General features: G+C 36.0%; 10 protein-coding genes across 11 annotated transcripts; 4 read left to right on the plus strand and 6 right to left on the minus strand.

The window, feature by feature from the left end:
* Positions 1-7,781: 7,781 nt before the first annotated feature.
* Positions 7,782-13,641, plus strand: LOC120329382 (CD82 antigen-like). Its single transcript, XM_039395990.2, has 8 exons — positions 7,782-7,916; positions 8,334-8,543; positions 8,614-8,688; positions 9,681-9,773; positions 9,867-10,143; positions 10,417-10,550; positions 12,060-12,143; positions 12,620-13,641. The coding sequence occupies exons 1-8, from the start codon at positions 7,863-7,865 to the stop codon at positions 12,665-12,667; spliced, it is 975 nt and encodes a 324-aa protein (XP_039251924.2). The 5' UTR covers positions 7,782-7,862; the 3' UTR covers positions 12,668-13,641.
* Positions 13,642-14,386: 745 nt separating this feature from the next.
* LOC120329380 (uncharacterized) lies at positions 14,387-16,279 on the minus strand. The gene is made up of 4 exons (XM_039395988.2): positions 15,999-16,279; positions 15,335-15,397; positions 15,012-15,220; positions 14,387-14,800 (listed from the first exon to the last, which is right to left on the minus strand). Exons 1-4 carry the CDS (start codon positions 16,261-16,263, stop codon positions 14,603-14,605), a joined length of 735 nt encoding a protein of 244 aa, XP_039251922.2. The 5' UTR covers positions 16,264-16,279; the 3' UTR covers positions 14,387-14,602.
* A 2,286-nt stretch (positions 16,280-18,565) lies between these two features.
* LOC120330444 (uncharacterized) lies at positions 18,566-20,991 on the minus strand. 2 transcript variants are annotated; one of them, XM_039397405.2, is made up of 4 exons: positions 20,715-20,991; positions 20,296-20,358; positions 19,780-19,988; positions 18,566-19,551 (listed from the first exon to the last, which is right to left on the minus strand). In XM_039397405.2, the coding sequence occupies exons 1-4, from the start codon at positions 20,974-20,976 to the stop codon at positions 19,354-19,356; spliced, it is 732 nt and encodes a 243-aa protein (XP_039253339.2). In that variant the 5' UTR covers positions 20,977-20,991; the 3' UTR covers positions 18,566-19,353. The 2 variants fall into 2 exon arrangements, with proteins under 2 accessions (XP_039253339.2, XP_077975055.1); XM_078118929.1 differs by having other exon boundaries at positions 18,566-19,554.
* Positions 20,992-21,721: 730 nt separating this feature from the next.
* Positions 21,722-26,520, minus strand: LOC120329377 (uncharacterized). Its single transcript, XM_039395984.2, has 6 exons — positions 26,268-26,520; positions 25,605-25,725; positions 24,737-24,893; positions 24,220-24,427; positions 22,541-22,661; positions 21,722-22,357 (listed from the first exon to the last, which is right to left on the minus strand). Exons 1-6 carry the CDS (start codon positions 26,380-26,382, stop codon positions 22,159-22,161), a joined length of 921 nt encoding a protein of 306 aa, XP_039251918.2. The 5' UTR covers positions 26,383-26,520; the 3' UTR covers positions 21,722-22,158.
* A 13,469-nt stretch (positions 26,521-39,989) lies between these two features.
* On the plus strand, positions 39,990-51,992 carry LOC120329349 (NADPH--cytochrome P450 reductase-like). Its single transcript, XM_039395951.2, has 14 exons — positions 39,990-40,228; positions 40,601-40,664; positions 41,068-41,185; positions 41,764-41,924; positions 42,749-42,873; positions 43,481-43,675; positions 44,790-44,906; positions 45,444-45,562; positions 46,875-47,056; positions 47,132-47,281; positions 47,407-47,555; positions 48,390-48,590; positions 49,273-49,416; positions 50,331-51,992. Exons 1-14 carry the CDS (start codon positions 40,050-40,052, stop codon positions 50,473-50,475), a joined length of 2,049 nt encoding a protein of 682 aa, XP_039251885.2. The 5' UTR covers positions 39,990-40,049; the 3' UTR covers positions 50,476-51,992.
* Positions 51,993-56,659: 4,667 nt separating this feature from the next.
* On the plus strand, positions 56,660-61,259 carry LOC120329339 (trafficking protein particle complex subunit 8-like). Its single transcript, XM_039395939.2, has one exon. It carries the CDS (start codon positions 56,768-56,770, stop codon positions 60,506-60,508), a length of 3,741 nt encoding a protein of 1,246 aa, XP_039251873.2. The 5' UTR covers positions 56,660-56,767; the 3' UTR covers positions 60,509-61,259.
* Positions 61,260-62,248: 989 nt separating this feature from the next.
* LOC120329355 (uncharacterized) lies at positions 62,249-73,541 on the minus strand. Its single transcript, XM_039395959.2, has 6 exons — positions 72,900-73,541; positions 70,355-70,943; positions 68,508-68,676; positions 67,790-67,862; positions 67,351-67,477; positions 62,249-65,594 (listed from the first exon to the last, which is right to left on the minus strand). The coding sequence occupies exons 1-6, from the start codon at positions 73,401-73,403 to the stop codon at positions 65,413-65,415; spliced, it is 1,644 nt and encodes a 547-aa protein (XP_039251893.2). The 5' UTR covers positions 73,404-73,541; the 3' UTR covers positions 62,249-65,412.
* Positions 73,542-77,422: 3,881 nt separating this feature from the next.
* Positions 77,423-87,985, minus strand: LOC120329340 (sterol regulatory element-binding protein 1-like). Its single transcript, XM_039395940.2, has 18 exons — positions 87,700-87,985; positions 84,617-84,852; positions 83,960-84,124; positions 83,643-83,813; positions 83,235-83,452; positions 82,911-83,092; positions 82,549-82,757; positions 82,320-82,473; positions 81,923-82,128; positions 81,219-81,462; positions 80,907-81,076; positions 80,362-80,533; positions 80,079-80,270; positions 79,468-79,600; positions 79,019-79,208; positions 78,497-78,673; positions 78,276-78,378; positions 77,423-77,744 (listed from the first exon to the last, which is right to left on the minus strand). Exons 1-18 carry the CDS (start codon positions 87,839-87,841, stop codon positions 77,515-77,517), a joined length of 3,294 nt encoding a protein of 1,097 aa, XP_039251874.2. The 5' UTR covers positions 87,842-87,985; the 3' UTR covers positions 77,423-77,514.
* A 1,062-nt stretch (positions 87,986-89,047) lies between these two features.
* LOC120329387 (translin-like) lies at positions 89,048-94,004 on the plus strand. The gene is made up of 7 exons (XM_039395995.2): positions 89,048-90,179; positions 90,666-90,759; positions 91,173-91,288; positions 91,959-92,055; positions 92,424-92,503; positions 93,106-93,273; positions 93,681-94,004. Exons 1-7 carry the CDS (start codon positions 90,102-90,104, stop codon positions 93,753-93,755), a joined length of 708 nt encoding a protein of 235 aa, XP_039251929.2. The 5' UTR covers positions 89,048-90,101; the 3' UTR covers positions 93,756-94,004.
* A 14,229-nt stretch (positions 94,005-108,233) lies between these two features.
* LOC120329348 (uncharacterized) lies at positions 108,234-121,642 on the minus strand. The gene is made up of 5 exons (XM_039395950.2): positions 121,540-121,642; positions 111,811-111,950; positions 111,645-111,717; positions 109,724-111,430; positions 108,234-109,337 (listed from the first exon to the last, which is right to left on the minus strand). The coding sequence occupies exons 1-5, from the start codon at positions 121,604-121,606 to the stop codon at positions 109,012-109,014; spliced, it is 2,313 nt and encodes a 770-aa protein (XP_039251884.2). The 5' UTR covers positions 121,607-121,642; the 3' UTR covers positions 108,234-109,011.
* Between the last annotated feature and the right edge of the window lie 254 nt (positions 121,643-121,896).

Genomic DNA, 121,896 nt, shown 5'->3' on the forward strand with positions numbered 1-121,896 from the left:
TGCCAAAGTATCCTGTGGTCGAACCAAATACCAGGCAATCGTCACAAATGTGCTAGGTGAGAAGGCATTAGCAGTGATTATGGACGATTTGAAACAACATGATTCTCCGTTATTTTTTGGCATTCAAACTGATGATTCAAATCACAAAAACATGAAAATGTTTCCAGTCTGTGTTCAGTATTTTAGCTTGGAACATGGCACACTTACTTTGGCACATGGCACACTATTATTGATTTCTTCGAGAATGCAGATGAAAGTGCGGATGGAATGTTTACTTGTTTGAAAAACACTATGGACAATTTACAACTTGACTGGAAAAGAGTTTCTTGTTTAAGTGCAGATAATGCAAATTGCAACTTTGAAGAAAAATATTTTCTTTATACGAATGTTCGCACACTAAATGATGGTATCATTAAGGCTAAAATTGTTTTATATTGTTCTTTCCTGCAAGTTACAAAATAAATGATGACGGTAATATATGTCCTTTAATGAGACTTTTCATAGTTGGCAACCCTATATGAAAGTAAACCTTCTGTGTGCAGTTATCATGCAAATAAATGAACATAAGAGCAAGGAACGAAACATTGGATCAAGGCACAAATGTATGGACAGAAAAATCACTCGTACGCTCGAGTAGGCTGTTCTTATGTCGCAAATCCGTATTGTATCACCATTTTCAAAATAAATACTAAAATTATGGGTAAGACAATGGGTAACTTCAATAAATTGAGATGCAATTGTTTCAGCAGTTGAAAAAAAATGTTCTAACGACAACAGAATCAATATGGCCACAACAACAATTTAGCAAAACGCTCTTTAGATCTTTTTGTCCCAAAACAACAATAAAATAAGATGGTTTTGTTCAAACAATACAAGAATAAATAGTATGTTTTCACAGATAAATCCCTGGTACTTATTCTGTTCTTATTACAGTGCTATCATTGTCGTCTCGTCGAATGGAAATTGATATGCATTGATCTTTATGCTGCAGAACACCACAACAACAACAATATTGAAAAACGTTGTTACCTCTACGCAGAGCTTGTTGATTATTCAACGAATGATCAACCCGAAATTGTTTTACCTCTCTGTCGCAAATAAAGCTTCGGTTCGCTGTGAAATCGAGCAATCGCCAAATATCAATCTTTGAATAAAACCAGAAGACAGATGAGACCGATGAAAGATACTACATAATTAGGACAATGGCGTTTTCGTGCTTCTGAAGAGATGATATCACTTGAAAACAGGCATCATAAATATGTTTTCCCGAAGTACCTGCTTCTTAGTTCTTATACATTTAGGAAGCGATGAAATTTTTGTAAGTTGCATAGACTTTCTGATATATGTAATAAGATACCGGTACCGCAGTTTTCACGACTCTGCCTGGTCACCAGATAGCAACGAACGCGAAAACCGAACCGTCACAAGATGCAAAAATTTTAATGACTGACAGGAACAGGAACAACAATAATATATTACCAACACGATCCATATATACATTTCGTGCCCGACAACAACATAACAACAAAACAATCAATATCCACTTGGTGTCGAATAATGACAACGGGTAATAAGAGAATCGATAAAATAAGACTTATATTCATTTGGAACCTAATTTTGAACTTTCCCAATTTTAGGCATTATCATTCTTTAACAACTATTGGCTAATTTGATTGACTAATCGAAGTTACTAACTTTTTCCGTCAAACGAAATACAGGAATTGTGTCCATTGTCGTTTTTATCATGTATTGGCGTATATAACCGAGGATAGATTGCTTCAATTTAACTTAATCAGCTGACATGCGTGAAATTGGTCTTTCAGATTTCAATTAAATTTTTAACACCTTTTCATGCAATATTGATGATCGATATTGCACAATTATCGAGTAAATATTGATTTATTGATATATCTTACCTAGTAATTAGGTTTTCACTAACTGCTTAAAATTCACGAGTATAATTTACATCGAATCGCAATTATGCTAAAGTATAACTTTATACAGAATCCACTGAATATAAGCTGAGATGGGTTAAACCTGACATGGGCAAACTACGGCCCGCGGGACAAATCCGGCCCGTTGGGTAATTCAATCTGGCCCGCAAATTTGAAAGTTTTAACCAGAAAATAGTTCAAGTAATTTGTTGAATTGTGATTAAATTTAGTTTTGACACGAGGCTTATTGTTTTTCATTTTGCTTTTGTAACACTGTAAATATTGTTCATAAAATCTAACTTTTGTGTTACACTTACACGGCCCGCCATTCTAGATTGGCAAAATTTTTGGCCACTGATTTAAAAACATTGCCCACCCCTGGAACCTAACCGGATTAACTCAAATCGAATGTTTTCTGCAAGAGCGGCCACAGATAAACAGAAGCAAAATTTCATAATTCAGCAATGATCCAAACTTGAAGCCAACTGAATGAGCCTGTCCAACAGCAAAATTGCACCGCTTGCTCGTGTTACTGACTTATCATCAAAGTTTTGAATGAACTCAAATGGCGTTTCATTGAAATTAATAATGACTTAATTAATGACTGAAAGAATTTGATTATTTTTATTTTTTTCATAATTTATTACCGTTTTCAACAATCAATTTTTATCAAAAATGTATGATACATTCCGAAACATACCAAATATTTCTTTCTGTTTGTGGTCAAGAAGAAAGTTAGGAATATTCAATTGCTGTGTCCACCTCCGATGGCAAGCTGAATTCACAACCAAAATAGCAGCGTGTCTGTAGTCAGCCTTTTATATACATCCCTTTTCCTGCCAATGATGTCATTCACATTATACATGAAAGCATGAAAGACGGCGCATGTAAAATGCAGATCACGTGGTTGGTATTGATACATTTGGCACCATCTGAACGACAAAGTTATTTTACACTTCACACTAAGCGAAGGTTAAATAATGAGAGAGACGTCAGGCTTGTGAGTTCATTATTAAGTTCATTGTTAATTGCAAGGTGATGTCCAATAGCTCACTAATATTCAAAAACTGTATCTGGTTTATGTAACTGTACGCCACGTTTTAGATAGACAGGCGTAAGAGAGAGCGTAAGTAGAAAGTAAGTGATAAGAATATATTTATCACCATAAAGTTGTAATAAAAAGGAATTTACGTACAGGCTTTCATATTTAGTATTAGATTCGGTATTTTGCCAAACGTTGAATAAAAATTTACGTCTTACATATATATAATATGAAAACATACCCATTTTACACAAACCACAGAAATTTGATTAAAATTTACATTTTTAGTTTCGCATAGATTGTCACAATAGCAAAGCACAATTGGTATTTTCAAAACTTTCAATCTTTGGACTCTTCGATAATAAAATGCTGTATTGCAATATCAAAATTCCCAAACAATTGAGCGAAATTTCCGGACCAAATTGCATGCAAAACAGTCATAATCTTAAGAGTATTCGAGAAATGCAGCTGTCATCGGAAATTCGAAGCATTTCAGACGCTCGGGTAATGAATGAGTGTACTATCAAAATAGGCGAATACAATTGGTTTTGAGATCATATAGACAGGGTGCATCTTTGTATCTTCTGGCTTTCATCTTCTTGCCAAGAAAGGAGAGATATATGCAACAGTAAAGCAGAATTTTTCAGTTTTTTCCTATTAATACTAGATATGTCAATTGCCAACGCAAAATATTTGTGGCCCATACAAGATCAAAATGTGGGATAATTTCTTCTCAAATTTTGGGTGTTATTTAAACCACATTTTTCATTGTGTGATCAAGTGTGGTCGAGATCGAAATGTTTTAATTAAAATGTATATAATCAAAATTTCTGACTGCTTTTCGATATTCTTGCATATTTACTCGTATGTTCTGAATAGACCGTTCTTTCCTTCATTTGAAGATATATGGAAGATACCTATGAATTCTTTTCTTACTTTTCAAAATATCAAGAAGTTAAGATTGGAAATTTTATGTGTAACGATATGATAGTAATTGCGTACGCGATACTTTTGTATCAATCATTAAAACAATGTTCTAAAAGAAGTTGAGATTAACCAGATGTGTTTCAGTTATACGTTCTGGTAAGATGACGGTAAGATGGCTTCTGGAGAAATATTTGAATTATATTAATTAGCTCCACGACTAATGTTTTAAGGTTATTTCAAAAACATATCCTAAAGTATTCGAATGTATCTCAGAAAAGGTTCTTATAACTAAGTTACTTGAAGGAGTCATAGGAAATTGCCAATAGCAACCCTGTGTGACTTAAACAACATAAGTCTGTATACGTGATAACAGGATATCATACGTCATTTCCTGACGTAGGCGAAACCGCTGTTATACCAGCCAATTACGCGTTATAGCACTAGCGTTGGGAGCTTATTGATGAAGGTATAGGAAATGGTAGGAAGCATACGACTTATAGAATAATATATATATTAATAAGTAGCGTAGCATATATGGTAATTTTTATCTAGATGGGCCTCAATAATACCATTTCCACCCAAAAAAGTAACTCTAGACAAAACAAGGTACGTTTATTTTTTATTTTATAAATATATATCATCGTCGGATCTCGAGTATTAACCAGAAAACCTTTAGTCATTTGATTTCAACCTCAGTTGTCAATGAAAAAGACTTCTAAAAAGTGGTCTCCCATCGCCTGCAATTGAGTTCGATATTGTATTCGAATGTTATTGTCATCTAGTTCGGTATAAATATCCGGTAAATATATTTACTAAACAATACTTTGAATCAGCTATTAATAGATAGAGACTTATATTGATATCACATAATTGTTGTGTATGGAAAATACGTTCGTAAGAATGACGAATAGGATATTGAAAAAAAAATCAAATAAAATGGATATGTCTCTCCAGAACGAGCATCACTCAGACAAAATATTTGCATTTCCAAGGAGGAATAACAATAGAACTACACAGGCAGTCAGGAAGTATTTTAAAATGTATGGTAACGAAAATGTCGAAATGAAACTGCTCTCGACCGAAGGACTGACCATGCCTGATACCAATACTGTATTTGAAGGTGAAATAACAATTGAACTGCACGGGCACTGATGAAGTATTTCAATATGTATGGAAACAAAAATATCGAAAGGTAACTGCTTTCGACCGGAATTCTTTGATCATGCTTGATACCGATCTTGAAAAATTGTAGATTCAAATTAAATTAATGAGGTATTTTGGGCGTTTTGTTTGGAATTATATGTGAGTTTAAATTATTTGTGGAGTTTTGCCAACTATATTGTACTAAAAAAAATATAAGTACCAAACCAAATAGAATATTTCAATTTTTTTGTGTGCCTGAACTCGTCTGTTATATACACTTTTTGTATCTGCAGTTCTGTGTATGTAGACACATTCTTTGCCATAACCGCGAGCTCACTTCACTCATTAAGACAGTTGTCGATATTGAAGTGCAGTGTCTCCAAAGCGAGTTGTTATCGTCTCCACACTTGGTTTATAGTATACTAATTATTATAAAAGTGAATAAATGGTTTGTATTCGAATGAAACTCGACCAATTCCATAGTGCAATCAATAACAATTGATATCTAGTGGGCGATGCCCTGTATGTAAATACACAATAGCCTTCCGTATATGTTATTTATGCGTGGGTATAATATTAGCAATAGATGATAGATAATATGATAATTTACTGATCATCTATTAGGCAATTGTGTCGGGTTATATTATTGCCTGTTACGTTAAAGACCTCGCGATCCCATGATTTCAGTATGCAGTATATTTATACCGAGAATGAAATGTACTCATACCTGTATTTGTAATATAATAAACACTGAACGTAATGTCGCCAACGTGAAGATATTATTAAATCAGGTTGATGGTTTACTCCAAGAAAGCGGTCACTGTGTAACGTACCGGTATGATAATTCAGTATGGTAAAAGTCACCAAATTCTAGTATATATGACGTAAGCTGTACTATTGGCATGACTGGTAACCATCGAGTCAGAATCTAAGAGTTATGTCATTTGTGGAGAAACACTCTCATTGGATGAAAGTTCAAGATCTTTTTTCTTTGACTGTTTCAATCTGACATTTTTATTTAGAGATCGACAGGATAAAATGACATCAAAAATTTAAAAATCTCAACATGAGTGTCATTTCTCATTTATGGTTCACACAAAAGTAGTGGATTGCCAGCGGTATTCCCTTTCTTGAAAGTATACAATATCCAAGATATAGGTCACGAATGTCAAAATCAGTATTATGTTACTTTAAAATGTGCCGTCTATTTTTGTAAATTTTAGTTTTTATAAAAATAACAAAAAACTTTTTAAATATTAAAGTTTTCACATAAGCAGAACCACCATAGCACCATATCATCACAATCGAAGAAAATGCTTAACATTCATTTTGGTTACACAATTTTGCTGTGCCAGTTGAATTTGAATTTTCACTGCTTCAGCTGTGACCTAATGCCATCAATGTATATATTATGCATGGCTTGTAATTTTTATAGCTATTAGCCCATCCGTATTCAAACCATCCATTTTAGTGATTGATTGATTTCTGCCGGCATGTGTATTGATTGACTGAGTATAGGTCGTTGAATGCTTAGTAATTTCTAAAACCAGTTCTTAAGTTCGTTAATATTCTAAAATTCATCTAACTGGTTTGATTACATTGCGAAAAAACGCTTTTGTCACATTCAGTCATTTCCTCGTTGCTACTTACAATGTAGAATGCGTCATTAGACTTTACTGCGCGCGTGTCTATCATGTGCCAGGCAGCTTGAAATCATTTCGAGCTTGTTTTTATTTGTGATTTGGGTTTAACTTGTGAACTATTGTTTTAAATGTCAGAATAAGTCAGGTTAGCAAGATTAAAATATATTTTTTTGTGTTCATAGCAATGATGGGCGCCATGGTATTACATAGAATTTGATGAGCATTAAGTGATAAGCAAACAGGCGCAATAACTGCAATTACATAAGGTGTCCATGAAGGCTCAGACATTTTTAAAATTGCAAAAGGAATTTATCAATACCATATATTGTTTTGGCCCTCACAGATGTATTAAATGGAATAAAATACTATTAATGATTAGAAAACAACAAACCTGGTTAAGATATATTGTGAAATGACTTCATAACAAAACTGAAATTGTAAAGGGACTTTATGGACACTCTGTTTATTGTAGTATAAATGAAGGGCTTTTCCCTAATGACTTCATTGCATCACCATTCATACAATAAAAATATTCAATTGTTTCTGCTGAACCGGGAAGTGACAGCTCGCATACAAACAATAACTGGAACCCATCGCCAGCTTAATTGCAGAATATAGAATACTTGTATAGGATTTCTCATTTTCAGCACATTATTAACATTATAACACATCAATAACATAATGTAACCAACAGTGTTATTCTGGCTTTGTAACTATTATGTAATTCTTATTGTCCCGTATTCTTTCTGTAATCGACTAAAACTAAGTAATGTAACATTTACGTACAAGCTCGTCAATGTGGATACGATTGCCTGGCTTTCAGAGTCTGATTTTGTACAAATGGTCAGTCCAGTTTGTAAAGAATTAATTTCGCTCCACCGAACAGAAACTATACTGGTCTTTCTCGGCTACATATAAATATAATTATCTTTACTGAAGTTCGTTCTAAGCGCACGTGTGGAAACATTTTACTAAAGGTTTTTTGTTTATAAAACTATCCATTGTAACCTGGTATTCCAACTCGTATCTGTAAAGTGTACGTATTAATGTCAAATCATCCTAAAATATAAATATAACCTTTTTGCTTCTATCTTCAGAATACATCTTGTTACTGTAATTTAATAGTTTATTTAATATATTATAAAAAAAAATTGATGCGATAAAACAACAACGATGAATGACAAATGCCTAAAGATATGTCTCATTTCTTTCAATGTAATATGCCTGGTGAGTAAAATGTCATCTTCTTTTTTCATCTTGAATATACATAAATATAAATGTTATTAGATTCATAACAATCAAAGTCGAGACATCATCAAATTTTAGTATACACATGCCCCACATTTTCAGTACTAAACATTTAAAATTAATTGGTCCATTAGATGCAGAGAAAAGCAATTACAACAACAATAGCCCCCCCCCCCTAACAACAACAACAATCCATCACTCCGTCTCTACGGAATAAAATAGTAAACTGTTACTGCCGGAAAATTGTATACCAACTTTAATCAATCCGTGTTAACTAATTATTAGCTTGTTTAATTCAAATTTAACCTGTGAATTGGTTCATTTCTATTCCTAGTTGTTGTCTATTTCTGGTCAAGACTAAAAATCGTGTTTGATAAATGTATTCTTGTGTTTCAGTTTGCTGGACTCATCATGTTCGTTGGTGGATTGCTTTTGCAATTCAACGATACGGTACAAAATGTTTTGAAAGCCATGGCTATTAATACATCGGCTACCACACTTGGTGTGTTGGGGGTTGTGATGCTCATCGTAGGTGGACTGATTATGCTCGTCTCTTTTGTTGGATGCTGTGGAGCAATATCAGAAAGCAAATGCATGATGGGATTGGTAAGCATATAATCATCGAAATACTGCATATATTATAAAATGTAATAATTTTATTGTTTATTGTTTTCAGTATTGCGTATTCCTCATTCTTCTTCTGCTCGGCCAAATTGCGATTGGTGCTCTTGGAATTTATTATGGAAAACAGGTAGGAGAATATTATAGGCCGCGAAAAAAGTTACATCACGATATGCTTGATTAGGCAGATTGCGGGCATGACCACGAGAAATGCTTTATTAAAGTCATTTTAGTCATGTCTTGCACTGTAATTAATATACAGTATAAGTTAACCCAGCAGATGAAATCTGATTCATCAAACGTGCAATTGACGCTATACCAAAGAATTGAGTTTCGGTGCAGGGTGAATCAATTGGTTAACCGTAATTGGAATTTTGAAAGGCACAATAGACGTATAAAAATTACAGACACGCATAATCGAAACTGGTTGTAGTTTAATGAAGCATCCAGAAAACATCCAAACAGTGCATTATATGAGTATATAAAACAGCCTGATGTAACTATTGTTATTAATGGGCAACATACGAAATTTTGACTAACAAGGCAAGATCCATCGTTTTGTTATAGGATACCAAATATAGTGTATTTGGTTTGGTATTCAAATGTGCACTCAATTAAATTTAATGCAACCTATACATTATGTGACAGTGTCTTTTTCTCTTTTAGGTCCATGGAGTGATGCATGTTAAGTTATTTTTTACACGCAACCTTTGACACGCAAAAAAGTCAGAAATATCACTCGAGGTTACCACGCATAAACGCCGGTTTACCACTCGAACAATAGCGCCCTAACCGTCGATAGACCAAATTGCTACACGCGCAATGACCGTTTAAATTTAGTCGGATGTATAGCAGTGAAATTCTGATTCCCGAAACGTCATTGAAACTTGTTAACCGGTAAACGTGGTATGATGATTCAAATTGTAATCAGCTTTATGAATCAATTTGGGAAACAGTGTGTAATGATACCATATCCATACCTCATAATGACGATCCACTACATTAGCAGTTGGGCGTCACTCCGTGGTGATTTACGTTAAGTTACATGAGTGTTTCGGCCAACTAATAGTGGCAACTCAGTGGAATTACGAAAATAAAAAAATATCACTATTGACATTTCAGGAGGTCGAGGCTTCTTTTGAAGAACATTTCATGAAAATTATTAAAAGAGAGGCTGGAACTGATATGGATGTTGTCAATTCAGTACAAGAATTTGTGAGTAAATTCATGAGTATATCTCGCTTGAGATTCCGAGCTGTAATTCAAAACTCTAAACTTATCAAACAGAACATTAATTTTTTTTCATAGTTCGAGTGCTGTGGATATAATGGTCCTGGCGACTACAGTCAAAGAAGTCAGCCAGTTACAACCACAAGCGCAAGCACAACAATAATTTCTTCCAGCATAGCTTCAGTGAACAACACATTTGTCACCGTGGGTGTTGTCGAAACAACCCAAGTTCCAATAGCAATGGCTACCACTATTGTTCTACCAGCGGTGACATCCAGCAACGTCAATGATTCTACTGCGTCGTTTGTCTCATCCACAACTGCCACTACAACAGAAGTCATGGCAACTACAAATGGTTTGTAATTTTACTTTTTGGTATTCCATTTTTAGGATGAACCGCGAGAGTGACTTTCCAGTAAGTTGCTTGATTAAGGCTCACAATTTGAATTGTCGCGTCGGCTTTTCAGTTTGAATCCAAATAGTATTGGGCTTAACTGGTATAGAAATTATGCTTTGAGGAGTTTGTTTACATTTGAATAGAGAGCACTCGTTTCTTTCTATCTAACGCACGAATATTCTTTCTTACAATTTTTATTTTTAAAATTTCATTTGGTTGATATCTGTTTAGCATCAACAACTCACTACAGAGGTGGGTGGACTAAAACTTGCTGCGTGAAATCGGGATCAGGATATAAGAATGAAACTGTATGCAAGGATGCAAGCATGACAATAGAACAACTTGAACAGTATTTGTATGAAACGGTACGTAAATTTTAAGCGCACTAAAATCTATCCATGTATGTGATTTAGATGGCTGCTGGTAAATCTTTTCCCGGTACTCGTGAGATAAGACAGAAATTTCTTATCTCGATATAGGTGTTGCGCTCGATTCTATGTAGCCTGGTTACTTCTCACGCACATTAAGAGATTGGAGACTTCAAAAACGCGTCCCAATACCCCAGTCCTGACCTCAAACCTATATCGGTTAATTGTTACAACTAGTCCGTGCTTTCAAGCAATTAAAGTCTGTAAACAGCGGTTAAAGTGCCGCCAGATTCTTCTGTGCCTTTCAAATGCTGCCCCAATATAATTCAACTTGAAATCGGTGAATATCTTTAATAACAATCAACAGACACTTCAAATCAAATCTCGAAACATGAATCAGGAAAATAGAACTTGCCGGGTACCGGAAACGGAACGTTGTTAAAGGAACGGTTTTCTGCCAAAATAATAGATAAAACTAAATAGCTTATATGGCACAATTAATCAAATATAACAGCATTACCATTTTTTACAAGCAATAACAATTCACATCAATTAGCAGATAACCATATGTCACAATTATGTACGGATTAAATCACATAGGATAAAATAGTATTCACAATACTAAATTACAGAATGAATCATACAAGATAAAACAATATTTACATACCGAATGTTTAGGATCTCCAGGCAACTCAATTCAACGATTATAATCCAAAGTAAATACAACTTAACTTATGTGACTAAATACAAGAAACAGCATTTATCATTCTATTTGGACTATATTACAACCCTAGCCTGTATCCCTACATTATATTACAACTCCAGTGTGAACCGTTGATTTTAAACCCAATTAATAACTTCAATTCGAATCGTTTATCCTAACCGCGAATAGTAAACCCAATATTAAACACGATAAACAACTGCTAGCGCAATAGATTACACTGGATACAAGACAGAAGGTGCCAACTCATCGAAGCAGCGTGGTGATAATTTAGAATTCCCGGGATTAATCCAGAAACAGGACTATGTCGCAATAATGCTGCGTCGATACGTTTGCAACGTCTGCGTAACAACGTAAAACGTCATCAAATTAGAAACACGTTATGATTCTCGCTAACAATAGGATGGCGCCCTACCTGTAAAACTAACGCATCTCACTTATCCACATAGTAACTTAAGATGTCGTAAGCCATCTGAGGTGCTTGGCGATGGAAAGATATACCAGTCTTTTCACGTATAATCATCAAAGAAGGACTATGTCATATCAGCACTCAGCAGTACAAAGGCTTATTGTCGATCACGTCGTTCTATATATCGGTCGGTAGTACTCGGTACCTTCTTCCTAAATTAACGTTGTTATTTATATGGAATAACAACTCGTTACTGTATATTCATTTTCACAAGCTTCACATTTCCTCTATTCCACTATTTGTAGCGAAATTGAACAATCTAGACTCACATTGAAAAGTATTTGATATAACTTACTTGATTTACAAATGATTACAGGGTTGCAAAGATAGAATCGACCAATTCATTGATAGATGGGCAGTGATCATAGGAGCAACTGCAATCGGATTTGCAATTCTTCAAGTAAAATGAAATTACTTATTTTTATAATGTATTATATACCATACCGTTTTATTATCGTCATTGTAGAATGATTTTCACACTTGCAACTTCAAGAAACCCCTGACATGGGCAAACTACGGCCCGCGGACTAAATCCGCCCGTTGGGTAATTCAATCTGCGCCGTCTGATGCTGCCACAACCTAACTAAAGCCAAATTTTGATGTTTTGAAAAATACTCCAAGGAATTTGTTAAGATCGCGATTAAATTTAGTTTTCACGTCACACTTACATGGTCCCCCATAGTCTAGTTGTGCGAAATTTTTGGCAACCCTTCCAAATCAGGCATAATTATAATATTATAATGATTACTCAGTTGTTAGCAAATTTTTCTATCTACCATTTGAAATTCACTGCCAACAGATCCGACTGTACCCAATCTGGTTTTAATCGTCAAACACCCGTCAAAATAAACTAAAATCTTATATTAATTCATCTAGATTGTTGCCATAATTGCTGGATGCATGCTCTACAAATCATTGGACTGAAACCAGAATGACTGAAATAGAATATTCAAAGCAATTTTTATGAAGAATCAAACTGGTGTCTAACACCAGAAATGGATGCCTGCACAAGACAATATTGCTACTAAATAAACTGTGACTGATATGTATTTTTTATCATTAGTAAACAATTGTAATCACTCGTAGACTTATTCGCATTTTTTGTTTTCTGGTAGCAACAAATTACAACATGTTTAAACGCATTTTTTTGTTTGTTTAAAAGTGTCAATTTCACGATTACACACTAAATTTCAACGCAGTCGGGATTATGTCAGTTTTGTTAAAATCATTTTATACCGTGTTTCACGAAAATATGACCGGGTCTCATTTCAATTTCCTTTCGAAAAATAACACTAGGGCTTGTTTTGTGCGGATGTCTTTTATTTTTATTTACCAAAAACAAAATTGCACAGTAGAGAATTACGAGAATTTCAAATATACGAAATTTGAAAACCGAACTTTGCGCTATCGACTAGATCTTTTCTTATTTTAGGGCGAGCGCTTATATTAAAATCATTATTAAAACTCAGGCTAGGTCTTATTTCCAGGCTAGCTCTTTTTTGCGGGGAAATACGGTAGTTTCGATTTGAACATACGCTGTTTGAACATTTGTTGTCGCAGGAAACCGAAAAAAAATCATTGAAAATTTTGAATTGCAACTTCTATTATGCTTTCTTGAATTGGCGGAATCCCCAACTTTGGAGTTTTATTTTAGCTGCTTCAGTAACCTATCAGAATTTTATTGGAAATGCCATAATACTTTTTGTACCACATAATTAATTATTTATGTGTGACTTTCTCACTTCCTTCGAGTGCTTGATATTTAGCTTTAAGTAAACTTGTATAAAATGTAAACAATATCATTACAATGTATGTATTTGAGTTTCGTACCTTTACAATTTATTATTGATTTATAACAATAATCACATGGAAATGCTTTACATTAAACATTGTGTAAAGATGCTGTCGTAATACTTAAATAATCAAAATGCAAAAAATTAGCAGCTGAAAGAAAACAATTGAATTTTGGCCTGTAAGGGTAATTACAAATAACCATAGTTACTTTCATAGTTGCATTTTGTCGTTTTCTTCTCCGGGTGTGATTAATTGTTTTGTTTAGTTGATATTCAATATCAAATATTACAAATATGCATATTAGAATTATCCTACATTAGCTCATAATGAAGTATCTCTGAATAGACTTTGTTGCCAAACAATGTTTATCAACTCAAAATCCAAGCTGATTTCAAGGATCCGTATTTTACAATATCAAATTCTCTATGATACAAAGCATTTATGTAACTTTGTTGATGAAATGTTGATATAATGGAATGCAATTGTTTGTAAATAAAGAATAAAGTTCAAAAACTGCACACAATCACAAAAAGTTAGTGATGTACCCTTCATTACAAAGTAATATTTGATTACTGCTTTTCGCCTCAAAATTAACACAGAGAAAAGGGTACAGAAAGAACAGACGTTTGGATAATATAACTTGAATATATATGATGGCAGTGTTGTGTGCCAGAATCATTTAGTATATTTTAGTCGTCAAATACGTTGCTTTAAAAGTAAGTTATGTATGTTGCAATTAAAGGTATTATTACAATAATTGATAGATTTTTAACCATAGTAGAACCCGACTAATTCCATATGAAAACCATCACAAAAACCAGAAAAATACGCCATGTTGAAAATTTTCGGATTTTGTTTATTACCTCGGAGCGGTGTTACATAAAAAGATGACGTCTTCAAGCAGTTAAGTATTTTGGCAGAATATACAACATCAATTTTTTAAAAAGCACATGAAATCAACAGTATGACGTAATATAAAAAAAAATGGATGGGTAATATTCATAATTTAACGATCTGTTGAAAGAATGGTTTAGCTTGAAAGGTTTTCTTCTATATTGCTAAAGTTCAGATTTCACAGATTACCCCTTGTTTTTTATGGTCATTTTTATCCGGATAAAAATCCCACATACCAACATTGTTGTTGGACGCGTCAGATTGTGAGTTAAATGCTAGAACCGTTCTACCGGAAGCCCCGTTCGGATAACCTGGATGCCATCGTACATAGTTCGCTACGGATCCATCAGAAAGCGTTGCTGTGCGTGTCTGATTGAAGAAAAATGATCATACCGAAAAACATGAATTTTGAATTGGGTCCAACGACTAATATTAATTGAAAACACAATCATTTGATATGACATTTTTACTAAATATGATACTACTTAAATACTCATCATGGGTGCTCACAGACAAAAGAATTAATAAATCGAGCAAAACAATAACGTTATGAAGCAAATAACAATATTTTACTTTATACCCGAGTATTGAAATTCATTCCGGTCCAAAAATCATGCCCATTGCTAGCAATTGTCGAGATGTATTTTCTAAGTATTTCAAAATGGTCAGCGTCTACTATATCAGCTGCTTGTCCACCGACAGATTGACAAATAGCTCTGCCAACAACTGCAGTCATAGATGATTTTATTACCCAATAGCATTTGTTTTGATATTCTACAGGACATATTCCTAAAAAAAATTTGAATGGATATAGTATGTTTTCATATTTTATAGACTTATAGGCTTAGAATCAATACGGACCGAATATATGCAACATATCAATCAACAATATCATAAACTTACCTATTTTTATCCTTTCGTATAGTGAAAGTTCTCTTTTGAAAGATGCTAGCTCTTGCTCAACAACTGAAAAAAATAATTACAATAACGAGAGCCCAATGCTCAAATATATGAACATGAAAGTCAAATCGACGTAGTATCAAATCTTTTACAGTGCCGGTAGTCTGACTACCAAATCACTGAGATGGGATCGAAAGTTTGCGCAGGTTCTAATTTTGATGGCGTCAATAAACAAAACTTTGGAGTGAAAATGAATCTTACAGAGCCCACAGAAGTTGAAATAAATAAGTAATAATGACTGAATATTTTAAAGCAATTGGTCCAGTAGATATATATGAGAAAAGCGATTCTTTCACAACAACATAATAATAACCAAACGACCAACAGGTCCACTTCGTGTCAAATAAACGAGTTGTGTGATTTATCCAAAAGTAATGACTAGAATGTCAACAACATAGGGCAGCTAACTCAATTATCACAACTGGAGCGTCTTGTACTCAAACATGATGACTGAGTTGGGTTTTAACGTCCGTTTAATTTCTTTTCTACCAAAAACACCGTATGACTTATTAGTGAAAGTTTCACTAGAAACTTGTTGAAATCAAAGTTTCTGAACTCCTTACAAAAAACTATGTGCCTGCATCTAGAAAACAAAATACAAACTCACCACTCAATTTTCGTTCCACCAAGTCATTAACCCGGTCATAGTCTACCACCCCTGGTGCACCACGAAATCCGCGTGGACCAGGAGGTCCAGCTTTCCCAACTTTTGGAATAAGTGTTGTCGTGGGTTTCACTACACCAGTTCCTTCTTTCAACTCGCAATATGAGTTTATTTGTTCTGCCAGATATGAAAACTCAAAATTTTGAGATTTCGATCCGGTTATCAATAAAATTATATAAAGACCAAGTCTTACTAATAGTAAATTCATTCCAATTACAAGTAGTACCGATATGGAATAGCTGATAAATCAAAATGTAAAGATGACTCAGATGATCACTCATATACCGTAACACACATATTAATATCTTAAATCGATAAAATATCGAAACTTGAATATATAATACGCTTCCACACGCTCTCTTTGCGCGAAATCTTTCCTGTTCTCAATTATCAGTATATTAAAACTTCTACACAGATTTGCAATGTGGTGACATTTCCATTGTTGAACTAAAATATATACCTGAATCATTTTATTTTTTCATAAGAAGTTCTCTTTAGATCAGTGAAAATTAAAATAACTCAGTACTGTACAATAATATAGTAGTTACATATGGCTCATTGTCTCAATTTCGTAAGAAAATTGGTTAATTTGATGACGAACGATGTAAAAATAACTCGACATCTCAACAGATTGATTGAGCCAACATTCGACTAATTGCTGTTTTGGTATTGAAACAAAAAACTAGTTCAGCAAAACATTTATATTTCGTTCAATTTGTCAAAATTAAACTCAAAATATTTTTCAAAAACAATATGTAGAAAAGGCTAATCGAACTCTCGATCATGTTATTTAGTCTATGTGCATATGCATTTATGCGCGGACTGCACTTAATGGATGTATTTTGTACGTGCAAAATAATTCAAACGAAAATGATATCAATAAAACCGAAAAGTGTTGGCATACAATAGATTTTATAAAATAGAAAATTATATAATATTCAGCATTACCCAATCAGAAAGGTATTTTATTGTTTCTATAGCAAATTTTATTTCGTATTTTCCCGTAGAAATACTCATGTCCCTCATTATTTAGTATCATTTTATTACAAATTTTCCAAACATTATGGATTCATCAAAACAAAAAATTTTGATTTATGACGAAATGTGATATCAAAATATATTTTGAAACAAAACTAGATTTCATTGCATTATCAAATTGACCAGAGTTAACTATTAGATCAAGATGATCCTCCGGATAATTTTATATGCAATTCACTCACATACGCAGATGGCACTTATCCTTATTCCAGTCTCGATGGGAAGTCCTATAGAACACCCTTTATAACATGCTACAATTTGGAAAGAGCATACTTTGGTTTTCAAGTCGAGTGATCCATGGTTAAGTTTGTCTATACGTCAAATAACACACAATTTTAATGTCGGGTGTAATTCGACACGAATTATCGAATTTCTTCTGGTTGTTCAGACCACCTCTGAATGAAATGATTGGAATAAAATGTATAATTGTCTGTGACTCAAATTTGTCAACGGAAATTGAATATCTTTATCCTGTCAGGACGATATCCGTCGCGTTTAGTGGGTACCTCACTTGTACCCATAAATCGAAAGGCATGGCATGGAGTAATTTTTAGTATTTTCTTCTCATTGTCTGTTTTTATTCCAGCTACTCGACCAATTGCAATTTTCAGTGGTTAAAGATTGTTGTTGATGCTAGGAGGCTATTATTTTATTCATTTCAAAGCAAAATTTCGGGCTCCATGGAATTCGTTTCTCACTTTTTTTTTGCGTGATTACGTCGTCAAGGTTGCGCACCGTTCGTGGTTCCGTTATCGCATATCATCGATCTGGTGGTCAGACTACCTGTGGTGTAAACGATTTGATTCTAATTCGGTTGAGCCCCAATGTACATATATTTGAGCATTGCTCTCAATTTACATAGAGTTTTTTGTCTATCATTCGCCGTGCAAAGGAGGTGTAGAGAAAATGTTATCAGCATGCACGATCATATTATTTTTATATGCACATGATTTACTGTCACGAAAGTGCGCGATAGTTTTATATGAAAGAGAATTTAAATAAATGTAGTGTATGCAAAAACAGTTTTTTTTTTCAAAATATATTTTCTGCGAATCTATTATTACTGGCATGCTAAAAGCGCGCCGATCTTATCGGTACTGTGGCAAGCCCTCCAACAACGTCGTCATTCAACTCAAGGACGAAGATTGGACATTCAGTTCCCACGGCAAAGTATAAAAAACCTCCAACATCCATTTTACGTAACACAAACTGAATTTTGTCTCTGTATGTTCATTTCCAAAAATCTTAGTATTGGAAATCTGGAAAAATTAAACATAAGTTCTTATAAGTGTCTGTGTGTTTTACTAGCTGATAGCCTTGTTTTGACAAAACGTACATAAAAAGTCATGAACATGTTTTATTAAACTCAGAAATCACTTGTTTCAGATTCAATATTCATATAGACATATAAGCTTATATTTTGCTTAGTTCAAATTTGCATTAAATTTACGTCATGATCCATCCCAACTAGGCTAATTCAGCAAAGAGAAACAATTTACATTCAATCTATTTATTTATCATATCTCATGTCGTGCTTACTTAGAAGTTAAAAAATCAACTCGAAGAGAAGTAACTCGTCTGACGAACAGAACCTCTGATCACTAGGGTTAAATAAGACTTACTCAGATCTCCTAACCATACCATAGGAATTCAAAACTGAGCCCAATTAAACGAAAATAGTCAGACGGACAAAATGAAGTTCGTTTGAGTAGAGACAAAACGTTTGATAAATACTTTTCCTTCGAGCTGCAGGAGTTGATATTATTCACATATTAGATACAATAACTGATTTAGGTTACACCACGTTGCTTTCATCTTGTCAACGTTTTTCGACTTTCCTAATCCCCCAAATCCCAATATGTTCAAACAATTCATGCTCAACAAATTGAAAACTGCTCTAAGTGATTAACTAACGCCATACCCGACCTGTAATAGTAACATGGACAGATGCCTCGACACTCCATATGATGAATTACCCTTATCGAATAGAAAAATTGCAATTACTAATAACTGGTAAGCACTACTTTAATCAGACAATAAAAATGATGTGCTTGGCTGAAAATATGATCATTTGCAGTCATTTCGTTGCTCCTACGTCCAGTGCAGGTATTTTCTAAGGTTGTCTTCTGCTCCGGTATATGGAGTATGACTATGTTCGACTTAATGTCAAAACAGTCAGTTCCCAATTCATGATTTTTCAACATTCATGCCATGCGCAAAAGTTGATAATTTTTTTTTGTTTTATTTACAATGTTAAACTTCAGATTTCACAAATTACACCCGCTTGCTTATTGTCACTTTTATCCGGATAATAATCCCACATACCAACATTATTGTTGGAAACGTCAGCTTCTGAGTTGAACGCTATAACCGTTCTTCCGGAGGCCCCGTTCGGATAACCCGGATGCCATCGCACATAGGGCGCTGCGGATCCATCAAAAAGTGTTGCTGTGCGTGTCTGCTTGATGAATTAAAAAATGGGAGAAGATTAACCAGGAAAATTTAGTCAAACTGCATATTGTGGTGAGTACTCAACCAATATACATAACAAATTTCAGTCACTTCTAAGTGACTTATAAGCCTTACTTTTTGTAACTACTAACGCCATCACTCACGTGCAATTTCAAATGTTTGTTAAAAGTACTCATTATAAAGAAAAGAAAATATAAGTGTTTTCTCTTGGTACCTGAGTATTAAAATTCATTCCGGTCCAAAAATCATCCGCATTTGTAGCAATTGTCGAGATGTATTTTCTAAGTATTTCGAAATGGTCAGCGTCTACTATATCAGCTGCTTGTCCACCGACAGATTGGCAAATAGATCTGCCAACAACTGCAGTCATAGGTGATTTGATAACCCAATAGCATTTATCCCGATATTCCATAGGACACATTCCTAAAAAAAAACAATTTGAACAAACAATTATTGCCTATCTATACGCTTTTCTAAGAAGCAGAGTTGTCTAAAAATAAGTGTAAAAACCAACATTTATCCGTGAAACGTTGTGTGTTTTTTTGCTTAGTTTATTTCCGAATCTACCATTTGAAGTTGTTTTTGGAGGGTCCTTTTCTATGAACAAAAAAGCTCACCGAAAGCAATAATGTTGGGGATTTGGCAAAAAATTAAATGGGGCCTAAGACACAATTCGAGTCAAAGATAATTCGGAGAAGCATAGAAATCAACCTTAATATTGTAAACTTACCTATTTTAATTCTCTTGTAAAGTAAAAGACTATTCTTGAGAGATGATAGTTCCTGCTCAACAACTAAAAAATTGGGTATTGTATAATTATAAAATTTATAGAAACATTTGATTTTTCTTTTTGATATGATTACAGTCTCTTTATACGACTGCTATAAAGCTTAGAATAATTATTGGTTTGTGTCTTGTATACCCAGCTATGTTGCAGGTTACAAACATCACCCACCACGGTGTAATACATTGGGTAGGGTAGCTTTAGATTAGTACGACATCACGGTATAGTTCAGAATATAATAGTAAATATATTTCACCTAAAACTCCAATCAACCTGACTTTCAAATCGGATTTTTTGAACGTCTACACCGTAAAAATACCTATTCATTTGCATGCACATATATATAAAAATTATTACAAACTCACCGCTTAATTTTTGTTCTACCAAGTCATCAACCCGGTTATAGTCTACCACCCCTGGTGCACCTCGAGGTCCGCGTTGACCAGGTGGTCCAGCTTTTCCAACTTTTGGAACAAGCGTCACCTTGGGTTTGACAACACCAGATCCTTCCTTTAACTCGCAGTATGAGTTTATTTGTTCTGCTAAATACGACAGCTCAAAGTTTTGTGCGGAACCGATTGTTAAGAAAACAATACCAAAGCAAAGTCCCACTAATGTTAAATTCATCTCGGCTTTTAATTAATAGTATACCTTCTGAAATTAATACGAACTGCCGCGTAAAAATATTCACAACATTAATTTGATATACGATTACAGATATTTTAAGGCGCATTCCTCTCACACTACACCTATAAATAACACTTACAACTTGGAAAAAAAAATGAACAAATTATAGCCCCGTTTTGGTGAAAAATTTTCAAATTATATGTGTTCTTTTCAAATTTCGTTTATCTCAATTAAAGTAGCAAGTGGCGTTATGGCGATAATAAAGCCGCGAATTGTAGAATAACCATTTTCTCTTCGTCTGTCAAGTGCCTTATATGTTTGATTCAATACATTAATTAACAAAGCATATCAGCGCGCCTAATTTTTGCTTTTATCATTTTAAACCGTACAGTGCCTGGACTAAGTCATCTGTAAAACTATGATAGGTAATTCCACGTAATGTAATTCTTTATATATTGTACATTGAGACAAACTAGTACATTGACACTGCAGTATATTGTCTTTATTTACTTCGGGAGATAAACGTTAATTAAGTAAAAATACTCCAATCTCCAACAGGTTTCAGTGTGCATATATTTTAGGGGCCGTATACACAGAACGTAAAGATGCTTTTTGTATTAAATTCACAAGACTTCATTATCTCTTTTCCATACCTGAAGTCGACATATATATAATGCCAAGTTCTAAAACCTATTACTGCCCATTAATCTCAAAATTACACCGCCCTATACTCAAATAGTAAAAGTTTTACGGAAGAAAAATGTCGAAATTTATTAATTAAACAAAATTTTGGTAACACAACACATACAACTCAAAAGACGGCTATCTTAAACAATCTAGCAAGGGGATATTGTTTTGTAACTCTATCAACAAAATATCTGAAAATAATATTCTAACATTTGTTGAAGCGCACGAGACGTTGCATTTCAAAAGGAATGTTCACAAACCTGGACTACACAAAAATATCCTATAAGATTGATTGTTTGCTAGTAACCCACTTTTTTATGAAACAATTTGATTGATCAATTATTTTGAGAACCATTAGAAAAAACAATTTTCAATTTTTTGCAATTAAATTAAAACGAAGCTGCCTTGCACTTATAACAACCTATATACAAATTGTATGTGAACTATTTACATATAAATCAACTTGAATATCAAGCAAATCAATCCTCAAATAAATCATCTTGCACTACAGCTGGCACCCAACCTTGTCTGCCAGCGTCCGCGCTCATTAATTTTGAGCTGAAATCTCAAGTGGGCAATATTATATCGGCATTTCGTACTGCAATAAGTCTTCTGTAGACCCCGGTGAACACGGTTTCCTAGTTCGTTAAGGCTGACATGGACTAAGCTTTTGTTGAATTTGAAGACTTTAGAGCTGTCAAAAAATACACATCAAAGGATATTAACAATTTGAGGGGTGGTACTTTGATGTCAACAAAAGGGAAAATTTAACGACACATTGCGTGGACTAGAAAACATTTACGATAATAATAACATTAGCCTATTTTATATCCGGTAGAGGAATCTACTGTTGCATAAAATATTCAACCAAACTCACCTTATGCATCGAACCTTTTCGTTGTAAGAGAGGTCTAAATATCGAAGGTTTGTTAGAAATTTGAAAGTATCTGAGGTTATATGTTGAAGATTGTTGTAGCTTAGATTGACATCGTCGAGATCTAGAAATGAAAAACATACGTGTTTAACAAAAAAGACAACTCGAACAAAACAAAGATAAGTTTTTACAAATCATATGGAATGTTAATTTTTTTTTAAAATAACTTATGATGTACATGTTGGTCTGTAGCTGACATGGGCAAACTACGGCCCGCGGGCCAAATCCGGCCAGTTGGTTAATTCAATCTGGCCCGCCTGATGCTGCCACAACCAAACTAAACCTTAAGTTTTATTTTTCAGCTGAAAAATAGCTTAAGGATTTTGTTAAGATTACGATTAAATTTAGGTTTATTGATTTCCACTTTTGCTTTAGTAACACTGTTAACATTGTACATAAAATGTAACTTTTTACGTCACACTCACACGGCCGCCATTCTAGGTGCGGAAAATTTGGCCCCTGGTCCAAAAACCTTGCCCACCTCTGGTGTAGAGTGACCCAGACATGGGCAAAGTACGACCCGCGAGCCAAATCAAGCCCGTTGGGTAATTCAATCTGACCCGCCTGATGCTGCCACAACCAAAGTGAAACCAGATTTTGATGTTTCAGCTAAAAATAGCTCACGGAATTTGTTGAGATTGCGGTTAAATTTAGTTTTCGCAGCACGAGGCTTATTGTTGTCCCCTTTTGCTTGTAACCCTGTAAATATTGTTCATAAGATGTAACTTTTTACGTCACACTTGCATGGCCCGCCGAACCAATTGGGCACAATTTTGGCCCCTGGTTCGAAAACCTTGCCCACCCCTAGTCTAGGCTCTAGACCGGTAGGGTCGGTAACCTTTTGTCGCTCGCGGGCCAAAATTGAGAAAATCAAATCTGGGCGGGCCGCACATATTTTTTTAAGAAAGATAAAAACCGAACGTGTGGCTGATGATCACATTTTTTTTACACGGGTCAGAAGTTGAAATTTTAGATTTTAAATAGCGAGCGAACACTTCGACGACTCGGGGTGGAGCGTTACAAATGACATATAATGTCACACTTGTATAATGTGATTGTTTTTTGTAATGTTCATTTTCGAAAATAATTGTTCGCACACATATGTACTTCTAGGCATCGATGTGAATTTTTTCGCATGGTATGTCAAATATGGATAAAGATTTCATTCAAGAAATTACTTTTTATAAAAATTAAGCAATGACACATCTATCGAATAAAAAATGGATTTTATTCCCTCATTGCATCTGAAGAAATTCGCAGCCGCCGTTTTGTCGCTGAATTAGATTGAAGCATCGCGGGCCGGATTATTTTACTTCGCGGGCCTAACAAGGCCTGCGGGACGTAGGTTGTCGACCCCTGCTCTAGACTCGAGATAGCTTTTATATAAGATGTTTCACGTCTTTGCTAATTAATTGAATAGCCCGGATTGCGCAATACTTTTAGTTGATTGTTGCAACAAATTGTTTTAAAACCAGATGGTATTTGACAGAAAATGCGTGTATAGTCCAACGTGTCACATTTTTATGCTACACTTCATTTTTCTCCATTTACAATTTTCTCTCCATTTTCAAGTTTTGTGGTACAAAAACTATGTTCAGTTATCTAGTAGATTGATCGCTTACTTGGCGTTCTTTTGAATAGGTTTGCCGGAATTGATTCTAGTCTGTTTCCAGTGAAGTCGATCTTCACGAGATTCGGATTATTTTCGAAGAAGTTTTCCGGTATTTCGGTGATATCGTTCCAATTGAGATAAAGGTCCTCCAATAGAGTGTGAGCAGAAAGAAAATCTGACGGTAGATGATTCACGTTGGAAGAAGATAGAGTTAAAACCTTAATATCAATAGTCGAAATTTAAAAAAGTATCATCGACATCCATTCCATTTATAGAGTAATGTATTAGTTATTGTGATGTAAAATTGTATGATTAAGTTAGTTAATTAGGATATTATACAATATCATATTTTAAAAGAAGCTACATCATTGATGGCAGACTCTGCGATATAATAAAGTAATTTCGGACTAGTTGACTAGGCAGTTTTGGAATTCATTCTGAATTATCGCAATAATGCGAAGTGCCTCCACCAGTCACATGTGAAGTATTTAATAACCGCTTAAATCGGAAGATTGAATTATATTTACCTTCAATTGAGTGAAATATTTCAGGAAATTAAGTCGAATTTCTGGCAATTTGTTTCGGAATTTGCTGAAACTGAAATCAATCGACTCTGTATCCGATTTTGTCGCAGTCAGCTCAAAATTCAAGATGTCTCGATTTCGACAATCCAACATCTTTAAACTTGAAAAAAGAAAAAATGAGCATGTGATAAAACAACAATAAAATATCATCAAAGTCAAAAGCTGAAGAATGACAATTGATCTCCATCTCATGTATATATCATTTTTTGTTGTAAATTTTTTGAATAATAAATTTTTTGTAAATAAAAAATGTATCAAATTCTCTCACTAAAACAAATAAATGCTTAGTAGCTTTGTACCTCGCCGTTTATTATGACTGTAACATAATAATAGGATGACATTGTCTAAAAGCCCTATCTATTGAAGTAATTGTGGAGCATTTTTGGTCGAAACTGAACATTCTGGACGTGATTGAGGTGTTCTATCATACACATTTGTATACTCTTATATCACTCACATAAATTGATTACAAATTTTAAAAAAATGTATCACTTAGGTACTGATTTTGTTGTGAACTTTATTTTCAATATTTGTACGAGAATGAGTATTGATAACGAGCGTATAATTATACGTAACATATCCCAATTCAACACTGAAACCAAGGTACTAAAATGAATCGGTTCAACCTATTTCAATTACAATTACACGAAATTGATATATTATAACCTCGATTGTTTGAGTAATCGTTTCACGTTACCTTGTATTTAAAAAATAGCCAATCTGTCACATCAACCAGCTCACCCAGTTTTGCATCTACGGATACGGCACGTTCGTTAACCTACAATGATATCTTAAATGACAAATCACATACCTTGCAACTTTCGAGTCAAATAGCTTGCCGAATGCAACTTCATCCACGTAACAACAATAATCGAAAGGATATTTCGTTTGTCTGAAATATCCTAATGGACATATTCCAGGTGAAACGCATCCTTAACAAGGAAAATCGGTCATCAAATAAAGAATAAGGTATCAAGGTAAGTGTGTGCTAAATAATCATCGTCTGCTACCTTACAAATTGTTCGCTTGAAAGTGGATTTGTAAAAATGATAAACTTCTTGTTACACAGTCTATGCCACAGTTAGTGGGGACTGAAACAAATTTATGCTAGGGAATTCAAATTAAATGGTATTACAAAGTCTATCTCGAATATTCGCATCCAGCAGAAAGTAAAAAAATTAGGTGTTGAAATAAAAATAAAAAATTTTTGTTCATAAATTTTATCCAAGTAAAAATTTAAGGCGTTTTATTGGAAAGCGTCACTCGGGATCTAAAGGTATCCAGGATGAGAAAGTAAACTTTATGTTTATAAGTCACCCGTTGACGTACCTTATAGAGATTGATGGAGCAGACCGAAAACGATCCGATTAGTCTAATAGTGTAACCATAAATTGAATTATACATACATACATTGAAGATATTTATTTTGTGAAAAATTTGTGGAGTTTTGAAGGAATATTAAACGTGCACTTACCTGCACTACATCGATTTCCAGGTATTGGGTCTACGTACACGCTGTGATGTTGAGATCTCGCTAATGACACCACTACCAACAGCACAAAAATCTGACAAATTCCCTCGCAAAACATATTTCAGTGCCTTTTGAAGAATAGGCTATCTGCTTATAGCTAAAATTTACCTGTGTGTAAGCAGCCAACTGTCAATGAAATGATTGTTAGTCGCAACGCAAATGAGAGTTAGCTATGAAAATGTCATAAATAAATCTCGGGGCTGATTTGTATCGGTCTTGTTGACGCCACAGTTTTACATAATACATGACGTAGCATCTTACATTCGATGCCATGTTTCTGAATCATTCTCAATAGCACTATTGTTCGGTGAAACAATATTGGGTACAAATTGTATCGTTCGGAATTGGCTGGTCTTTCACGCAAGTTTCGGGTTCCGGTTGTTTTCGAGAACGCGGTGTTTACATCACAAAACTGGTTGCAATCATCTACGTATTTCATCTATTTTTATAGTTAAGCGTCATATATAGCCAGACTGACTGAGTATGTTTATGGGGTGGGTATTGATATATATATATGGCCAATTGTTTTCACCAATCTTGATCGGTGCTACAGACCTCCTTACTTTTCAAATTACTTACAATGTGCAACATGTTGTCAGTTCATTCACTGCAAAAGTCGCTTCGTTTTTAAATATTTATTTCTCTCGCTTTCCATTGGCGACCTTAAAAACAAATTCCGGAAATTGTAGAGTTGTTGGTGGAGCCATACTTCCGAAAACTGATTTATTTATTATTCCTAGTATTAAATTTTCGAAATTCAGAATTCAGAAATTTCCGGTGAGTGATAAAAGAACATTACATTCACATTCGAATCTTTTGAAAAAATGTTTGTTAAGTATACCGCTTTTCGATTATTTTTAGTATAACATCCGCTTTAATCGCTTTTAAATTAATTGATGTAAGCATTGCAAAACAAAAACAATAAAATAGGATCTGTGTGACATTTGAAAATATGAACGCGAGTAGTTGGGAACGAGTTGTGTTTTCAAAGAAACTTCATTGAAAATTTTCAGATCGGACATCTTTTATATACTTTCACTCTACCCAATTCACAAATTAATTGTTGAAATCAATATTTTGACCAAGTTTGGCATTGTACCTTTGAAGCAGCAACGGCCGAAAGCGTCGGTTTTTAAATTAAATCCCGTATTACGTATTTGGCGTCTTTTTTTTCAGGGAATTGAAAATTGTTACAAGTGTAAATAAACATTGTTTTGTTCATACTCTACTCTTCACAGACAGAAGAGCGCAAACGAACAGCGTTTTGAAACGAGTGAGAAAAGCGTTCTAATGATACTGGTACCTGAGTTTCTGTTTTCAATAAATAAATAAAATAATCCGTACATTATTTCACACGTAAACGGTTCTACGATCATCTGACCTTGGACATAGTTTACCAAAAATGATTTTGGCAACCTGTGTTTTAAAGGGTATATTGTTGGACGTCCCTTCTACCAATCCGACAACGGCTACGTGAGACACCGAGAGTTCGGCAATCCTCTCGCACATATTTAACCCGTGACAACGATTTCAACCTTTTCGTGCTAGTGTCAGGCAATACGCTACATGCATACTTTTCCTATTTAGTTAATAGCATTCACGTATGCTGTATGTACAGTATTCTGCTTTCAAAATGCTTAAGAACTGACTAAAATTCCACATTAAGATAATTCATCAGAATATCGAATTAATGAAAACCCGTAAGTATAGGTGTCGTGTTTATTAATTTATTACAATCAGCCCATAAGCACCATAATATGTAGAATTAGGTTCCCGGTTATAATGTGCAATAATATATCTTGTAGGGCTGTAGGTGATTCTGAATCCTCCTGCAATTCATGGAAAATAAAAGTGAGAAAAATGAGGGTCTCGGTAATATATATGCCCCCCTTTGGGCTGGGGCTCAACGAATTTTAGGGAGCGTAAAGAGTACACCAATTTCACACAAAGTCCTATATCTATTGTACTTGTTCAGTATTTTGAATCGAAGCACAATTATTAAAACTAGTGCAAAACATAAATTTCACGATTTTGGGAGAATACATAGGATCAGAGAAGCGCTTTCGCGCGCTTTCTTAAAATGCCGAATTAACAGGGGTCACAGAACATTTTAATATATTGAAAAGGGTGCAAAGCTAAAAATAATTGGAAAGCCCTGGTCTAGTAAAATCAACGGTTCTAGTAAACATTCTTTATCGGTAAACGGATGTGATTTTGTCTGAATTATCTTATTTTCGATCATTTTTACAATGCAATATAGAAGATGTTTATGAAGGTGTGCCATATTCACTTAGTTTTTGAAGTCTTAGACTTAAAATGATAATGAAAGCAGCTCCCTTTTTGTGTTGAATGGTGTTAAAGCAGTGGTTCCCAAACTTTTCACTACCGTTACCCCAAAATCGATTTACCAAAAGCTCAGTTACCCCTTTCATAAAAAAAAAATTTTTAGCGCATAATTCATCAAATTTAATAACGACAATAACATAGGAATCCAAAAGCCTGGGAACAACAATCCCGATTTAATCTCAGTGAGAAGGATGACATTGTTTCTGCGTTATCAAGCGATTGAACCTAGGAAAAGTGGACGACAGACATTATTTTGAATCACCAGCTTGTTTCAATATTTTGTTTTAATGGTCATAATTTTTAAGACATTGAACGAATGGATTACCCCCTGTAAATTGTCAAATTACTCCTTTAGGGGTAATTGCCCCTAGTTTGGGAACCACTGTGTTAAAGGGAATAAATTTGAGTAAGTTTGCGATGCTCGAATATATAAGGCTATAATATATGAAGGCTAAAGCGAAGCAGTAGTTTACCTTACTTTATACATTACCATACCCAGTCTGCTGTAAAGTAAGGTCAAAAAACTTCCGCGTTTGGCGTAGCGCGAAAAAGGTTGCAGAACCGATACATATAATTTTTATGAGGTCATCATGCAAAATTTCAAAGTGAAATCACATAAAGCCCACAGAAAGGTTTTGAAAATAAATAAAAGTGATAGCCTTCTAGCAAAAAATACAATCTTCAACCACCTAAAATATCACAGCAATTAGTAGTTAATGAGAAACGCGATTTTTTTCACATCAATAAGAAGAAAATACCAACAAGAACAACAACATAATAACAAAACAATCACAAAATGTACATTTCGTGTCCAATAAAGGTAGACTGGGTGCTACCTTTTAGAATACACCTTGTACAATACAATATATACAATAAATAATACTATGTACTTTGGTGAAAAGACGCCTAATCGGTTAAGTGGTTATATCGTATTTTACGGATTATACGACGTAGCGGGATACAGGAATGGAGTAGAACATCCACCTAAACCTATAGGATCGAACATTTTAAATGCCGCTAGGCCAGTTGAATCAACAAGTTATTCAACGAAAGATATTTCCTCAAATTTTGATAACATAACGATTCGACGTTTTGCAGGATGGACCTGTCGGCGGTTCTAAGATGCCGAAGAAAACAACAACTCAGTCAGTGAACTTGAAAGCAAACGTAATACAAAACTTAGGAACAGTTTGCAAACGTAGGCTACATTTAAAATGATGGGCAACGAAAAAAAGTATTCGTATAACATGAACTGCTTTTCATTGCTGTACCTGCTGGATATCGCATTTTACACACCCGCATTCTTTTGAAGTTAGCAAGAAGAAACGGTCAGGCATTTTTAACTGTATTGCACCTTGTACACTACAGCACGTTCGCGTTTTCATCTTTATTTTTCTTGGGCACGAATTGTATTTATAGATGTTTGTGTTTGTAATATATATGGGTAAACTGACAAATATATTTTTACTTGTTTTAAACCTTATTAGACGTTTTACCGATTTTTCAAATTTCTGTTGTGTTCATTGTTTTATTCTGTATACGCTTTTCCAAAATGAACTTATACTTAACTTTGTGGGACAGTGGTCAAAAATAACACTTCCGTGTTGCGCCACCTAAGGGATGTAAATTTAAAACTCACGGCCTGTATCATCTCGAATTACAAATTGTTCATGCAAAGAAACAATCTGAGTGAACATGTGGCCCGTCGCTTAATTATCTGTGGCTCGCGTCGCATTTTTAGGAAGGTAAACAAAAAAATTGCATTCAATGTTGTTTTGTCATAAAAATAACCAGAAAAATCATTCGACCTATTGTTACATCACTAATGTCACTGAATTAACTATAGTGCTATGGCTAGCTGAGGCAACTAGCGAAGTCGAATAATGGGCTTGGCTAGTCTAAATTGCTAACTGGCTTTCTATCTTTTGGTCGGCAATATATACTAACAAAATAGGCTCCATAGAAAACTAAAAATCGAATGAGGAGAGACAGACAGAGAGAAAGAGAGATTTAATATTTTGGCACCCAAAATAAAACAGCAGTCATCGTAATAATAGAAATAATACCAATAAAATATTTTAGTATGGACAGGAGGGAGAGATACGACCACGCGTTCAACTCCCCCCTCACACTATTATGTTTAAGATTCACAAATTCAGATGACTAAATGTAAATGTAGAACATTCTAGAATTTTATAATGATCAAATTTTTGTTTGCAAGGGTATGTCAAAAGTAAGATATGAGGCAATTAAATAACAAATAAGAAATGTAAATTACATCAAAATACAATGCAGAGATGAAGTCCATCATTTTCATAAAATATGAATATGAAAAGCACAATTGGTGAGATAAGTTATACATAAATATACATATAAGAGAATGATTTTTAAACAATCCCGAATATGAATGCTAGTAAGATAAGGTGACCATACGTCCTCCTTTTGGAGGATTTGCCCTCTTCTTTCGTTAAAAAATTTACGTCCTCCAAGGACGCTCTAAAATGTCCTCTTTTTTTCGCGGGATAAATATTTAAAATTCTTTTATGATATTATCAACAGCGTTTGATATGTTAAGAAAATTTCAAAGTCAGTAGATTATCATTATACACATGACAACTATCATTATAGATATGACAAGCAATATATTGCGTCGTGATAGCATACACACGGGGTTTATCGTTTTGTTCTGCAATTAGGTGTTACATCATTTCACCTCGTATTTCGCAATTTATTAAAGTTTCTATTTTGGCAGAAAATTACGTCAGAAGATTATGCCCAAAAGAAAACCCTTTTTTTACTAAGGAACTAAGGGAAGAATATCCAAAAGCATCCTCTGAGTCTGTTTTAGTACACTCACTTAGTTTACAATTTTAAAGACATTTTTTGCAGCTTGCCTTTTGAAAAAAATGTTGACAGCAATGTTGACGATGATTAAAAGAGCGGCCAAATAATCCTGGTCTAAAATCTAAATCGATTGTTCTGCAGATGTTCATAATAAAGACAAAGATGTATTATTTCATTGTCGTCACTTCGTCTATTGTCACTTCTATATTTAATCCTAGGGAATTTAGTAGATATATTATAATATATCATGCACAGATGAAATGTGTTTTTACCAAACAATTTGTCCTTCTTTTTGGATTTGAAAGTATGGTCACCCTAAGTAAGATATATATCAAGTGGAATGATACTAATGTAGAATTTTTTATGGCCAAAACACAATTACAATGTTAAGTATAAATTAGTGTTAGGTTAACCATAGGGGTGTAGGTGTACAACTTGAAAGATTTGTTTTAGAATCGATAGCGAGTAATTGGCTTACAATGGACACTCTGGTTAGCATGCCCAAATATACTAGTGCGAATTTTTTTTTACATTTCCACAAAATGTACTGTAGGTTTGGTATTAGTCTAGGACTATAATGATGAATTATCAGACATGGAAGAAATACTGTATTCAATGATACGTAAGACCATGGTCAAGCCACCACGAGTCTTATAATATATATATATATATATATGCAGTGGTTAAATCCAAATTTTTGTTCAGCCGGTTCCATCACAAAAGTCATATTTTTCAGTCGGTTCTGCTACAAAAAGTCATATTTTTTAGGAACTTTTCTTGAGATTAAAGTAGTAGCAAGAACAGGATGCAAGTCCAGGTTCCAGCGAATGGTGCGAGTCGGCTCAATCTCATCACTGCTAACAGCAACACGAAAGGGCAGCAGTCGTCTCATGACTTGTACTCATGACGAACAATTCAATTTTCAGACAAACAATCACAAATAGAAAATTACTACAATTATAAAAATTAACATAATGTATAACTGTTAGGTGCAAACTTAATCATTTCATATTTCACAACATCACAAAAAACACGTGGGCTACTTGAAAATCGGTGTGTCCCTATACCAGGTATGGCGAACCTTTTTTAAGAGTGGGTCAAAAATTATAATTTTATCGCGGAACAGAAGAGAGTGGGTCACAGATATTTAATTCACGTTTGTATCTATAAGAAACTTCTTAAACGAATCTTATAAGCTGGTGTTGGTGTAGTTTTGGGCTTTACTTATGCAGAACTTCTATCAGGGACTTTTCATGGCACTCGGTTTTATGATATTGGAGTACGAAAAAAACGCATATGAATTACCAAAAACGTTTAGGATGATGCGTTAAATTATTTTACGGTTCTAGTGTTTGGAGGTAATTCCGCTTTGATAGTGTTATAATTTTCGATCAGCTTCCAACCACATTAAGCGACTTTTAAACTGCCCCATTGTTATATCAGATTTCTAGATTTTTATTTCAAGTCTGAAAGTTTTTGTTTTCACAACGGCATTGTAGGCGAGAAACTAATAAAATGCAAAGTAGCATCTATTTCCTGTATAACCCCTAAAAAAAGTCTGCAGATGCACTTCCAAAAAAGACAGGCGTTGCGAGAAATGAACAACCTCCCTCAATAGTATTGTTATTTCATAAACGATGTCAGGTCCAATAGCTGAATAACGGTACACAGCGGTGCATACATGCGTACAAGATTAGGGGTTTGAAAATTACCATACCGGCCCGAAAATCAACATTTTGAACATGCGCGATCGCAGCCCTCCCTGACTGTCCAACTGACGGTACATTATAATAGTTTAGTGATTGTTAGATTAATTTAAGGCCGGTTTTATCAATTTTTATCACTGATATGTTAGCATTTTTTTTTATTTTTTTCGTGCCTTCGCTCGCCGGGTCACAAATAAAACGCGGTGGGTCACTTTGTGACCCGCGGGTCAGTGGTTTTTACGAGTGTTTTGGAGAGCAGACATTTAAAAACTGATTCCCATGTTCAAAGTTCTCATTTTCACCAAGATATCTGATTAACCACGTGAGGCTCACATGTACTGATAGCTAATTTTAGCTAAGTCTATCGCAGCTTTTTCGGGACTAATTTCTGGTTATTGAACTAAACTAAAGCTCCACGGATGACATAATGAAAATTGAATTACTTGATTCACAACTAATTTTTGTAAATAGAATTTAAACCTGGCAAATCACACAAAAACGAGCGAATGTTTACAACCATTGCTCGAATATCAGTCTGAATGAAGAAGTGTCTGAGCGACTGCACAAATTGCCATTGTTTGGTCATTTTGACTTATCGCTTGTTGGTGATTGTTACGAATATGAACAAGAAAACAGACGCTCGGGAAACATCTCCCGCATCTACAACAAAAATTTAGCAAAACGTTCATATGTACCGTACATTTCGTGTCCAATTTTTCTGGCGTGTTCTGTGTGCATAGAATAATGATACACTCCCGCATACTACCCGTAGTGCCATATTTTGGGGGGCTGAAAAAGATTTGATTTAGTATAAAATCTAAATTTCATCGTTGAATAATTCACTTTCATTTTGACTTACGACCTCTAGATATCTTTATCGAGCGTATTTAAATCAATTCACATGAAGTATTAACTATAGTACAAGGCCAACCAAGTTAAGCAATCTAAGTAAAATACAATCTAAAGAACAAGAACGAAACAGTTAAAACATGCAATGAAATATAATGTAATGTTCATCTCCACCCTCCAGCAGAGGCGCAGAGTCTTTTAAATTAAGAAATGTTTTGTTCAGTTCAGTTAACATTATAGTTCTCCTCAAGTCGTCCTGGCTTGTTGTAGGGCTGTAACCTCTGAAGCGCCCTAGGCAATCTTGGAGCTCTGCTGGTTAGCGATGGGCTCACATGATGACTTGGTTGTATTTCCACCGGAGTGTCTTGAGTAGTTCCTGCATTATGACTCCCAGAGTTTCCAATGTCTTCATCTCTCTCTCCGCTGGGGGGAATTGTTGGTGAGAATGGCATGATCGGCGGAGGCTGAATGATGATGCAAGGTCGTATAAATCGTCTGTTTTGTATAGTCACTCTTCCCGAGCCATCTACTCTGATTTTGTATTGTCTGTAAGGTAGGATTTCTACAATTCGACCAGTCCTGTTCCAGTGTCGTGGCTTGTTTGGGACTTGTGATTGTATAACGACTGTTGTCCCAACTGACAGTGGAGGGAGTTGTCTCGATGTGTTGTTATATTTGTCGATAATGATGTGATGGCGGTTAGCTAGTTTCTGCTCACGTTCCCCTGCAGATATAATCCATTGTGGATGGGGACGGTAATGCTGTGGATTTGTAGGAACGTGATCCCGCAGTTGTCTATGCAGAAGTATCTGAGCTGGGCTGAGATCAATGTCTTGCAGAGGAGTGTTCCTGTATTGTAGGATTGCCTGTGCTGCCTTATTATTATTCAGAGAACCGTCAGGCGATGTGCTATCACGTATGATCCTCTTGGCAGTTTTAACTCCGAGCTCTGCCCGTCCATTAGATTGTGGGTAAGATGCTGAGGACTTTCGATGCTTTATTCCCCAATCAGTTAAAAAGTTCTGGAATTCGGATGAGGTGAATTGAGGTCCACCGTCTGAGTCAAATTCTTCTGGTGCTCCATAGGATGTGAATAACCCACGACATGAGTTGATGAGCTCTTTAGTGATTGATCGATGTGGTGGGTAATGAAAAATACTGATCCAACCACTAAATCTGTCTACAACAGATAGGTAGCAGTGGTTCCCCAGTACAAAGTAGTCGGCGCATATGTGTTGAAAGGGATACTGTGGCGCCGGGCTCGATATCATTGGCTCTTTAGTTTGAGATGGAGCGTATTTCGTGCATGTGAGGCATCCAAATCGAAAGTTTCGGATCATGGCGTTCATGCCCGGCCAATAGACTGATTGGTTTGCTCTTGCTTTCATGCCTGTGATCCCTTGATGCGCAGAGTGTAGTGACCTCAGTATGGTCTTGCGAAGGGGAGTGGGAATAACTATGCGAGAGTCCATTAGTATTACATTGTCTTTAGTTGATAGGCGATCTCTCACACCCCAATAATCCCGGATTTCAGGCGGTGTCCCATGTCTTGTGTTAGGGAATCCATTCTCAATTGTTTTGATGAGTATGTTGTAGCTTTTGTCAGACTTTCCATGGCTTCTAATGTGATCCAGGGTCACAAGCGCATCGTCATCATTTATTGAGTTGATGACAGATTGTTGAATTGCGTGAACACGAGCTTCGCACTGCTCTGTTGTTGTTACTTCATCAGATGATGGGTCATTTCGTGCTATGTCCATCACTGCATTTTTCGTATCTGTTATTTCCAAGGCTGTGGGATTGCGTGATAAAGCATCGGGTGCTTTGTGCCATTTCCCTGGGCAATGCTGCATTGTGAATCTATATCGCAGGGTGTGTTCTTTCAAGTTTTGTATTCGAGGATTTTTAATACTATCCAGGTCTCGATCTTTAAAGATTCCCAATAAGGGTTTGTGGTCAGTGGACACAATGAGGTTTTGGCAACCTAAGGTAAACATTCGTGCGTGTTGTAAGGCCCAGGATACTGCTAATGCTTCTCCTTCAGTGGGTGAGTATCGACTTTCTGTTGGCGTGGTGAACCTGGAGTTGGCATAAACCAAATGCCAACCATCTTTGCAGCAAATAGGAACTTTATCGATCGAGCAATCACAGTATTTTTGAAGAAGAACGTATCCGATCCCATCTTTGCTCCAGTCACATTGGAGGCAAGTTGCACGTTTTGTGTCAAAGGAACGTATGCCCTGTTTAACTGTCTCACACAGTAATTGTTTTGATGTTTCAAATATTTTTTCCAAAGCTTCATCCCAGTAAAATTTTGAGTTTGGCTTTATGAGTTCACGAAAAGGTAACATTATTTCACTTATTGAATAAGCCCATGAAACTTGATTAACTAAACCAAACCAAGATCTGGCTCCAGTGATGTCTTTAGAGACTGGGAAATCTCTAATTGCTTTGAGAAGTTCTGCTGATGGTGTTATGCCATCTGGTGTTATGTTGTATCCTGCGAATGAGATTGTGTCTCTGCAAAATTTAAATTTCTTTGAATTCAGTACAATGCCATTTGTTGCGCATGTTGCTAGGTAATCCCAAGTGTGGAAGAAGGCTTCTTCTATATTTGTATCATATAGTAGCGTGTCGTCAACGCATTTTACTTTGCGAGGTGTATTGTTTATAATATCATCATAACGTCTTGTGTATGCATCTCCAGCTGCAATGAATCCTTGAGGCATTCGTTTGTACATGTATCTTCCCCATTCAGTTATGAAAGTCGTTAAATGCTGACTTTCCTCATCCAGTTCTATGGCGTGATATCCATCTACAGCATCCAGTACGGTCTTTTTAGTTTTAGGAGGTATCTGACATGCCAGTTGAAATGGTGTCTGACAATGATGAGTTTCTCTCAATGACTGGGAGTTTAGGTGCTGGAGGTCTATAGTACGTCTGGGTGTGCCATCCTTCTTTGCAATTGTTACCATTCTGCTGCACCATTCAACTGGTTGCCCTACAGGGACAGGTTCTATAATACCCCTTTCTACATCTCTGTCTAGACTGGATTTCACTGCTTCTTTCCAGTGGTATGGTACTGGAATAGGAGTATGATGTGCAAATGGTTGAGCATCAGACTTTAGGTGAATGTGGGCTGGGGGTGCATTCATTTTTGGAAATGGTGTGACATTGTTAAATGCAGTGTTTGCAAATTCCGCCAATAATGACATTTCCAGTCGGGGGACGTTCGTGTCCATTGGTGGGAATGGCAAATTTCTTGGTCGTTTTGGTAATTGGCCCAATGAATTCTCACTAGTGGGGATGTCTGCTGTGCTAATTTTTGCCACGTTTGCTCCCATTTCCATAGGGTAAGGAAATGCTTTAGAAAGGATTCTGGTATCAATGCAGCCTTGGCGACTGAAGTACATACGATCCACTTTGTTACAAATGTAAACTTGTTGTGTGGTAGAGTGTCCACCAATTACAAATTTGACCGGCAGCCAGCCGAAGCAAGTCAGTGTTGATCCTCCAACTGCCGTCACTATCTTATGACATTTAAGCAACTGATTTTGTTTGATTTGCATGCTCTGCAAATGCTTTGGGCCAGCTAAGCAAATGTTTGCTCCACTATCTGGGAATATTAGTACCGTGCATGGTTTCGAGTTGCGATTCTGAGGAAATGGATGTACTGTTGCTTGAATTTCATCCATTCCATGTTGTCCTGTAGTAAAGCAGTGACGTTTTTCGTTATAACGTACATGAGCTAGTAGGGCATTAGCTTCTGCTTGTGGTTGGTTTTTCTGGGGCTGATTCACCTGTCGGCAAACTCGAGCAAAGTGATTGAGCTGTTTACAGTTGGTGCAAGTTTTCCCCCAGGCAGGACATTTTGTTGAACGGTTCCTTGAACCTGGAAATCCGTGAGATAGACTTCCACAACCTGCGCATGGCCTTTGCGATTCGCGGGTGTTTGGTGTTTGTTTGTTGTAAGTTTGTGCCGCATATACTTCTGCGGTTTTCTGAAGTTTTGATTGGTCTCTTACAGCGGTTTCAAAGGCTTCTGAATGTTTGATAACATCTTCTAAAGTCTTAAATTGGTTGGCCTTGGCGAGCAATTCAGTCTGGAGGCTTGTGCTATGGACACCTCTGATGAATTGATCTCGAACGTGGTGTGACGATAGGTTGTGTTTGCATTGAGGACAAGAAAATTCACAGTCCACTGCTACTGACTTCAGTCTGGTGATGAATTCCTGAATAGATTCTGTTTCTGTTTGAATTATTGCACCAAAGTTCATGCGATGAACTGTGGGGTTTGAACGTTGTGTAACAATTGTTTCAATTGCTTTAAGAATATCCTCTTCATCGAGACTGAAAAAGTCCGTTACTGTGTTGATTATGCTTGTTTGAACTGCTTCATCGCACATGTTGTATAACTGGGAACTGTATTGTTCATCAGAAAGTCTTGTCATTTTCTTAAACACTTCCCAATCTGTTTTGAATTTTCGAAATTGAGGTCGTGTCATGTTTATTTCTATCCGCGGCATTCTGGGTGGAGGAGGCTTTATGATATTAGAGTCATTTCTTGGTGCATCTATTGTTTGTTGTGTGTGGGCTTCGAGTGTCATTTTTGCTTTGCTGTGGCTGAGGATGGCTAAAATATCCCCAACAGCTTGGATACCCAAATCAGACAAATCTGTTTTAGATAGATTAGGAAGTGTGACTTCAGTTATACGGTTTTCCATGAATTTTCTAGAATATATTGATGCTTCCTCCGCAGGTATTTCAGCTGATATGAAAAAATCTCTCCAACTGTCTTCTGTTCGCAGCGCCATATTTAAATCAATTCACATGAAGTATTAACTATAGTACAAGGCCAACCAAGTTAAGCAATCTAAGTAAAATACAATCTAAAGAACAAGAACGAAACAGTTAAAACATGCAATGAAATATAATGTAATGTTCAGAGCGTACGCTCAAATTCGTGACATGATTACAAATGACTTACAGACTTATGACGATTGCAGTATTGCAACACATACTAGCAAGTTAGTATGAATGAGTAGTTATCGTTTTGCTACGCAGGATTTGTCATAGCAAGGTCACAGGACAGATCTCGGAAATCTTTATTTATTTTAAATATACATTTGATTTGATAACATTGCCGGGATGACATACAGCGTTATCGGCGCGGGTGATGTGTCTGTCAGTCTGTGTGTGTGTAGGTACCGTAGGTCAGTACCGGTACCGTATGACCGTAGGTATTCTACTTTGGAGTCGTCAAAATACCGTACTGTCACCTCAAAGTACCGTACCAGTGCTCCAAGATACAGAGAAAGGGTCTAGCGAAGTAAACACTGCAAGTGGTTGAATAATGCCAAACTAAATAGTGATATAGTGATGCCGAACAAAAATTTGTGAATCAAAAATACCGGCAAAATTTTAACTATTTTTTTATATAAAGGTCTGTATCAGCGGAACACTATACCAGTATACCCTATTTGGCATGGGACATTGACTACTGAGTGGATTTGATTTTATCAGAATGCATCTGTCAAAAATTTCATTGCTCGCCAGAAAGACTTTATTTTAAAAACATAAAAATTTGACATCACATTTCTGTTTAGCGTTATTCATGCAGTTTCGGTGGTATTTTCACGTCTCATTTAAGGCTGTAAGGCTAGACCCGAGATACAATAGGTACAATAGGTACAATAGGTATCATTTTTATCCTCTGGTGATATGATACAGTCAGCTGGTTTCAGACGCGATTCCAAAATTGCAAGAGTCTGAAGAGAGTAGGTTTCACTATACTCCAGTACTCTGATACTGCTATATGAATGAGTAAACTTGCATTCTTTTCTCTTCGCAAATTATTAACGATATATCACTGTATCAAAAAGATATGAATAATATATATTATACTGATATATCAAACAGGTCTTAAACAGGTTAATACAAATATTTAACATTACTAATTAGTTGTTTGAATTCTTATCAAATGGACCCTGAAACTAACGCTGCTGATGATGCTACTATGCCGAAAGATTCTTCAGCACCATTAATATCAACTTTAGATTTTTTTTTACTGAGTGCTCTGATTGGATTCGGAGTTTACTGGTTCTTTTTCCGTCGTGATAACTCTATTAAAGATGACGAATTTCGAAAGCTCTCTGTCGTGTAAGTCGGATTGAATTCAATTAGCTAACTTACATACTGTACATCTGAGAATACCAATTCTGGTTACAATTATATACTGTATATGTTTATAATTTTTTTTTATCCAATTGTGAGTAATGGACTGGTCAAGCTTATGTGTCTAACTACCTTATATCTTTATTGACAATTCTTAGGGTCATTGAATCGGGCTATAAAGTATGCATGTTTTGCATGTGTTTATACAGACATTCGAAAATTAATTATATTTGGTATAGTGAGTTCTTAATAACTTTAGGAATATTCTCAGTTTGAAAGTTTTTTCATATCCTTTTTTTGCTTCTATTCAAGTTTGAACTACAGTTAATATTACAAAATGAAACTATATTTTCACAGCCAACCAACACTCACTCGAACAGATTCTTTCATGGATGGGTTTATATCACGAATGAAAAAAGGCGTAAGTGTATTTTTACTGTGTAAAATTTTGCATTAAATATGATTGAAGTGAGAAATTGACAAAGAAATTTTTCGTAAATAATGATTCCATTATAAATATGGTAAATTTTAGGTATCAAATAGTGATTTAATTCATCTTAAGTTCTTAAACAATAAAGAACTTTTGGATAGCATGGCTTTTAATTTATTTGTTGAAACTAAACTAATCTGGGAACATCCCTAATTTCAAACAGAGATATTTTGGACCGCTCATTAAATTTAAAAAAAACATGAAAATAATATTAATAAGACTGGACTACTGTGCGACTTGAAAACCATTGCCTCATTTTACATACCGGTATATAGTTCTGAGATTTCATTTTTATTTCTTTGTATTTCCTAACCTGATTTCCTCTCTATTTTAGGGTCGAAACATAGCAATATTCTATGGATCACAAACTGGTACGGCTGAAGAATTTGCTGGTAGATTGATGAAAGATGCTCAAAGATATGGAATGAAAGCTTTAGTTCTTGATCCAGAAGGTAACATCTTGGTTTTCCATTGTTTTTTCATAGTTGATAATGTTTCAATTGATTCCCGAATGAATTAGAGTGTGATATAGGCTGTTTATGTATGCTGGAATGATCTTTATGTTCTTGAAAACGTGATTAGTACCTTTTTGAATCGAGTGCATAGTGGTATTCGAGCAATCAGTTGTTTAGTGGATTTTCATTTTTTTAAATGTCTGTTTGCCAAGTACACCCTCTTTTTCGCCTTACATATTGTATGAAGATGATAGATTCTCCGAGAGTAGATTTTCTGTTATAACCAGAAAGGAAATTATTACCATACTTTAATCCAAAGTTATGTTAGGTGTGACTGGCAAATATAGGTGATAAAATTCAAAATATGGTACCGGTAAGTGCAATTTGAAAAAGCTATATTTTTAGCAGTTTAGATTTAAACTGAAGTTTTGAAAAAAGTTGCAATTTTTTAAATAGCAGGATATATATTCTAAATTGTGTGACGCTGAAAATAAGTGGGAGGATAAAAATTGATGAACTTTTTAATTATTTTTTTTTAGGTTTGTGAATAATTTTGTATCTTATGATTTACTTAGAATGTAGCATGGATCAACTGCCTGAAGTTATCAACATAGAAAAATCTCTTGCTATATTTTGTATGGCCACATATGGGGAAGGTGATCCAACTGACAATGCCCAAGATTTTTATGAATGGTTGGAAAATTGTGACGAAGATTTGAAGGGAATGAAATTTGCGGTAAGATTTATAAGAAGGTACTCCCGTATGTGTACCAGGTTAGGGTTAGGCCATAATTTTATTCCGATTTTTCTTATTTTAGTTCTATTACGAGTTCGGGTACTGTCTGTCTTAGCCAAGTGAATATCCTCCTGCCCATAGGTTTCAGTCCCTTTACACAACTTGATGTAAAATAGGTGAACAAAATTAGTTACCTCCATATTGGTACCCATACTTCTGGAGCGCCTATAAGAATAATATGGATTATTTTTTTACTTGAAAATGTTACCAGTTGGATTTTTAGTTTTGTAATAATTTGAAAAATATCAGTCAATAAAAACCTTTCTATGTCACTGGATTGATAATCATAAATGCTTCGTGATGGAATTTCTGTTATCAAGTTTGTTGGCGGAAATTTGCTCATTTTCGTTTCTCCTTATTCCTGGTATTGATGAACAAGGATATCCTGGTTTCTAGTCATAAGTGACGCACTGCACACAATGATTGATTGTTATGGGAAAGTCGCTAGTTATTATTTAATTACTGAGCTAATTGATGTGACTATTAGCCCATCATGATGATACCAATAACAATTTCTTATTGGAGTACCATTTTCAGCTATTTTTTCTTTTTTTAGTTTTCTTTTTTGGGAAATATTTCTAATTTGTTGCACTGAGTGAGTCAATTTTTATTGGCAAAACACTAATTCGGAATATCTGAATTGCTAAAGAATCGTCATTTCCTTGTTTGAATTTCATCAAAATTTATAAAGGCCAATTTCTCTATAAATTTGAATGATACAGTGAGTAAAATATAGTTTATTGCAATCATGATTATTTGTTCAGGTGTTTGGTCTTGGAAATCGTACATATGAACATTACAATTCCATGGCCAAATTTGTTGACAAACGTCTCGAGGAACTGGGCGGAGAACGGGTTTATCCTCTTGGTTTGGGTGACGATGATGCCAAGTAAGTCTCTCATTCAAAACTCCGTCAAAATATTAAAATCCTGTCTTTTTCGCTCTCTTTCCGTAGCGTCCGCTATTCATAAAACTTTCTCTTGCTTAAATTGCTAACATTTGAAGCTGTTGTATATTGAATAATTTAAAATTTGAAATATTTAGTCAAATCTTATTTTCTTTAAAATGAAATTAACATTAATCAAGGTGAGAAAATGCAAGTTTTAAAAGGGGGCTAAATTTTGGCCACATATGCTTTCAACTCAGATCACACTCAGACCAAAAATTTTGATGTTTTTATTCCAGTGCTAAAATTATTATCTTATCTTTCTTATTTTTATTATTATTATCTTTTAAAGAATCTTGATTTTTCAGCAGCAAATGTAAGCATTGTATCTTTTTTCCTGGTAGTATTGAATTGAAATCTCCAATCAGCATTTACTGGCGGGTAATCCTGTATAGTTCTGGTAGCTTTTGGCAATTTGGTAGTTGCTTGTAAATTTCCCAGCAACCAGTTTTTTTTAGTCCTAGGTTAGCACCCTAAACCTTGTTCGAGCAGTTCTCCTAAACAATAGTATTGAAAAATGTTGATATTATAATCAACTCTTTCAATTCAGCATTGAAGAAGATTTTGTGACGTGGAAAGAAGGTTTTTGGCCAGCAGTTTGTCAAAATCTTGGTGTAGAATCATCTGGGGAAGATGTTTCTTTCCGTGCTTATACTTTAACTGTTCATGACACTGATGTATTAAACATGGAAACTGTTTACACAGGGGAAGTTGCCAGAATCAAGTCTTATAAGAATCAAAGACCGTAAGTTAGATTGCTTTCTTGATTTTCTTCATGTTTTGTCATGAACATTATTTTGCCATGGAAACGATATCATGTCATGAATCGATTGTTAGCCTTTTTGCGATTTAGAATTGTTCATGTAAGCATTGTCTACTATGTTGTTTAGCATTGAACTCAAATCTGTAAAACGCATATGAAACAAAAAACTGTTTCACAATCCCATACGCAACATGGACTGGTAACCGGACGAGAGGCCGTGTTACGCAATGTCATCAAGTTGTCTTATCTGCTTTCTTCTCCCCCTGAAAAAATAGGAAAAAACAATTCTGAAGACTACTAAAATGCTTAACTCGTTATTATAAAACCTAAACTATTTATTTCCCTCTTAGAATGAAATAAGCCTTAGTTTTAGTTTTTTTCGTTGTCCATGTATTTACAGTGAAATGCCCAAATAAGTACACTGAATACATTCTGCAATTTTCCCTTTTGTTTATTCCATGACAAAGAGTGTTAATTAGATCATTGTTCATATGATGAGTATTTAACATATTGATAATGTTATTTCATTTTGTCCTATAATGCAACAAAATCATGATATGTAACAATTTGGCTGCTCCAGAAGTGTATGTACCAATATGGAGGTGTCGCCTACTTTACATCAAGTTGTGTAAAGGGATAGAAACCATGGACAGGGGGTAATATTCACTTTGGCACAGACAGTCCCCGAACTCGTAATAGAACTAAAATAAGGAAAAACTGGAATAAAATTATGGCCTAACCCTAACCTGGTACACATGCTACGAGAGTATCACAATTTGCACATTATCACTTGCAAGCTCAGGTTGACAGCATTCTACAAATGTAACAAGTTTATACAGCAAGATAAAGTACAAGGGCACCTTTATTTCATTTAAACATGACCTATATCTTTGTGTACAAACCACAAATACTGAGCCCTGTGTGGCATTAACATTTTCTTATTTGAACCAGCCGTGACGATGTGTAATTCAAACTTCATTAGGAATGGCACAATGATGTTAGATACACATATTATGTTTGGTTTTATCATACCAATAAGACTGAATCGTAGATAATACTTGAATAGATCGTATCTTAATTTGCCTATTCTTTTCAGACCATATGATTCGAAAAATCCATATCTTTCTCCTATTAATGTAAATAGAGAATTGCACAATGGTGGTGACAGGTCATGTATGCATATTGAATTTGATATCACGGATACACGTATAAGGTAACCGGCACGTGCCTCAATTTTATTTATTTAGTGACGACTTTGTTGATTTAGATTTTTGTAGGAAACTTCAGGAGAATTATATCTTGTAGCCTATTTATTCGAAATGCCCTATTTAATGGTTTTCTAACTTTTAACTGAAAATTTCTGGATTTTTTTTACAATAAAATCGAAAAGGCTTCAAAATTGTCTTTTCTGAACATAGGCAATTTGAATGAGCAAGCCCTTGGTTTCAAAGGTTGTCTCACAAGCCAGAAACATTATCAAAACAATTTTTTAACATTTCTTTAAAGTGTAAAAGTGTTGTTTTTTTTACAGACACAGTGCATATTTATGCATAATCAATATATGTACATACAATGTACTTGTATCTTAGGCTATGTTATATCATGCAATAAAAATTTAATAAGGGAAGAATTTCAGAGCCTATATCAATCAATTTAATGCGTTCAACTGCTTTGTAGTAAGCTCTTGTTTCTATTCATTTGTGTTGCAAACTTGAAATATCATGTAGGCTATATTATTTTTCTATGTCAGATATGAGACAGGAGACCATGTAGCTGTTTATCCAGTCAATGATACAACGATCGTTGAAGCTATCGGAAAGAGAGTTGGAATAGATCTTGATACTATTTTTTCACTGAATAATCTTGATGGTAGGCTGATTTTTAAATCACCATCTGGGTGCTAATATAGTTTTTCAGTGAACTTGTTGCTACGAACTATTTCATGACTCCTCGAGGTTTTTTTATGTAAGAATTTAAAAACAACTGGAGAGTTTAAAATTACAGCTTTAGTTAAAAATCACTTTATTGGATCGATGTATAAATGAATTCTGATGTTCGTGTCATAATATTGAATATTCATATCAATATTTAATTTCTGTCTCAATCAGGGCTGCGCAGCTAAGTTAAAATCTCAATGGTTCCTACTCCAGAACTTCATTTTTACACCCTGTAGCTGGGGCTCAGCCCCACAGCCATCAGGGTTTTTATATGACCACTAACAATAATCCTTCACCCAAATGCAGTTTTGCAGAAGCAGGACTCAAAAGCACCATATTGGGATTTCATATTTAGGAATCAAATTTTGAATATATAAATTCAACTTTTTAAAACAGTGTTAAAATTAAAAGTTAGAAATTAAATTTAAGAAAATTATAAGCTGGAAAGGATCTGGCTTCAGCTCCAACAAAACACCACGGCTTCAGGGCTTTGGGTCCAGCTCCTCCGGCACTGGTCTAAATACTAATGATCAGAAATTTATACTATTATACAAGGGTATAATATTATATGTTTAATACAGTTCGCTGATAAACGATTTTATACCAGGAAGTTCCTTCTTTCTACCTCTTTAACTTGGTATGTTCCTGGTAATGCTGGGGGATAATAGAAATTTACTGTTTTGTTCTTTATTTGTGGTAAAAAATTATATAGCTTTATATTTGTTCGCAGGATATCATATCTTATTACACAGTTTATATTAGGGTAGCTGAGACATAAAATTTATATAAAAATAAAAATCTGATTTCAGATTAATCTGCTCAGAATAAGAAAGCCAATAAGGCAGCTTATTTCTATGGGAAAAAACGGCCTCTCATCAGTTACCATGTCCATGTTGGGTTTGAAATCAGTTGCTATTGATGGTGGAGGAAGCTGTAGTCGACCAGCGGTTATGTTAACCATCCAATGGCAGCAAAGAATCTAGCAATCATTCGCATATATTTATACTATAATGTTTCAAGCCTATGAACCATGCAGGGTAATCATGAGCACGATGACGAGCATATCCTTAACGCTTAGCATGATGCGCCGCTCGCTGGGTTACCACATAACCACTAATTTACAGTTGATTCAATTACGCAAACCCCATCTAATGGTATTTCATGCTTCAATTTTGGTACATACTTCTTCACGAGGTTTCTATATTGTGCCTGCCATATATGAATAACTGTCTTACATTTTTCAGAGGAATCGAACAAAAAGCATCCGTTTCCTTGCCCAACGTCTTATCGCACTGCTTTAACTCACTATCTTGATATTATCCATCCACCACGAACAAATGTCATCCATGAACTTATTGATTACTGCTCTGACGAAAAAGACAAGGATTTTCTGAAGTCATTATCCGACCCCACTCCAGAAGGAAAGGTGGGTAATAATGATACAAACAGTGGGTAAGGTCACGACCTCAGTTATTTTCTAATTGTTCTTTTTATGAAACAGAAAAAGTATCAAGAGTGGGTAGTGGATTCGAGACGTAACATTCTGGCTGTTTTAGAAGAAGTACCTTCCTGTATGCCTGCTATGGATCATTTGTGTGAATTGATGCCAAGATTACAAGCTCGATATTATTCTATCGCTAGTTCTCCCAAGGTAATTTTTTTTTTGTCAATTTTCCTTGAAAGAGGTTGGGGGCCACTGAAATAGTTTAAAACATTAGTTATAATGTTTATATTAATAAGGTCTGAGATTCCATTACAAAAATATTTTTATCGCAGGCTCATCCAACAAGCATTCATATTTGTGCAATCGTAGTGGAATACACATCAAAAGCTAATCGGCTTATCAAAGGTGTTGCCACATCTTATCTCAAAGATAAGATTCCTGCTGGTGAAATGAAACATCATGTACCTGTCTATGTCAGAAAGTAAGAATTTTTTGAACTATTGTGTTAGGATAACTTTCTGAGTTCCTTTTTTATAAGTATTATACTGAGGAATCATAACAGAAAAAAATATTTCTAAACTATTTTTCCTTTGTATTTACTACTTCATAACAGCTTTTCTGGTAGTAACATGACTGCTTAGAATCTTGTGTCACTTAACGTTTAAAGTACCCATCTGGCATTCGCAAACACTCACTCAAAAGTCACGGCCTCACGTAACTTACTCTGAGATGAGTTCTTGTTACATGGCTGAGTGGGCTAGCTCAAAAAGTACTCACCTGGTGCTTTCATTCGCAAATACTCAAAAGTCGCAGCTTCATGTAACTTGCTCAGAGATGAGTTCTTGCTACTTCTGAGTGGGTTATCTGGATTTTAACTTGTGGGATCTTTCCCAAAAAATACTCACCTACAAAAGCACTCACTGTATAAGAGTTTTATACCAATAAAAATTAGAGATAATATATGTATAAGTGGGGCTCCCGAAGTATGCGAACCAAGATGGCGGACATCGGAATGTAATATGTGTACTAGGTTAGGGTTAGGCCATAATTTTAGGTATAAATACTACGGGAGGCTCTTGGCTAGTCTTCGAACTGATAATAGGACTAAAATAAGGAAAATTGGAAAAAAAATTATCGCCTAACCCTAACCTGTTACCCATGTTATGTTCCGATGTCCGCCATCTTGGTTCGCATACTTCGGGAGCACCGTATAAGTACTAGGGGAATTTCTCCACTTTTATATATAGGGATGGATGTATCTGTATGTTTACAATCACAGAGTAACTCGAATCTGTCAAACTCATTTTTATTTTAGGTCCCAATTTCGTCTGCCGTTCAAAGTGTCTCATCCTGTTATGTTAATTGGTCCTGGAACTGGACTTGCTCCATTCATTGGATTCATTCAAGATCGTGCTTATCACAAGAAAAATGGGAAAGATGTCGGTGACACAATTCTTTATACAGGTTTCAGGAAAAAAGCTGAAGATTATATATATCAAAAAGAACTTGAAGCTTGGTATGTTGAATTTATTGTGGCATTAATTTTATGTGAATTTAAATTTTTTTTTTAATATGATTCTAAATTATTGGTTGCGAATGCTTCTCTTGGGATTGGCTAAAGTTAGATAATTGGTTTAAATTGGAAAATAAAGCAATTTAGCAGCATTTTCATGAATTTAGGATTCTAAAAATAGTTTTCATTGATAAAATTTGATACAAAATCATACTTATCTCAGTTCAATTCACTTTGTAAGAAGAATATGGCACACCATTCCAAAAACACTGCATTCTTGTGCCTAAAATAACTTTATAATAAAGAATCAGAATATTTCATGTAAATCTGACAGTTATAGGGGATATCAAAAATCTACTTTTTTAATGACGTATTCCCAACACTCACCTAGCACAATGCGCAAATTGCAAAAAAAATTATGATATGACTTTCACCTATATAAATGGGTACTCCCGTAGTGTGTGTAACAGGTTAGGGTTAGGCCGTAATTTTATGCCTTATTTTAGTTCTATTACGAGTTTGGGGTCTGTGTTAGCCAAGTGAATATACCCCCTGCCCATAGGTTTCAGTCCATTTACACAACTTGATGTAAAGTAGGCGAACAAAATTAGTTACCTCCATATTGGTACACACACTTCTGGAGCGCCTATGAAAGACCACATCTTATTGACATTATGTTATTTAGGAAAGAGGAAGGAGTTCTAAGTGAATTACATGTTGCTTTTTCACGAGATGGACCAAAAAAGGTGTATGTTCAACATTTATTGATGGAAAATAAAGAATCGGTTTGGAAATTGATTTCTTCACAAGGGCATATTTATGTCTGCGGGTACGTATTGTTGGTCTGATTTAAAAGAGCGATATTTTAGTTAATGCTAATCTGATATTGACAAATTTTACTCGCTATTTGTTTTATTTTCAAAAATTCAAATATCCAGATTATGTAAATAGACAGGAAAAGAAAATTCTAGATCAGGGGTGTGTAACCTTCAATACAGAAGGGCCAGATGCAAATAACTCAGTAAGACCTTGGGCCCTACCTTTAACTAACATAGGCCATCTAGTAGTTGCAAGCAAATTTTGGTTATTGATCCTATCACATGCGGCATTGTGCTAGCTGTTAGGGCATGGTAACGTCATAGATAATAAATTGGACTCAGGTATAGACTTTGCAACATAAAAGAATTCGAATTGCTTACACAAACCTGATTAAACTAAATTAAAAATTCGTTTCGCTGGCAGCAATATTGGGACTTCTCTACAGGCCGCACAATTATTCCTAATGGGTTGCATTTGGCCTGCGGACAGCAGGTTGCACACCCCCGTTCTAAAGTGTTATTAAATAGCGCAAGACGAGATTTCCATCATGTTTGTAATTAATTTACTTGCTCAACTTTCCAATAATGATCGGTTTCTGTGAGGTCATGGATCCCAAAACCAGTAATTATGTTATACAACGATAATTTCTCACTCAGAACAAGGCCCTGCGTAAGCCGCTGATATATGTAGGAAGTGTTTATTTTTGGAATGACCCAATTCTTTCTGGTTCGGCATTGCCTACCCAATTTATTACAATCTGGGTGAGGTGGTGGGTGTGGGATTTGAACCTGAGACATGTAGTTTGCGACTGCCATTGTGCTCTAATGCGATCGACTACCTATATTATAATATATTTTTTATTCAAATACTTCAATAATTGAGAAGTACTAATTTTATGACAACTGAATAAACTTTCATTATCAGTGATGCAAGACACATGGCCAGAGATGTTCATGACACTATTATAGCCATTGTGAGAGATTGTGGTGGGAAGACGGAACAGCAAGCATCTGATTTTGTACGTGGACTGCAGAACAAAGGTCGTTACTCAGCTGATGTTTGGAGTTAATTAGAATGAAACTGTAAAAACTTGATGCAGTTATAGACTTTATTATAATAAACACTGAAATAATTCTTAGGTAGAGGTTATTATAAAAAAAAATGACATTCGCAAAGTAAAGCTTCCCTATAATTGGAAATATCTTTGGGTATTTGTACGATTTTTACAAAATCCGAAGATAGTGTTGGAACGAGATATTCATGGGCCAAACTGTTGTGGTGTTTCTGCTGAATACTCACAACTTTATTTTTTTGCTTTTTAATAATTAGACAATTTCATGTTATTGAATAGGATATACTTTACCATTTTTTTTCAAATTGTGGACAGAATCATAAGATGTTGATGTTTTTATGTTGGAACAATTTGCATGTAACTCAGTTTCTGTGAAATATTTGTTTGATATGTTCCACTTTTCATTTGATACGGACTGTTTTTGTATCCCACATTAGACCATTAAATAAAGAACAATGAAAATTTGTTTCAGGAATTGTAGCAACAATACAAAATTTTTCGGTTAGATTGACGGTTTTTAAACTATTTTCTTAAAAATGAACTTCATTTCATGGAAATCCCTTATCTTTACTTGAAAAAAGGCATAGATATTTATATTCTTGATACTAGTACTACACGATTCGTGATTATTTTTTCAAAATTAAACTCTACGTATGTTTCAAATACTGAACATTTGTTCGGTTGAATTTGACTATGCATTGATAATATCAAATTCATATTTTATATCTGTTAATAATAGTCACATTTCGCTATGAATTCACATTTAAATTTAAAATTACAGTATCTATATAATGTTATAAACATCTATTTTTTTGTTCCTCAAAAACATCCACCAAATAGGTGTTGAGGATTTTGTGTAATCCACCTGCAGTTCGAAGATGATTTGTGGTAAACAGAGAATATTATGAATTTCTATATTGGTACATCATTTGATAAGTTCATCTTTCTAAATATAAAATTCTATATCTATGACTTATTTAAAGCAGTTAGGAGCACAGCGTATATTAAACGTTTATTGCAGTGGTTCTCAAACTTTTTGAAGCAGCGCCCCCTTTTTAGTACTTGTCAAGTCTCGCACCCACCTCAAAAATAACTGGCTAACAATAGGCTACAAATAACAGATAGTCAGGCAAATTTATCTTTTATTCAAAAAATATGTGGATGGAATCGCAATCTCTAAACAATAAAGAAATGTATATGTCCAAAAGATCAAATTTAACAAATATTTTAAGTTAGCTTCACGCGCACTCAAAAAATTTTCTACGCCCACATTGTGGGCCGCTCCCCACTGTTTGAGAATCACAGGTTTGGTTATGGTTGTTATTATGCTTATTCATAAAGTTAACATGATCATCACAGTTCGACTGGCCATTCATTTTTCAAACTGTTTTCTGTTGGAGGTTGACTTGCTCCTGGAAATTTTGAATCATAAATTTTTGATTGTTTCATGCTATCAATTATAATTACTTTGTATGTGCTATTTATGAAACTGTTATTAAAATTGCAATCAACGACTGGTTCGATTAAGATGGGAATAGCCACTACTAAAATTTATCTCACCACCGTGTGAAGACTGTAGAGCAGGAGTCAGTCGGCAACCTTTTGTCGATCGCTGGCCAAAATCAAGTCATGTTGCGAGTCATTGGCAGGCCGCACATCTTTTCAGAAAGTTGAAAATCGAACGGATGATACTTTTTATAATAAAAATTAAGCAGTGATACATCTCTCGAATAGAATATAGATTTATTTTCTGCGCCATTGAACCCTTTGCACTTAGCATCACTTTTCTGCACTTTGTTGCCATTTGTCTAATTATAGGCTCATTAAACTAGTAATTGTGAATTATATATATATTTACTTGTTAGGTTATAATATAATTTAGTCTACACGTGACTAACAATAAATTCTGTTACGTAAAGAATATAAACTCTAAAACAGCTGTTTTGTTACTATAATCCTGTGAAGTTTCGAGGGCCGGATTATATTACTCCGCGGGCCGTAGGTTGCCGACCCCTGCTGTAGAGGATCATTCACAAAAACAGTCACCGCAGGTGAAAGGAGTGGCAAAAACAGTCCTAATACCCTATGATTTAATGCTGAAATGCTAATTATACGAGAACTGGAATACGAAAGTCCGTCCGTCATTTATTACTCGGCAACATTGATGTTAAATTAGTTGACCAAACCGTGTGGCGAAACGGTATGAAGGCAGTTTCATAGAAATACCTCCTCGTTCTAGCTAAATAATCTCTCAGTTAAATTTTATTACTAATTTCAGTTAACAAGCGCAAGTCAATTAATGAAGACTGAAATTGCACTACCTAAATTTTAAGAAAAAATACATGTTCATTTCATGCGACCCATAGGTCTACATAGCCATTTAAAAGAAGACCTTTAGTAAAGGATGTTACTTTTCTCAAATACGAATGTCTTTGTTTACGATTGTTTTTGGTTGACGAATCTATGCATTTTTCTAACAAACAATTTACAAATGAATATTGTTGCAAACTGCTTGTCCAAGTTTAAACTCCCTTAGTTTAGTACAATTTTTATTTTCAGTCGAACATGGAGAGGCCAACCTTGAAGCTGAATACCTCGAACTCTCAAGCGACTGAGATTTAATACCCAATAACACCAACACAATAGTATACATTCATGCTACTTATTTTGCATCTAAATAGGGAAGAAATCGTTGCTGTTAATTTTCCTCGTATTATCCGCTTCAATTATGATTCCATTCCGGCCGTCGTCGGGTTCTTCGGACGTGTCTGCTTGAAAGGACTAGAGAATGCTACGCGCTGTTTCGGTATTTGTATCGGGTAATATCAACATGAGCAAAGCCCATCCACCGGAATTAAAAAAGTTTATGGATAAAAATTTGGATTCAAAGTTAAATGGTGGACGATCTGTTACGGATATATTGCTAGGTTTCGATCCTTTTATGAATCTAGTTGTGGATGGTGGAACAGAGCGCAGAAAAGATGGGACCACTGCACCTGTTGGAATGGTGGTCGTTCGTGGAAATTCGATATCAATGTTGGAAGCATTGGAACGGATACAATGATTTTATATTGAACTAATCGAAAACGACAAGAGAACCCGATACACCAATCCATGATTTGTGCATAGACTGCTATGGAACATTCAATCTATTTACCGAGCTTGTTTTTTTTAGTACAATTTTTTGTCACTGTGTCATTTTTTTTTGCAATGAAATTGAACTAGGCCTACAGCATCACCATTTTACGTCAGCGAGTGTTTTTAATTCCATAGTTTTGTAGGAAAAGCACTGTTGTGTTACATATACACGTTTCACATTTTAAATTTAATCTAAGAGTATTGCCCGATTTTATATCGTGTTTTTGTTTTATTGTGTTTTGACTGTTTTTGGTGGACGGGCACGTACTTGTACGTTTTTAACTTTTTTAATAAGTTATGCTCGTCCTCCAGGTCCTCTGTATTTTGTTTGTCCGTTTGTTGTTGGTTTGTGTTTTGTTTCTATAAGAGTGACCAAATAAAATTGATTGATTGAATTAGAAATTTTTTAAACATATATATTTCCGAAAGCGAGACGAACCTTCCTAACACCACAAATTGGCGTGGGAAAATAAAGACCATCAATTAAGCGAAGTACGGTACTCGCATGCAAATGTCAGTTTTTACGGCAAAAGAAGATGTACATATCATTTGTTGAATGCGAATTATATCGACAGTATGCCACACAACTATGGGCTTCGTATGGGAATTCCATACTAGTGATGGCAATATGACAAATAAAATATGAGTATTCATTAAAGTGAAAGGCCAAGTTAATTGCGAGTGAGTAGAGTAGACAATTACATATTGATTTGTAGCTCTGTGTCTTTTGCGAGAAACCTTTTTGCGTGATCCATTGATTTGACATAAATACAGCTTGTACAAATATCATATACTTGTACTTCGTTGCCGGTACGGTACCTTATTTGCCTGTACCGGTACCGTATGATTCAAATCGAATCTTTTCAACCTTGAAACTTAACCCTATCTTAGTCTATTTGCTAACGAACACTTTGCTTGGACTGAAATGTTTTCGCGCAAAAATACTTCCCGTGAGTGAGAAACCAACAGTCAAGTGTGCCGTCATGGTGTTGGAAGTGGCCGTCTGTAGCCTTGATTCAGGTTCAGAATTCAGATTGTGACTTGTGATTGCAGGATCAGGGTTGCCAGACCCCAGCGATCAAAAAAAGCCAAATCAAGACATAAAAAAGCCAACAATTTTACTAAGTACAAAAGCCCCATGATTTGTCAGATTTTAAGCCCTTGGCAACGTACCGTACTGATGATGATGTAGAGCCATCAGTTCATTCAGTGAGGCACACAAATAGAAAGTAAAGTTCCTATAGAACTGTAGAAAGTAAAATGAATATCAAGCGGACAGCATTATTTTACCATTCAATATATACAATACAGGGTGCTGCTTCAGTCTGTCAGAATGTAATATAAGTTACCTACATGTTTCTACTTAAACTTGTGATATACCTTAAAAAATTCTCCCGTTATCTTACTTTACTATTGAAAATATTTTCATTTTTAAAATTTATAAACCATCAATTTTATTAAAAAATTATCTAACCCCTTGCCGCTCACAGGTCTGCAGGTGGACCACTTATATCTAATTCAGTAATTTTAGCGTCGTTAATCACATCGTTACTGCAATTGCAGAATTAAACTAAAGCTCACATAAACCATATCAGGCATAATGAAAATTAAGTTAATACAACTATTTTTTCGGAAACAGAACGTAAAACAGACAAATAACTTGTAAAACTATAAAAAGGAGGAAATGTTTACAACCCTGCTTGAACATCTGTCTGAGCAGCTGCAGAAACTGCGATCATTTCTTATTGGGTATGTTTAAGAGTTGATGTAACAAACAAGGAAATCGATGCCCCAGGAAATCCTAATGTTAAGTAGCTAAGTACAGGTAATAGGGTATTGTTCAGTTGTTACACACTAAATATTGTATTTCATATGATTTTAATAATAGACACTAGAATACGAGGTGTGGCTAAAAAGAAACGAGACTGACGTCACAGATTGCGCAACACGATTAACCATTGGTAATCAACACTTTTACAGTGTGGTGTAATATGTGTTCTTTGTTCAACAGCTTTTTTGACACAATATCGCAATTATTTTTGCTCTTTAGGAGCCATAGGTGAATGTGATTAATTGCTTGTTGAAAAAAAAATTGCCGTGCGAGATCTGATTGAGTTTTTTGGCGATAGGGGGTTCAATTGCAGAATGACGATTGAGCAATGAATTAACATTAAATTTTGTGTCAAACTTGGAAAAATGCATGTCAACTGGGCAACATTTAATCGTTGAGCTTTCTGCTCCTCAGTCAACAGCCTTGGCACCATTTTGGCACTCACCTTTCACAAGCCAAAAGTGTCAACCAAACTGGTGCGAACCGTTTTTTTTTGTCTTTTCCAACTTCGCAATGACGCGAATTGTTGAGCGACGGTCGCTGCGAATCAACTGCCTTTCACAACTGAACTCACAACTGATACCTTTTCGATGTTGGTATCAGTTGTGGAAGTGCAAGGCCTTCCTGACTTCGAATCATCCTCCACATCCTCCCTGCATCCCACAAATCGCTTGTGCCATTCAAAAACTCTTGTTCTGGACATGGAAGAATCTCCATAAACATCACACAATTTCTTCAAAGTCGCAGTCGCCGTTTTTCCAAGTTTGACACAAAATTTAATGTTAATTCATTGCTCAATCGTCATTCTGCAATTGAACCCCCTATCGCCAAAAAACTCAATCAGATCTCGCACGGCAATTTTTTTTTCAACAAGCAATTAATCACATTCACCTATGGCTCCTAAAGAGCAAAAATAATTGCGATATTGTGTCAAAAAAGCTGTTGAACAAAGAACACATATTACACCACACTGTAAAAGTGTTGATTACCAATGGTTAATCGTGTTGCGCAATCTGTGACGTCAGTCTCGTTTCTTTTTAGCCACACCTCGTAGACTTGAAAAAAGCCAAACGGAAATTCTGAGGCCAAACGCGTTTGAAAAAAGCCAAAAATGGCAAATTTGGCGTTAAAAAAGCCAATATGGCAACCCTGTGCAGTATCGTGACTTAGTTTATATAGACTTATACTTATATATCTACAATTTTCGCCAGATTACGCCAATCCTTTTCCTGTTTTCACTGTTCCAACTTTTCCTGTATTCACGGAATATTATATTTGACATGCTTGCTTTATATTTTACTTATAGTCATAAATTATAGAATGGCTGAAAGCTTGAAAAGTACTCATGATTTTATAAAAAGTGCATTTTCAATTCGAGTTGGTGTCCTTTCCAGCCAAGATGCTGAATTTGTCAGCCAGAAGAATAATCTGTCATTTTCTGAACTGATTCAACCATTCTGTACGTTAACAAATGAAGCGAAAATTCAAGGAATTGGTGCTCAAGTATACCGAGCTTATAATGTCCATGTACGCGTGTCAGACATTCGACAAAAATATGCTAGTATCGATAAAAATATTATACGTCAAATGATAGCGGATTTGGTTTCAAAATCAGGTTCCAGTGATAATATACAAACCATATCTGTTCCATGTAAGGAATATGACTTGTCTGTGAATCGTTCATGTCCGTGGATGGATACTTACAGAGATATGATGGTTAAATTCGGACCTCCGCAAGATCATGAGTTTTTGAATCATCATATTGCTTGTATGTTAGTCGTATCATCACTTCATCCAAACCCAATGCAAGAATTTGCGAATCTGAGCCAACTTCAAAATCATATCCAACATGGTGAAAAAAATAACGATTCTTTGAGATGGATGACGCCAAATACATTAAAATATTTTGTTCTTCTTCATGATGCGCAACAAAGCGATGATAGTAAAGCGAAGGAAGTTTTTGCAACATTGCAAGCAACATATGGAACAAAAGTTTGTCATTTTTTATGTATAAACTCCAGGAATGTATCGAACTCCGAGGGTGCGCAAAATTTGCCTGATCCATGGCATCAGTTTATGAATTCTTCAACGTCTTCTCTGAAAAATAATGTAACTGATGTTGCTTATTCTAAAATATCCACAGTGAACGGAACCAATTCTGAAGAAAATCAACCATGGTTCAATGATATCATAAAAAATTCGAAAACGTCTGTCGAAAAAGGGTTTGGATGTTGTCTTACTATGGCTGATCATGATGGTCTGCAATCCTTCATGCATGATTTTATAGTTTCTGCACTTATACCTCATATGGAAAAAACAATAAAAAATATCAACGACCAGCTGTCAGCAAGAAAAGCGTTACATAAATCATTGTTTCGTGCGACAAGAACTTTATTTGGATCTAGTAAATCACCATCTAGTGTTGCTTCCACATCAGGTTATAGTCATGATGCGAATGAATTGCTTTTGAGAAAGATCGCAGATTTGTGTTTTCTGTCACAGATGTACGACCAAGCTTTTTACTTTTATCATAATGCAAAGAAGGATTACACGAACGACCAAGCTTGGTTGTACGCTGCTGGTGCATCTGAGATGGCTGCCACATCCAATTTCATGCAACGCAACACTCAGAAAACTTATCCTTCTCACTACATGGAATCTGCGATAACGATGTACATTGATGTATGTAAAAATGACTACCTTGCCCTTAGATGCTCACTGATACATGCTGAATGTTTACAGTTTCTAGGACAGTTCAATGAAGCAGCATTTTATTTGATAAAAGTCACAAATGAAACAGATGATCTGAGGAGTGCATTACTTTTGGAGCAAGCTGCACATTCTTATCTCAAAATGAAAGAACCGCAGCCTAAAAAGTTTGCATTTCACTTGATCTTAGCAGGTCACCGATTTAGCAAATGTGCCCAAAGAGCACATGCACTGCGTAGCTATAACCTTGCCCTCCAAGTATATCTGGGCCAAGGATGGAGTCTAGCTGAAGATCATATTAATTTTGCCATGGCAAGACAGTCTTTTAACATGAAACATTTATTGGATTCATCGAATTCATTTCGCAGTCTTCTTGTTCAGGAATCTTCTCAACCTTCATCCCAGCAAGCTGCATTTTTTCATGAATTTATTCATATATTTCAACAATGTGAACAGTTAAATGATGCGAAAGTGGAAAATGCAATGTTAGGTTTACCAAAATTACTTGAATCGGAAACGAAAGTTTGTCTCGATCAGAGCGATAATGACTTTACACCGGAATTTAATACCAAGATGTCTAAATTGGTAAATTTACTTTTGGATTCGGAACCTTTACTGCCTGGTACTGTTGTCAGCGGAATGAAATGCTTCTGTAAATCAACTTCTAATGTTAAAAGTCCACAGTTGGCTGTGGGGGAAGTTGTTAATATCGAAGTGACATTTCAAAACTACCTGGATATTCCGATTTGCATGTCGGATATTACAATAAAATGGGATTTCAAGCTGCCTGAAAAAGAAAATTCACAGCTTATTGAAGGTGACATATTTCAATGTAGTTCTGTGCCTATTCTGACCATTCCTCCACTGACTAAGAAAACAGCCCTTTTTACTGCTAAACCTCTTAAACCAGGAGTGCTGACAGCATTGGGGACATCTTATAAATTAGGATTGTCTTCAAGTGATAGTTCAGAAGACACTGAACATGATACTAGCTATTCTGTGAAAGACTATCAACCGTTTAATATTCTTGGTCGGAGATTGAATAAAACGAAAGATGAAAGATGTGGTGTTATGTACGGTACTGATCAAAGATTGAATTTTCATGTTCTCCCTGTTTTGCCAAAAATGTCCGCAACATTTGATAATTTTCCAACCACAATGGTGTGCAATGAAGTTGTCAATACAACAATAAGGCTACAGAATACGGGCAATGTTCAACTTGATATCGTCAAGATACTTGCGAATGACAAAGTTCAGTTTACCATATGCGGTACAAATGGTCACAAGTTTATTTTACCCAATGTTATTACAACCGATTCAAAATCTAAGAAGATTAAATTTACTAATGTGTTGTCAGAGCCTTTATTACCAGGAAAATCTGTGAAAATGGACGTTTGCATTAAAGCACCTGCAACTAGTGGAATTCATCAAGCAGATGCTTTAGTGTACTGTAAATCAAATTGTATTGTTGATGGACCATCGGGTCGTACTTTCTTCATTAGAAATCATATTGAATGTACAGAAGGTGTTGATATTCTGGCTGAATTAATGACTCCTGTGAACCAAGAAAATTTTATAATATCTTTACGGGTACGAAATGCTTCAACGAAAGATTCATGGATGCTTTTTATTGAGGATGTAACATGCTCAAATTCAAGCTGTGTTGTAGAAATAGTGGGTGATAAAAAGCTACCAGCTTTATCAGTAAACAACCATCTATATATGTACCTCAATCTGGCAAAGAAGTTTGATGTTGATTCTGAGAAGCGAGATTTGTACGAGCCCCCTGAAATCATCATTCATTGGAAAGGTGGTTATAATGATGCGTTTATGTACGGCCAACACCAATTGGATTTAAAAGATCTTTTTGAAGGTCTAGGTACATTCTCAACCCCTGAAACTATGCCTGTTAAAATTTCTGATAACATGCCCAAATCAGCAGAGGAATTTTCTCTTCAAACTTTACATCGATTAGTAACATGGAGACTCAGGTATAATTCTACAATAAAACATGATTTTACTGCGAACAGTCTATGTCATACTGATATGACATTAATGGTGTATAATCTCAGCAATTTGAAGCTGCATGTAACCGTCAGTTTGCCGAATGTGGAGGACAATTTTGGAAAACGTCAATCTCATACGGACTTTGCATGGGTTGGTGCTACCGAAGCAAAGAGACTTCTCGCTCCTCACAGTGAAATCAAAGTAAATTTGAAGGCTTGTTTTGCGCGTAGGGGTGTATTTAACGTCAGTGGTGTGAGCGTGACAGCTATTCCGATGCACCTTATGGGAACGACACCTCAAATTCCTCAAAAACCACCTTGTGGATATTTCATAAATATTGAATAGTTGAAAAATTTTAGCAAAACGTTAGGTAAAGTGCAATATACATGTATTCACAGAATTGTCATCTCACAGTTGTTCAAAACGCCGTTTTTGTTATTATATTGAGCCTACTATTAGTTATATATTAATATTGAGCAAGTCCAATGATCAGGATAAAATGTTCAAATCCAATAATCTTGTAAGAGGTATATTCTTTGTTATCAAAACCAATAAGATGGAAAGTTCACACTTCAAGCATACTGAGTAATTTTATTGAAAATTGCATTTATGTACCCTTTCTTGTGAATAGCGAATCTGAATTCTGACTTACCAAATTATTTTAATATTTTCTGCACCATGGTCTGTGTGATTGCATTTATCAATACAAAATGATTTGATTTTAGTTCCCTCATATAAACGAAAATCAAAGTTGCTACTAGGAATTTAATGTTTCCATGAAATTCAGATATTTATAATCCGAATCTGATTTTGTTCGTCAAAATTCCCTCTTTTTGCCAATATTACATGCTGAAAAGGTACCACCCTTGAAATGAAGCATCAACTTTTGTTCCCTCATTCATAGATACGATGATTAAACTTACGCTTGGAATATATATTTATTATTATTAATAGTAATAGTTGTTTTAGCTCTATTTCACATTAGTATCTATTATAATATTAATATGATTGCTTTATTTGATTTCATGCGCAATGAGAAGATGTTGCCTGAAATGCATTGCTTTATCATGTAATCAAAATTTATTTCATAAGTCAATTTTAGGTACTTTTGGTGTGTAGGGGGTTTGTTTTTATAAGTGCAACATAGGTAGAAGAGTGGACAAAATGTCAGATAATGCGCAGGTTGTTCATAGTCTTTCTGACTGACTCAGCCGGACAATCTCATCAATGTTTACCAAATAACTACGAGTTTTCAATGCCCTCTACCTTTTTGTTCAGTAAATTCTACTTCTCTGATAGAATTGATATTAATTCCTTGAAAGTGTCAGTGCAGATGTACAATGACAACATGTGACGTTGTAAGATCCTAAAATCTATTTCGAGGGATATTAGTATTAGCGGATCTTTTACACCAAATCTAGCAAGGTTTGAACTATCTGAGATTTTTTAAACATATTCCCATTCACCTCTGTGACCACTAGATTTCAGGATGCATACGTAATCTCTGATCATTCTCTTGGAGCCGAAGCCAGATCATTTTCTTATCACAACCAAGCCATTGAGAAAACCAATGGAGCCCTTCGAAATTTGAGTCTAAATGTTAATTGTCATATAGCTGAGAGCTTGCTTGCATATCATTAATATACAATCGACTTCCTCTCCCAGTATCGTTGGTGTGGTGCATTATGTTTTTAAATGATTTAATTTGATTTTTAGTTATATTTACTTTGTTTTTCTCAATTGCGTTTCTAAGCGTTAGGAATACACTCCGCACCTCTGATTCCCTACGCGGGTTCGATCCGCATGCGTGGATAGTCATGTATGAGAGGTTTGCTGGACTCCTCGCTGTTGTCGTAGGGTGGTTTACTTGTCCCTGGTTGGACTGGAAACTGGTCAAGAGGCCATGGTTCGCCATATGATCGAGCCATCTTATTGGCTTCCTATCCTCCTACCCTGTATCAATATGGAAAAGCCCTGGAAATTCTCCCTCAAGACCTAATTATCTCACGGACATCAATATTCAGATAAAAATCTGATTTGAAGTTCACCATCACCACGCCCAAAGACAACATAAGGACATTAGTATAAAATTTCATTAGCAGTTTATGAACTTTCTTCATTCAATGTAATTACATAATAATACTTGAAATCCATTTAAAAAGGCATAAAAAAACATCAGGAAAGTGTTGCACAAATAGGACTAATTTCAGATGAATACCCTAAAGACATCGATACAAAATACATTATTATAAGACAATATATTGCTTCAAAAAATATGTGTTAACTCAAAGCAGCAACGGTTAAACTAGAGTAATCTCCGCTAAACAGGTTCTTTGGAATACCCAGATCGGCTGCTAGACTCTAGTGAAGATGGAGATACACAAGTCGTACAATCTAATTTTGGAAACTAGAACTCGGCACATAAGTACAGACACATAATTCCATCAAACCAGACTATGATTATCACAATTGCCCGACTACAGGCACAAAGCAGTAGACTCCCTGTCTGTAGTTTTATTTATTGTTATGGCAATTAAAAATAATCCAAAGACTAAATTACCTTGTGATGTCCCCAGATGTCGAAACTAGGGACATACTTTGGCGCATGTTAACTAAACGACGTAAGTAGGGTACTTCTATTTGGTGTGGCACAACCATTTTTGCATATGTTATTCCTAACCCCACGTGGCTCCACCATCTAAAGATTACTGGAAATAGCTTGCTCGATTTCGGGTGATTGTCTGCCCGTCTTGGATGACAGTTAGTATAGTTTGGAGCACCTTATTGCGTTGCTGTGACGTAATTGAACGACATAGTCAGGTGGGGGTTAGGAATAAAATAGTTATGCAACGCCAACTAGAAGTACTTGCGGCGTGTTGTGAACATGGCACCCTTACTTTCATATCAATAGTTTGCCAATGTCACAACAAGAAACACCTTTTAGAACTCTGAAGCTATAAGGCTATAATGCAAGCATTTTTATAGCAATGTGTTGCAACAGCTTTAAACAAAATAATTGAAACAGTACTTGTACAAATAGTTAACGGCCAAAATAGGATGTATAGCAAATATATAACTGGGTAATCAGGAACCAACAAATTGTCTAAATTTTAAAAGTAAATATCACAAAATCGCAGTTTACAATGTAATTCAAAATGCTTTGATTAAATGAAGCAAAAATAAAAGTAATACTCGAAAGAAATTGAACATACTGTAAAAGGTAGATCAAAAATATCTTGAAACTCTGATTAGTTATCAGGAATTTTGTATACCCTCCAGTTGAATAGATCATGTACGTGTTTGTAATATACAGAATGTTCATAAAGTCTCTTTACAAATTCAATTTGGTTATGCAGTCAGTTCTCAATATAACTTAACCAGGTTTGTCGTTTTTTAATCAGTAATTGTTTATTTTCAACTTCATTTAATACATCTGAGAGAGCCAAAACAATATGTGGTATCGATAAATTCCATTGGCAATTTTAAAAAATTTCAAGACTTCATGGACACCCTATACATGTCTGATTATATAAGAGGAGAATAGTTCAGAAGCTGAAATTTAAAATGAAAAACCAACAGTCGCCAGCCTAAACAGAAGTATTGATTGCATTAAAATATATGCAATTATATTTTAATGCATCAACAAAACTTTAATATGCATCTGATCAGTTAAGATAAGTGGATAAATTTGGAATATGTGCAATTGGTTGGTTTGGTTGCTACAACAAACAGCCAACACAAAAACGTCTTGACAGCGATTCAAAGGTATATATGCATGTATTTGGGACAGTAACCATGCTTATTATGGCTGTAGTAATATTAAAGTTAGATCTTTGTTCCACACTCAGCATTGCCACGCCTGCAGAGCTGTGTCACTGAGAATGGTCTCTTTTTGACTTCACACAAATAATTTTGAAGGCATGTAAGTAAGGGCACATAAATAAATTTGGCGCTTCCGAAGTATGTGCACCAAGATGGCACACAACCTGAACCATAACCTGGTACACATACTACGTTCAGGTTGTGCGCCATCTTGGTGCAAATAATTCAGGAGCTCCAAAAATTTAGTAAAAAGTCAACTAAATATCTTTGTATTTGGGAATTCCATGATTTCCTTTAATGACCAAATATTTTGAACAATATTAATTTGTTAACATGCTTAGAGCAAACTGCCTTGCAGGGCTATAGACCAATTAAGATCGATAGAAATCTATTATCCGCCTAAATACTTTTATCACTGCTATTTGCAAAATTGTTGAATAACAAACAATGCTTATATTTATTAAATATTTTCCACCTTCTCAAAGATAATTTCTTAACACCTAACTAAGGACAATACTGTAATATAATAACACACCTACAATTTGGAGTAAGATGAACTTTTTTAACTGCATATTAGATATTTTATGCAGAATATTTTCTTTTTTTCCTATATATATTTACACACAGAATCCTTAATATCGCATAGAAATAGATACGTTTGGACTTCCAGTTGTCTAATAATACCAAAGTGTGTTCACCGACCCCGTTTTTTCTGATCACAAACTGCTGTTGTTCTTAAGAATCATGCTTGAAGTGAACACTCCACAGAAAGATTGGATTCTTCAAAAATTTGTGTCCGAGAAACTCGGATTGAAGGTCAATGTAAATGAGTGTGAAATCAAAAACAAATAAAATCTGTCACTTCTTAAATGATTGCAAAAGGAGTCACTGTAATAACAAACAATTTCTGCTTAAATTTAAAACAATTAAATATACTTAGTCTTATCTTAGCTCAAAAAGATGCATCGCCCCAACAATAGGTACAAAAACACATTGTGGATAATAGACACCAAAATGGGTACTCCTGTAGTGCGTGTACCAGGTTAGGGTTAGGCCATAATTTTATTCCGATTTTCCTTATTTTAGTTCTATTATGAGTTCGGTACTGTTTGTGTTAGCCAAGTGAATACACCCCCTGCCCTTAGGTTTGAGTCCCTTTACACAACTAGATGTAGAGTGAGGGAACGAAATTAGTTACCTCCATATCGGTACACACACTTCTGGAGCGCCCCAAAATGTATGTGATGATATCACCCCTTGAAGTCTTGATCAGATGGGAAATTTTCCGCTTCTTTCTGAATATAACTTGATTATAAGCGGGTTGTAATTTGAAGCCAATTAGCTGATTTTGTAGACTTTTCATCTTAAACTTCATTCCCACCAGTGAGTCATAAAGCAAAAAACCTTGTCACTTCGAAGAAGTAGTACTAAGATACTTGATGTCTTCTCATATGCAAAGCGAGATGATCAGAACGAGAAAAAGCTCTATCGCAACGATGACAACGAAACGGTTTGTATCCTGTGTGTTTACGATAATGTCGTGTGAGTTCATCAGAACGAGCAAACTTCCAAGTGCATCCGTTCCAAGTACATCTATATGGCTTCTCGCCTACAAAAAAAAAAAAAAATAACACTATGGTTAATTTCAATGTGAAATAAAAAATAAATAAAAGATAACAATCATCATTTATAAAACTGTCATTTGTATATCAATACATGGTTGTTTCAATAATAATTTTCAACTCATAATACTGTGAAAGTTGGAATTAACCAGTAAATCATGATGTGTAAGGTAGTTCATGCAGTCGCTGGTCGGTTACAGTCGGTCTACAGGGGCATCGGCGGGCATCAATGATTAACAATATCTGGTTCAGGCCCCGTGCCCACTCGCGGTGTACTGAATTCTGTGGGCAATGCCGCATCAGATAGTATCAAGTCCTTTCAAAAATAGTAGATCCTTATGAGTGGATGTCTCAAAAGTATACACTTTTCATTTTGATTTGCTTTTCAGGTACTCATCATAGAGCGTTCATTTAGTAAGGATAATTAGTAAAATTTAGCTGCACTTTTTTTATCAACCCACAGAATGACAAGGAGATTAAATCAAAAATGAGGAGCAAAATTGCTGTTTGGCAAGAAGCATATATATCAGTAAGGCAGACATAGTGCTCTTTAACCCTTACCGTGCGGTGGGCACGTATACGTACCAACGATAAAACTCGCTAGATCGCGGCTGGTACTTTAAGTTACCCAGTGTTTTATTTAGCAATCGGTCGCAAACTGTTGGTCTAGTTTTTCCGGGTTTTAGTTTATTGATAAGAAGTCTTCTTCGAGATTAACGAAAGCGACGGTAAATCTCGCTTTCGTTTACGGCGGGAATTTTATTTGCGGCGGAACGAGGGAGTGTTTTTGAAATTTATGCAAATTTCGGTGTTTTTTGGGTGGTAATAGAAGACATATTATCCCTTCCATCTACCAAAGTATTTTGAGTTAGATCACGAAATTGCTACAGCAACATTATGCTATTGTTTGCCAACCACGAAGCGGTAACAGTAAAGGATTTGGCGAATATTTCTATTTTTTATCACGGTTGGAAGATTCAACTCCCAAGAAAAAAAAAATGCCTTTTTTCTATCCGGTTTGTGACTCAGACCACCACTTTTAAAAAAACTTTTTTTCGCCAATTGCAAGCTCTTTAAATAAGCTTTCCAACGAGCCGTCAGTGGGCAGCAGAGGATCATTAGTTTTTCGTTAGTCGATCGATTAGTTGTGGGGGTACAAATTCATAAAATCGACGTAGCAAATACGATTATTTAATAAAAAATAAAAATCGCATGGAAAGGGTTAACAGAGAATTTGGAATTCAGCTTTGAAGGAGTGTTCGCTCCTTGGTCTTCCAGATCATTGCGCATCAACTACAGATCCATTTTCATAAATTTACGATGAACTGCATAATTGTTCATCGTGTAGGAGCCAAAATAATTTTCTGTTAAAAAGGCGATGAGTTTGCCTTACTGATTTATATGCTTCTTGCCAAAAAGCAATTTTGCACCTCATTTTTGGTTTAATCTCCTTGTCATTCTGTGGATTGAAAAATAATGCAAACAATAGGCCTACCTGAATTTTACTACTTATCCATACTATGTTTTCTGAAGAAATGATAGCTCTATAATAAGTACCTGAAAAGCAAATCAAATATAAAAGTGTATACTTACCTTTGAGACACCCTGTATATCGTTGTATAAAAAAACCAACTAAGTTTTTATTTATCAGGTAGTGCTTCCATCAATAATTTGGTAAAATAAACATGATTTGTGAATAGTTTACTTTTATATAAAACATAGTAACTAGCAGTAGTCAGTCACCTGTGTGTGTTCGTCTATGTGCTTTCAGGTGCGAACTTTTAGTATAGGCTTTCCCACATCCTTGAAAATCACAGAAATGAACTCGTCTTTTCTTGCCGATAAAACTATCATCTTGGCTTCGTCCAGGCTATAGTAAAAAATATTGTAATATTTAAAATTGATAATTCAGAAATAATATATTCAAAAAACATGAATCAATTCTGTCCAGAATGTCAAATGTTTAATGTCAGTAAATATAAATTAAGTTAAATTTTTTATGTGATCCAGCTAGATGTCTGAAGTAGGTTATATGGCCCACCGACAAAAAATGTTGCACAGCCCTAATGTATTCCATTATTAACAGAGCAATCGAAAAAAAATTTTTTTACATATATACTTCTATTCAGGAAGTCGGCACCAAATTGTAATCCTGTAAATACTAAATCTTAATTGTATTTACCTGACTTGGTTGTGATAAACTGGATGCTATATTTTGCAGTCTGTTCGAGTGAGATGGAACCTGTTCCTCATTTCTGAAATAAAAATAATCTCTATGAATTTCACAAAATCAAGAGAGCGACATCCAAACATATAAATAGCATTTGGAGCTATTGAAATTACATCATATTTGAAAAAAATTGATATGTCTGCTCTACAAGTTTGTTCCTGAATGTAAAATCAGAACCTAATATATTCCTATAGTCATCCACATGTTATTCTACTTTATTAAGAAAACTGATCAAAACCTAGTTTCTAAATCAGAAATTCTCAAACTTTTCAGATCCATGGCTTTTCAAAGACACTCAACAGCTCTGTACAGCTGTGCAGTGTTGCTTTAAATGCATTTTTATCAGCTATTTTATGTGCCACATTTAATAATGAAAAACCAACATACGATTAAGATTGAATAGAATACCACTGCATTATAGTCAAAGAAAAAAACATATTACAGTCAATTGACTTTAAAATTGAAGCAGAAATGACGAATGGTACCTGATGAAGGTCTTTGTTTATAAACCCCAGATAACAAACCCATGTAAAGCCTGTTAATGTTTCTTACAAAGCGAGGGTCTTTCCAGAATGACTTAGTTAACCCTTAGATGAGATGATGATATAATTTTGCAGATGTTTACTGTTCGACACCAATAAATTCAACATTAACAATGGAAACATCATACTTAAACATTTGATCAGTGTCTTTTTTTGATTGCAACTTCCTTATTTCATCTTCAAATTCAGATTTAACAATATCAATATGCCGTCTGTCATATGTTCTTCGTTGAACTACAAAACTCGGCGAATCCATATCAATATTCTCTCCACTTGAATGTCCATTTGAGTAAATATCTGCCAGAGAGAAAAATGATATGTCATAATTCCGAAAGAAAAATTAAGAAGTAAATAATTTTATTATTTCCATCCCTATTCTTTACTATGCAGAAGAAAAGGGCTAGTTCAAAATAGTATGATTTTCTCAATTCAGCCTTGCAGAAAATTGCTACTCTTAGATATGTTTCTAAGGAAATTCAAATGTTCAAAGCAAGGTCATAACATTATGAGTAAAAATTTGATTATTAGAGTGAACCTGACCTGAACTATACTATGGTTATACTCGAATTAATGTTGATGAAATCTAAATTCAAAATAAATGCTATTCCCAAAAAGCTGTATTTTCAAATATTTAAAATTACTGATTTTATGACAAATTTTGCCATTTTTGCACTGAAACCATAACTTTTTTAAAACAATTTGGAATATATAATGTTTTCAGCACACAGTTCAAAATTGATTGCGAAATGGAATTCTAGAATATCATAAATATTCATATTCTACTAATCAATATTGACATCCCTAGCGCAAGTTAAAGTTCATCATGCACGTATAGTTCGATGATAAACAAGATCAAATGCAACAATAGGTTGAGGGATGGGATGATACAAAACATGACATGTTACATCATCTGATAAGTTTTGTTTAGACAGCCACAGTGTGGTCTTTAAACAGGCATGCTTAGTTATTAATGTATATGAACTTCAAATTAATACTTCTAAATCATCAGTGGCAGTATTGAATTTTTGGCGCTCCAGAAATATGTGTACCAAAATAGAGGTAAATAATTGCGTTCGTCTACTTTACATCAAGTTGTGTAAGAGACTGAAACCTATGGGCAGGGGGATATTCACTTGACAAACACAGACAGTCCCCGAACTCGTATACGAACTAAAGAGAAAACGGTATAAAATTATGGTCTAACCTTAACCTAGTACACATACTACGTAAGTACCACATTTTTTATGTTAGAATTGTGAGTTTAGTATATAAGGAAATAATTTACAATATATCCCGACTGATTGATCTAAAACAAAATATCTTAAACTTTAATGCTCAAAAACCCTGGACTTAGTTCCTGTGTTATAGTTTTCAGCTTGGTTGAAACGAAAAGAAAAATTCCTCCATTAATAAGCAAATATCTGGGTGACACAAGATCTTACTCATTAGCAAATATTTTTATTCGCTTCAAATAATCAATTTATCATCTGACCAAGTTTGAATGGTTCATTTAAAACCATTTGTACGTGAAACTTGACAGGCAACATTTTATATCATGATCCAAATTCATGGAAGTTTCTATGATGAGCATTGTTTACATAAAAAATGTATTTTTTTTATTTTATACTCAATTTATTTAAATGAGTTCGCTAGATTCAGGCAAATCTTCAAAACGGTTCTCCATTGAACTGAAAAAGGTTGGGAACAACTGCGCTAAACCATCGTGACGCACGAGCCGACCAAGGATTTATTGAAGTGCACCTTATGGTCTGTTGAATTCGATACACATCTCAAGCCCAAATCTGTCCAAGCCCTCCCACCTAACACACAGAGTAATAAATGGGGTAGGCCATGCCAACCGGAGGGATTATCGATCTTCCAAATAAATATCAGCTCCTTTCACATCGATAGATTTAAAAAAACATTGCTAAAGTGAGAGGCGCAGGTAACCGCTGTATAAAAATAATATACTAACCTTCCATTTCCAATGGTCGAAAGGAAGAAACAACATGCGAGTAGTTAGGAAGTGACTTTGATAATATTGATGGTGACGCATGACTGTGGAAATTATCAAATATCGAATTTGCTTCTTTCACTGTGCTTTCTGACAAACTTTTTACATTTGCAAACTGCGTTCTCCTTTTCGTAAGTTCATCGACAACTTTATCAACACTTTTACCAGTATTGTTAATTTCTTTATGTGTTCGTTTTTGCGTGTTAATACTTGATGACACCATTGAACTTTGACTTTTTGACGTCAAGTCTAAAGGAACAACGTCACTATCTGTAAGCACTAGAGGTGCCAATTTGTCTCTAATTGTCCTGTTTATTGTCACGTTTCTTGATCGCCTTCTCGTGTTTACTAACTTGTGGGTCATTTCAGGAGGTGACCCGGTCGAGCGACGACTAGAAGGTTCATCGACGACTAACACCTTTTGGCTCTGTCGTGTATTGGGTGAGGTAGATACTGTATTTGATACTGCATTTATCCAAGACAGTGGAAGAGAAAAATTAGAAATGTTCGCACTTTCTTGTGATGATTGATGTACAATGAAAAGATCATTCTAAAACAAAACAAAAAAGTCGTGATAAATAAAAATGTTCGGAACAATCAGAAGTATACATGTAATTTCACTATCAATCTAGTTAGCTGATAGCTTATTCTTATTTGTGATTTGTTCTAGTTATAGCCGCCAAGAACTGAGTAAGGATGGACCATGCTTAAAAAGCACTAGGCCATTATCAGATTCAAAATTCATTCTAAAATCAATACAATATGCACTTCGGGTTCGTGCTCTTTCTTAACCTTGTATAAATATTAAATTTTTTTGGTTTGATTATAATTTAACATATAATTCAAGATTAATTTCAGAGGCTACCTATTAGTTTTATTACATTTTAAAGGCCTTTATTACGAAGTAGCCAAATCTAATTCTCGGAAATTACTATTTACACAGCAGGTTTAACGATCATAGGAATGTCGTGCGGCCACACCCTTCAAAATCACTGTCTATTCACAAAAGGAGTGGTCTAATAAGAATGTTTGGTGCCACGCCCTAAAAGTCATGTCATTAGATGCCACGTCCAAGAAAATTGTTTTGTTATTCAACTTTACAGTGGATGAACTTCCGTGTTATAGATTAATTTTAGCGTTCATCCACAAGTAAACAAAACAAATTAACAAATAAAAACTCTGACATTTACCGTGATATTGGTCAGATTGGAAAAAATAGAAAGATGGTGTTGATTAAAATGCATTTTCATATTGCAGATGATGAAGAATGTCTCTTCTGTAAACTTTGCAGTACCACAGAGTGAAATTTTGCTCGTATATACCATTGTTTTGCTGTTAAGTAGAACCACTTAAAACAGGGTGGTCCAAACTCATTTGTGGCCCGCAGCTTCATTAACTTTGGCCCCCGCCGCATTCGGAGAGTACCAGATATCAAATCAGAAAATCAAAATCGCATTTGGTGTTGTTTCGTCATAAAATTAATCAGAAACATCTTTTTACTTATTGTTACATCACTATGAAATGACTAGTGTTATGGTTAGCTGAGCCAACTAGCGAAGTTAAATGACATGCTCGGCTAGTCTAAATTGTTATCTGGCTTTCTTTCTATCTTTTTGGTTGGAAAATATGCTAACAATTTTGGCATCATAGAAAACTGAATATTAAATGCGGATCTTATTAGCCTAGGTTGGTTATGCCTGATGATAACTAAATATTAATTTTATGACCTAACAATATAATTCATGCCGTGTATTTTTTTGTAGCCAGCCTAAACAGTTTTACACAAAATGCTGCCTATATGTCAAAAAATTTAGTATTTACCCTCCTGTACCTCACATTTGGTAATCAATCATTCTGCAGTTATTTGAAAGTTATTTTGTAAACATGAGTTTGAAAGGAAAGTTGACCAATTAAAACAGATTTTTGGAAGTGAAAATACCACAACGCTTGCTTGATATGTCTGCAAATTATGTCGCTGACAAAAAAATATAGTTTGAAACGGCTGGAATCTTGTGAGCAATGAGCATTTTTTAAAGGTTAAGATTTTTTCTTGAAAATGTTCGATGTTCGAAAGCATTTTTTTTTTCTGTTATAAAGAGTTTAAAATCTTACACTAAATGTAGATATAGAAAGACTTTTGCAGGTTTTAGTAAGATTTTGCATGATTTAACTTGATAAATGACAAATACTAAACAATGTGTTTGCACAATAAAAGTGTTTGTTTTGTATTGCACTGTTTACCTATTCTTGGCACTATCGTGGCCCGCAAACAATCGGCCCCCGGAGCCGAAAACCTTGGACCATGCTAACTTAGAATATACCAGATAGATTTTTTAAAAAAAAAATAAATATTTTGATATGAAGACTTTTCTTCACATGGCTTTAAAATTTATTCAATATCTTTTGTAAACATATTTTCAAGTGTAAACATATACAATGGTGGAGTAAGATGGAAAAAGGCTCGGATGGCCAAACCAAACCTTGAAAACAAAACTCAATATCTCACCGGTTTTCGTTCATCAGCTGTTGTTTCTAATAAGACTTTGCCATCACCGCGAACCAACATCCATGATCCTTTACCAGGTTGAACAATAACCTGCTTTTGCGGATTCAAAAGTCTTTCTTGTTCAAAAGTATTTGAATCAATTTCACTATCAAAACATGAATTTGAAGGCCCAGGAACATCTTCGTTAATTTCTTGATTTAAGGAAACAATATTTTTCATATTAATTGCTGTTGAACTTAAGTCGATTGTTCCAACCTCTTCATTTATAGCTTTAGATGACACATTAGAAGTTCCGAATAAGTTCGGAGTTGTATCCCGCACAACATCAATAGGAGAACATGAGCTTTCGCGAGACACATCTCTTGAATTTTCAATTTTCCTTATTGAATCATTTTTTCTACCAAGGGTAGAAAGCTCTGGACAACTTCCAGTTCGAGTAGTCAGTGGTCTAATGAAACTTTCAAGTAAATGATTTTTATTTTGCATTTTTGTGCTTATATCCATATTCAATGCCAATCATATATTTTCTTCATTATCAATAATATGAAGCATATTGCATTAATTTAATAATCCTACAATATCGGCTTCTATTAACTTCAATATACAATATTGCGGACCTAAAATTGATAGTAATTAAAGAAAATATTAATATTTAAGTAAAATAATACAAAATGAACATAATTAGAAAAAACTTCAGCATGAAATTATTGTAAATGAAATGGAAAACTTGTCTCTCTGGTTATAGGTGTATGTGTATACAGGAACAATGCTGTCATATGAACTACTTCAATAATATAGTTGAATATTTCAAGACAATATTAAAATATTAGGTTCTACTTAACTTAGCTACAATTTGAATTCATCAACCGACCCGTACATAAAAATTAAAACAAGCACCATGAGCATCGCCATTACTTCCCTAAAGTTGAATTATTCAAGTCAACCCTCATTGATTTTGAGCAACGCCTAAGTCAGAATGGCAGAATGGTATTAGGACTTCAATAAGATAGCCTGATATATGAATATGATCAACTCAATTTCCCTTTACAGTATTGAAACAACAATAAAAGCACCAGCTAGATCTGAAGATTGAGAATACAGCAATATGCATATCTGACACTGCTCAAACAATATGTGTACTGGTGTACCACAAGATCCCCAGCACCTTCAGACCCTATACCACAACCAGGAAGCATAGAATCTGATTACCCTTAGGTCAGTAAACAAGCATTGAGTCACAGAGATCGGGAGTTAATGGCAGTGCAATTGCACATTCAGACATTACTACAATATAGTTGTATATCATCACTGATAATAATACATATCTATCAAACAAGAGTGTTCTCATTACAGCAATATAATACAGATCTTCAAATAGTAACACAGTAACAGGTGATGATGAACACGAGCGACCATACCGGTATTGCTCTGCGCGATATTTTTAAATACGGTAAGTTTAATAATGCCCCATATCTCCTCCACTTTTGCCAACCCTCATTCTGTCAGTTGGCGCATGACGTTTACAGTTTTATCTCTCACATATTTGCTGTTTCTTAACAATAGCCTTAGGCAAGCAACTTGAACAAAATAATAACAAACTGTTACGTGGTGATCATATTCAAAAAAGCAACATCCTGTCAAAATATTGAGAGTCCTAAGCTAAAATTCTATTTGTTCGCGTTAACTAGTTCATGCCGTCGGAATAGTTCCGATTTAATTTAGGCCGTGCCCGCGTATGAGCAGATACTAAAGTTATTTATCGTCGAGTATAGCACTTTTGTTCAAGGATTGACTTCGTCGATACAATGCAATTTTAACTTTGTCGATATCAATGTATAATAAAATGAAAAATAACGCAACCTAAAAACGTTCCATATTTCGTGAAGCGCACCCTATATACATGCGGAAATGCAACTTCCTTTGTGATACGGTGAGGCATCGTCTGGCTTGAGATAATTATTCTTTAGTATATCTATTCCAACAAGCCAAGGAAAAATATGTCGGCACGTCGATTGAATTCTTTGTTGTGGGAGCGTTTTATACGATGTAGAACTTAATTTGGAACCGAATTGGCATTCAACATTTGCACCGTCGCGAACGCGGTCAATTATTCCCTTGCAAATTAATCTCAGCGAAGCGTCTGCAAAATCGCCACAACACAAAACGCTCATACGTGATATGGTTTATCTCACGACAACAAAAAAGGAAGGGCCGAGGGCGGTGGCTGAACTCATTACTTGAACCGATAGGACGGCAGGGGGACTTTTATTAAAATAGGAGAAATTTACTGAGAATCAAGAAGTGACAATTTCAAGTCCTAGTATCTACTAGGATATATATCATAAGTATTCGGGTAAACAGGTAAAAAACGATGGGCGTTTCCCACTTTCGCATCACATATTTTCTTGAGTCACGCCGCATGACCTCCCCCATAATTTTGTCTTAGCAGCAAACCAGCCGACCGTGCTGCTCGGGCGTGACTGTATCTTTCTTTCTCTGCAAGATGCGCAATGATCCTCCTTTAAAACCGCGCATTAATCAGAGCAATTCGCAGTACGTTGCATGAGCAATCGATAAACGGGGACTAGAGTCTACGATTTATTGCCATACCATGTTTGGCAAAAGATTAAAAGATTTCTTCAGTCATGTTGTTTGCTCTCGGCAACACCCTTTCGCAGAGTATACTTCCGTGTCAGGCGCTACCGCATCGACCTCTGACGAGACGCAGAAACTGAAGGGCGGGGTTGGTTATTAGAAAAACGTGATGTTTACGAGCGGTGTGTGTTATTTTTAGCCCACCGCACAAAGCGGGCTAATAGGGCGTGCTGCGCAAAACGCCTGGAGTGATTCAGGGCGTGATTGGCTGTTTGATTTTGCAACTATCCTCATATTGATTGCAGCTCAAAGTAAGAAAAATATCGCGCGGCAGCGTGTATGCATGAAAAACTTGAAGCGAGCATACCGGTACCCCCTACACAGGACAAGTATTCCACATAAAGATCCATCTAAGTTCGTACAAAAAAGAATTTTCCTCCAAAAATGCTATATATATATTACCGTTTAATATCAAGTAGTATTATGATTGAAATGCCACAGCAACACAAAAAAACGCAGCACGAAATTGGGCAAAGTCTGGTAGGTGATGACGATAACTCCGACCGAGTTTTTAATTGTAACACTTCGTTCTCGTGTAATTCTCCAACAACAGTATTTGTAGGTGAAAATAATTGAGTTTTGCTGTCAAACATCAGTTTTTAATAACTGTGTGAATATATGCGTTATTGCATTCCGTTTTCAGCGCCCCAGGACCGACTATTCAGATATTGTCCAAATACAAAGACATTCTCACACGCACGGGTTATACACACACCTATATGAAATCAATTTGATAAGTTGCAATGTATAATCTTGAAGATGTGTCAGTTATGCTTATCAAAAACGTATTACTGATTTCTCATGCAGTGAAATGGAGCGGCAGATGTCACCGAGGGCGGTAAAGAGACTTTACCTTCATTGAAGTCTCATTTAAGGAGGTTCAAATTTCAGATATATTTTACTAGCGCACCTTAAAATAAGTTGGTTCAAACAAAAATAAACATTAGTTTGTCGTCATCAAATTTTAACTTTAAAAAAATGTGCAACAAATGTACATTCGGGTCGCAGAAGATGAATTATGTAGTCAGTGAAATGTAAAATGAGTCATATTGGCAATCTAAGAATATACGTTTGTATTATACCTAACACCCTATATATGAAACAAAATGCCTCTTAGTAACATTAAACCATAGCAAGCGCATTTCATGTTCCAATAAATGATTTATTAATAGCTAGACGGTTGGAAATCGCCCATACAATATGTTCATAGCCGCATACGCGATAAATCTGCTGGTTTTAGTGTGCTACAAATTTCTTGCTATCTAATCCATACATGTCCGCTAGAAATTTTCCTTGTCAATAATAAGGCAATGCCGCATTCAATGGCTAGTATTTTCAGATGTTTAATTAGGCACACAATTTCCCTCGCCCATTCAAACAATCTTCGCCATGACATTTTATTATATATATCGTGGATGGGTCGTAATTGAAAATAGTTTTTTCGCCCAGGTGGTCGGTAGTTGAGCACCGTTTTCCATTAACATTTCTTTTGAGCATAGCATCAGCGAGTCAGGTTGAATAATTGTGAGCCAAACCAATCTATTACAATTTACAACCCCCAGATCAATGTATCATTTTGTTTTCAGTGTTTGTCAAAGAGAAAATGTAGTGATTTCACCAACTCTATCGATGACCAGCTTCAGTTCCTTGCATGCCTTTTATTTCAGAAAAACTGTACCTTTTCTACGCACAAATATTTTCTGACTAATGTATAGAATCGATTTCATCAACGTTTTGAACTGCCAGACTGCCAAGCTAAACTTACTTTTAATAATTTGAAAAAGTAACTTTCTCTTCTGCAATATATTTCAAAACCAGGCAAAAACATCACATGCACCGCCTATTCTTCGACAACAAGATGAAAAAAATGAAGCTTCCTTCAATTTTATTGATACAAAATTTGGGTGAAATTTTCCTTGAAAATAAATAAAGCAAACAAAAAATATGTACATCAAAAAGATTACGTTGCAATAGTGCCGGTACCAACAGATCCCAGTTTGAGCAACATTTTCTGACAGTCTCTAACCCCTCGTTTATCACCGATTTTCTCTAAAGTGGTAACAGCTTTTCGCAACATTTCCGCCCTCTGTCCAGGAGCAGATAGAAGAGGATGAGGCAGATGTCTACATGCTAACATGAGACCAGCAGCATGCTCTCGAGGGCCAGGCTCAACAGGTCCATTTGATTCACCTGAATAGACGCAAGTCATTATTATACGGGTGTTTGTATTTATATAGCAGGGATATTTGGGGCTAGTTCACTAAACGCCGTCGCCGTCAAGTACTTCTAGTTGGAGTGACATAACCATTTTCGCATATGTCGTTTCTAACGCCACCTGACTACGTCATCCAAAAATTAAGTCAATATAACATCGGTGATTAAACAATGTACACGAATTGTCTAAAACGCGCAGAGAATCACCTGAAATCAAGCAAGCAATTTCTCTAGTTTTCTCATTACGATCCCATGGGGGTTAGGAAAAACATATGCAAAAATGTTTGTGTCACCGCCACTGCCACGCCAACTAGAAGTACTTACGGCGTTTAGTAGATATGCACAGAATATTCTATCTTCTATACAATATTTTTTCACTCAGAATATACTCATTACGCCCTTTTTTAGGGGCAAACCAACTAAGTGAAACTTGCAAATACAAGGCATCACAACACATCAGGCAGTCTGCAGCAGGCCAACATAAACAACGCTTATCGCAAATCTTACCTTTTGAGCGATGTCTTCTACGTATGGTCCTGGCAAGTAATTGTTGAGTTCTGGTAGGACAAGCTCCTGCCATTAACCTCTCAGTTGCCTCGTGCAGATATACCTAATAAGACAATATTGCAGATAAGCGCAGAGTAAATAAAGCAACAATCTACATACAGGACCTACATTTTTTATGATTCATACTTGATAGCAATGATATATAGCATTTACATGCATACCTGTGGAACAACTGCTTTAATCGACTGTGCCAACCATCTCAGTGAATTCAGATCTTGCTCGAATGAAGATAAATATTCAACTGGTGCTCTCTTTGTCGATTCGTCAGTACAATATGCAAGTTGCCACACTCCAGTGCGAGTGTTTAGAAGCCAGTCACAAGCAAGTAATTGAATTGCCTGTATGTAAACGAAATTAAAGTTTGATTACAACTCAAATAGAAAAACGAAAGACAGGTTAGATCTAACACACAAACAGGAATTTCATTGAAAACTGTGGGTATCATTTTTAATTGCTACAGATTTAGAATTTTTTCTAAACTTTTACTCATCAGCTTAACAAATAAGATGATAGCGCCCAGAGTCAAAGTTGCTTGCAGATACTTTGCACATATAAAAATATTTGCCAACGTGCAATGCAACTACAATGCATTTTCGACAGTGGCATTGTTTGGAGTACTAAGCCCCCCTTTTTATAACGAAGAAGAATAAAGGATTGATTAGAATATGTTAACAAACACCCACCGTCTCCATGCTATTGCTTTTAGGGTTGTCGAATATTAAACTGTCATTCAAAACTTGGCTAGCGACATTGCATTTTTTCATAATGCTAGCAGCCGCAGCAAGTAAATTAACATTCTCAGATGATGCCTCAAGCCTGATAAAATCTCTTCTTGCACAAAATGCAGTAAAGATGGCAAGTGGCAGAGGATTTCTGTAAAAAAAAATTATGGACATTAGGTTACTATTGGAAAAATGAAGCTTGCTGGGGAGCGAGCAACTTTTGAATGCATTACATACTCAAACACTCATGTTGTGTTGAAAACTATAATTCAGTATATCTAATAATATTCAGCTCATTTGAAATATAATTTACAGAACACTTACAGCAACCCACAGATTATTTAATATATAAAATGAACGTGTTTCTGTTTCTTATTTCTCTTAATCAAAGCAAAAATAAAATTACATACTGGATATTTTTTAAGCTTTTTGGAACTTCTTCCACACGGGCCGAGTATGATTCTGCATTGTCATCATACCCTAGATGCCAATAAGCTGCAGTAGAAGCAATATCACACCACCATCTGCTTATGTCATCATCACCTGAGCAAATGAAATAAAAATTCAATTGAGACTGGGCTTGACAAAACCATGGAAATCAGGAAATCTACAATGTCTTTCAGCATAAAGACTAATTGGTGCTCCTGAAGTATGCATACCAAGATGTCGGACACCGGAACACAGTATGTGTACCAGGTTGGGGTTGGGCCATAAATTTATTCCAATTTTCCTTATTTTAGTTGTATTACGAGTTCGGAGACTAGCCAAATGACTCCCATAGTATTTGTACCTGAAATCATGGCCTACCATAACTTGGTACACATACTACGTTCCGGTGTCATCCATCTTGGTGTGCATACTCCAGGGAGTACCTACTAATTTAGTTTGTATTCAAGCCAACAGCAAATATGCTAGCAAAAACTGGGAGAGCAAAAAAATAAGATTTATTTTAAAAATTATTTATTATTAAACAAAACTTCCACAAACAACGCAAAATCTAGAACAAAAAAAAAATACTTACCATCCATTGAGCAATCCCTCGCAATCTGAATATATTCCAAAGCATGTGAAGATTGATTATTTTTTATAGAATCCACAATTAACTTGTCATCCTGGTTCATGTTTTCTGCATCATGAGGCAAGACCAATGAGTAATAAGCCTTGCTTAACATTTTTTGACTGAATTGTCTGCCAAGTATTTCAAGAACATCAGCTAAAAATATAAAAGACATTCATTATTAATAACCAATCATTTGAGTTCATTTTAATTAGTCAGTGATGCCGCGTTTTCATGTAATACCCACCACTTTGCGGCATAGTAAAAATCTCTGTATCGTTGTGCTTCACCTCTGTGAAATTCAGTTTTTCGTCAATAAGAAATCTGTGTGCGAATGGATGACAAATCCATTGGAGACGTAACGTGCTTTTTGAATCGCTGTGCTTCACAATGTTTCGAGCTTTCAGCAACAAGAAGTGCTAAAAAAGAGAATTAGGCTAGGCTGAAATACTTCATATTCATCAAATAAAAAAATGGGTACTCCTGTAGTATGTGAACCGAGATGGCGGACGCCGGAACGTAGTATGTGTACCTGGTTAGGGTTAGGCCATAATTTCAGGTAAAAATACTACGGGAGTCACTTGGCTAGTCCCAGAACTCGTAATAGAACTAAAATTAGGAAAATTGGGATAAAATTATGACCTAACCCTAACCTGGTACACATACTACGAGACTAACGAGAAAACCTAAAATTGACATTTGAAGACATGACGAAACTAAAACCTCACAAGGTAATAAGAATGAGCACGCCAAATCAACCTGTTGGACATCATGTTAGAATATAATACGTACCACCATGAATGAGAATGCCTTGAATGCAGAATGTTTGAAACGAAGCGCAGCACAGGCATAAATCTCAGCTAGCAAGTTTTTGTTCATGAATTCTTCACCAGCAATTTCAGCCATATTAACAGCACTGATTGCAAATATGATAGAAGACATACCACTTTCGGTTGAATAACCTGCAAAAAAATCATAGACTCAAATCAATATCTTTCAATTCTAAATATCACATAATATGTAGAATATTTGTTCGGAAACCAGCAGTATCAACATACCATAGAAAATTGCATAATCACAACATTTCTCATTCCAGATACTTACCAGTAAGTTGAAGTTCATTTAGCTTGTGATAGACTTCTGCTGCCTCTCTTGCAGACTTCTTTTTTAGTCTTGCCTCTTCAGACATACTTCTTGAAAAACGAGTTCGAAACTTGATTTGTTTCATCCATAGATGCAGCATGTTCCATAGCAGTGACACAAAGTGATCGAATTTCGATGTTGGCAGAGGACGTCCCATTATAACAAGGCATTGACGAAAATGCTTAGCTGCGGCGGAATATTCGCCCTGTATAACAAAAAATATCATGTTATGAGACGTCCTATTGGATCAAATATTACCTAGTCAATTACTTCAAAAATTGTATGCATACTGAGGGTTATGAGACGTCCTATTGGATCAAATATTACCTAGTCAATTACTTCAAAAATTGTATGCATACTGAGGGTTATGAGACGTCCTATTGGATCAAATATTACCTAGTCAATTACTTCAAAAATTGTATGCATACTGAGGGGGTAATGAAGAATTCCAAAATAGGCGGAGGGAAAAATTTAGCAAAAAAGTGAACCATTTGCCCATACGATGCCATTATATCACGCTATATATAAACATAGAATGCATGATTTAAAAAAGCTCAAATTGTGTCTAGCAAATAGAAAAATGGTATCAGTTTGATTCCTCAGATATTGAGGAAAGCAAGACTAAGTGAAGCATAAAGGAACAATCATGTTGCGTTATAATTCACCTTTTGAAGATCAGTGTCAGCCTGCTTCCGGTGTCTCCAGAAATCAACAGAACGTTCAGATTGTGGTTGCAAAGTTGGTTCACCATAAACAAAAATTTTTGCCATGATGAGGACTGTGATAGCAAGATTTATCATCCAGGCAATCCCCCATTGCATCCAACCAGTTTCATGCGAAGCAGTTGCAGTTCCCAAAATTCGACGACCAGCTGAAATAGGAAATAAAAATGATTAAACCATCATATGTTAAAAATGAGAAATTATGTAAATATTCAAACAGTTCAGTCAACAAAAATCGATTCCAAGGAATTTTTTAGTACTGAATTTTAAAATTGTGTTGCTCTGGTTAGACATAGAAAATCTATTCGTAGTCCTAGCGTTAAGGAGAGATTTGTCTTACCGTACATATGATTATCTTCTCCTTCAGAAGCGCTGAATGAACCAAACGACTGAAACGCAGTACCAATGGGATTGAAAGCAAGAAATGCCACCATGAAAAGACACATCGCAGCTTTTCCTGCATGAGCCATACCTTGATTCCCCCCATTCAAATTCTGAAAAACGAAGTAAATGTCATAAAAAAACATATCAGAAATGATCAAAAACACAGCTATATACTACAAGCATACCTGTACGTCCGCTCCAGTGAGAAGTTCATCCATGGACTGTGGGCTGTCTGGACTTGGATTGGAAAATAGTGGAGAATCGGGATCTGAATGTGGAGGAGTCGGGTAACCAGACGATCTCTGTTGGGCCGGGAAGGGTGAGTCCACGTCGGATGAAATGTCATGTGCGTCTGTCAAGCGAATATCTTTCTCAATTAGATCTCTCACAGTCACTGAATGCAAAAATAAAAATATTTTTGAATTATTCTAAAAAAAATGAAAAAATTGGGTCACAAAATTGACCTCCCAAATTCATAAAAAAAACTTTTTCAAAGAAATTCAACAGTATTTCCATTTCCAGTTCCTGGTATTGCAATCACACATACCTTTATCATTTAATGAGAGATGTTTACGAAGAAACGCATTTTCAGTTTTTAACCGTTTGTTTGCATTTGTCAGAAAGTTGATATAATCTATAGCCTTTTTCAATACAGCTGCCTTGTTTGATTTAGTGTCTTTGCTCATAAGCATCTCCCTCAACTCAGCAATTTTATCATTGATTGAACACCTAATAATAGACAAACAATATTCAATAAATAGATTCAAAATGGGGTAGTGGATGACTTAATCCTCATCCATACATAGACAACCATATTCTTCAAGGTACATAGTTAACATATAACATTCAATGCAAAAATTGTCAGTCTCACCTATATCGTTTCTCGATAGCATTATGAGAAGATCTTTTTGGAGGTTGTTTTGTGTGTTGATCTGTATGAGACTTTTCCATCACTTCAGAAAATGGCAAAGCAGCGAGAAGAGTGTCTGCGGTCTCCATTGATGCATTTGTTTGCTGGGTGACAGGAACAGCAGAAACTGTCTTGGTGGTGAAACTCTGTGTTGATGTATTGATAACAGGAACAACTATCTGAAATATATGATTTTGAATGTAATTTGATGTTTTTTTTATTCAGAGAATACTTCAAAGATAAGTTCTAAGTTTTGGATAATGTAAGAGAAGAGTATAGCGAAGTATTTAAAACAAATGTGAAACAGTTGTGACGATATACATTCAATCAAATTTTTTTAAATGGAATAGACATAAAAATGTTACTAACCTGCTGAAATGATTGGGTTTGAGGTGTCTGTGGAGTTGTAAGAATTTCTTGCAAACCAGGACTTTGCACTTGAAATTGGGATTGAAGTTGTGGATATTGCTGTAACAGACTGATGAGACTCACACCCTGCACTTCACCTGTTCTGGTATTATTTATCGGATTGGTGGGAACCTGTAACAGAAATATAGTTGAATGATGATGCCAAAATAAAAACTGCATGTCCCAGGATGTACCTAACACAATTGAGCTTGGCCTATGCTACAACAAATATTTTTAACAGTCCTGCAGTAAAAATCAAACATTTCAGGAATGCCTACCTGTTGGAATCCATTATTAATCGCATTTGTATTCGTAACGTTAATTTGTGAAGGAGATGCCGTTGTCTGTTGTAATGTCTGTTGTTGTTGAATAACTGGCGTTTGTAAGTTGAAAACAATCTGTGGACTACTGACTTGTGGTTGCGTTGTCGTCACCAACATTGGCTGCAAAAGAGTTGTCAATTTTTAATGAAAGATGAATCATTTATAACTCGGGATGTCCAAAGATTATAGTTGTCACAAGACTCGTAATCAAAGTTATTGACTGATGATTTTTAAAGAATTGTTTAGATGTTTTAAATTTGCAAATGAAAATATCAGGTTAGTTTGGGATACTGGAATTCAACAGGCCACAATTACAACTTTAAATTTAATATGAATCTAGAGCTTGAAGTTTAAGAATTACAACCCTTAATGATGTTACGTAAACAGAAATAGATTCTGAACAATCATAATGAAGGGACAAGAAGGTTGTTAAATCAAATCATATTTACTCATAATATGCAACGGGTAAAAACATGTTTGGTTCGCATATTTGCTTACAAACGCAGACCATCTCATATTTTCAATCGAAACAAAATTACAGATTAAATTTCATGAAACAGTCATCAAGTAAAACTTCAAGAACAATGAATAAAAAACATTTTATATCCACACCATCGGTTTAGGAATATGATGAACGTCAGGTTTGATCTCTTGTGGTGATTCTGGTGGGGGAATACTCTCTACTTTCGGTACTTCGTCACATTTGTACAAATTGTCAATGCCCACACCCGTGTAAGTTCCAACTACAGGAGCAGGCAGAGGGGGTGAATCAAGAAGTTGGTTTAAAGTTTGATTGCCAATTTTTTCTGCTCTAGATGTCTCACAATCATTCATTCCTTCAAGAATATCTGGAAAAAAAAATGAACTTCACGAAGTGCAAAATACTAAACTCCAATTACAAAGACAGATTTTGTATTCATACTCAAATCCCTCAAATCAATCACAGCAGTACAACATACAGAGATATTTGGATGAAACGGCTGAATAGTAAATTTCATTAGAATGTGTTTTACAGATTGCAAAGATGGCTCATGGCATTCAAACAGGTCATGTCGACTTTTGCGCAGTTTCACTTTGAGTATATACAGATCAGCAGATACCGTAAAAGCAGGTAACTTCGGATGATTTCACTATATTATGAACAATTTCTCCGCCGTTTATTGTTCAATTGAAGCCAAACTTGGAATATAATACATTGAAGCCTTTCTCTTCACGATAAACTCGGTTTCATATCAGTCAATACCTTTTTTCATTCAAATTATTGACTTTATTTGTCTGCAGATCTGTATTCCAAATGTTTCTAACTTCGGATGGCCACTTTTCGCTTTGAGTCACTTCGTCGTGAGAGAGAAATGTCTGCGTGATCAGTGACGCGTTATAACGTCGCTGCGTAGAACTTACGATGCCGTGATCCGTTTTGCGTGTCGCACACTGACGTTCATCTATGACGGCCGTTTTATTTTTTTCCGATTGTTAATTCTTTCGGGTCGGCGGACATTGAAGTTTTATATATCTGGTCAATGACATTAGCAGCATGCTTAATGTCATTGATCTGGTATACCCGTGCGTTTACGTCGGCAACAGCTCTTGAAGACAAGAAGGACTGATTTCATTATCTTATGTGTTGGCTTTGATCTTATCACTGTTTGTATATTATTAATCGTTCGAGTTTAAAGCGACACCGGGATGGAGATATTTATGAAGACGATGATTGACGTTCTTATGCTTTGCACCTGCGATTGCACGAATCCTGAATTTTTATTTATAATAATAATTGAATAAATCGGCCGTTATGCATTTATACTTGTCATAAGGCTTTTGGTCCTAATTATATATAACTATTCCCCTCAAGTTTTAACGTTTTTTTTTGGACAAAACAATAACCGGACGGTTATTATAGCTAAAATCGTTACCGACTAACTCACAATTTTATCTACGGAATTTGCGAACACAGCACTTTACTCGACGATTTTGACAGTGTCACGCCATAATTATTACCGCTAAAATGCTTCAAAATACAACGCATGTAATAATTTATGATAATTTTGCCCAGCGCTATTTCTGACATTTCGCAAAACTAAACCATTTACTTCTGACTATTCTTAATTTCATGAAAGTGCTAGAAGTTGCTAATATGATCGTTTTAATACAAAACAAAAATGAGACAACGTGGGACAAATGAAAATAAAAAAAACAGACGAATAAACTAAGTCGTAAAAATGGAAGTGGAAAACCAATTTTAATACGAAGCAAAAATGAAACGAATGAAAATAATAATAAAACGAATGATGAATTACGATAGGTAGTAAAAAATGGCAGTGGAAATGGAAAACAATATGAAACGGTGTAGCTTGTGGCTCGTGTTCATAATTCAGATATAATGTATTCACAGGCAGATAGACAAAGTCAAATGACATGAAACGGATAAAAACGCCAAATAGAAACTTTGATACTCTTTTCTTCATTTTGCGACCTGCTACTGAGTGCACCTGAGTTTCATGCTCACCTGTGCAACATTCTATTTTTACGCTTAAGATATTATCATCGTAAACATACATACCTTATCATTGTGATAGTATAGATACGCGTAACTGGCTGTTCATTAGCCTTACGTATCAACAACATCTATACGTTCGGAGAATGAATGCAAAAATATTAACGCACAAATTTGATGTGCAATAAACGGATTCACAATGAATAAACAGCATATGACTGGGGCTATAATGAAGTTTTTGTAGGATTTGGTGACTAGGATCAGGTAGGAGCTTTCACTTTATATTTAACTACACGTGGCGCCACATAGTCTGGCGTTCAAATGTCGCAGCGAGCTACGCAATGTGACGTCGGCGTTAAATGGAGCGAAATTGAATCACGTTGTTGACGTCACGTTCAGCGTAAGCCTCGTAACGTCGATATTTTGACGAAATTTTTAAATCAAAATAATATATTTTACTTGAATCGCACACGACATCTCGTGATCACTGTAATTTTCCTTGTACATTGTGTATGCCCTCTAGCGATTGACGGTCTTTTAGTGAAGTTAGCGTCGACAGAATTCGCTATGTTAGCCGCTTAAAAACAAGGTGTCAATTTTTGGATAAAATGTGATTTTTTGTGTCAAAAAATAAATAAGATTAGGCGATTGAATATGATAACAGATTTAGATATATAAGGACTCTCTATAGAAACTGCCAGAAGCAAAATATGACGTAATTTAGTCAAGATATAAACGATTGAAAATTTCATCCGAAGTTACAAACCATCCGAAGTTACCTGCGTTTACGGTATGACAGCATAATCATATTCTGCCTATTAGAATATTACTGTATTATCTACAAATCTAAGCCAGTTTCCCTGCTCACCATCATGCCAACAAGTAAGCTCTGCCAATCAAAACCCAGAATTCTGGAACCGCAGAAAACTGAACTTAATTACAGAATGCGTACGGTAACCTCAGAATCCAATATGACTTTTTAGATTGCGCTTCTTTGTACTTTTTTTGCGAAACTTCAATTTACTGTAGTTTTACCGAATTTGAGGGACAACTATGTCCAGACGTTCCCCAAAGGAGGGGTGTCTAATCATCTGTAAAATGGGTTTCTCTGAAACGAGACAATGTCGTTTGATCTATATAGTGTGCCGAAATGGAATCTCTTGATCAAGCAAAATAAATGTCTGAACATGCTTATATTCACCTTCAAGAGTTATGTTATCAGCCCAACTTTTATCCAAGTTAGTAGATTCCAGTTGTAATTCCGGGTCAAGTAAGAAACAATTAGTTTCATCCAACCATCCATCGTGATCAGATTTTGACAAAAAATCGTCGTTAGTTTCCATTTTGGAAACTTCCAATACGCCTATTCAGTTTATTAACCTACAAGTATATTCTCTGTATCATTATACACACGTTTTCTTTCCAAAAAACTACAGCTTAACGATAAAACTAACGTAAGCCCCTAACATTCGAACAAAACATCAATGAAATGTTTGTCTGTTGCAACAATGGAGCACTCATCCGTGTCCGCGTGATGTTGAGGCCACTTTATTATCCAATCAAATCAGTCAGTGCAAGGTGGTGCGATTATGCGTCATCAAAGTTGCCGCCCCCTGCCCCGCCTCCGATCGCAAAACATTTAATACGAGTTCAAATGATCGCTGGAGACAAATGCTGCACGATTATAGTGCCATACGCTTACGCCTATTTAAACCTGCAATTGACGATTTGTCTAGTTTCCTGATCCCTCGCCCAATAGGCCATTAGTGAATAAAATTAGTGACATTTAGTAGAATATTATGCTGAGCGTTCAATTCACCAAAATTTATGTTGGAAATTTTTTTTTATTGAAATCACCAAAGTGAAGCCTTACCTGCGATGATACCGGTACGTATTAAAGTCACACTTTTATCGTCTAAAAAACAGCGGTCCCAACCTTTTTTCACGCTCCCCAAATTTAAAACAAAAATAAATAAAGTTTGTCTAATCTCGCGACCCAAAGATATTGTTAAATGGTACCATTACATTTGAACCCATGACAATTGCACCTGCATACCATTGCACCTATAGAATTTTTTTTTGTTTTACGGATATTTGAACCCATACTAACCCTAACCCATGGGTTTTAGCACCCGCATATAGCTTGAACCCGTGGATATACACATGGGGTCAAATGTACGCGGGTTCAAATGTACGGTCGCACTTTTAAATACTTAACGACATGGATTGCTTTATGGCCGCTAAACTACTATAAAAAACAATCATTTTTTATAAAAAAAAAAAAACAATCATTTTACCAGATCAGAACAATCATTTTTTATAAAAAAAAAACAATCATTTACCAGATTTTTGCATTTTTACTTTGAAATTGTGGCATGACTTTACTCAAGCAAAATAGGTGCTGTCAAGTTTTCACGCAGTAATACTTCAACATAAATATACGATTACTGCACAGTAACACTTCAATATGAAATTCACTAGAACATAAAGCCAATATTTAGAAAAAAAAGTTAGAAAAAAAACAAGAGGAATTCCCTCGAATGCGGTAATGATGCAGTTTTTCTAAGAATACGATGGTTTACAGTTTCGAAAGCCTTCGCAAGGTCCAGAAAAATGGTACAGTTAATCTTGTTTCAGTATTATTTTCCATTATTATTTCTTTGGGACATAGTTTTTGCTAACTCGGTTAGGTAATTAAGAGCATACAGCTGAAAAACATCCATTCTAGTGTCTAGCCGCCTAGCGAGTTGTAAAAAATATTAGCGAAGAACATAGTAAAGGGAAGCGTTATGTACATAAATATATATATATCCTCGATTAGTTGACCTGTTGTCGTGTCGTTGATGTGAACAATCACTCTTATCTTTAACTACGGGTTAATTGATTTTTTTTCGGTAGTTGAAGATTGTTGTTGTGGCCCAATTCTATGAACCTATTTCAAAAATTTGGGTGGGCTTTATGAAATTAGTGTTTTCTTTTTGAAGTTTTATGATTTTAATATAAGCCCTCCCCTTAAAATAAGACCTATTCAATAACGCATTTTTTTGCCCTAGTCGATAGCAATAAATCTCTCTTACACGTTTTAAATGATTGATAATTAATCTATGTTTTGCAGTTTTTGATAAATAAAAATATAAGACATCCCCCGAAAACAAGCCCTAGTGTTATTTTTCGGAAGAAAATGGAAGTAAGACCCTGTCCTATTTTCAGGGAAACACGGTATTTATCAGCCTGACTATCTCAACTAGTTTGGCTGTTTTTTTTGCCAAAATTTAAAATTTTATACTGTCATTTTGTATATAACATCTACCTAGTAATATGAAAAAAATATCGATATAATTTTAGTTGCTTGACTTTTGAATCATGGCTCCGTTTTAATTTTTCGGGAGCAACAGAGTGTTGTTTTGACTTTTTCTCACGAGGTTGCGCCCGTGAGCTTTGTGTCTGCGCATCGGTAACATACTGTTAGAAACAGCGGTGAAATTACTTGGTTTCAAACTGAATCAAGTAATTGTGGCCACCGCAGAGCACCACGCTACTCTTTCACTTTGTCTGTATCCTGATTCCTGATATCGCACGTTTGTTGTTATTGATTGTACTTGAATGGCAATTTCCCAGCCCGTGTTTGGCATGTTCCAGGCATTAGAAACTTGTTTGATAGAAGATAACAATGTGAAAGAGGTGAGTTGCGTTCTACAGGAGTGGTGACTCCTCTACGGCCCATGGGCCGGGGCCACGACCCATCTAATTGGACCACATGGGCCGTGGCCCATAGCTTGATGGGCCGCAGCCCCATCAAGAAAAATTCAATTATTTTAACAAAATTTCCAATTTTTACCAAATTGTCAATATTCAAACCAAAAAAATATACTCCTGTAGTATGTGTACCAGGTTAGGGTTAGGACAAAAAAAATTCAGATTTTTTTACATTATAGTTCTATTATGAGTTCGGGGACTGTCTGTGTTAGCCAAGTGAATAGTTTCTTTACACAACTTGATGGGCCGCAGAGGAGTCACCACTCCCACTCGTTGCGTTGCATATTCAGCAGTTCTTTGGAATTGACTAAATAAACTCGAGTCTAAATTAAGGCGCAAAGCAATAATGAACCTGCAGCTTTAATATAACCATTCATGCTTGGAATGAAAATACAAATGTTTTTGTGGCAGTCACTGACAGATGACATTAGAGAGTTGGAACAAGCTGCACGGCAAGTTGCTACATTATTACAAGCAATTCATCAGCAAAATTCTTCCAATGAAAGTAAGAACTAGGCTATATTTTGATGTACAGATGTAGGCTATTGCACTGCAACTTACACATTGTCAATTTTGTTTAACGTAAACTGTAATGTATAAAGCTTAAGGAATTATAATATTTTGAATACCAAGAACAAAAAATGGTATGTTCGGTATATTACAGTATTATTTCCCTCAAATTACATTCATTTCTGTACATTGATTTCACAAAGTGTACTCGTGATCATTCATCTTTTCAGAGGATAAAGATTATAATAAAGGATAATGAATGAAAAAGCTCAAGACATAAAAATTTTATTGATTTCTTTCTATTATTCCATATTTCTATATTTAGGAAAATGTCAAGTCAAATCAATTTTATTATTATTCTGTTCTTGCTGAATATTATGAAAATATGTTTTTTAATTGTTTATATAGGTTTACCAATATGTAAACAATCCAGACATATACTTGAAACAGTGAAATCTACATATAAAAGTATTTCAAAGAAAGTTCCAGATGGAGATTATTACAAGTATTTGCCACATTGGCAGGTAGGGAAAAATTATTTGGATGATCATTCAATTATTGGTGAATATATAGTAATATACTAACTATTGTGCCTGCAGTTAGACTTCTCATGGTTAGACCCTATATTTTCACGATACAATGTTTGACATATATTATGCTATTTTTTTTAAATATTGAACCGAATTGTTCACATAACATTTACAAAAAAGTTCAATAAAATGTTGACTGCATTTTTGGAAGAATAAATTAAAGAAATTCTACCAATTTAATGTCAGAAATTGTTTGTCTATTATCTAGCCCTGACATTGGGTAATTCATTCTGGCCCGCCTGATGCTGCCACAACCTAACTAAAATCAGGTTTTGATGTTTTAGGTAAAAAATAGCTCAAGGATTTGTTGAGATTGCGATTCAATTTAGTTTTGACGCGAGGCTTATTGTTTTCACCTTTTTAACACTGCGATTGAATTTTATCGTCACACTTATATGGCCCGCCAGTCTAAGTGGGCAAAATTTTTGGCCCCTGGTCCAAAAACCTTGCTCACCCTTGATCCAGTCTCATCTACATCCAGCTGTACCAAGTTTTTTAGGTTGTATTGATAATGCTGTTAGGATTTTTTTCACTGTGAATGGAGGTTTATAATTCGCTGATGATTTGAGAAAATAGTAGTCATAGTATAAATATTATTTTACAGAATGTAAGTACGAAACTGTGTTTTCTAGCATCCTTAATAATTTACCTTGAAGATGAAAAGTTGGCAACAAGAGAACAGGTCATGTCGATGTTGGGAGGTAAGTGTAGGCAGAGCTATTTTTAGTGTAGTAAGCATACCTCAATAATTATATCTTTCATTCATTTTTTGCCCTTTTTTTAATATAACATTTTTGAGGAAAACATAGATATATTTTGAGAATGTTCTCTCATTCAATTTATAAGTACAACACAAGTTCCTTCATATCATCCCTTCATGATATTTTGATTCTGCAGCTGTTTAACTATTCTGCTGGCACCAGGTGTTTGTCGTGTACAGGCCATCGTACCCAGATATTCCGCTTGGGTTAAAATCCAAGTGGGATGGATAAGCGCGAGAGTATTGCTCGTTTCTCGATCATTGCAATTCATATTCTGGGCCAATTTTTATGAAAAAATTACCTTCAAGTGCAGGTGGATAGGAAGAAAGGCTTTCATATTGATTTAGAAGATTATCTCTGTGGACTTCTCATGCTTGCAAATGAATTGGTCAGTATTGCTTTACTATTGGTGACTAGCTGGATTAGAGTGTGAATATCCTTCAAGTTTTCCAAATTTTGTTCATTTAAAATTAAAGCATGTAATTTACAAATTAGTGAAATACCAGTAAATTTGGTCTTCATGTTGATTGGTTGCTTACTTATTTCATTTAGTTTAACACTTTATGATTTTATTGTGTTCCGATTGGTATATTTGTGTGCGCTCCAGAAGTGTGTGTACCAATGTGGAGGTAACTAATTTTGTTCGCCTATTTTCCATCAAGTTGTGTGAAGGGACTGAAACCTATAAGCAGGGGGTATATTCACTTGGCTAACACAGACAGTCCCGAACTGGTAGTAGAATCAAAATAAGGAAAATTGGAATAAAGTCATGGCCTAACTCTAACTTGGTACACACACATTGGAGTACATATTTGTGGTATATAGTTTGCAAGTTAGAGATTGCAGTTTCAAAAATGAGTATCCACTCAAGGTGTAATGACGTAAAGTACTGTCTGTGTTAAAACTATGAAGATGCAACCAACAAAATGACTCAACTGTGTATGGAGTAATTGGGGTTAGTAAATCTTAACATTGCTCTTCATTTTAAAGTCTCGTCTAGCAGTCAATAGTGTGATATCTGGAAATTATGATCGACCAATGGAAATTTCAAAATTTGTGAATGAGATGGAATCTGGTTTTCGTCTATTAAATTTGAAAAATGATTATTTACGAAAGAAATATGATGGGCTAAAATATGATGTAAAGAAAATTGAACAGGTGAATGAATTGTATTTTTATTCCTGTCTCCTCCATTTTTCTTTTTGTAGTTTAGACCTGGGGTGGCCAACCTGCTTTCGGCCGTGATCGACTCTTCAGAATAGCTCGCGATCGACTGGTTGGTAATGAGGTCATACACAAAATCGAATGAGTACGGAATATGCAAATAACTGCACACGCACTCACAAAATATGGCTGGTTCAACGCAAAATTTTGGGAATGTTATTGAATTCACTCAACATCAGACGCGATCGACGTGTTGGCTAACCCTGGTTTAGACTATCATACACTAATTTTTTGATAATTTCAATGTTTTTTAGTAATTATAAAAGTGAGCTAAGGGTTCCATGAAGTAGATAAAGTTGAACAGCACTGATCATGTTTTAATGAATATTTTTCATACACAGGTTGTCTATGATTTGAAAATTCGAGGACTTGCAAAAATAGCTGAACCAAAAGAGACGGGTAATGAGAAAAATTGATTGTTTGAAATTTCAATACCTTCAATGATTGTAGATTGTGAATGTGGAAACCTTCGGTAAAGGTTTTAAAATGCAGTACTTGGTCGTTTGAGGAATTCAATTCATGGAGAAGTTGACTTTTTGGAAAAAAAGATTATTTTCTAAGCTTTGCTTCCCTGGCCATGTCATCTTGAAATTGGAGTTTTGTGTGAGCTGATATTTGATGATTATTTGTGAAATATAGTACAATATTTGGTAAATGCAGTGCAACTCTGTACATATCGATGGTCTTCCCACCAGCAACTGGGTATAGCTAATCTTGAGTTACTGCTTGGAATAGTGGCATTTTCTAGTGCTGAGCTTTATGAGCGTACCTTGTTGAGATATGTTCTTCGGTAATACAAATGTGTAAAAAAGCAAGGGTCATCTCTCTCGGCCGCGAGCTCAGCTCGCCTGTTGGAGATCCGATTTTCGTTCGAAAACCGCGTAATTTTTGACTTTGTTTTGGTAGACTACCGAGAGAGATTTTTTATTTTGTCAACCAAAAAACAAGCAGTTGTCAATACCATATAAATACGTATCGCAAATCAAATTGCTTTGGTATTGACGAGAGGGAGAGATACGATCATCATTGCCAGGGGCGGATTTTGCCCCTCTGGTGCCCTGAGCACTGAAGACTTTGGTGCTCCCTTATGTCAGTATTTGTAATTTAATTATAAAAACTAATTCACATAAGTTCAATATCCATTAAAAATAATCACAACCAACAGTAAATAAAACAACCTTTACTAACATTTTTAGGTTTTTCAACTGTTATATATGGCCGATATATATCGGCCGTTTACTGCCGATATTATATATCGGCAAACACGCAATATCGGTTGAGCTCTAATCCTGAGGGACTGTGACGATGAAGATTCATGCCTCCAGTCTCAACGTGAATCGAAATACCAAAGGATATAAGTCACAACTGTAGTTTGAAATTTTACCGGTACCTAGTAGTCTACCTCAAGGTTGCTAGGTTGAAGGGAGGTCGCGGGCCGCAAGTCGGAGAAAAGCCAAAAGTCAGACTATTATTATGTTGCATGCATTGGCGTGCCTAGAGGGGGGCGAAAGAGGCAGCCGTTTCGGGCAGCAAAACCAAGTTTTTCTCGATGTGTTTTTATTAAATCAAAACCTGACATTACGTGTTTAGTCATGTGTGACTGACTGGAGAGTCCGCAATGGATGTTTTCCCGGCCATTCACACAAAAAAAATTCTTCCCATATTATTTTACAATTGCAACATTTTAGGTGCTCATTTTAAGGGTGGTTTTGCGAGTGTGCACCTTAAACTAGTTTATATGTTTCAAACAATCATTTTGATTCAAAATATTCAACCCTGTTATTTGAAAGTATCTTTATGTCTTACTTGACCTTTATTTATCTGTTTATCCCCCGAATTATTTTTGAAGTTAGGTATAAGGGGCGGCATTATCAGAAACTCGCCCCGGGCAGCAGAAAAGCTTGTCACGCCCCTGGTTGCATGGATGGCGTTCTTTTAAAGAAGATATATAAGGCCTTCAGTTATTTTAAAATTAGTTCCCGAGAATTACCGTTGTATTTTCCGCATCTCGCGTTTAATGTCGCTTCAAATTATATTCTCTCGTGACAGATATCGGTACTACTTTAAATCAAACCAGACACTGTGTGATGGACAAGGAAATACGTTTTTGCCGTGTTTTTCTTATGTTATAGCATATATAATTGGTAGATGAATGTGATGTTACCGTATATTGCTATTTCGTAGATTGTCTCTGACTTGCAAGTCACCCGTTCACCCTTCAGCTTCAACGCCCACGTGAATGAAGGAAACTTTAGAAAACTCTGTTTGATTTTATTCTCAGATTTCCACGATACACAGAATATAAATCTTATAACATTTATCCCTACTAGCTTTGAATGGTATTCATCGTCTTCCCTCGAAAGATATCGCGTAGTGTTGATAGTTTTGAATCGCATAGTAGATGTAAATCGTCACTAAGTTTCACAAATCGTAATTCCATGCTTTTAGGATCATTGTACAGGCTTTGAATGTCCGGATCCTTACGTTGTTCCAAAGCGATGTCAGACAAGGTTAGAGTTGTAGGTAAGTGTGAGAATGCGGCAATTGTCGCTCTAGACAAAGCATCGGCTACCACATCACTACTTCCAGCAATATATCTCATGTCATTTGTGTATTGACTTATAAAATCGAGATGACGAACTTGTCGTGAATTGATCTTTCAGCACTTTTGTGTAGGGCATACGTCAATGGTTTACATCGTCTTCTCCCCCTCTCGAAAATTTGTCCACAATGAGAAGTATATAATTATATCCGTTAGATGGTGGTAAAGGTCCAGCAATGTCAATGTTGATATGGTAGAATCTTTCGTCTGTGATCATAAATTCAATTAAATGCTGAAAACGTGAGCTCGAGATTCACGTTTTAACAGAAACTCCTATTATCTCAATAAGGGTAATTATGTACATCGTACGGATGGGAACTTAGATATAATTATTTCAATCAGTGCCAAAGGTCTTAAGAATATAAATTTTAATTTGATAATGACTGGGTGGAACCTGTTATGTTCTTAAACCTGGTGTAATTTGATTCCTACGAAAGTCTTTGTTCGAATTTTGGGGAAAATTAACTTTGTTTTCATATTTTTAACATGAAATGGGGTACATTTGGGGGTTAGTTGCTATAATGTCACCTTCCTTGCGACCAGTATGTTCCCCAGCTTTTCTCTTTAGGGGGGGGGGGGTGTTTCAAAATTTAGGGGGTGGTAAATAATTTGCTATTAGAGATAAAACTAGGCTATTTGTATTCTTAAAAAAATGGTATGTATTTAAGAAACGATGTACATGGGGGCCCCCCAAGTTGATTGACGACGAGTCAAAATCCACAGCAGAATGAAATTGTAGGGCCAGAAAAGGGGAGCGAGGAAAAGTGCGGGACGACACGGCTGGGGTTCAGGGCGCGCTTAAGCGCCCTGAGAAAATTTTAAGAAAAAGGCAACAAATGGGCTCTAAGCTTGATTTTAGATACACCTAGCATCGCAGTTTGTTATGTAATAAAATCAATAATTATAATATTTAGCTGATAGAATTCCCGAGGAATAGATAACAAGCACGGCTTTCAACCGTAAATATATACTACTACGTTTCAACAAGTAATTTGCAACTGATAGTGACTAATGAAGTTACTTGCTCATCTGGCATTGTATGAATGGCTACTTATGGCTTGTTTTGTTACACATTTCTAATTTTTTTGAACATGTTTGTTTGACTTTTGTATGAATTAAATTTTGAAATACGCTCGTCAACTGATCATAATGTCGCATAATGTTGTATTCCTTCAGAACTGAAATATTTTGTAAGAAGACAAATCGCTGAAGTTTGATTCTTTTCAATAAAGAAATAAAAACGCTGTCATTCATCTAAAAAACGTCTGTTTTCAGTGCCTAGTTTTCGTTTTGTTACATCTTTAAGCTTTCTTAATATATGGCTGATATCTAAAATACTGCAGTGTGTAATCATAATACCCATACCTATACAAAAGATACCGGAATAATTCAATTGTTACGAAATAAACGTGCTTAAACTGTGATAATGATGTAACAATAGACGGTATCTAAAACTGAAAAGGTACCACATGAAGGGTTAAACTATTTCACTCAAGTTCGGCGGGCCATTTTAAATCGTCACGCGGGCCGTAATTGGCCCGCAGACTGCGGTTTAGAACCCCTCAGTGTGGAACCTCAAAATTAGAGGGGGTGTTTGAAATTTTAGGGGGGTGTGGGGGGGGGGGGGTGTAGGGAAATCACTGCTTGCGACACTCATTTTATTACGAATTGTTATATTTGAGTAATTTAAAAACTTGCAGCGTGAGCAAGCTTAGTGCCATCGTCCAATAACAACCAAGTCCGTCTAAGTTGTTAGCTGAAAAAAATGGATTTCGCGGCGTTAAGTTGGCTCTGCGTTTCGTGAGTCATTACTCACGACTCGTATGCCCATTTCGTGTCCAATGCATAGGTTTCAGTATTAATTTTAATAAAGAAGGTTAATATGATATATATATATGAAGACGAAAAATAAGCGAACATTTTGAAGTTTGAGTCATCTGGTGAACTCGTAATATTTTAATAAACACTGATAAACTATAGAAAATTCTGCTCTTAAATTTCTGTGGTGCCCCTCTTTGCTTTGTGCCCTAAGCACGTGCTTATATTGTTTAATGGTTAATCCAGCGTTTATCATCGCCCTTGAACGTATTTCAACCTATAGGTCTTATCGAACCTAGATTTATGACATTTTGTGTCGGGTTAATATGCAAAATTTTAGTTAATAATGCTTCGGATAAGTATTTTGGGATCTTTTGTACAAATCTCCCGCCATAAAAAAACGCCACCGCCTCCGCTCGAAATAAAGGGAGAAGAAATAATTCAGTTCGGGTTGGGTCTAGGAATGCAGATTGCGCCAAAATTTCAAATTCCTTAATCATTTCTAACCCGAACCGCAATTATTACTAATTTGTTATTTTAGAACTGGTGTTTTTCTCAAATTTCACATTAGTGGTGGCTTTGTACAAAAGATCCGTTTTTCGCAAGTCTTCGGATACAGAAATTATAAACGAATCCATCCTTACACGATTAACCGATTTTAAAATGTAAGAATTTTTTCAAGATCTTCTATACTGATTTAATCGTTGAGCTGAGGTTATAAACTTATTATTACTTTCAGATGTCCCGTGTATCGTGCGCCAAAAATTTACATTTTTACAAAGTAAGGCCACCCCTCGTCCATTAATCCCTATGCGTTTTTTGTCGATAAGACCGCGTAACTAGGCTAAGACAATGGTTCTTTTGATCCATGTCTTTAATGCATGTAAACCTTCTAGCTGTTTCTAGTCTGGGTATTGATTGGTGTTTGATTGAACATTTGATTTTATTATTGTTTGTTTTGCCATAACTAATTTTTTACCCGATGTGTTAACTTTATGATTATCCTGATTCCTGAAGTATAGAACTAGCACTGACTGTCATGACCAGTTAGCTATGAGCAAGTAGTGGAGTAGTCACTAGTCACGTTCCTAGCGAGAATCATTTTGTTCGAGAGATCTTCTCTCCGACTGATGTGAGACTTTCTTATACAGGCGTTGAGGAAACAATTGACCCAGCGTCAATGTTAGATAACTATCACTCACACACAAATAGAATCAATAGTCATGGGACATTTACTGTACATTTATTAAACAGTAATGCTCATAATAACTGTAAACAGAAAGAAACGAATGTTAATATATGCATGTAATGGGGATAATTATATATGCCCCCCCAAGTCTTTGAGAAGAATGAATCACAAGACTGAGTAGTCTTTGAATGTTCAAGCCATTACTGCGTTGACTGACTTCGTGTTCTTGGTAGAGCATCAGTGGATTCTCCGAGTCCAGGCGAGTTATGGGGCATAAGAGCCCGTAGTGCACGAGGCAATTTTTGTGTAGCTGGAGCAACGTCTTTGTGTCCTGTGGGAGGTAGAGGTCTTGGCTTTGCAATATCTTGCTGGTTCATGACTGGTTGTGAGAGTTTGGTGACTTTAATCTCAGTCTGAGGAGGCGGAGTCACAGGTAGCTGGGGCACGAATTGTGCCTGATTGTACGTATTGTTGTGTGTTGACTTTGTGAGTGGTTCACGGTCGATGACTGGTTGGTATTTACGTAAGAATTTACGATTTCTGAGAGTGACACGACCGGAACCATCTACTCGAACCACATATTGATCGAATTGTCGCACCTCAATGACAACTCCAGTTTTGTCCCATTTTAGAGGGTGTGGGCCAGTCTGATTTTGGATGCGAACATGGTTGCCAATAGATAATGGTGGCAGAGATCGGGTGTGTTCGGTTAGGCGCTCTGCAGCTCTCATATGCCGATGGCGTAAGGCATCTTCCCTGGCAATCAGTGTCTCGCGCCATGTATTATGTGGTTTGTATTTGCCAGGATGGATGGGGATGAAATCACGTATGGCACGGCCAAAAATGCACATAGCAGGAGATAAGCGAGTATCCCTGTCGGGAGTATTGCGGTACTGAAGTATCGCTCGTTGAAAATGATCGGTGTCGAGTGAGCCCTCTTCGTCAGTGTTATTGGTGATGAGACGTTTGATAGTTTTGACGGCAATTTCAGCTCGTGTGTTGCTGTGGGGGAACGCCACTGACGATAAGCGATGTTTAACACCCCAATTCTTGAGGAAAGTGGTTGTCTCCTTCGCAGTAAACTCTGGACCACCGTCAGAAGTGAGTTCGTCGCTAATCCCAAAAGTAACAAATGTTCGTCTTAAAGTCGTGATCAGTCCAGCGGCTCCTCCTTTCGCTTGTTCAACAATTGGCCAGTTACTGTATCTATCTACTGCCACCAAATAATGTTTACCTCTGTAGCTAAAAAAATCCGCTGCCAGGCATTCAAAGGGATACATTGGTTGTAGAGGAGGAGTTGGTGGGGCACTAGGTTGTGAGGGGGCCATTCTGTTACAAGCTGAGCAGTTGTTGCGTAGCTTGATGATGGCATTAGTCATACCGGGCCAGAAAAAGGAGGATTCTGCACGACAGCACATTGTTGATACTCCTTGGTGTGCAGAGTGTAAAGTTTTGAGTACCCTATCTCTTAAGGAGGGTGGAATGATAACGCGATCCTTGTAGAGACAGACACCGTCAAACTCTGAGAGATTGTCACGGTATTGATGAAAGGGGCGAATTTCAGTGTGGATATCTGCTGGTCGGTCTGGGAAGCCGTCTTGGATTTTGTCGATAAGAAAACGCATTGATGGGTCGCTGGCTGTGGCAAGCCGTATGTCATTCCATGTCACATTCTTGATGATTTCTTTTGTGGAATCGGTTGAATAAGAGCAGATTTCCGCTGTTTCGGGGTCGAATGTGCGAATGGCGGTGAAAATGGCGCCTGAGTCAACGTCGTCAGGAAGCTCCAACATGTTTGGTTCGCCAACTGGGTGGCGTGATAATGAGTCTGCAGCGACATTGCGAATGCCAGGCAAATGCACGACTTTGAATCTGTAGCGCAGACATTTCTCCTTGAGATTGCGAAGGCGAGGATTGGCAATGTCGTTTAAGCAGCGATCGCCCAAAACCTTTACTAAGGGCCTGTGATCAACAGCAATCATGAGATCTGAACAGCCTAGTACAAAGTGTCGTGCTTTGTCAAGTGCGTCCACGACAGCTAGTGCTTCCCCCTCAATTGGCCAGTAGCGAGATTCAGCCCCGGAGGTGAAACGACTGCCAACCAGTGTAATCTTCCAGCCAGTTTTACAACAGAAGGGTTTAGCTGAAGTGCATTCGCAATGTTTCTGCATTAGCCAGAAACCAACACCGTCCTTGCACCAGTCAGTTACAAGGCATGTGGGTCTTGACTTGTTAAATATCTCGACGCCCTTCTTGATCTCATCTACAATGACAGCCTTCGATTGCTCAAAAAGGTCGTCAAGTTGTTTAGTCCATACAAATGATGTTTTAGATTTGAGGAGAGATCGGAATGGTAGCATGTGTTTTGTGGACGCAAAAGCGTATGCAACTTGGTTGACAAGTCCAAACCAACTTCGAATGTCTGTAATGTTTTTTGGGGTTGGAAAATCTGCTATCGCCTGCAGTGTTCTTGAGCAAGGACGAACTGCTGTTGGTGTGATCTCGAAGCCAGCGAAAGCTACGATTGGTGATGCAAATTGGAATTTGGTGGGGTTTTGAATAATCCCATTTCGACCACATTTGTCTAGCCATTCAATTGTTTGAAAGAATGCTTCTTCCGTGTCATTGGACCATATGAGAGTGTCATCGACACATTTAGTCTTGTTGTGTATATCAGACACTATTTCGTCAAAACGACGGCTATACCCATCACCTGATGCGACGTATCCCTGTGGTGCTACGCAATAGCGATATCGGCCCCAGGGGGTAATAAAGGTGGTGTAGTGACGGTCACTTGGGTGTAGGGGCACTGCATGGTATCCATTCCATGCGTCGAAAACTGTCTTTAAAGTGTTTGGTGGGACCGCTCTAGCTTGATGAAATGGTGACTGTGTATGATGTGTTTCACGTGTAGAGTGTTTATTCAGTGCTTGCAGGTCGACCGTGCGGCGTGGTTTACCAGACCTTTTCGCGCAGATGACCATTCTGTGGCACCATGTTACAGGTTCACCAATTGGTACAGGTTCTATGACACCAAGTCTGCAATCCTGGTCCAGGCCTGACTTTACCTCATCTTGCCAGTGTATGGGGATGGGAATTGGTGTGTGGTGGGCGACCGGTCTTGCTTCTGGATCCACCATCAAACGTAAGGGAGGACCACTCATCCTTGGCAATGGTTGATGTTGACAAACGTTGAATGAGCTTGATGCGTAATAAGTGAGGATCCATTTTTCCAACTTTTCTCGGTTTTCGTGGGTGAGTGGAAAAGGTGCCGAGGTTGGGATTGGCGGAGGTGGTTCTCGTATAGGGCATCCGCACGGGCCGACCATGTCCGATCCGGTGTGTATAGGAGACGAAGTTGTTTTAGACCTGTAACTCTCTTTATGTTCGCCAATTGTTGGGAAGGATCGAGATATGAGGCCGAGTGCTTTACAAGCCTGTTGAGATAGGTAGAGCCTATTCGTTGAGTCAGTGAAGTATACCAATTGGCGTGTTTCAATTATCGACGCGCTTGAAGGAGCTGATATTCTCAGCGAAAGTGCGCCTATGATCTGAATACGACGGCAGTCAGCTGCACTCATCTGCAATTTTACTGGGTTCAGATGCTGTGGGCCAAGACCCAGCTTTTCCAGTAGATTGATGCCAGCGAGGCATGACTGGCAGCCAGTGTCAGCTATGGCAGGGAATGTGACAGAACGTGTTGGGTTTGAAATTTGAGGGCTTGAGCCAATGAGACGAGTATCAGATGGGTCATGGAGGATTGAGACATTAACACTTGGCTGTGGGTCAGAGGCTCTTCTTTCCCAGATATCACACAGTTCGTTATAAATGTGATGGTCAAGTGTGACGCTGCTGGCCTCTGGACTTTGGGAAGAGCTGTCATCTACTGAGCAAAGTGTTGCAAGGATAGAGGCCGCGTCTTCAGTGTTTCCAGAATCATTGTGAGCTTTTCGTTTTGGGGAAGGAAAGACCTTACGATCCCGTTGTCGCAATTTCCATTCAGGTTGGCGGCATAAACTTCCAAAGTGATTTTTGATCCCGCATCTTGAGCATGTTTGGCCATATGCTGGACAAGATTTAATTCGATCTTTGTTGCTTCCATGCTTAGATTTCCCACAGTATTCGCAGGATTCGCGTTTGTCACGAGCCCTATCCCGTTGCTTTCGCTGGTAAGAACTGTTTATAGCAGCAGAGGTGTCATGTTCGGTGAGGCGATGTGCTGAGCGTTTGCCGCTTTCTTTTGCCTCGATGAATTTGATGGATTCCTCTAAAGTTATTTCCTCGTCGGCCTGTGAGAGGAGATCAAGACGGATGTCGTCATCATAGAGGCCCCAGACAAGTGCGTCGCGAATCATGGCGTTACTGTAGTCTACATGTGTTTGGGGGTCACATTGGCATTTAACATGAAAGCGGCAAGTGCTAGCTTGCCCACGCAGTCGTGCCACGAATGCTCGAATAGGCTCGTCTCGATCTTGTTGGAGCTTGTGTAGTTGAAGTCGAGCTACCAAGATGTTCTCCTTTCTGATCGCTAGAGACATTATGTTTTTTAGGATTGTGTTTTCATCTGATGTCGATAAATCATAGTATGTTCGTGTGAGGTCTCGTCGCAAATCTTCAGTACAGCAGTCTAAAAGTTGATAAGTAATATCAGGATCAGTTATTCTTGAAGCACATTTATATTCCTTCCATCTTTGTAAGAAATAAGTCCACTCCTCTGCAGTGCCTCTCGGTGCGATGGTTGGACGTTTTGGTTTTTCTACTCTTACAGTCTGGTTGATAGGAGTAGAGTGTAGGGCTTCCTTGTGGAGCTGAAGTAAGGCTACTGCTGCGTTATAGTCTGCATCATCAGGTGTAGAGTAATCACAACCGGTCCATGGGCATTGTACAGAAGGCATCGTTTGATTATGAGCATAGATAACTATCACTCACACACAAATAGAATCAATAGTCATGGGACATTTACTGTACATTTATTAAACAGTAATGCTCATAATAACTGTAAACAGAAAGAAACGAATGTTAATATATGCATGTAATGGGGATAATTATATAAATGTGACATAATTACATGGGAATTGGTTGTGAAGTCAGACATGCTGCTGAAATGCGTTGTGTTTGTTTGGTTTGGTGCTTTTTTAGTCGTGGATTATGTGATTAGATTGTAGAGGTTTCATTAGGACCTTGTACGTTTCTGCGTCACCTCTCTGCGGACCGGCAGTAACCTTTCCACGGACCGGCGATGGGCCGCGGCCCGGTGGTTGCCGACCACTGTATTAGACTACCAAGTAAATTAACCCAATATGATCACTGATCTTTCTGCATATCGACCACGCAAATGTCTTGAGACATGCGAAACATGGCACTTGTTGCTGCTGGGGTATATACAAGCAATAGCACAGAGCTTTCGAGATCCGACAAGTTCTCGGAACTTAGTATCTCATCTGTCTGACAGGAGTCGTCATCCGTCACTTAACGTCAATAATTGTCATCGTCAGTTCAGGTTCAACACTCCTGCCTATGAAGTAAAATATTCAATCTTCATTTTTTTTTATTATGAAATAATTAGTTCGCGTTGTTTGACCCGACTGCACGTAGAAATTGACGAATTCAGATGCATTTCTCGACAATATGTGGATAATTCTCTTTTTCGAGGCGAAAGTAAAACTTTTTTTGGAGAACATCACGCAAAACTTGTTTAGCTTAAAGTCCCAGTTTTGTAACATCGCCATTAATATATTCACACTGGATTAGAGGTGAACATATATCAGTATTATTGCCAATACCAACAAGAAAACACCGATACCGATAATATGTAATTATCATTTTGAGTCTAACGAAGAGACGGAATGAAATATTCGTCTGAAAACTGTATTTACAGGAAACAGTATTTCAGATAGAAAAACAGGTATTCCAGAAAATTAAAATATGATTTGTGATTCGAATGCATAAATGGCGTGTCAGTATGCTCACTAGTCAATACTATCGGTTTATTAGAAAATACGTTCGTTTCGCACTGGCCCTAGGAGTCGCGATGTTCAATCGGAAAGCTCACAGTGTGTTGGCTTCATGAAAGCACAGATGGTAATAAACAAATGTTTTTGAACCAATATATATATATGCGTACGCATGATATTATGACATAATGATATTTACAATTTCAAATTTGTTATGGAGTCTGTTCTCAATTTATCTTAACCAGGTTTGTTGTTTTCCAGTCAAGTATTGTTTGGTTATTTTTACTTCACAAAACAATTATATTGTATCGATAAATTCCCTTGGCAATTTCGAAATATTTCAAGACTTCAAAGACACCTTGAACTATATGGATACCCTGACTATATATTGTATTTTACACAACGGGAAAATTCGTTGTGCTATTTGATTAATATTAATTTCGTAACTACCATAAATAACTGGACACTAAATGGACCTATAGCATATATAATTGGTGAATGAATGTGCATGATGTCACCGTATATTGCTATTTCGTAGACTGTCGCAAACCTGCCTGTCGCCCGTTCACCCTTCAGCCTCAACGCCCACGTTAATGAAGAAACTTTAGAAAACTCTGTTTGATTTTATTCTCAGATTTCCACAATACACAGAATACAAATCTTAAAACATTTATCCAGACAAGCTTAGAATCATTTACATCGTAAAATATCGAAATATATCGGAGTCGTATTTATACGTCGATAATACATCGAATTAAATGCTGTGAACGTGAGCTCGTGATTCACGTTATAAACAGAAACTCCGAGTATCTCAATATGGGTAATTATGAACATCGCACGGATGGGAACTTACATATATATATATAATTAGTGTTTAAATATCGTGATAAAATAAATTTCAATTTGATAATGGCCGGACGAAACTTGTTATTTTCCTAAAAGTGGATTAATTTGATTCAAACGAAACTCGTTGTTCGAATTTTGGGAAAAATTAACTTTGTTTTCATATTTTTAACATGAAATGGGGTACATTTGGGGGTTAATTGCTATAGACCTATGAGTCGATTTGCTATTATCTTGTCCTCATTCAAAATGTGATAATAAAATTTTGATAGCGAAAATACCAGGGTCAGGGTAAAATCTGGGTATCCTAAAAAACTATAGTTATAAGTATTTTTGAAGTTTATGTATATATATTTATATTTGGTAATAACTTGAATTTAAAAAATATTATAGAGTTCAATATTGTGTTAAAACGTCATGGTACCAGAAAACGCCAGGTCACGTCACGGGTAATATCAGTTTCTACCCGCGAATGTGGGACGGGTTTAACTCAGAGTTACGATGAGGCAGTGGATGCCGCAAATATGATACCTCAATAACAAAAAATCATTCCGACATCCGTGTATTGACTTGTCTTCTAAAACATTATAGATCATATATAGCTGAATATATTGGCTTATTTTAGCCGATACCTATATACAAATATCGATATTGAAAAATATCGACGGTACATCTCTACGCTGAATGGTATACAGATTCCTTCGCTTCTTTCGACAAGGGAAGTCTTGAAAGCATTTGGAAAAGTTTTCACGAAGGTTCTCACACATTTGTATGAATAAACATGGCGATTTAGTTTATTTTGATATAAACGTCAGTTTTTAGGATTTACCGTATGATAAATACAATTTTTACCAAACCGTTCGCGTGCTGCGTTCAATAGGGCGTGCCACATTGGGTATGGTGCCGGTGTTGTGCACCCCTAGGCTATTGGACTTGATCAGTGATGACCCGTCAAGTTTTTTGATGACCTGCCAAGTTATAAATTGATGCAAAACACATTCTAACATTTCAGTAATAAAAAACTGATAATGAATCCGTTCTGAATTCAATCTAATAACAACCCGAAAATTACCAGAAAGTGTTACACATAACTTATATATACGGTGCCCATAAAGTCCTAAATTTTTTTGAAATTGCGACGGGAAATTTATCAATACCATTGTTTTGACGATCACGCAGATGTATTGAATGAAATAAAAACACTTGAACAATTTCTGATTAAAAAACAACAAACCTGGTTAAGATGTATTGAGAACTGACTTCATAACAAAATCGAAATTGTAAATGGACCTCATGGACACCCTGTATAATTGAATATTTCACATGATGTATTTATTATAAATGTTTTATTGTTTCTTGTTTTGCTATGTATATGAATTCATTTTACCTTTCTATGTCGTTTACTTTCTGTTACGCAGCGTCTGCTTCCACCGTTACGTACAGTAGCCTACTTGCTGCAATTTCGTGAGCTGCAGTTTTGCTTAACTACCGATTGTCCCAGTTTAGCGAACATGAGTGATTTTTTTAGTACTTTAAAAGAAAGTCTGGCGAAGATGAGAAAAAAGAGTTGGTATAGTTATTGTTATTCTTTTAGTCTGCATGTTCAAAAACAACTTTAAAAAGCATAAAGTATACATTAACGATCACAAAATTGAGTCTTATTTTAACGGCGGCAATTTATTTTCGTGTAGTGCGCCGTGATGCTTTGGCGACGTACGAACATAAAGTTGGGAACCGCTATGCTATAGTATACAGGCACGGCAACATAAAACATTTATGATATAACAATTGGGTGTAGAGGTGGCATAGGGTCCCCTGGCATATAGATTTCACTATCTGACAGGAGGTTTGGTATTCAGGCAGCTACATTAGTCGTGTATTTACAATCAAGTGCAATGTTTATGTAGAGGCTCGTTCTTTATTAGTGCTAAATTCGACACTTTTTTGACCAGAAAATTCGGCGCTCCAGAAGTGTGTGTACCAATATGAAGGTAACTATTTTCGTTCGCCTATTTTACATCAAGTTGTGTAAAGGGACTGAAGCCTATGGGCAGGGGGTATATTCACTTGGTTACACAGACAGTCCCCGAACTCGTAATACAAGTAAATTATTAAACTTATGGCCTAACCCTAATCTGGTACACATACTTTTGAATGACCGATAATCAGACATTGCTACCAAGGAAAGACTCGAAAATCTACATTAAGGTGTTCAAATGTCTTCAGACTACATGAGTAGAGATAAAAGTGCCAATAATTCTATAAACTTTGATATAGAAATTCTGAAACTTAAAAAGTGTGCCGTGGATCAATGGTGGTAGTGTTTGAAAGTATATCTGTCGGTCTGTATACGAAACATTGTGGAACATACGAATCATCTATTTATTTCTCGCAAATTTTTCTTGTTACAGAGATTTCCACTTGGACGCGTATGAACCAAGGGCGGCAGCAAAATGTTTTTGGGTGTATAGACAAACTATATGTTACTTTGCAGTTTATTATTTCTCCGAATAAAATGCGGTTAAGAAAAAAAATTATAGACTCAAGTTAATAACCAAAATATTGAAATAACAATGTAGTAGTCAGACGTGACGTCAATGCGACTGGAAATCGATCGAAATTATAATGCTCTCAAAGTGAAATGTTCTTTTAAACTCTGTGAATTGGTTTGCCATAGCATTTTTAACGCCTTATCAACAGTTCATATGCATAAAAATTTATGTTTTTGTACAGGAATATCATAAAATCGAGTACCAAATATTGCCTCAGTCCTGATATGAATGCTCATGAAGCTCAAAACTACATATTGTCATTAAACGACTTGCGGACAAAACGCAACTGCGAGTTGTTAAATAATACGGACATTGATTAAATATTTGTGACCCACAGTCTCTTCTTCCATAATAAAAATAAAATTTTTGACTAATTTAATAGTGAGCGCCATCCCTGGTCGAAATAAACAGTTAACGAGAAAACGGTCAATGATCTGAAGAATTTCTCGGTTTTCTTTGAATATCAATGAGAATATCGCCTGGAGAAGTACTCAACCAAAGTAAAATTAATATTCTTATAGATATATATATATACTTTATATATAGCAGTATACACATTAGGGCAGGTCTGATGAAGCCTCAATTATTAAAACTACAAGCTTATATCTCGCCAATTGGTAGATCATTCGGACACTGCGTAGGCTATTATCTGTAAAAGTATTTGAGTGCCATCCATACAAATTGTGAAAGTATTTGTAATAATCTTATTTCAGTTCATGTTATGCAGATTACAGAGGCATCTTCGCTGTGATCACAATTGTGGGATTCCCATCCACTATTGGAACAAGAAGCTACGTTAGTTTCGCTTCCTGAACACGCAACATCATCCAGCCAAATTTTCATACTGGATTGACCCATGCCGTAGTGAGCTGAACTGGGTGCTGAACTCGCTCCTTTGAAACCAAGCATGTGACAAACTACTCTGGCATCCGGTATACCCCATGAATCGTCACAAACCGTCCCCCAGACTCCATTGTGAAACACTTCCACTCGACCATAACTGCTGGCGCTCCGCCCAACTAATCTGACACCCGTTAGTTCTGAAAAATTCAAAAAGCAAAAATTATGTCGTCTAAATTCGAATACTGGAATCAGAAATTTTCAGGGTGACGTAATCATGCCCATATGTCACAATTTTCGAAGAGAAACCTTATTACCTAACGGTCACTAAATACCGTGGTTTTTACAAGACCATCATATCTATTGCACTGATTCAAATCATTTTGTCTAGTTTATACCTTTGAAGTTCCCGGCCATGACTTCAATGTTGTATACATACATATATATATATATTTCATGTTGCAACCGATCCTTTAAATAAGTCGTCACTCTTAGAGCACGCAGGTTTGAAATTACGGACTCAGTGCATAATAATATTATTTCAAATATAATAAGTTGAAATATAAATTGAGCAAGCGGTACTAACCATCAATCCGCTCTTTCATGCGATCCATCTTTGCTTGTAAATTTGCCGAAGATTGTATTTCGCCTTTTATTCCCTTCTGTCCTTTCAATCCGGTTTCTCCTTTTATTCCTCGAACCCCATCGTTCCCATCTGTGCCGTTAAATCCCGCATTCCCTTTGATCCCATCAATACCGGATGTGCCCTTGGAGCCACTATTTCCTTTGATGCCTTTTGGACCGGCATAGCCGCGTAGCCCCGGTAAACCTTTAGGGCCCATATTTCCTTTGAGCCCTCTCGGGCCAATAGAGCCTTTACTTCCTGAAGGACCCGTTTCTCCCTTCATTCCCTTCATTCCGTCAATTCCAGAAGAACCTTTTTTACCAGTGTTTCCTTTTAAACCTATAGGGCCAACTGGGCCGTTGCTTCCGACTATACCTTTTAATCCAGGGGGACCTCGAATTCCTCGCTGGCCTTTTATGCCCTTTTCGCCTTGTTCTCCAATTCTTCCTTTTTGACCTTTCATACCTTGTAGGCCTACTCCATTTTTGCCCGGAAAACCTGGCAACCCTTTTTCTCCTTTTCTTCCCATTGGACCCGCCGTACCATTTAACCCTTTATGCCCCACTGGGCCCATTAACCCAATCGGTCCGGTTCTACCTTTCAGTCCAGGTTCCCCTTTGGATCCATGAATTCCGGGAGATCCGGTAGGTCCAAGAGGCCCCGGTTCACCTTTTATACCCCGTAAACCAGCTCGCCCCATATTTCCCATGCCACCTTTAGCCCCCGCTTGACCTTTACTTCCCTTTTTGCCGTCTTCACCCCGGTTTCCCGGTGAGCCATTTGTCCCATTTTTACCCGCAATGCCCTTTTCTCCAGTTTCACCTTTGATACCCCGGTCTCCCTTATAACCCGTTTGTCCAGGCATACCGTTCATTCCCTTTTCTCCTTTTTTCCCCGAGTTTCCTTTTAAACCCACTGAGCCAACTGGCCCGTCGTTTCCGACTATACCTTTCAATCCAGGTGGGCCTCGAATTCCCTGTTGGCCTTTAACGCCCTTTTCGCCTTGTTCTCCAATTCTTCCTTTTAGGCCCTTCATACCTTGTATGCCTATTCCATTTTTGCCCGGAGCCCCTGTCAACCCATTGTCTCCTTTTCTCCCTATTGGTCCCGACGTACCATTTGACCCTTTATGTCCCACTGGGCCCATTGACCCAATTGGTCCGGTGCTACCTTTTTCTCCAGGTTCTCCTTTGGATCCATTCAGTCCTGGAGATCCGATAAGTCCACGAGCTCCAGATTCACCTTTTATACCGCGTGAACCAACTTCTCCCATATTTCCTTTTTCACCCTTAGTCCCCGCTTGACCTTTACTTCCCTTTTGGCCGTTTATGCCCGGAATTCCTGATAATCCATTTATTCCATTTTTACCATTGGTACCCTTTTCTCCGATTTCACCTTTGATACCTCGTTCTCCCTTGTATCCCGTTTGTCCAGGCTTGCCGTTCATTCCGATTCCTCCTGTTGTCCCTTTTGGACCCATTGAACCGGTATCTCCTTTTAACCCACGCTGCCCCTTACACCCTTTTTCACCATTTTTGCCAGGAAGACCAACTCCAGTATATCCCTTAATTCCTTGTTTCCCCCTTTCACCTTTGTTACCCTTTTCACCTTTTTCCGCGGCACTGAGTGCTTTTTCGTTTTCTGTGTATATGTAATGCTCTACATAACCTGTGAAAAAAACATTTAGGGTTACAAGCACTGTTTCCATTGTTGTGGTTTGAACTATATAACTATGACTTTCATCGTCTTATTTCGTATTCAGTGTTCAATCTGTTCATAAATAAACGCCGAAATGCTCGTCTTACAAAAAGCCCCATGGCGCTTATTATGCCATCATAAAAAAACAAATATTTTTTTACAATATTGCAAATGTTCAACTTACTTCCAATAGATTGATTTCTCTCTTCATTTATCTTCACTATTGAGTCAGTATTCATATTGACTTGCGAGTTTATCTACAACAAAAGGTAAAATTTATAAAAAAAAATTGTTCAAAAATGTTTGTATTTGGTAATAATTAGCAGTAATTTTATTCACACAGTACCCACCTGCATAAGATAGACAAAGCAAGCTCCAGTAAGAACCAGGTGAACAGCCAAACAGATACCAAACATGTACTGAAAACATTTGCGCTTTTTGTTGCTGACGCTCACTCTTCCCCAAGATTCTGACAATACTTCTATGCGATCTAGTTAAACACAAAAGATTACAATTACATTCTGTACAAAATGACGTTTTTACATCCATATATGTGTCGAGTTAGAATTACAGAAGAAATTGCGTAGCATATACATTCATAATGACCGAAAACAACTTTTTGGACCCCAAATCAAAATTTAATCGTAATTCTAACAGTTTTCCACACTTGTGTCAATTTTCTTTCGGCGCTTTTTTGAACAATGGTTTTTGTTATTCTGTACCTAATAAGTTAACATTCTTATTTTTCATACTCGTACCGCTTTCTGTTTTTCTATATATATGTATATAAAGGCATTGCACATTTATATTTTCTAGAATAATCAAGTACAGCGAGGACTATCATGCGAAACCGGTTTTTAATAAATTTGAAAAAAATAAACGAAGTTCTTTGTTTTTGAATATTACTACTTTAATGCGAAATAACAAATAAGAGATTTCTTCCTACCAAACGCAAATCGGGTCAGACATATAAATTGAACTAATTTGACAATATTTTCCTGATTCATATGCAAATATAAATCTCAATTTAGTGGTAGGATAAATTTTGAAACAAGTCATGTTCGCATTATGGCTGGGAATTTCAACGAAAACTCTTCAACCGGTTTATCGCAGTGTGATGGTGAGGTAATAGAAAAGATTTAGGATTGTTACGTCACAGCCGTTCCAGGGTAATTTCGAAGTTCTGGAGAATGTAATTATCGTGATATGTATATCCAGTTTTAAATATGTTGCGAGAATGGCGCAAAAACATAATATGTGTGTTTCTGCTACTAGTGTATTATCGCAGTGTGCACGACGATTAATATTGTAAATTCAAAGCATTCGTCACTACTAAACGAAAATGTCGCTATGTTTATATATTCCTCAACAGAGTGCGCGTTTGTGGAATGACATGGAATAGACGCTCTTGTAATAAAATCGAGAAAATTACATTCTGACCGGAAACTAGTTATTAACTTGTCTTTGCCAAATTTCATATTCAGCTACACAAGTACTTCGATTATTTCTTTACAATTTCTTGGTGTTTAACAATTGAAATGATATTTCCTTATAAATTAAACTTCATGGGATATACATTTGTAATGAACTACGGTAATCACTAAACTAAAGAAATTGTACGGTATAAAAATGATTATTACCTAAGATGTTAGTTAACGGTTAAAAAAATCGCAATCATTAACCGTTTAACGATTCCCAGCCCTTGTTCCCATCTATCGGAAAGTACTTCGATACTAGACGTATATATGCCTACAGTACAGAGAAAAATATGAATGATATGAAAATATGAATTTTTCTTTCTGTTTTCAAGAATGGTTTATTTCATTTTTTACATACGATAATGCTCATGTAGCCTATATGGTTTTGTTTTTTATCAATTCCCCATGAAAAATCAGTTTTGAAACAAAAACTTGTTTCAAATCGATTTTTTCTATTAACATACCTCGTTGCATCGCCGTGGAACTACACTAAAATGTTGCTATTTAGCAGTTGCAGACGCTGCCGGAATATTAATTTCAAAAATGTAAGAAAAAATTCTTGCTTAGACTTCCATTTCCATCGCGTAACTTCATCGCTAAGTTGGAACATACACCAAATTCATAAAATTTTATCAGGAATGTTTATCCGAGATATCAGGGATACGCTTTGAACAAAAAAGGCAAGAAATACCTCGAAACATCGCTCACGGCTCTACTACAATTCAAAAGCAGACCTCCTCACTGCATAAATACAATAATAGAGAATATACTTAGATACGCGGCAACGTAGGTTCGAATCAGGTTCGGGTTTAAACGATGAGACTGTTTAGGCTGTGCTAATTGTAAGACCTTTCTGTAACAATGACGCCATAATCAATCTGTTATGGCGTCATACGAGCATGAACATTTTTAAATGGTGTGAATCACAAATTTTGGCTACAGGCAGATGAACATTTTTAAATGGTGTGAATCACAAATTTTGCCTACAGGCAAGATACATACATAAAAAAAAGTCGGGGCATTAGAAAACCTGACATTATGATACTCGTTTTAGTGAATAATATAGATTTTAAATGAATTAGTATTTATAGCCTTATATATATCGATATTTATTTTCCTAAAATAAAATGTGAGATGAGAAACGGGATGTAATAATGTGCGAGAGGATTGCTGGACTTCTCGCCGTCGAAGGGTGGTTCACATAATGGATTATATCGGTTGCGTTTTCCAGCGACCCAAATTTTTTAAAACACAAATTTTGTAAAATCCCAAGAATATGCTCAAATACTGGGCGGTATGTAATGAATATGCCTCTAATGGTCAAAAAATTCACTGGCTCACTAATAAAGCAGATGCCAAGTTTTCACGCTGTTATACTTCCCACATATGCTCAATTACAATTGAGCTTTAATACAAATATAAAATAAACAATAAAATTTAATAGAAAACAAAAGCAGTAATTTTTAGGTTTTTGTTGAAAACCCAAGAAAATTTTGAGGCAACGCAGTTTCGGGTCGCGACACATAAGTTAGGAAACACTGGACTAAAATTAGTATACCTGCTAGAATTAACAAAACACCTTTGCGACAGATAAACATTGGAAAAATGAAAAGTGTGATCACTCCTCTTTGGCACTCCGAGAAACCGCGGGCCATTGAATACCAACCATATTTACGTAACTCCCAATTTAACGACGGAAGACAAGTTTCCTAATAAAGCAATTCAACTTGAGACGAAAATTAATTTAGCCCTTTTCATCAGACTGACGGAAAAACTGTGCGAACCGACACCGGTACCCGAACCAACAATTGGGAACCACTGGACTTAAACACGAACGTGTATATTTTTAGACAACTTTTAGGATATAAGCCTATTTGTATACAAGATGAATCTGTTACGTGATAATGAGAGACAACATTCCAAAACCCGGGATTTTAGTTTAATATTTTATGACATCATAACAGAAATTTAAGATTTGCCAGTTGTTGAATATAGTCAGCTCGCGGCTGCTACACTAGGCTAGAGGTAATGTGATAATGCGCTACGTCAGAGTGGTCAGTGGACCAAACTGCGGCTTGAATGATTTTAGCGTACACTACTAAACTATTGGCAGATATTTGTATTTATTAGCAGAACAATTTTTATTTATTTTTAAACTATTCAAACTGGAAATAGTCCTTTTCCTGATAACGATGTCGGGATTGATGTTTTTTTAAATCACGGTATTTCATTGTTGCATAAACGTCAAGACGGTGGCCATATGGGAATGGCGTCCTGTGATCGGTAAAAGGAGAATAAATTGTCTTGTGCAGACAGGACCGAGCCGATGAGATGAGCTCGCGTCAAGTAACTCCTCATTTGAAGAGACGTTTTATGTCTTCATTTTAGTCAAAACACTCTACTATTTTCAAGCGTTGCACGGACAGTGACGAACCGCAGAGCTGACTTAGCGCCGCGCTATCCAGTTTTTTTTTTTTTTATCTGGGTCCGAGGTCCCGACTCAGACGGAACGGACGGAGTTGTTTTTTGATGGTAGTACTAGGCCTGCTCACGCTACAAGTAATAATTTAATCATACAATGAGTGTGGAAAAATGGTGACCGAAATAATCCGAGCGGAAACGTATTTCCTGACCCACAACAACGTTGAACCATAGTGTCTGATGTGTTTCTAAGTAATATCTGTCACGATATAATTTTAAGCGACATTACAAAACCAAACACGAGAAAAGATACCGAAAAAACCACGATATTTCTCGGGAAGCAATTTCAAAATAACTAAAGGCACTATATTAGTGTCTTTGAAGAACTTATTAAAACGATGAACTCTCATTTTTGAATATATTTAAAGTGTGTAAACTCGTGATGTTTTGATCACTTTTGGGTTTTCTCCGACTGCGGCTCGCGAGACCCCCTCAAAGTTTTTGCAGTCCTTCAACCTCGAAACCTTGGACCACCCTGCGCTACGTCATCGGTTTGCTATATCTTGAAGTTCATGAAAGTTGCTTCGGTCTGGTATTTAGGGATAGTTTTTGAAGGATTTTATGAACACAAACAACTAGGAAAACGCCCTGCGTACTCACATGATAATTTTTTATGTTTTATGTTTTTTATGTTTAAAAATTTATATTTTATCAATATAACACGCTCTGCACACCCTGCACCGAAATAAGACTAAGATTAAATATAAAGAATAAAACTTCGCGGGGTTATTTTGCCTTTGTGACGTCACAACAGTCCCACGCTACAATGATAATTCATTATGACGAAACAATTGAACAAATTTGCATGTCATACAAAATCTCCATTTTTATGGGTTTCGGAATTCTTAAAATAAAATCTGAGTTAACAGACAGGTGCGCAGCATTACATAAATACTTATTTTATAAATAAAAAACTCGAAACCGCCAAAATTGACTTACGCAATTCGGTTATTAGCCTGACGTTATTATGTTATGTGCAATACAACGCCTTTTCATATTTCCCAAGTGCCAAATCGATAGTGACTACCAGTACCAATCTGTCGTTTTAAAATAAAACTACTAGACTCAAATGCATTAAAATGCGGATATTCACCTATAGTTACCAGTATGACTAATATTTTTTTTATTCATGGACGTTCATTCGTGACAATTCCCAATTTCCTTATTTTTTGAAGTCTAAATAAGTGCCTAGCATATCATGTGATAAGCACGTGCGACTCCTTGCCCTCATTCCCTTAGCCAACATGTTTTTTAGCTTTAAAAAGCATAAAATACACATTTACGATCACAAAACTGAGTAATTTTAAGACGAAAATGCACCATGAGGTATTTCCCTGATAATTTGGCGCCGCATTATCGAGAAGTTTGCATTGTATATAGCGAACTTTTCTAGTTTCGGGGGAAAGACTTTAAATTTATCTTGGAATAGGAGTCCAATATGAAAAATTATCGCTTATAAAAATCTGTTGTGACATTAGCAATTTTTCGAGGTTCGAATTTAATGAAAATTGAGAATTTTAAAATAATCGAACCATTCGAACTTTACGATGCTAGAGGCAAAAATTTAAAATTGCCTTTCAATAGAGGGATAATCTAAAAACGTATCGGAATTAAAAATTGTGGTGATATCTCGAGATTTTCTTATGTTTTTTGTGGTTCGAACATTGTCAATTTTGTAAAATCGAAAGTTTATTTAGATATTATTTCGTGTTATTTCGAACTTTTCTGGGGGCAAAATTTGAATCTACCTTTGAATAGAAGATTAGTATAAAAACTCATTGCAACTAAAAAAAATGTGGTGACAACAATTTTTTAAACTTTTTGAGATTGGAATATTACAAATTTTGTAAAATTTGAACATTTTGGTAAGATAATCAAATTAGTCAAATATTGCCCAATAATTTATGAATGATCTTATCCCTAGACTTTATCTTTACATCTTGATACGATATCCTAGAAAGATAGTAGGTAGGTATTTACGGTACCAATACCGCACGTTTTAGCTGCATATTTTTAATCATTTTCAGCCATGGACTTCAGACTACTAAATCGCGGTGGGCGAGTGTGCATCTGCATTCAGGAGCAGTATAACAATTAAACATAAACAGAACAAAAAGCGCGGGCTAACTTTATTCAAGTACTACCATGGTAGTAGATAGTTTACCAACGAAATGACAATGAGTAGCGCACATTACATCAAATCTCAAAAACTTTTATTTGTACTTCAACTTTTTCTCGCCCTGTATTTGGATTTGTCAAATCGTTTTCAACTCGAGTTGATGAGCTAGCCTAGCTATTGGACTTTTCGTTATTTTTATTTTTTTTGATGCCAAAACTGATCGAATTGGGAATTCAGGAGATATAATAATGAATCGATGATTTCTAAAAAATCAAAAAATTCATTTAAGTGTTCCGCAAAAAGATTATATTACTCTACAGTTCAAAAAAGTTTGAAAATAGCTGATCTGGAGTCTACAACATTACAATTCTCTACACCAGGGGTATGCGACGGTTCCATTACATTTGAATCCACGTACATTTGAATGCTATTGCACCTATGGAATTTTTTTTGTTTTACGGATATTTGAACCTATACTAACCCTAACCCATGGGTTTTAGCACCCGCTTATAGATTGAACCCGCGGATATACACATGGGTTCAAATGTACGGTCACCGCGTGCGATCCTCTACATGAGGGCCAGATACAAGTAACTGGATGAAGCCGCGCGCCACAACTTTTTAACATGGGCTTTCTAGTAATTGACGGCACAAACATTTTGGTTATTGATCTTATGATATGCGTTCGCGCAAGCTAGTTTCGGGCATTGTAACGTCATATTAACAAATTGGACCCAGGTATTGGCTTTGCAACGCGAAACAATTGGGATAACTCACGCGTTCCATATTAAACTTACGGTAAGTAAAAAACTCGTTTCGCCGGGCCGCAGACCATTCAAAATTGGCACTTATCCGCGGGCCGCACAATTTTTCTTGCACACTCCTGCTCTACACCAGTGCTCCGCAACGATGTGTGCCGCGAGACGATGCCAGGTGTGCCGCACAGGAATTGCAACTTTTCTCTTCTTTTTACAAATAATTTTTTATCTTTTGTTAATTTTGCGTTAGTCTACCACTCTACTCTACTAACGTAAAGTTAACCTGCTTTTACGTTAGCTTGAGCGACACCAATTAAAATTCCTGACACCCCCCCCCCCTCCCCGCTGTGCATTTGTGACGTAACAAGGAGTAGGCCTATATGACAAGCATGTATATTGTGAAACCTATTGTCGAGGCTAAAACAAAGCACGTGTAGTAATCCAATATAAATGAAGTGTGAGTTTGCAGAATCAGTGACCAGTGGTCTTTAATTAATAAAGTCAAGGAACGTTAAAGTTTTGCAAAATGGATACATTTTTAAAAAGAACAGCTGATACTGAGCAACATATTGTACCAAGCACAAGCAAGGTTGAAAAAAAAAACTTGTTAAAAGCAAATACAGGGAAGATTACGTCAAATATGGATTTTCTTGCTGTGGTAACGGAGATGCTCCAAAACCAGTCTAGGTTATTTGGGGGGGAGCAACTTTCAAATAAAGCAATGTTTTCGAGTAAACTTATGCACCACTCAAATACGAAACTTGCAGTTCATGCACGCAAAAATATAAATTATTTTCAGCGGTTGTTAAGTCAAAATAAGAAGCAAGAGTGCTCTGTGAAGTCGTCTTTTACAGCCTCAGAAAAAGCATCAGAAGCTAGTTATCGTGTTGCAAAATTGATTGCGCGTCACGTAATGATCCTAATATATATAGAGCGATTGTGCTCATTAAAACAACCACAAATCTCTCATTGTTATATGAACATAAAACAAAGTTACACATTGTATTTTTCGTTTGTTGTGGTGTGCCGTCAAATTTGGCAAGTTTTATAAGTGTGCCGAAAGTTAAAAAAAGGTTGCGGAGCACTGCTCTACACTACAGCTTTAGCAGATTTTCGCGTACGGACGTCCGCAACTATTACTATCAATTCAGCAGGGATGGCGAACCTTTTTCAATGAATGAGTCAAAAATTATATTTTTAACGCGGAACAGAAGAGAGTGGGTCACAGATTTTAATCAATGTTTTTATCTATAAGAAACTTCTGAAAAAAATCTTATAAGTTTATATTGGTGTTAGTGTAGTTTTGGGCTTTACTTATGCAGCACTTTAATTGGGGACTTTTTAACTGGACTTGATTTTATGAAATTAGAGTACGAAAACACGCATACGAATTACCAAGAACGTTTAGGATGATGCGGCAAACTATTTTACGGTTTCAAAGAGTTTGGTGGGAATTCCACTCAAGTAGTATTATATTTTTCGATCAGCTTTCAACCACATCAATGCACTTTTACACCTCCCCATTGTTATTTCAGATTTTTAGGTTTTTATTTCAAGTCTGAAAGATGATGCTTTCTCAACGGCATTGTAGGCGGGAAACTAATAAAATGCAAAGTAGCATCGAGTTCTCGTATAACCCCTAAAATAGTCTGTAGAGTGTAGATGCACTTCCGTTAGAGAAAAGACGTTGCGAGAAATTGCCAAATCAATTGCATTGTAATGCCATGAACGATGTCAGAGCTAATAGCTGAATAACGGTACACAGCGGTGCAGACAATGCGTCCAAGATTCGGGGTTTTGAAAATTACCATACCGGCCCGGTAATTAACAATTTGAATATGAGTGATCACAGCCCTGACTGTTCAACTGACGGTACATTATAATAGTATAGTTAATGTTGGATTAATTTAAGGCCGGTTTTATCACTGATATGTTAGCATATTTTATTTATTTTAGTCGTGCCTTGGCGGGTCACGAATAAAACGCGGTTGGTAACTTTGTGACACGCGGGTCAGTGGTTCGCCATCCCTGAATTCTATTGAACCCAACTCGAAATAACTTAAATAATGTTTTTTTAGTTATATACGAATGATAAGGCGGGGAGTTGGGAAATGAAATCGAAGATATTAGATAACTTGATTTGCATAATACACATCATAGGAATTTTTATAAAAACAGTGCTTCCCAACCTCTTTTTGTACAGACCTCTAAATTTTTATTCAAAGTCGTGTAGGCCCCCAAGTGTTTATTAAAGATATTCAAGTTAAATCACTTGCTGTCTCAATATAAGTACACAAAACAAAAAGTTTTTACAAAATAAATTTAAGTTTTCAAACCTATAACAAAATTTATTGGTAAAAAGACTAATTCAGTTCTTAGTTACACCGTTACACGCATGTTCGAATACGACAGCCTGCTAGTGTCTACATAAGACTGTTTCTACATTTAAGCGGTCACGAACTTTTTGTGATCCAATTTTAACATTAATCCAAGCACTAATTTAACATGTGCTGTTTCGTGTATTTCAGTTTATCCAACAACGTATGAAAATTTTTATTGAAATTTTTATTAATTATTTGTCTCTAACGAAACTGTGAATTTTTTTTATTATAACTGATTTTTTTTTGCATTGGCTGATAGGCAATCTCGACTGAGTATATACATAATTACATATATAAGGTATTCTGTACTGGTAACGAAGCCATATCGGTACCAGTACAACCGGTAGCATAGGTTACCTTTGCCGTTTACTGGAAATTTGAACCTAGGGTGTCGCTACTCGATAACCAGCTTTGGTTCCCCGCGACTTCCCTTCCCCAGTAAAATTAGGTAATTATCACTTTTTCGTAATTTGTGCTCGATTATTGTTGATTTTATTGGTTTGAAAAAAAAAGGACTTGACTTGGCAGAAAGTGCAACAACTTTAATGAAAGGTACTCATCCAATATAATTAGCACTTAATCTATAGACCCCACTTAATTGCACTGTGGACCCCTAGGTGTCCATCTGGACCCCGTTAGAGAGACCTGGACTTAAGTCACGAGCATTAAGTCTCTGATGAACGAAACGAAAATTTTATATTGAAATTAAAAGTTCCTTTGTTTTCAACATTTGCATAAAAATTCTTGACTATGTGACTATTTCAAAGGGTAAATGTTACCGTAAAACTTTAAATATATAGGTATGAACCAAGCAGGTTTGAGCAGTAGAAATTTTGGATATAATCAGGTATAAACTACTTGCCTTTATTCTCGCCAAAACGCATTGTTGAGTCAGGTCTTCGTTCCATCATCATTGTGTTATCAGCCATCACACTATCTATTTTGTCTAACTACTATGATATGCTGTTAAATATCGTAAAAATTTGCAAAATAAATTATCTTAGACTGCAGAGAAATTGAGGAATACATTTTGTTAACTTCTATATCTGACATGGGCAAACTACATGGGTCCGTTGGGCACTTCAATCTGGCCCGCCCGATGCGGCCACAACCAAATTGAAATTTTGATGTTTTAGCTAAAAAAAATAGCTCAAGGAATTTGTTGAGATTGCAATTAAATTTAGTTTCGGCACGAAGCTTACTGTTGTCCACTTTTGCC

The sequence above is a fragment of the Styela clava genome, chromosome 12 (genome assembly GCF_964204865.1).
Source record: "Styela clava chromosome 12, kaStyClav1.hap1.2, whole genome shotgun sequence".
Lineage (NCBI taxonomy): Eukaryota > Metazoa > Chordata > Ascidiacea > Stolidobranchia > Styelidae > Styela > Styela clava.

Coding starts and splice junctions, on each gene's coding strand:
- LOC120329382 (XM_039395990.2), top strand. CDS start 7,863: ATGAATGACAAATGCCTAAAGATATGTCTCATTTCTTTCAATGTAATA. Junction 9,774..9,866: donor TCAATTCAGTACAAGAATTT/GTGAGTAAATTC, acceptor TTTTTTTCATAG/TTCGAGTGCTGTGGATATAA. Junction 10,551..12,059: donor AACAGTATTTGTATGAAACG/GTACGTAAATTT, acceptor AAATGATTACAG/GGTTGCAAAGATAGAATCGA.
- LOC120329380 (XM_039395988.2), bottom strand. CDS start 16,263: ATGAATTTACTATTAGTAAGACTTGGTCTTTATATAATTTTATTGATA. Junction 15,398..15,998: donor GGTGGAACGAAAATTGAGTG/GTGAGTTTGTAT, acceptor TATTTTTTTCAG/TTGTTGAGCAAGAGCTAGCA. Junction 15,221..15,334: donor ATACGAAAGGATAAAAATAG/GTAAGTTTATGA, acceptor AATTTTTTTTAG/GAATATGTCCTGTAGAATAT.
- LOC120330444 (XM_078118929.1), bottom strand. CDS start 20,976: ATGAATTTAACATTAGTGGGACTTTGCTTTGGTATTGTTTTCTTAACA. Junction 19,989..20,295: donor TTACAAGAGAATTAAAATAG/GTAAGTTTACAA, acceptor GTTTTTTTTTAG/GAATGTGTCCTATGGAATAT. Junction 19,555..19,779: donor GAATGAATTTTAATACTCAG/GTACCAAGAGAA, acceptor TAATTCATCAAG/CAGACACGCACAGCAACACT.
- LOC120329377 (XM_039395984.2), bottom strand. CDS start 26,382: ATGTTTTGCGAGGGAATTTGTCAGATTTTTGTGCTGTTGGTAGTGGTG. Junction 24,894..25,604: donor TTTGACTCGAAAGTTGCAAG/GTATGTGATTTG, acceptor TCTTTTTTCAAG/TTTAAAGATGTTGGATTGTC. Junction 22,358..22,540: donor GAAAAGGTTCGATGCATAAG/GTGAGTTTGGTT, acceptor ATTTTTTGACAG/CTCTAAAGTCTTCAAATTCA.
- LOC120329349 (XM_039395951.2), top strand. CDS start 40,050: ATGGACCCTGAAACTAACGCTGCTGATGATGCTACTATGCCGAAAGAT. Junction 41,186..41,763: donor TTTAGTTCTTGATCCAGAAG/GTAACATCTTGG, acceptor TGATTTACTTAG/AATGTAGCATGGATCAACTG. Junction 47,556..48,389: donor GTACCTGTCTATGTCAGAAA/GTAAGAATTTTT, acceptor TTTTTATTTTAG/GTCCCAATTTCGTCTGCCGT.
- LOC120329339 (XM_039395939.2), top strand. CDS start 56,768: ATGGCTGAAAGCTTGAAAAGTACTCATGATTTTATAAAAAGTGCATTT.
- LOC120329355 (XM_039395959.2), bottom strand. CDS start 73,403: ATGGATATAAGCACAAAAATGCAAAATAAAAATCATTTACTTGAAAGT. Junction 68,677..70,354: donor TCGACCATTGGAAATGGAAG/GTTAGTATATTA, acceptor TCTCTCTGGCAG/ATATTTACTCAAATGGACAT. Junction 67,863..68,507: donor GACACTGATCAAATGTTTAA/GTATGATGTTTC, acceptor TTTTTATTTCAG/AAATGAGGAACAGGTTCCAT.
- LOC120329340 (XM_039395940.2), bottom strand. CDS start 87,841: ATGGAAACTAACGACGATTTTTTGTCAAAATCTGATCACGATGGATGG. Junction 84,853..87,699: donor TGATAACATAACTCTTGAAG/GTGAATATAAGC, acceptor TTTTTTTTCCAG/ATATTCTTGAAGGAATGAAT. Junction 80,271..80,361: donor TTTTACTATGCCGCAAAGTG/GTGGGTATTACA, acceptor TTATATTTTTAG/CTGATGTTCTTGAAATACTT.
- LOC120329387 (XM_039395995.2), top strand. CDS start 90,102: ATGGCAATTTCCCAGCCCGTGTTTGGCATGTTCCAGGCATTAGAAACT. Junction 90,760..91,172: donor GCAAAATTCTTCCAATGAAA/GTAAGAACTAGG, acceptor TTGTTTATATAG/GTTTACCAATATGTAAACAA. Junction 91,289..91,958: donor AGTATTTGCCACATTGGCAG/GTAGGGAAAAAT, acceptor ATTATTTTACAG/AATGTAAGTACGAAACTGTG.
- LOC120329348 (XM_039395950.2), bottom strand. CDS start 121,606: ATGGCTGATAACACAATGATGATGGAACGAAGACCTGACTCAACAATG. Junction 111,951..121,539: donor GCGTTTTGGCGAGAATAAAG/GCAAGTAGTTTA, acceptor GTGTTTAACTAG/ATCGCATAGAAGTATTGTCA. Junction 109,338..109,723: donor CATGAAAGAGCGGATTGATG/GTTAGTACCGCT, acceptor TGAATTTTTCAG/AACTAACGGGTGTCAGATTA.